Here is a 144,179-nt window from a genome sequence, read left to right on the forward strand (position 1 = left end):
GTCCATACTTAGTTAATGATAATTTATTTATATCTCTGGCAAATAATCCATGCCTCCAATAGTATGTTCTCTACATACAAAGTTGATAACAAAATATTTATACCTTCGCAAATAATCCATGCCTCCAAATTAACCATATCCCATAAGCATAAATTAAAAGCACAATAAAGCATACAATAAGCAACATAGGTACAATACAAGCATACACAAAAATATGTAAAATAATCCTCTAAGATTTTCATCTCAATTACAATATGTCAACATATGATAAGTCTTATAGAACAATTTAATAAATTGTTTAAACGAGTTTCCAAAACCAATAGCCATATAAGCAACCAAACTTTCCTTGAAATTAACTTGTGAGTTAATTTACTCATTCCTTTGTAAATCCATTTAGCGTTATGAATATTTATACGCATTCCAGTATTTAATTAGGTCCATTAAAACCCTAAAACTCCATTAAAACCTCCGTAAATCAATTCTGGACAACCAAAACTCAAAACCAAGTAGCAGGGCAATTGAGTCAGCTTAGATACCAACTAAGTCGGCTCTCTGCCCAACTGAGTCGGCTAGGTTGGCAACCCAGTCGGCTTAATTGCCAACTAAGTCGGCTCAATTACAACTGAGTCTGCTCAGTTGGACCTGGGTCTTCTTCTTCCTCGAGACAGTAGCTTCCGGCCTCTGTAACTTGTCTGTTTCGCCTCCGATTCATGTAAGAACAATCCTAATTAATTATAGGATGATCTAATACATGATTTAGCATTTAAATATGCATTATAAACATGATTTTATTCCAATAAATCCATCCAACCATAATATATATAAACAATATATATACACACATAACTAGTTTCTTTCTATGCTTTTAACCCTATGCCTAGGTGATTTGCATGAAATTAAAATCTAAATTATGATACCCAATGTGTAGAACTCATGGGTTCTAATAGAAGAGGTAGAGAATAACTTGCCTGAAGTTTCAAAACGAAACTGACGCACCGCAAGCTTCTCAATTCTGGTCTGCAACTCCTGCTTCTCTCTGTGTTGCCGTTGTCTCCTTCCTTGGTCCAGCCTTCCCTCTGGTTCGGCTTTCCTTCTCAGTTTCTCTCTCTGTCGGCAAACCCTGTTTATGTCTCCTTCTTTCTCACGTAATAACCCTTCTTCCAAAGGTTACACAATAGGTATATATATATATATATATATATATATATATATATATATTCATGCATAAATCCATGGGCCTCTACGCCTTATAAATCCTCCAAGGCTTCCCATATAGCCCACTACCAAATCCTTTAATCCATTTCCAAGTCCAGTCCATTTAATAAAATAAATAAAATAATAAAACAACTAATTAGATGCATCACATACACAAACAATCAACAAAGTCATTCCATATAGCCAAAGTCAACACAACAACAAATAAATCAAAAATCAAGTATTTAATACACACACACAATCATCATTCCAATAAATCAAATAACAAAATAAATTAATTTAAACCAGTAAATCCATTTAAACCCATTTAAAGGTAATTTATTTAATTAAATATTTCTTTTAAAATCTAGGGGTATTACATGAGGCCTTTTAGGGTAAAGCCCAAAAGTAAAACCGTGCGAGCTCAGTCCCAAAGCGGACAATATCATACCATGTGGTGGAGTAAGTCATTACAAATGGTATCAGAGCCTGGCCCAGCCGGAAATGTGCCGACGAGGACGTCGGGCCTCCAAGGGGGGTGGATTGTGATGACCTTGTGGGCGGGTGTGCCGTGGACAGGTGCCAGAGACACTGTCAGGCTACCACACTGGTGAGTTACGGGTGCACAAGTCCCACATCGCCTGGGTAGAGGAAAGGTGAAGTACTTATATGTAAGTGTGCCATCTCCAATTGGTATGAGGCCTTTTGGGGTAAAGCCCAAGAGTAAAACCGTGCGGGCTCAGGGGTCAAAGCAGACAATATTATACCATGTGGTGGAGTGGATCGTTACATATTCTTTCTAGAAAAGTGAGAAGTAAGATTCGTGAAGATATTGGCGATGCCAAGTTTTGTATTCTTGTTGATGAAGCTCGTGATGAATCTAAAAGAGAGCAAATGGCTCTCGTTTTAAGATACGTTGATAAGGATCGTTTTTTACAAGAGCGTTTCTTTGATCTTGTGCATGTCAAAGATATAACTTCATTAAATTTTATAAAAGGATCTTTGTACGGTTATTTTTCACTATAATCTTGATGTTCACAGTCTCCGAGGTCAAGGTTATGATGGTGCTAGCAATATGCGTGGTGAATGGAATGGTTTGCAAGTATTATTTCTTAATGATTGTCCTTATGCATATTATGTGCATTGCTTAGCTCACCAACTACAACTAGCATTAGTTGTCGCATCTAGAGAAATAATCGCTGTCTATCAATTCTTTTCAAACTTGAACTTCATTATCAATAACATCAAAGCTTCTTGCAAACGAACTGATGAATTACATTCTGCTCAAGTTATGGAAATTGCCCATTTAATAGATCTTGATGAACTTGAAACTGGCCGAGGAGCTAATCAGATTGGTAACTTGCAACGACCTGGAGATACTCGTTAGAGCTCCCAATTTGATTATGTTTGTAGTTTGATAAGGTTATTTAGTCCAACATGTTCAGTTCTTGAAAACCTCATTGAAGACAGAGGTAATTATAAGATTCGGGGAGATGCTGATACTGCTTTTAATACTCTTATATCATTTCAGTTTGTGTTTATTTTGCATTTGATAAAAGATATCATGGGAATAACTAATATCCTTTGTCAAGCTTTGCAACAAAAAGATCAAGACATCGTAAATGCTATGCAATTGGTTTCTAGTACAAAACAAATCATTCTGAAATTGAGAGAAAATGGTTGGAATAGTTTACTTGATATTGTTAAATCATTTTGTAAGCGCCATAACATTAATGTGCCTGATTTGAGTGTTCTTTATACCAAAAAAATTAAGGGTCAGTCACGTCGCGGACACTGTTGGAGGTGATTTTCTTGCAAAAGAACCTTTTCCACAAAGATCAGGCAGGTATTCAGTGTACGAAACATCGTGTATCGAGTACTCGCGGGAAGAGCGTGTGATAACGCGCTACATTGTGGGGTACAGCCTCATTTTGTGAAGGGGTTTATATTTTAAATCAAAGGCTTATGGAAAAGTCCACAAACAAAAACTTCTGCACGCAAAGGCTATAAGAAGTTAGGCATCGAAACCAGTCTCCGTTGTTTTCCAAAAGTTGTTGAATAGCCTCAGTTAGTAATCAGAAAGGGGATTCGAAAGAAGCTGGCTGTTGATAGAGACAAACAGGACATGGACAGAGGAATAGCGAATCACAACCCGAAACTTGGTATCGGTCTCAATGGAATGGTTTCTCCGGTCCATTGAAAAGGGCTATTTATAGCCTCATAAGCATAACCATATGAATCCATTGGGTAAGAGTTAGCTCTGGTTCTTTATCTCCTCAGAAACCCCTCTTCTTCTTATCATATTTAAGGGGTACGGCTCCATATGAGGCTCGTACTGCGGATCAAGCGAAGAAAAGGTAAGGGCGCTAGTTAGCACTCCTGCAAGAAAACGGCCTAGCTAACGAGCAAGAAAAACGACTGCGCCACGGGCCATAAGTTCGAATCCTGTCACCTTAATGTGAGGCTGAAATCAGCACTCAAATATGAACATAACCCGCCTCCTCTGGGAAAATGGTCAATCTATCTGACCAAGCTCGACTGACCGAAAATGTTCTACTAGTAGGTTTCGCTTTTCACCTTTCAGGTTCTTTGTTAACAGCTACTCTGGTTCAAGGGTAGACAGTAATTCCTCGACCACTCCTTTCGGAATAACTTTGCTTTTGACTGATCAGCGAGTTGTTCTTTAGGGAAGGTCGTAAGACTTGTAGCTCGGCAGTCCACCGGGTGGGTTTTGTTTATCCTTCTAGTTTCGAGTGTTTTCTTAGATAGTTATAGTGGCCCATAGGCGCAAGATGTACCTTATGAGGAGGGGGGGCGGCGGTGAAGCGAAAAAACGTCCATTACTGAAGCAACCACAACAGCTGTCTAATCTGGTGCTTATGTGAAATCTGATCTTTATCAGCCAACTTTGAGATAATTAATAGCCTGTGCTTTCTTGGGACAGATATTGCGCTATTTGCTTTCAATCTCTTTCTTTGTTTCGAGCAACCAATCCGTTCATTTTCCCGAGCCTCAAAGATGTGATGTCATGAGATGATACTTTTCTCGTCTATAAGTAAAGGGTATATGCCCTTCTAAAAGAAAACTACCATACTGGAGCTAGTTTTAAGGCTTTCGAATAACAGCATCTTTTCATTTTTTCCAATCTCAACTGTACACCTGGGAATTTCTTTCAGAGCCCACATTCCTTGAATCCATTCGAAATATTCTTCCAAATGGATATTCTGTTGAGAGCAGCCAAATTAAGAAAGCCAAGACCCCCATACTCCTTAGGCTTACACACCGCAAACCAATTCATCTCGGTCAGCTCATTCAGCTGGAGGTCTTTCTTTCTGCGACTTGGGAAGATGGGCATAGCTATCAGACTACCGGCCAGAGCTACCCCACAAGAGAATATTACACTTGAGCACCACTATCGGATTGATATATTTTATGGCACAATTGATTCACAATTGCAGGAGTTAAATAATAGATTTAGTGAAAAGGCAATGAAACTTGTTACTCTCAGCTCAGCTTTGGATCCTAGAGATGGTTATAAGTTCTTTAATGTTGAAGACATTTGCACGTTTGTAGATGAATTTTATCCTCAAGATTTTACAGACCAAGAAAGGATTATGCTGACATTCCAATTGCAACATTATGAGGTTGAAATGCTTGTTCATTCATATTTGAAAAATATGTCAACAATTTCTGAACTATGTAGAGGATTAGTGGAAACAAAGAAGTCAAAAATATACTTTTTGATTGATAGGTTGATTCTTCTTGTCTTAACTCTTCCTGTTTCCACGGCAACTATAGAAAGGGCATTTTCAACTATGAAACTTATCAAAACACAACTGCACAATAGGATGGAGGATGAGTTTTTTGCAGATTACTTGAGTGTCAGTAGTGCAAAAAGAAATTGCTCAGACTTTTAGTACAGATTCAATTATAGATGATTTTTCTTCTCTAAAAGATCGTCGAGCTCAGTTTTTGTAGTAATCGTATGGTCTTTCAGGTTTCTTTTTGTATTTATCTATGTCATATTTGACTAAATATAGGCTAATTATTGTTTTGTAAACAAATTGGCCAAATTTTGGCTAGATATATTTTTGTATGCATCTAATCGATCATGAAGTACTTTTGACTTAAAATATTATTATATTATATTAGTAAAACTCCCCCCTCCCCCCCTCTCACATTGAATCCTGGCTCCGTCCCTAGATGAGACGGCGAACAATGAACCACATGAGGTGGTTTCAGATGGGAGTGGTTTCGCCGCTTTTGAGGAAGAGGTCAGTAAGGTTGGCCAAGTACAGTCCGATGGCGATGAAGGCCTCTGTGATGGCTATAATGCTCAAACATTACTTTACTCCCTCCCTTCATTCCACCACCACGTCCACCGTGGCCGCCTCTGCCATTTCTTCTCCCTTTATCACCTCTACCGCCACCATAGTTTTTAAAGCCGTCGCCACCTCTGGGGCCTTCGGGGCTTCTTCCTCCTCCGAAGCCCCTCCTCCTTTCTCCATCACCTCTACCACGGCCGCCTCTGCCCCTTCCTCTCCCTCCATCACCTCGGTCGCCTCTGAAACCTCCACCACCACGACCTACAAATCAATCAACCACATACAAAGGAAAAAAAAAAAAAGGAAAAAGAATTATCTAAAATGATAATTTTACATTGCCTTTTTTTTAAAAATATTATTTCATTTATATTAGAGAGGGTATTAATGTCTTTTTATGCGAACAGGAGGGAAATTGCACCAAATTGATAGTATTGGGGGATTTTATACCATACCGGGACTGTTTTGCACTATATCGATAATAGAATGGGGTTTTTTTTGCACTTAACTTAATGGCAAAATAGAGTTTTTGAATTTATTTTATGTCAATTTTGGCCAAAAAGTAGTCAGATTGACTTATTTGCATTTTTTTTGAATTTTATGAACTAAAATGCACATTTTTAAAAAGTAAGAACTATTTATACACAAACCCTATAAATCATAATTTTTTTTGCACTTAACCCAAACAAAAAATAAAGTGATTCTTCCTTCACCTCTGCTTTCTTTTCTCCTGACTCTCTTAATCCAAGCGAGGTGTAGCAATGCTTGGTAAAACATTACCAATCTGTAACCTGGAAACCGAAATTGCATTACAACAATATATATATATATATATATATATATATTGTTGACAATAAAGGTGCAGCAAAGACAAGTTGAGACATAGATGTGCAGTGGCCATGTGGTATTCAAATTTTATATAGTATTTAATAATTTGAATAACAATTGCTGTAAAATAAATTAGAAAACATAAATACGTCCATTAAGGTGTTTTTTTTTTACAACAATTTATATTTTGTATTTTCACTTCCATATGAAACAGACATAATAACATTTTTTTTGTGATGTGATTTATTTTGTTAAAAAAGTATGTTTGGTAACTAATTTGTTGCACAATGTTTTATATATAAAAAAATGTTTAAATTATTGTTTTAAAAATAGTATTTACAATATATTGGTTTCTTTTTTTCTTTTTCTTTTTTTTAAAAAAAAAAAAATCCCATTACAGTTATTTAGTAACAAAAATAAATCAAGTGAATAATAATAATAATAATAAAAAAGATGAAGAAAATAATTAGAAAAAAATATATGAGAGAACTTTGAAAGGAAAAATAGAAGTTTGATTGAACAAAGGGAAAGTAAATACTTTGAAGAGAAAGAATGATGAAGAAAAAAAAAAAAAAAAAAAGTTATATGCCTAAATATTTTTTTTTAAAAATTAATGGGGCCCGCCGACGGTGAAGGGCTTTGGCTCGGTCCCTAACTTCTTCATAATCACTTCATAGTCTATCACTAAACACATGTATTCTTCCTCTCACGGGGGGTGGGGGGTTTGGGGGCCACGATTGGCCCCCTTTAACTCCTCTTTGAATCCGTGCTGGATTTCCGGAATTGTCAAAACATATTATTGAGGATGAATTATTAGCAACCAAACTAAATTAATCAGACGTCAAAATATTGCGTTAGCCTAAAGGCAAAAGGAAGAAAAGAAAACAAAAGCATAAGTAGGAAAATATTATATCTTACAGTAATTTGACACCCCCTCAGGTTGGCAATAAGGACAGGCAGATACAACTTAGGGAGAGTGTGATCCAATTACCCCCTCAAGTTCGCAAACTTGAACAACAATAACACTTCAACCATGATAAGAGTACCTAATTGCCCTTTAACCTCTGAATTGACCAATTTAAACTATTAAAGTACAATATTAACCTTTATAGGTCCTTTTATTTGACCAAAATGATCCTTAGCAAAAAAATAATAATAATAATAAATCAAAATCAAACTCCATCGCTGTAGCCACTAATGCCATATGCATACAAACAGGGGCGGACCCAGGAATTTTTAATTGGTGAGGCCAAATTAGTAATGTAAAATTAAAATTTTAAAATAACATAAAATCATTGTAAGAATTTTTTTTGTGCAAGTTTAATGTATATTGTTAAAATGTGTCTATGTATGCAATAAAATTGAAGAGAAAAGTTGTCGATTGAATCATTATTGTTGTCAAGTGAATAAATTTTATTCTTTCTTTCTAATTCATAACAAATAATATTTATGTATGTGTGTGAATATATGTGTGCGTTATAATATGTTGTTATATGAATTACCATAATAATTAATAATTTTTTTTAAACTAAATTTGATCTTTTATAGCAAGAGGTTTATTGGAATTTGAAGGGATTAAAAGTTAATTCATCATTAAACTATATTTAATATCAGGGAACCATATAAATTTTTTTAAAAAAAAAATTAAAGAGATCAACTTTAATTTTTATATAAAAAAACAACAATTAGTATCTATGATTTAGTACGTGTCACAAAAAAAAAATTTGAGGGGTCCAACTTTAATTTTTATGTAAAACATTACCATAAATAATTTTAATTTAATACTATAATAAGGTTTTGCAAAAAAATTGCGATGGCCATGGTGGAGTTTTTTTTTTTTTTTTTTTTTTTGCCAAGGGTCATTTTGGTCAAATCAAAGGACTTGTAAAAGGTTAATATTGTACTTTCATGATTTAAATGGATCAATTCAGAAATCAAAGAATAATTACGTACTCTTATCGTAGTTGGAAATGTTGTTGTTCAAGTTTGCACATTTGAGGGGGCAATTGGATCACACTCTCTCTAAATTGTATCTATCTGTCTTTATTGCAAACTTGGGGGGTGTGAGTGCAATTTACCCTATATTTTATAATGTCTGGTTTATAAATTAGGAGGGAAATAAAAAAATAAAAAAAATAAAAATGAGGAAGAATGAGAGACTTATTAACAGCATTTGTTTAAGCTGTCCTCCATTTTAGCTGCAATGACTCTTGTTAGATAATGATTTTTAATTCATTTATTATTTATCTAAACACTCTACACTCGGTGAATAAACTATTTCTTTCATTTCTCTTTTCTTCAATCTCTTTCCGGAACAAACAAGACGAAAAAGTTGCCATTATGATTATTATTATTATTATTATTTTAAGGTTTTGTTCCTTTATTTATATAAAAGTAGAGTTAATGCTTTTCTTTTCTTTCATTTCTTTTTTCTGTCCCAATGATGCTTTTTTCCATTCCACCCCCTCCTATTTTTCGAAGGCACTGTTACTGACACATTTCTCTTATCTCTCTTCCATCTAAAATCTTAAAATGTGTTAGGCAAAGTGAAATGGAGAGAGGAAAAAAAAAAAAAAAAGTGCAAAATGGAAAGAAGGAATATACTTTCCTTCGTTTGACCACATCCTTCTCTCTCTCTCTCTTTTTGTTTGAGGGTCTACCCGTAGTTTATTTGAACATTGAAAGCTTTCATAATTGAAAAAAAAAAAAAATTGTAAAAAGTTGTTGAAGGGAATTAGACTCAACTCAACCCAAAGCGACATTCAAACCAAGCTTGCCCTAAACCACTCTTAAACCCATATTAGAAAAGTTGAATTGATCTCGAGTTAGTCTTATACTCGATTGAATACATAAAAAGATCCAAAAATCTGAAAGTAATTACATAAAAATTGTAAAAAAAATTTCAAGGAATTGACATACCATAAATCAAGATATAAAAGGTTAATCATGATTATATAAGTATATAATAATTTTATACAATATAAATTTATAAAAGTTAAAATTAGTAAACCTGAACCCAACCCTAGTTAAGTTTTACTTCAAATTTTTCAACTCAAATCAAAACCTAATTACATAAATAATTGCCCAAATCCAAACTTCGAATTGAGCTCAAATTAGCTTGCCCAAGTTGCACCTAGGATGCAATTTGAGCAGGCCAATTCGGTCCAACCCGAACCCAACTCAAAAATGTTCGGACTGGGGCTTACTAATTCAAAATTCGGGTCGAAATCGGGTTAGGCATTTCCCAAACTCAAGAAAATTTGGGTTGAGCCCGAACCCAAAACCCAAAATTAATTTATTCTCCAAATCTTAAGCATTCAGACTTCGTAAGTTGGTAAAATATGCAGGAAGTTATTAGTACTTGCTTATTTATTTATTTATTGTTCTCCATTATTTTAGGTCGAAAAATTGCCCGCATTGGAGAAGTACCTGTTGAAGTTGCTTTTAAACTGAGATGTCAGAGATTGTCAAATTATTCATTTATAAGATTTTAATTGTAATACACCGAACAAAATTAAGTACTTCTTTTGTTCCAAATTAAATGTTCTATTTTGATAACCGTAACTCCCAATATTTGTAAAACAGAACATTTAATTTGGAACGAAAGTAATAATATATGGATGTTCCACCTTTACAACTATAAAGAAATTCAAACAGAAAAAATGGCAAGTGTAAATGAATTGAAAATTTAATTTCTCTTGAAAATTGATGTCTTCAAATATGGAAACAGAAAAATGTGAGTTGCATATTGGGTTTAGGGGGAGGTTTTTTACCCGAACAACCTGTCCAACCCAGAAATACTCGGGTTGGGTTTCAAAGGTCGAGCCCAAACAAAGGACCAAACTTCCTTTATTCATTTGTAAATATTAAGTGGCGTTTTTCAATTTGGTGTCAAATTTGCATTTGAAAAAAAATAAAAATAAAAAATAAAGAGGGAGAGAGAGAGAGAGAGAGAGAGAGAGAGAGAAGATTTTGTCATATCCTTTGATTTTTTTATTTTGTGCATTCTTGTCTAAACAACTCAAACCTAATTTCCCTCCAATTCTAGTGCCATTCCATACTTCCAAATGCAAAATGAATGCATTTTATTAGCACCACCTTTAATCAATCATCTCATTTGCTAATAGTCTCTTCAAATTTAATTCAAATGTATGTCTAAACTGAATACATAGAACATACTTTATACACATCATCTTCAAATTGACGAAAATATACAATTTGAGTTCAACATAAACATTTGATGAACAAGTATGAAATAGAACTAAGAATTTCATTACCATATTCATCTCACTATATACATATATTTCAATACCACAACCCATATCTCCGTTTCCCGCGTTCCCCGCTATATATTCCAAATTTATACAACATTTTTCCCAATCCAAGTCTGGTCATCGGATGAAAGATATCTTATGAGAAACAACTGAAAGCCAACCTAAATACAATTTTTTTTTCCTTCTTTTTTGTCTCTCTGTTGTCTCTCTTTTTTTTTTTCTTTCTTTTTTCTTTTTTCTTTCTTTCTCGGAAGTGGATTCCATGAAAGCACATGGAACCGAAACGAAATGAGAGAGCCGATAGTCCCTTCTTCGTTCGATCATATTCCTTAATAGAGATTACAGAGTTTTAAGGGTTTAAATTATACAAACAGCAGCTCTATGGGACTCATTGTGATGTCTAACTAAAATAACTCAAAAACAATTGGTGGAGCATTGTCTGCCTAATTCTCTAGAGGGAGGGAGAAAAAGATCCCATAAAAGAAAGCAAGGAAAAACAAAAGAATGAATACCTGAGCTCCAATACATATATATATATATAGGTTCTGCCTGAACCGAAGAGTCAAATGTATAACCCTTCCAAGGTGGACAGTGCTCTACTTCATTTCTTGCATGTCCTCTTCTGTTTTCCAAACCACATCCTCTAGGCAGGTTGAAAGATTCTTATAGAACTGTCAAATGAGAACGACGACAAAAATAAATAAATAAAATAAAAATATTAATTTAAAAACAAAAAATATAATATATTTTTTGTGTGTCTTAACAACCAAATTTACAATAGGAGGGAGTGAAGTAAATAAACTACTAAAAGTTCCATTTCTTTGACCAACAAGTTGAATTGCCTAATTCTTTATTTCTTCACCTGGCAGGAAAATAGTAGGGGGAGTGCATTTAAAAATGAACCCTACTACGCCATTTCAGCGTCCGAACCTTTGCTGTATTACCCCATTCTTGGGAAATTCAGCAAAGCACACTATGCAACACAAACTCACAGCTCAATGTTTGCATCTGACCTCTACATCAGACTACCCAATATTTTCAGGTTATCGTATATTTGGACAAAGATACCATTTATGATACCTCAGTTTTAGCACCTCTCAGTGATGTAACAAAATCTGGGAAGCGGGTAACTCCAATATTTAAATATGGAGCCAATAGGACGAGGCACCAGAAATTGGCACTAATATTAATCAGGTTTGACAGTTTTTTATTTTATTTTATTTTATTTTATATTTTTTTTAGTGGGGGTGAAACAGGCGATGATGTAGATCTTACCTTTTCATTTCAATTATTTAAAAATCATATTATATCTTCATCACATACACTACTAGTTTATATTATGCTGTTTAGTTGTTCTTTTTTATTTTATTTTTACTTCTTAAATCTCCTCTCTTTTACCGTCACAGCAGAAGCTCCAATTTAACTAGCCTCCTCATCCTGGTAAACACTTGATTCAAACAAGAAAACAAGATTTCAATGGTTCAGTCAGCAATGGGCTTTGGAGTTATCTTGGAGGTATGGGTTTATTAAATTCCTAGTGAAGAAATTTGATCGGTGAAGAACATAATTAGAAGCCCATCTAAAACTCATTTAAAGTAAATCCTTTTCTCAAACTTTTTCAGGTCAACTACATGAAGAACAAAAAATCCACCCTAGTATTCACTCGTATAAGCCACATCTAGAAGAAGAACAAGTCCACAATCAAACAACATAAGGCCCACAATGTAAATAGATTATCTATCCCCTCAGCCTCTAGCTCAAGTCATTATGAACAGGAAAAGGAGAATTAAAACCAGCAATAGGGTACCCACATTAAGTAGTGTGATATTACAAAGGCATGAGTTGCAGGGCCGTTAAATTGGGTCGAATCATTCATATTCTTGAAAGTGGGAAAAGTGAATAGAGCCAATATATGCGTGTGTGTGTGTGTGTGTGTGTGTGTGTGTGTATTAGCAGAAACAGGATTACCTTATGGAATTCTAAAGTGTCTCCTTTTGCTTTTCGCACCTCAACCATATGAAGAGAAGGTGCCACTTGAAATATCTGATTGAAGCATAAGAGATTGTAATTTTAGCAATGGAACTTACAATGGAACCACCAAATGAGTTGATTAAGCTTTCATCCTTACATACCTCAGTGGAAACATTGAGGTTTCCTTTTCTCCCAGCTTTAATATTTTCAAGCCTCATCTGGGGTGAAAAATAAAAAAATATGTAATTTATTTTCTTTCCTCTTTTTCCATGTGAGCGAGCGTGTGTGGATGGGTGGGGGAATATTATTTAAAAGTTAACTCACACCCTAGTACTCTAAATGACAATTCACCATAAGTATATGATTGTTGACTTGCTTCACCTTGTAGTTTTTCTTATGAACATCAAAACCAAGAGGCTTCGCGGCTTCTTCAATCTTGCTGATTATCTCATTTGCTCCACATTTAGATGTGAACCTTGTTTCCCTCTTAAATCCCTGTAATCAATGATGTTAAACAGAAGCAAACAAAATATAGTGCAAAAGGGATAAAATTATCCTGTATTTAAACAAATGAAATCTCAAATATTGCAAATAAAGCAATTAATACTGTCTTCCTCTTAAGCTCATTTGTTAGTTCAGTAAATTATATTCGTTATGAATCATAAATCTGATCTACAATTAAAAGCAGTTGCTTAATTGTGCCAAATTCACAAGAAAGAACCATATGCAAAAATCTCATCTCTACAAGAAAGGCTCAACTGTTGCACAAAATTAATTTACTGCCAAAATCAGACAAATTCAACAGAGAATTTTCTTATCAATGTTTCAACAGGTAATTAGGTCGGACCTGCACGGAAAAATAATGGATTCAATAAAGAAAGCCGCTGATAAAAAGGTAAAATCCAAGATGACGAATTAATAATATTTAATTGGCCTTTGGCAAGATATGGGATCCTTGGGTAAACTTAAAGAGGCATCTACAGTGTGTACTCTCTTTAGTTGCGGTCATTAGTCAAAGTTTGGAATGTTCGGGTAGTACTAATTACACGTGGGTGATATTTAACACTAGGGATAATTTGTGGTAGTTGTTCAGCCATAATGGGGACTTGTTGAAAGTTGTTTGGGCGATGATATAGATATTGGAGTTTGGTCAAACTATGTGCGTGACCATGATCTGTGCGTTCATCTATGATTATTTTCTGTGGACAATTTTAGTTCGAATAGTTGTCTTAGCCTGCTTACAGCTCAAACAGAGTTCCTACAGATCTCATCTCAATCGAGTCAGGCTCTAAGAAGCTGACACTCATTTTAGCTCGACTTGTTTGCACCCCTAACTATCATTTTGCTGGCTTCGTCAACTATAGAGATGTTACATTCTCGGAGAAAACACCTTTGTTTATCGAAGGGAAGACTACAATGATGCACACGGGATTCATCCAGCATTCTTCACCATTGATTTCATCTTTGAAATCCATTCACACAAATTGTCAAGGCCAATTCTGCACGTACTACTCTTACACCTATGACCTGTTGCAACTAGAGATGCCTCTCCCAAAGGGGTTACTAACTTATTGGTGGTGCATATAACTTACAAGTGTAATCTGCTTCCTCATGTTTCAAGAACCTTCTGCATCACCAGCTAGCAACACATCATTTTTAGAACTTTCTCAAATTCATATTACTCCACTACCGCCCATTCCACCTAATATTATATTTCTCGTCGTGGTAGGTGATATTTGCTATAATAAAGGTGTGAATTCTAATAAGTCCTCCCAACTCGGGACCCATAACAAGTGCTAAGGCGCTTTTTGACCATCACATCAAGGTTTATAATGGGAGCTCCTTAAGGGACTTCGTTCTCACCTCAGGGCTTATATGTAGAGAGGAGATCCTCAAATGTCTTCTATTGTCTCCTCAATGCTTATCCACAGAGACGTTATCAAGAGTCTTTGATTGTCTCATCAATGTTTATCCATAGAGAGGAACTCATTGAGTGCCTTTGATTGTCTTCCCAATGCTTATTCATAGAGGAGTTTCTTGACGTTGAGCAATAGTCACACAACCACAAGCCATTGTCATATGGCTATAAAGAAGGTACCAAGGCATAACTTTACAATAAGAGACCTGTTAGATGACATTATTTTAGTAATTGTTTAGTTGTCAAGGGTATTATTCTATTTTGTTCATCTTAATATATAAGAAAGACATACTGTAGAAATCCCTACATACCTATCGGATTCTTTCACGACTTTCTTCCATCTCTCTTCTTCTCATCTAACCCTAAAACTAGTTACATAAACTTCAACTAGACCTTTGTGGGAAGACTAAATCGTTGGAGAAGTAGTTCTTAGTCCTTACATCAAAGCTTATTTGTAGAAAAGGAGGTCCTTACTCAAATTTATGCCGACGGCAAAACTTATACATTAAAGAGGAGATTCTCACGGTATTGATGTCTGATCAGCAAGCTAGGGCCCCATGGAGATCACGGGGCCCATGATCCTCATATCCAAGCTGAAAAAACTGATAGGGTAGCACCTGTGTTCGTTAACAAGGTCAGTTATTTAATATAGATATAATTTCAAGAATTGATTTTGGGAGGACCAGTGGCCCAGTAGTCCCTCTCGCCCACAATAACTTCACCTTGAATGAGACTCAAGGTAATGAATTCGGTTTGAGGCTCAGCTGAGGTATCACACAAGATTATTTTCTAGTAAACTATTCACATACAAATATGTACTCTATCATAACATGTAACATGTATCAATGTTCCTCTGTCTCTGCACTTGTGATAATAGAGCAGAGATTAGTAGATACAAGCCCATCCAACAGACACGGCATACATATCAATGTAGACAAGCACTTTAAAGAGAAGATCCTGGCCAGTCTTGTTTGCACGCTCTTTGCAAGGACAAAATATCAACTGGCTAACATCCTAACTAAAAAGAGTTGCTGGACATGTCCTTTATAATGTGTTAAGCAAGTTTGGCATGTGTAAAATACATGCACCAACTTGAAAGGAAGTGTCAAAATTTCTTGTGTTTTCTAGTGTATATGGGCCTTGTGATGAGAGCCAAAGCTGAGGGCAATAAATTCATTTGCAACTCTATACATAAAATAGGGTTGAAAGAGAGATGTAACATATTTTCTCCTCTGCTTTCTTCCTCCTCCTTTATTTCCTTCTCCCTTTTCCCCTCGGATCTTAGTTTTCATTCCGAATCAAGTAAAAAACTAACAGAAGGCTTAATTGTCTCCTAATGTAACATGCATACCCTAATATGACATGATTTCAATGACGGGGAGAGGGTAAAAATATATTCAAAACTTGTTTTCTTGCTTAAAAATGCAACAAGTAACATTCTAATTTCTGAAACCTGGGAAAAGAACATCAATGTAGCACTTATTTTCTCTTCATTAGGGAAAAATAGATGGCATAGTGCTTAATCGAATATAAAAGTTTCAAGACAAGGCACAAACAAGTTTGTAAAATGAAAACCTGTTCTATATCAAACAAATTCCCAAGGTTGAGCCCTTTTGACATAGAAATCAAATCAAATGCATTCATGGGCGTGGGCTGTTCTTCCCTTTTCTCCATCACATGATATTCCTGTTGCAACACCAAAAGCAAACAATTTATGAGGTAACTTTCATGAAGTTAGCATTATGTCAGCACTTACTTTAGAACTTGTACTCAAATGTTCCTTTAGTTAGGTAAACTCACTTCTGAATCCTTAAAAACAGCTTCTACATCATCCAAATTTGCATCTCCTTTCTCCTCGAATACAGGTGGCTTGTAATCTTTCGTAAACCATTCATTTACCAAAATTTCAGGGATAGTGATGCGCTGCAACAGGATACATTAAGTTGAAAGGTAGAACCAAAACAGAATCAATGTGAACAAATCTATGTAGAAGCAAAATAAGAAATTGTATTTATATTTAACTACGTAATATCCAGAGGAAAATAATACGTGAATGCCCAACGTACATTCAAGTAGCCAAAGCATTTACACATTTCCCATGCAATAAAAGCAAAGACTCTCGTGCCGATGCTTCTACAACCTCAATAGAAGGTTTAAGTTATTAGCATCGCTGGTTATAAACAAGAGAGAGAGAGAGAGAGAGAGAAAGGGGAGAGGAATATAGAAAAAATATGAAAATGTTTCAGATTCTTTAATTGTAGTAGTAACCCAAATATGGACATCATGCATAACTAAAGATATTATAGATAAAAGAACTAAAAAAACACAATTTAATATTTAAATTCATGAGAGGCTAGTCAGAGGTTAGAACACATGGTTTAGTGAGACAATATTTCAAGGGCTTCATATTAGTTAATGGGTACAACAAGAAATCTAGAAGTCATGACCATTGACTATATGAATTGCTTTATATAGTTGGTGTAAAATGCATAAAATTACAGCGTCAAAAGCTAATTGGTCAAGAATGTCTGAATTGTTTGATCATGTTAATACTGGACTTTGAAAACTCCTGGTGAAGAACAAGTACATGTCGGGGTCTAGCACATTAAAGTGTTCAAAGATCCATTTAAAAACATTTCTAAGCAACCTACAGACACCAAACCTTGTCAGTTAAGCTTAGACCTAAGCCAACTACAAGCATATGTTATTGGACCTTGTTAGGTCAATACGACTTAGGTTGACATATTTCATGAATCAAAACTAGAGTCTGTAATTTTGTTTTAATTTCCAGAAAAAAAACTAGAATTTTCAAAAAGTGTCAATTTAGTTATCTCTTGGTCATGGTTATAGATAGAATTCAAGTTTCAACCAAAGGCAAAAGTGTAGTCTTTGACACTAAGGGTACAAAGGTCAATTGAAATTACTATATGAACTCACCAAATTTGGGTTTATGCATTCATCTATTAGGGTTTTAAGAATTCATTATTTTATTTGGAAAATCCTAACTGATATGAATCAAAAGTGTTTTTGGGAGCAACTTCCTTAAAATTTTCTAAATGTTGGATTCCTTTTTTTTCTAAATTTTGGATTCTTGAGCACTTCAATCGATCAAAGTATCAATCAAAGGCTACTGGAGTCATGTAAATCGATTGACATGTTTCTCTATCGATGGAGACACTTGGGCAATCAGTTTTTTTTTTTCCGATTAAAACCCAAAAACCATATTCTCTCTACAATTACAATTTGTATATAAATATTCTATCATACTACCTTTGTCTCATCTTAAATGACCACTTCGGGAACTATGACACACAAATTTGTGCGTCACAGTTCCCAAAGTGGACTTTTAATATGGGACCAAGGGAATAATACAAACCCTATGATATTTAAAATATACTCGAGATATACACAAAGTTAAAGAGATCTGCAGCATATTTTGAGTGCATTCATATATTTTTATTTTAGCATTCATCAATTGCATTAGATTGGTTAGTGTTTTATTAGTGTGCTAACATCATAACTGTGGTGGAGCTAATTTGAAGAGTTCAACACCAACAAACAATTGATCAACCGAGATTGGAGTGGAAGACTAGTCTAGAGATTAGAGTTGTTATTGAGGAAGCAGATTTGTAAGGGTGAAGTGACAATACGAAGAGAACAAAGAGATTTCTGGAGAAAACTTCTCTCCCTTTCCCTTCGGGAGACTTTCTTTATATAATAATATTTACTATACAAGGAATGCTTACCACAATCATATCCCAAGATTTGGTATCCACAAATAATATTCCTAACTACAAGCAATCTGTAAATCATCTAAATTGGAATGAAATCCCTAATTATAAGTTATCTTACAACTCATCAAATCATCTAATTTTGGTATGTAGATCACCTCCTCTGATACCCCCCCTCAAATTGATGTTGGTGAATCCACAAGCATCAATTTGTCAACTAAGAACTGGTGACGAGTAAGTCTTTAGTGAAAATATCTGCAGTTTGGAAATTTGTTAACACATGAGGCAAAGTAATGAGATGATTAACATAGGCTTCCCGAATGTAGTGACAATCGACCTCTATGTGTTTAGTCCGTTCATGAAATACTGGATTTTCTGTAATCCTGATGGCACTTGTGTTATCAGCATGTAGAGAAATAAGATTTAATTGAGGGAAACCTAATTCAGATAGAAGACGACGAAGCCAAACGATTTCAGAACAGGCAGAAGACATGACTCGATATTCCGCCTCAGTAGAAGATTTTGAAACTCGTTCTTGTTTCTTGCATTTCCATGACACAAGGGAGCCATTGAGATACATGCACCACCCCGTTGTAGATCGACGAGAATCAAGACAACCTGCCCAGTCAGCATCACTATAAGCTGTAAGTTGGAGAGATGAACCAACTTTATAAAATAACCCACGCTCTGGAGTGCCGAGTAAATAGCGAATGATCCGTTTGACAGCTGCAAGATGAAGATGTCGAGGTTGGTGCATAAACTGACTCATCAAATTAACTGCATAAGAAATATCTGGTCTTATGATTGTCAAATAAACCAAGCTCCCAACTAGTTGCCTATATGTCGTAGGATCAGAGAGTAGTTGGCCTTCATCTTTTTTATACTTGACATTAATTTCAAGTGGAGTAGCTACTGGAGTTGGGTTCTCGAGTCCAGCCAAAGCAATAAGATCTTTGGCATATTTGTGCTGATTAATAAAAATTCCATTACCTGACTGATGCACTTCAAGGCCTAGGAAATACGTGAGGTTTCCAAGATCCTTCATGTGGAAAGAAGAGTGTAAAGAAGCCTGTCGTTGTTGAATGCCTATTGTATCTATACCAGTGATGATGATGTCGTCCACATATACAAGGAGAATGGTGATACCAGTTTCACGACGACGAAGAAACATAGAAGGATCAGTGGTACTCTGATTAAAGCCAAATTGACGAATAATGTTACCAAACTTTTCAAACCAGGCTCGTGGCGCTTGTTTCAGGCCATAAAGAGAGCGTCGTAGATGACACACATCTGATCCAGAATTGCTTGTGACACCAGGGGGAAGTCTCATATAGATTTCTTCGTTTAGATCACCATGTAAGAAGGCGTTTTTTACATCCATTTGAAAAAGAGGCCAAGATTGAGAAGCTGCAATAGCAAGCACTGTACGAACAGTTGTCATTTTTGCCACAGGAGCAAAAGTCTCTTCTTAATTAATCCCATACTCTTGCCAATTCCCGAGAGCGACCAAACGAGCTTTATATCGATCGAAGGAGCCATCAGATCTAAGTTTAACAGAGAAAATCCATTTGCAACCAATTGGTTTGTGACCAAGAGGACAAGGAACAATATCCCAAGTATGATTCCTCTCTAAAGCTTCCAATTCTTCCTTCATAGCTTGTTTCCAACATAAATGTTGTATGGCCTGTGAATATGAGTTGGGAATAGATTTTGATGACAGAGTAGTCATAAGAATTAGGCGATCAGGAGGTTTGATTTGGCGAGTGGATCTTCGAAGAGGAGGCGGTTGTGGACTTGGATCAGGAGATGGAGAGGAGTCACGGTTAGGACCTTCTTCTGCACCAATTGTTGTTTTACCTCGTCGCTTATAAACCAGCCCAGGTTTAAACCTTGTGAAAACAGAAGGATTATTACTACTAAAGTCATGAAGATAAGAAAAGGAGGACGGAGGAGAAGGGACATGAGTATTTTGAAAGAAATACTGTTTCTCAACAAAGACAACATTACGAGAGGCACAAATGCGATGGACAGAAGGATCATAAACACAAAAAACCTTTTTGATGAGATGCATACCCAAGAAATGCACAACGAGCAGATTGTGCAGATAATTTGTTTCGATCTTGTGCAGGTAGATGGACATAACAAACACAACCAAAAACACGCAATTGGTTATAATTGGGATTAGCTTGATGCAAGCGAAAATATGGAGATTGATGTTGAACTTTGGAGAAGGCAATCTATTGATAAGATGCGCAGCTGTGGAAAGTGCTTCCACCCAAAAATGAGAGGGTACTGATGCATCAAGAAGTAGGGTCCGAGTAACATCAAAAAGATGCCTATTTTTCCTCTCGGCTACTCCATTTTGTTGAGGAGTAGATGGACAAGTTCGCTGGGAAATGATTCCTTCATGTCGAAGATAATTTTGAAATTCATTTTTCATATATTCAACTCCAGAATCGGAACGAAGAATTTTGATGGATGTGGAAAATTGATTTTTTAGGTAAGCCAAAAAACGCTTAAAGGCATCAAAAACTCCAGATTTAGAATGCAAAAAATAAATCCATGTGTGTCGACTATAATCGTCGATGAAGGAAACAAAATATTTGTGACGAGAATGAGAGGGAAATGGAGCATCCCCCCAAACATCAGTATGAATCAAATCGAAGCATTTTGTAGTAATGTCACCATGAATTGGAAAAGGAAGAGTCTTACTTTTACCCAATTTACAACTACTACAATCAAATGAGACATCACTGAAAGAAACAAGGTCTTTATTAGAAAACAAACCAGAATTGAACAAGAACAACAATCTTTTGGCATTAGGATGCCCCAATCGTTTATGCCACATCTAATATGACGTACTAGAAGAAGGACAAAATAACGAAAATAAAGATTTATTCCTGGGATAACTAAACAAGCTTAGAGGAAACAGCCTTCCACATTTATGTCCCTTCCCGATCACTTTCCCCGACTCCTGATCCTGCACAATACATCCAGATGTAGAAAATGAAACTTTACAGTTATTATCAACCAATTGACCCACAGATATAAGATTAGAGGTCAAACGTGGTGTATGATAAACATTATGTAATGGCAAAGAATGAGGGATATCACCAACTGACTTAATGGGAAGATGTTCCCCATTAGCAGTATGAATTTTCACATTTCCCACATATGGTTTCACATTAGTGAGATGTGTTGAGGAAGAGGTCATGTGATTGGAAGCACCAGAATCAACATACCAAATAGATGAGGAGGAAGGTTTACTTGTGAGACCAAGAGCAGAAAATGCAGAATGAATCATTTGTTGCACTACCTCTGGAGTTATGGAACTAGAAGCAGTAAAAGCTTGAGAATGCTGCATGGTCGTAGCAGCAGAGGGAGAACCCACTGCGGTGGTAGCATTGAAAGCCTGGGATGATCGATTTTGAGGTCGCTTACGGCAATCAACAATCAAATGTCCAGACTTCTTACAGTAGTTGCAGAATTTTTTCTTACACTGATTGGCTATATGCCCATATTCCTTACAGCTATAACATTGTATTTTGGACAAATCCCTTCCTTTAGCCTGAGCTGCATAAAAGCTACATCCAGTGGATTAGTGCCAACACCCATTTGTTCAATTGTAGCTTGAGTCAAACACCGTTGTTCTTCTCGGAGAAGTTCACCAAAGCACATATCCAATGATGGAGAAGGATCTCTAGCCATCAGATTTGAGCGAATAGATTCAAAATCACGTCTCAATTTCATAAGAAACTGATCTCTTTTGAGTAATTTCATGCACTTTTTGAAGAGATGGTAGCCCCTCACTTGGGACAGTAGCATAAATTAGTTGCTTCTATTCAGCCCAAAGATTCATGAATCCAGAATAATAGTCTTGAATTGACATATTCCCTTGGGAATATTCAGATATGTCCAATTCAAGCTGAAAACGCCTCCCAGAATTTTCTTGATTATAAACCTTTTTTAGATAACCCCACATATCTTTAGCATTGGAATAAGGCCGCAAATTGAGTACAATATTAGAATCTACTGAGCTTAAAATCCAACTAATTATCTTTGCATCATTAGACTCCCATTTAGCGATGCTATCATTTTCAGTCCCAGCTTTTGGTTCTGGGATTGATCCATCTACATGTCCCCACAATTCTTTCCCTTTAACAAACATACGGAATTGAAACTCCCAAGAAAAATAATTCTTCCCATTTAATTTAATGGGCAAGATTTCTGACTTTTCTGACATTCTAAAAAAAAAAAACTTCAAACGAGACTCAAACGAAAGAGAAAAGATGAATGAGAACCTGAGATGATGCTAACAGCAATTCTTGACTGCAACTCTAACCAAGATTGTTGCTGCAACTCCTTAGAAACAAGACACCATAGTTTTTAACAAAAAACTGTGATGTATCTTATAAAAAAAAACTCAGAACGTCTCTTGTATCAAGCTAGGCTCTGATACCATGACAATACGAAGAGAACAAAGAGATTTCTGGAGAAAACTTCTCTCCCTTTCCTTTCGGGAGACTTTCTTTATATAATAATATTTACTATACAAGGAATGCTTACCACAATCATATCCCAAGATTTGGTATCCACAAATAATATTCCTAGCTACAAGCAATCTGTAAATCATCTAAATTGGAATGAAATCCCTAATTATAAGTTATCTTACAACTCATCAAATCATCTAATTTTGGTATGTAGATCACCTCCTCTGATATGAAGTCTGTTGACAAAGCCGACTATGTGCCTCGAGACTTAAGTGGAGAGTTTGGTAGATTAGTCTATTTCAAAAGGGTAATTAGGGGATCTGGGGTATGTGAACTTTAATACAATATAATCTCTCTTTCTAATAGTGAATTTTTTATCAGCCTAGACTAGGTCTCGGTCCCATTTTTTTTTTTCTGTTTCAGTTTTTCACATAAAAATCTTGGTGTCCATTACTCATGCTTTATACTACTTTAATTTGCTTCTGTTTGAATGTGGTTATGATTAGCATGATAGATTGATTGCTATTTAGTATTTAATTTAAATTTAAATTTGAAACTTTAGTAACATTTCAAAAAGCTGTTAATATTAGTTAGAGCTACAGCAAGACCAATTGACCCCACTCAGGTCCAGATCACGGATCTTGCGCTAACCCTCTATCAGAGCCTAAGGCTCCAGTCCTTCCCCCATCACAGACCTCAAGGAGAACAGTGATCATCCTACCAAAATGGTGCAGAAGCAAAAATTTTAGCATCATTAAGAAATATTTTTATTGAAGATTTACCGTTTCTAGAGGAATTAGTGGAGGAGAATCATCCAGTATTGATGTTGTTTCCTATTATTGAAGAATAATATGTTTACTAAAGGAATCACTGGAGAAAAATACTCCAGTATTGATGTTATTTCCTATTTTCTATCTCTTTCCATTCTCGTCATTTCTTCTCCTATATAGAGGAGCCTCCACCATTGTATTGTGCATGAAAAGAGGGATTATAAAAGATATGTAGCCCTTTGGGCTGTGTACGCGGTGGATGTAAGCCCTAGTGGCCAACCCACCTATATTCTTGCTTTCTGTTCTCCATACTTTATTTTTTCTATTCAATTTTAACAATTTTAAACCACATTAGGTAAGACCTACGGCTCTATATTATGATGTAATTATTTTAAGATTCAAACAATTCCACGATGCACTAGATCCAGTATCAAATTACTAAGAAAATAAAACTTCAGAAAGCTTGGATTTCATGTTTACAGCAATAAAAAACTAGTAGTTGGGGTGATTGCACTGACTCACCAAAACTTAATCGTCAGACAGCTTCAGCGTAAAAAATAAAGGATTGAGTAATTCTTAAATTCGAATATTTGTTCAAACCAACGGGCCAATGGCCTAGTGGTATCAGCCTCTTACTTTCCAAAGGAAGATTAGGGCTTCAAGTCTCATAAGAGACAAGTGTGTGTGAGTACCAGCTAGGGGGCAAAAAAAAAAAAAAAAAATTATTTGTTCAACCTTAACTGTAGGATCCTAAGCATAATTCCAGGCTGAGGCTCTATTTGCCCAAAAAGCACAATCAGTTGAGAACCAATGTAGGGAAACCTCAGATACAAATTGTTCTAGTGTGACTAGTTTTTTTTTTTTTTTTTTTTTTTTCGCAAAGTGTGACAAGATTCATCATAATGCATCAGTATATATCTTATTTTCTTTTCTATATTGTATGACATCATATGAATACATTACCATCAGTGACAGTTGTAAGATATTGAATATAAAACTACATTGAATCTCAAATTCACTCTACCAAATTTCCCAAGTTAGCAAAACTAGGTTTCAGTATGAATTTCAGTCAGTTGCCACAAAATATATTGTGAAAATCAGACATACATAAGTGAAGGAATTTATATGTAAGAAATAGAGCCAAAAGCACTTCACCAACCAAAATGTGATGAATTATAAATTCTTACAGTCATAGGGTTGGGATCCAAGATTCGAGTTATCAATTTCATGGCAGCAAATGAGAGCCAAGGGGGACAAGTGAATTCGGCTCCTGAGATCTGCATGTAGACACTTTGAAACTAACACAGAGATGACGGAAGAAACTAGATACACTGTGCTACGAAATTAGTAAAATGCTCACTTTTTTATACAGGTTCACAAGATTCGAATCATCAAAAGGCAAGTAACCTGCAAGCAATACAAAGAGTATGACTCCACAAGACCACAAGTCTGCAGTTGCCCCATCATAGCCTCGATCATTAAGGACCTAAACAGAAGGAGAGCAAATTATAATAGGGCCAAGCACAAACGGGGAAATGGATACAAATGAAGCAAATAGGAATAATCCAAAAGCAATCCACACCTCTGGAGCAACATAGTTTGGAGTTCCACAGGCAGTGTGAAGAAGGCCATCATCCTGCACCAGATAAACCTCAAAATGAGAAACTACATCCTAATTCATGCAAAAGACATCCAAAGTAGACCAAGATTACAGCACATGTCTTGTGGGGGAAGAAAAAGAAAAAGTGCATTATAAGTTTATATATTTGAACTTTCAATCAATCACACCTAAATGAGAACACCAAATAAAAGACACTGATTCAGATGTAATAGAAACAAACACAAGAAAGAAAAATAATAATAATAGTAATAAACAAATAGAATAGAATAGAATAGCACCAGTACTTGAATTTATCAAATTATGACTTTGAAAGGAACAGGCCATGCTTTCTCATGAAGCCTTATGACCCTTCATGAAACCAATTCATTGGGAAGAGTCACTTCTTTTCCAATGGTTGATTTAACATATGCCCAAATCTGAACCACTTATTTTTTTTCTTTCTTGACCTTAGAGAATCATCAAAAGAGTCATTACTTTGCTTTTGATCAAAGTGAAGCAGTTATTCTGCCATAAAACCATCTTTAGCACAATTATCATATCTTCAATTTAACCACTTCCTAATAAAATTAATATAAACAATCAGAGTCCTTGCTTGGTGTGGCAACAGCTCTTACTAACAAGAGTGAAAACAAGAGTTCAAGTATGAAGGCAGTCGTTTTATGCAAATAATGCCAGTATTAAGTTAAGTCGATACCTAGTCTGCTCTTCCACCACCCTTCATTAACAGGACCACACAAGGTACTACCTTTTTTAGCGCTATTAGGACCAGGAATGTGAAGTTCCAAAGATAACACCACCACCATTTTTCCGACCAACTTGAATATATTGAATGTATGCAACTAATATCACCTATTCTATGTGGTGATAATTTATATCAAGGCATTCTTCCGACCAACTTGAATCACCTTCTAATGTGAGATCATGGAATTGTTACCAAAAAATTCAGTGATTGACCTGTTTATAATCTATAAGATCACAATGAAGCAACCAATGCACATAAATATGTGGTTGCCAAGAAGCAAGAAATATATTTGACCTATTTGGTGCACCTTCGAATTTACATTTCTTCATCTTTTTTATCTTTTTTGGGACAAGTACAATTATTTCACCAAGAAATAGCCACATTCCATCAAACACAAAATATTGCCATTTGTTGATTTAGACTTCTAGGTCTCATCAAAGCTGTACAATCCTTTAGTCACAACTCACAAGTGAAAAAGGCGCTTTGCAATTATCCTTCTTAAGCCTCTCATATACCTTCTCAAGATTTTAGACATTAATGCAAAAGCGTAAAATGCGGGGGGAAAAAAAAAACAAAAGACCTCAAACTATCATGGTTTTGCAACCAAAAAAAAAACTTTAAATATTAATTTGGTAAAAGAACCCCTGAACTATTCAAAAGATTTTCAATGTTCCCCCTGCCATTATATTTCCATTAAAAATGTAATTGAAGTTTTTCATGTGCATTTCACATGACTAATATTGTGACTTTTATGACCATTGTGCCCTAGTGCCCTCACTCAATTGTAATGCTCCAATAGGGTAAAATGCAATATATATATATATATATATATATATATATATATATATATATATATATATATATATTTTAAAGGAGGATTTCCCTTATGTTATTTGGCTGAGTAGAAAGGACTAAAGAAGCAATGTTATTTGGTTGAGTAACCTTTCAAATTTTTTTTAAAAAAAATTATGCGAGTAAAAGTAGATAAAGGAGCGAAGCCAGCCCACATGGAAGCATTTTGGTAGGTCGGAGGGGGTCCTCCCCCCCTCCAAATCCAAACACACACACAAAAAGAAAAATGTGTGTGTGTGTGTGTGTGTGTGTGTGTGTGTGAGAGAGAGAGAGAGAGAGAGTCAAAACAAAAGGGAAAAGAATAAAGATAACAAAGAGACATAAGTCCTCTAACACATGCTTGAGGAGATACAATCATGGTTAATCAATTCTAAAAAAACCATATATTCTAAATATATGAAAAAGCTGTCCAAGATCACCACTGCATGATGCTAATATGGAAAGGGTATTGAACACTATTTTCCATATGCATATTTAATAAATAAATCAATATTTAGGAGATATTCCTCAATTTTATGGATTCTCTTGGTTACAGTCGAAAACAGAGAAATTTTATAAGTTAACTGCTCTTTGAAATGTTTCTATTCAGACCATGTAATTCACTAACATATATATTGAATTTCTTTTTTTTCTACCATTTTTCCCAAAAATCTCTCCCAAGTATTCTTCAGCATTTCATATTCTTTCCAAATTTATTCATTGTTACATCAATTTTCATTCTTCACACTTCTCAATTACTTTGTGTTATATATTTATCTGAAATCTCTGCCTCACCCATTATTCAGATCATTCTGAATTTCATTCAAAACTTTTCCACATTCTCTTCTATTAGCCCACTTTTCTCAATATCATCCAATCTCAGTGGCAGAGATCTTCTAAGTTATAGGTAATGAATTCCATCTAGAGTGATGAAAAGGTTCCATGAGACACAGAACCATGAACACATTTCCTGTTCATTTGTAACTTGAAAAGCCAAAGAGGTGTTAATGAAAGCTTTACAAATATTTAGCCATGAAATGACTTCTCATGGCATAAAATAACAGCTTGCATTTACTAAGGTTTTTAATAATCTTCCACCAGGCTTGATGCTCTGCCATCAAGCATCATAGTTTGAGGAACATAGTGATACTTAAATTGGTATAAATACATCATTCAGTCTTTTTGTTATGAATGACTAATGTATATCTGTAAATGCAAAGATATATCCATTAAGTATAGCCATAAAATAAAGATTTTTTTTTTTTTTTCAAAAAGTTTTGGGTAAGTGTGCAATCCCCACACATTGCACAGGTCAATAACTAGACTTTCATTGTCAATTAATTATGCATTTGTCAAGAAGATATGTGCACACCGTAGGATATACCCAGCTTTCCACCTCTTATTATCCTCACACTAGGAACTCTTAATCACTATTACAAGGTCATTTACATCTCACATGAGACACTGCACTTTAATGGCAAATCTTCGCACAAGTACTCTTCAGAACCATGAAATTCATTTTACAATATTATGAATTGACGAAGAAAACTGAAGACGGTTTTGAAGATTTAGAAATTATTATACAATAATTACCCTGACTTGCTGGGAAAGAGCACTTAGTCCAAAATCTGAAACTTTGAGGTTTCCACAGGTATCCAGGAGCAAATTTTCTGGCTGCACAAGGAACAAATAAAGGAAGAAAGTGAACCATTGCTCCATGCAAAGTGTAAATACAACCATGATCCAAATTACTAGTTAGACATGTGTAAAAGCAACATAAGTACCTTCAGGTCTCTGTGGTAGACACCCCTGCTATGGCAATAATCAACAGCATTAACAAGCTGATGGAAATACCTTCGTGCTTCATCTTCTCGCATCCGTCCATGGTGTGCCTTCATAGTCAACATATATTCTCATATTAATTACCACAAAATAAGTACCAAGTATATCAATATAGCCCAAGTACATGAGTTGGAACATCTAAGTTCTGAAGTGAATCATACGACTTGGTAAAATCATAAGAAGCATTAAGCTGAATGTGATAATATAAACACCAGACATGATCTCCAACTTTTGTTTCGTTTTACATCTTTCTGAAATGGCTTCCGAAATCTTGTGGGAAAAAATAATGCAAAGATGTGCAGATTTCACTGACTTACAATTTTGTCAAAGAGCTCTCCTCCAGTTACAAACTCTAACACAATAAATATCTTGGTCTTGCTCCCCATCACCTGAAGACAGCAAAATAACTAAATGAAATAAATGGCACACTAAGCAAAGGAATTGGAAAATATATATTTTATGATAAAGGTTAACGTCCTATTTTGGTGTTGTTTAAACTGAAAGTACTAGTTTAGTTTCCAGTTGGAGTATATGATGTTCTAAAAAATTCTACAAATTTTCGTTTTTGGTAGGTAAGTTACTTAAAATATGCAACTAATACAGTTACTCTGGTTATAATATGAATCGTGTAAACTAAAAGAACAACTATAATTTCGAGAGGAAAAGACACAGGCCTTTAAATGGTATTTCAATTCAAGATGTATTAGCACGTCATTATCACAGCCTGATAAATTAGTGAATATCATGTCCAATGCAACTACATATACTCTTAAATCAGATAATAGGGCATTCCTGTAGACTTGTTTGAAACTTGAAAGATCATTGCCCTTCTGTGCCTCGTAAAATGAAAGAAGAACTGGTTGTAGAACTCAACTTTATTCAGTTTAACTTCGGTACAGTTTCACACAAGGGCCCTCCAAAGTTTGTGAAACTATATCATTCCTACATATAAGGATGTATATGTATCAAACTAGATCTAGAAAAGTTGTCTATTATGATCAATGTCAAGAAAAATAAAGAAATACTTGTAAATTGATCCTCAGACCACAGAAAGATTGTACGAGTTTTATGGTGTCATGTTGCACTTTGATATTGTCAATTGGTGATGCCCAATTATGAGCTATCTACGGGCATGATTGGCTTGCATGGGTACATTTAGATCTTCAACATGGAATCCACACTTGTTCTAATGAACAAAGAAATTCTGTCAATGATTCTTCAAATGGATTGGGCTTAGCTTATTAAATCTGTCCAGTATGAGCTCCTCCAACATGATGGAGGTCCCTTGGAGATTCTCCCTTGTCCGGTACGAGTACCAGGAATTGCCTTTATTTGTGGCAAGAAGTTTAAGGATGAAGAAAGAGGATAAAAAGGAGACCCTTGGAGATTCTCCCTCACTTCCAGTGAAATGGTACTTAAGTGGGGTAGAAAAAAAAGGCTTTAAGATAAAGAAATGAGCTCCTCCAACATGATGGAGGTCTCTTCTTCTGTGTCATCAAAGGAAGAAGAAAGTTTCATTCTTTTTTCTAATACTGATATGGCAGAGAGGAAATCAAGGACAGCTTGATTCCTCACCCACTGGTGCTGGAAAAAAGAAACTTGCTGAAAATATTGAACAGTGAGATCGTTATAGTGAATTCAGTTGAATCACGAAGGTCATGCCTTTAAGTCTAACAACATTCTTTCCGGTCCTCAAGTACAAGTGCTTCCTAGAAGTTGGAAGGTCAAAAACTAAATATTGAATAAATAAGACAACTGAGAAAAAATAATAGGAAACTTGGCAACTCAATTGGCAGCTGAACAATGCAACTACAAAATTTGAAATTTGGTTTAAGAAATCTAAAGCTAAACGGCCCAAAAGTTAGATTTTGCAGTTAAGATTTCATCTTACCACATTTTCTGAAACTTGCACCATTTTAGGGACAATATTTGTGCAGCCATGATATTTTCAGAAAACAACATTTGCTTTGATAGGCCCATTAGAAACACACTCATCTTGCTCTTTCTATCTCTATGACTCTTCAACTCTTGAAGTTGGTACCTCAACTAAAATTTATTACCTAGGAAAAACAATGGTCTTATTGCTATCAATATCGTTAAAGGAGAAGGGTTACTTGAAGAGAACGGAGTAAACTGAAGGTGGATATATACAGCAAGGAAAGATAAAAACTAAAAGAAAAAAAGACACTTGAGCTTTTGATGAAATGGGATCTTCATAAAATATATATCTAAAACAAAAAAACATTTTAAATGCAATAAAAAATTGTCAACAAGCAGGATGTTTATTGGAAAGGAAAAGGTAAAATTGTAAACTAGCAGGGTAATTGAGAAAGAAAGAGACAGAGAGACCTCATATAAGCGAACAACATTTGGATGTTTTATCAACTTCATTGTTGCTATTTCTCGCTTTATCTGCAAAATAATGCAGGTAACATGTAAGAAACAACTAAATAAGATATAGTTACAACAGAATTTCCTTCAATGAAGTTTAAAATGAAGACCCAAAAAAGAAGCAAACACGCTATTTAAATATTATGCAAAAGTGAGGATCTTATACCATGAGGAGGACAGCACTGATATGATGTTCAAATGAATAGGAAAAGAAATTAGAAAAGAATTCAAATTATGTAGATATTAATCAATTTGCTTCAATTTAAAAATATATATATAAATAAAAAATAAAAAATAAAAGAGAGAGAGAGAGAGAGAGAGTACACATTTTGAGGGAAAAAAGGAAGAGAAATTCAAAAGAGACCTGTTCAGCCATTTTGTGTTTAAGAACCTTCTCCTTGTCAAGGATCTTGAGAGCCACAGGTTCCCCAGTCTCAGAATTCCTTGCGAACTTCACTTTTGCGAATGTTCCCTCACCAATTGTCCTTCCCACCTCATATTTACCTACTCGACGCTTGATTTTAGGTGGATTCATTCTTGATTGACTAGTGGAATCCTCTTTCACTTGTAGTTATGCAAGTTTATTTTAAATTTTACCTGAAAAGCATTTCATAACATGAATTGAGGCCCCTGTAAACATTGTTAAGATTCAAGGGAATAAAAATCTTTAACAGTCCAGGTTTACTTAAAGCTAGCAGTGAGCAAATTATGAATGCACATGGACTAATGGTAAACCTGCCAAACTTGAATCACTTCAGGATTCCTGGATGTCTTAATCATATACAGGTCAAAACAAGATTTCAATCATTGAATGTTTTTGAGATTAAATCTCAAATTTTGGAATTAAAAAGAAGGAAAAAGAATAGGTCATTATAAATGCCAGGTGAATGATCACATGTCTGCCTCAATACATTGTAGTGCTCTAGTACTAGTTTATCTTATCAATTTAAAATGAAATTGATAAGAAAAACTACAATGTCTGTCTCAATACATTGTAGTGTTCTATTACTAATTTTTCTTATAAATTTCATTATAAAATGGATCTTCATGAAAAAAAAAAAAAAAAAAAATTTAAATGTATATAGATAACGGAATCCGTTTTCAGCAAGCAGTGGACCAAATACATTAACAATAATAACTAAAATAACTAAATGGAGGTTTATGGGATATCCCCACCACCACGATAATCATTTAGTGCCAAAAATATTAAGAACCAAGATGACAACCCTCGCCTAGTTATGGGGAGGTGGTAAACAATCGACGAGCACACACATAAAGGATTGCATCAAAGTACCCATATCATAAATGAACAAAAAAAACATTACCCCAAAGATTTTGTACTTCCAAGGAACTAACAGTTATCTAATATACATACACACAAAGCACACATGCATATACATACAATTATTAAGAACAGGGAAGAACAAAACTAAAAATAATAAATAAATAAAGTAAAAAAGAATGAGCAATAGACATTGGGAGAGTATTGTAACAATTACCAAACCTACAAAAGCTAAAAATTCAATAGATCGTTGTATCTAAATTGATATTAACCAAGACAATTCTCTAGCAGTCATATGCATAAAGTGAAGAACCCAATATTTGTTCAAATTTGTTAAAACAAAAAACTCCAGCCTCTAGAGTCCAAAATGATATTTCCAGCAATTAATATTCAAATAAAGGAATAAAGATAAAAAGGGTATATTCCAAAAAGCCCAAAATTCATCAAATTTGCCAAAGCAGAGTCCTTTAGAAACACCCATCAATCAAATCATTCCGAATTCTATCGGAAATTAAAGGGAATTTATTAGAATTACTCCGTATGTACCAACCCAAAAAAAGGATCATCTTAAACCAGCAAAGAATTTAATGAAATTCAAAGTTTTAAGACCTAATCTAAAAAGTAACTCCACAAAAACAGCTGACAAATAACCTAAAAGCACAAAGTCTGAACAGCATCCGAATTCTACTGGAATTATGTACCAATCCAGAAAGGAGAAATCTTAAACCAGCAAAATTGAGACCAATCTAAGAAGGAGCTCCACAAAACAGCTGAAAATTAAACTAAGAGCACAAAATTTTGAACAAAGACATCACATGAGAAGTTGAATTGAAGAGGAGAGAGAGGGTATGTACTTTGAACTCAGCTTTAGGGAGATGATGAGCAAAATCAGCTCTTGGGTATCTCTTGGGTGTCTTTTTGGGTGAAAATGTAGAGAGACAAAGGTGTTTGATTTTATTTGAAGCTTCAATTTCTCAAAACACAGGTTGGTACTGCAGAGAAGGCGGAAGAAGAAGAAGAAGAATACAACGAGTCACGGCCAGCTGAGCAACACCACCTAGAACTAGTAGGATTACTGTCAACCAAAATTCAAAAGAGAATGACAATGGGTTGTAATAAATAATGGTTCAGTGATAGACGTAAATGAATCTGGTCCACGTGTTTTGTGCTTTCTTGTTCCGTGGTGGGGGCTACGGACAGTGCCACCATACACCCAAAATAAATGTCTGCTGCAGACACAGGCGCTGTCCCCCTCTCTCTCTCTCTCTCTCTATCTAGAATCTATATGGATATATATATATATATATATATATATATATATAATTTTATGTATTTAGGACATGGTTAAGCATTGCAAAGTGCTATACAGATGGACTAATGTGGTCCGAAATTTAAAGCCCATAGACCATAGCTGATATGGCAACACACAACATACACTCGTGGGTTTGGAAAACAAAAAACATACACTTGTGGGTGTGTGGACACGATTAAATTTTTTATTATTATTATAATTAAAAATATTCTCACATTGCAATAACATATTTTGAACACTAGTTAGTGACATGATAGTTTTATAATTTTAAAAATAATGACATTCAATGTAATTTAAAATATATTATAGATTAATTAGAAATATAATGTAAAATGTAAGAAAACAAAAATAATAAATATCTAGTTCTAAGTATTAAATTAATAATTGTATTTATAATTATGTAGATAAAAAACGAGCAAAACTTTATATATATATATATATATATATATATATAGTATTATTATTATTTGATGTATTCATATAGTACTTTGTGCCCCTTTTTAAAATAAACTGTTCCATTTTCGGGTTTGCATTTGTGCTTCCTAAATGAATTAGAAAATGGGGGTCTTATGAATTTTGAATTTTTTTTCTTAAAAACTTTTGTGAAATTTAATGAGTTTAGTGGGGGCACAATTATAATTATTAAAAGATTTGTATAATAATATAAATAAATTATATAAAGTTTCGAAAGTATGGATACTTCTCTTATAGTGTTATGGTGGTATCGAACACTCAGATACAGCTTGGAGAGGTGTCGAATATAGATAGAAGTATTTTGAATAATAAATATTTATTTTTCTTGATCAGATATAAATGAGACACGATATGAACACAGTAAATATACGTTTTGAACACTTTCAAAATACAACACAATAATTTTGTAATTACTATTTTAAAAAAATAAAAAATTCAATGCGATCGAAGAGATATCATGAATTAGTTAGAAAATTAACTTACAATGTAAGAAAGCAAAAATAATAAACATTTAACTCTAAATTTCTAACTATTAATTTATTTATAATTATATGAATATAATGACAAAAATTATATTATTTTTATATATAATATATTATTACTAGTATATTTTTATGTATTCATGGCAAATCTGTGCGCATCGGTATGGATTGAATTACAATTTGAATTATTGTGTTTAATGTGATGATTAGTTATAGAACTTTCAAAGGAATATATATATCTATATATACACACACCAAAAACTACGTTCCGTCGTACTCCACCATCACCTTTTTACAATTATTACCCGTGAACTTATCCGACTGCTCATGCATCGTATCAGCACACACGGTTTACACACGCAGTACGGACACGGTTTACACACGCAGTACGTACATGGTAGTACGGTACACTAATACTTTGCTTCCATATTATCCTTTTCATTTTAATTTTAATTTTCTTCAACTTATCCGTAAAATTAAATAAAACCCTCGTAAAATTAAATAAAACCCATTTTTATATAATTAATTACTTCCATTAAAATCCCATCAAAATTCAAAACACGTTTTGAAAATGATTTTATTCCAACAACTATATTCTTTTTTTTTTTTTTTTTTTTGCGGCAATAAATAAAATCACACCGATATGTTCTTAAAATCAATACATTCTGATAGTAACTTATTTGTTTCAGACACAATCAAGCGAGGAAGACGTATATTTGTCCAGTTATGTAAAATATTTTTCTAGAGAGAGAAACGGGGAAAGAAATGGCTGAAATGGGTTTGCTCCGTCACTCGTATTTGAGAGAGAAGAGAGACAAAGAGTGGGCCCGATGATAAGATTTATCTATATATATATATATATATCATACATGAGGGTAAAATAATAGAGGTTACTTTTGTCATCAAAATCTTAGACCGTTAATGTGGACATGTGAGTTTGGGACCATCTCATTGCCACATTAGTATTCGGTCTTCCATTCGGTTTGGGTACACAGTTTTTTTTTTTTAATTATTATTATAATAAAAAATAAATAAACAAATAAGAAGAATAATGACGCAAATACCACCAAATATAAGAAGAAAAACATTACTTTGACACGTCTTCTTTAAATTTTATATACGTGGCAATGTTTTGGATAAAATAAAAAAAAAAAATTGGAAAATTTTTAAACACTTTCGGTGTTTGGATAAGTTGGGTAAAAAAAATATGTTTGGATAAGAAAAACTTTTTTCATTTCCCATCCCATTTTCATTCTTTGCTGTCATAAATCATATATTCTTTTAAATTTATTTTTTTAAAATTATTTTTAATTACTCCATTTCACATTAAGGTTATCAAAATAACATTACGACCTAATAGTATATGCTCTACTTTTCAAAGGAAATTATAATAGTACAAGTTGTCAAAAGAACAAAATATGTAAGTGAGTTCAAGTTCCTAATACGATTATTTTACTAAATAAAAAGTTAATTGAAAGTAATTGCTTTTCAGTTTATTTAATTTATGAAAAAAAAAAAAGAAGATTTACACAGTGAAATTTAAACTTAAATAAACTTTTAAAATGTGTAACTTTTATATTTAAATCATTCGATAAAAATGTCCTGGTCCAGTCATAATAGCGGTAGGATTAAACCTAAGTTTGTTTGGGACTCTCCTCCACAAAACTCGGCTGGTCCAAGGACCCAACCCTAAAAAATCATTCTTGAAGCGTATACATTTTTTCATCTTCCAAACATGGGACAAGCAATTCCCACAAATTCATTTTCACATCTTTAAACTATAATCAAACACCTCACCTACAACTTAATTTTTCATTTATCTGAAAACGATTACAATTTTAAACAAATAAATATACCACATTTATTTATTCTTAAAAAGGAACGTTCGGAGAGAAACACACCCTAATTTGAACAAAGTTACTTGAACGTCACTGCTTACCAAACTAGTGTCCAAACCTTAGTGCAAGGGAAAATGTTAAGAAAGAGAACATGGCAATACAAGCCTTAATTTCTCAAGTGAGATAGCAATACAAGCTTTAATTTCTCAACAGAGATAAGGATGTGATGGAATCGTGAAAGTAATAAAATTAAATTAAAAATAATAAAAGCCGGAGCATAACTGAAGCCTTAAGAATAATACTCATTTAAAAAAATAATTGCGAGATAGGAATGTGATGGAATCGTAAAAGCAATAAAATTAAATTAAAAATAGTAAAAGTAGGAGCATATTTGAAGCTGTAATAATAGTAGCCATTAAAAAAAATTATGCCACTTATATCAAGGGTTCATTGATGTCATTATCGAGAAAACACCCTTGTCAGAAATTGCAACTCAATGTGGAGCCTTTTGAATCCCATAAATTATACCCCACACAAGGAAAGGGGTGGCTTCTATCATGTTCACAGGATATGCCTTTGATCCGATCCCAAACTTCCAACAAAATCTCTCAGATATTTTGTGATCCGTTTTGCTAATATGATTGATTATTCCATTTATCTAGTTCCATTACTATGATTTGTTAAGAGGTTTCATTCTTTAAAACTAAAATTATCAAAATATAATTTATATACATATACATATAATCATATATATATATATGCAATCCGTCTTGCTTAATTCATGTTATTAATGAATTATGTCATCTCATTAATCTCTAAAGAGATAACCTGAGTTATCAAGACATCTGCAAAGAATTAAATATTTATAACTTTTTATATATTTAAATTAACTTAGTAGAATATTTCTTAAAATATATATATATATATTGAATATGGGTTGGACTTTAATTGATGGTCACTTGGTCTATTGTGAATTATTATTAAAATTCACACTTTTTGGAGTTTTGAGTTAGAAATTGGAATGTACTAAATCAATCGTGTTATCTTTTTCACACTTTCGGTTTTTGTTATGTTTTGATCTAATAGTAAACGTCATCATCAATACACACACACAAATGGTGCATTTATGGACCACACTCCAAAAAATTGCAAAAAGTATATTATATCATTTAAGTGATCTTAAATTGTAGAAATTTGATAACTTTTCCTTTATACCTATTCAAATTTTGTTAAATAAAAGTTTTAATCGCAGAGAAAAAATATTTAATCGTTTTGATATTAGAATTAGTTGCATGACTAATCATATCTTGATATTATATTAATAAATCGTGATAAAACGCAAAGAAAATAAAGTTATAAATTGCTTTATTGAAGAAGCCAAATTAAAATGGAGGGAAAATTAGATTTTTTTGTGGCTAAATCTAAACAAATTACCCTAAAATAACTCCAAATTAAAATGAACCAAAAATTAAGATATAAAAGTGGGGCTAAATAGTTCTTGAGAGCAACTTGTTGAAAAAGACTTTTGAAATTACTTGTCTCACCGAAATAAAAGCCTAAATTATAATTTTTAAAAATTCACACACACACATTGATTATATATAACGTTATTTTTACAGAAACTCAAATACTCAACCAGAGCTTATAGCATTAGTCTAGAACCCATTAGTTAGGAAGCCAAATTAAATTGGATCAACCTTTGTGTAGGTTCATAAAAAATAAAGACATTGAAATTCAGGGTAGGACCAACCACCATTAGGTCAAGCTAGCTGTTTGATGATGACTTCTTTCCTTTAAAGGGTGGGTGTCAGGATGGTACCACAAGGACCAAACAACCCAGCATGCCCCCACTATTAATTTGGGATCATGCTTCCTGAGCGACTTATTCAGTCCGGATGAGGAGATGCTCGGTGATTAGTTTAAGAAGGGATGAAAATAATAACGTAATTCTTTTTTTTTGTTTAGTTAGATGATTGAAAAGGATTAATGAACACTTTACTTTGTTGGGTAAGAAAAAAGAGAGTTGAGATATTAGTAACAATATATTTATTTAATAATTATAAAGGGTAATATTGTAATTTAAATTTTTCTACGTTTATCATAAATAAAATTCATATGAGACGATCAAAGTAATGTAATTATAGGAAATGCCTTGGTAGCCCAGTTGTTGGGTTGTTTCTCATTGTCTTTGGGAATCATACTTTTCTTTTTCTTTTTCTTTTTCTTTTTTGTAAATAAAAACAAAAATTCAAAAAAAGAGAGAAAAAAATAAAAATAAGAAAGTGAATGTGAGAATATATTGCCAAGATAAAATAATAATAATAATAATATATTAATAGGCATGTGATTTAGCATATAAGACTTTAACTTTCTAAAAAGATGTCAAAATTCTAACTTCAGTAGATATTGTAAGTCCCAATTAGAAATATATATATATATATTATATTATGTAGGGAAGGCCCAATGTGGAATTATAGCCCTAGGCTTCTTTCCCTCTCTTTTTCACTTTATCCAGTTGGAGTAAAGTAAACAAAGAGTACTAAAAATCAATGCATCACATGTCACATGTACTCTGAATGATCATTAGTTGCCCAGTAATATCAATATATATATTATATTATGTAGGGAAGGCCCAATGTGGAATTATAGCCCTAGGCTTCTTTCCCTCTCTTTTTCACTTTATCCAGTTGGAGTAAAGTAAACAAAGAGTACTAAAAATCAATGCATCACATGTCACATGTACTCTGAATGATCATTAGTTGCCCAGTAATATCAACAGTGCATTGCATGTTTTCTGTTCATTGGGTGGCCTAGTAAGTATGGTTCACTGTACGGACAATACGCGAATTATTTATCGCTTCGTAATTATTTTTTAAGGGTTCGATATTATTACATATTTTCATAAACAAATTATTTGATTTATATTGATACTTACCAGGAGTCCATTACATTGTGACTGTAATTTCAAACCATAGTTGTAAATCATTATATCCCAATACAACACGAATTGAAATCCACTTCTTCATAACAGAGTACTGTTTTGTTCAGTAAATAAAATACATTACAAAAATATTACCATGTTAAACAAACACCTATCTAATAATGATATAGTACACCATGGAAAATGAAAAATATATAGCAACATGTACCTATCTATAATAAGGAATGGGACCAATGATTGATGAAAAAAAAAAAAAAGGAAAAAAAAAAAAGAAAATCAAATTAAACAAACAAAAACCACAATTGCAAGTAGCAGTCTGGAAAGAGACTGGTGGACCCTCTCTACTCTTACTACTATTTTAATTATGCTACCTAAAAAAGACTATATGACAAGGTAAACCTACCAAACTCAAAAAATCAGCCAACTATATATATATATATATATAGTACTAATATGTCCGTGTACATAACGTTTTTAAATATATAAATATACAAAAGTCAGTACTTGGTGAAATAATATATGTTAAATATCACAAACGTTTTTAACATGACATGATGGTTTATATTTTTTATTTGTTAAGTATTGCAACTCAAGAAATCTGTATATATATATATATATATATTTTTTAAAGATATTGTTTATATTTCTTAACACAAAAAAAACATTAGTTAAAAATATAAAAAAAGTAAGTATTTTAACTAAACAAAGTAAAATGTTTTTAAGAATTAATATATTTGGTTTCCAACTTAGAAAATAGTTTTCAAGAAATCTGAAAACATAATAAGTCTTTTTTTAACTTAGCTTTTTTGAAAACTCAGCAAAGTTGAATTAAGCTAAGTTTTTGTGTTGTTTTCTGAAAACAAAAAACAAAAAATAGAAAATTGTTCTTAAAGTTACAAACTAAGACCCTGTTTGATTTGCGCTTTGTTTTTGGCATTCTGTTTTAACCCGAAACAAAATAAGTGATTTTGTTATAAAGTGATTTGAATATAATCAGAAATATGTTTGGTAATGTCTATTTGTTGTAAGATTTTTTGAAACAAAAACAGGAAAACATATTTGGTAAAAAAAATATTACAAATTTGAAAAATATAATGGTTGGTTTAAAAATGTCATTTAAGATTTTTTTTTTTAATTTTCTACTGTTCATCGCTACAGTATCCATTACTACAGTGTTGAAACATGTAACTAAATTGGTGTTTCGATTTTTGGTTACTATTCACAAAACATTTTTGCCATTGTGCAAAACAAAATATTTTTTTACCAAATATATTTTTTTCATTGTTCACTGCTATAGTAATAGACAAAAACAAAAACACTAATATAAAGCACATACCGAACGGACCCTAAATAGGTCATAACTTATGACTCATAAGCATCCATATACTCTTTTAAGAATTTGCTTGGATATCTATAATTAGGACATTTATCGAGTTAAATAACAAAAACAAAAAATCATGAATATCAAACAAGCAAACAACTTGTAGATCTATATTGTAAGTCCATTCTTAAAATTGTACCCTTTTTTTTTTGTTATCAATTTTTATTGTGCATTTCAATTCATTGCTCTATACTATAATTGTCACATGTAGTGTGTGTGTATTTAACATGGTCACATGTAGTTCAAGGAGTGTGAATTCGTAAATTGAATCGGAGGAATGATAGATTTAGATTTACGAATTAAGAAAAAATTTGTTATTAGAGTGTCAATTTACATGTGAAACATAAAAGAAAAACTCCTTTGTGTTGTGGTATGTAATCCAATTTAATTAAAAATTATCAAATGATTAAATGGTCTAACGGTATCACCTCTTTTTATCCTAAAAGAGAGGTCAGGGTTCGAACATCGGTGAAAGTAAGGTGTGTGAGTTAATTGCTTTAACTTTTTTTTTAAAAAAAGAAAAACAAAACCTTAATTAAAAATTCAAAATTAAGCACATGGTCTAACAAAAATTAATGACAAAGACAACCCTATGCCAGTGGGGTTCAGATCTAGCCAAGCCACATTTACGTTACCAATTCTAGACCTTGTTTCGCATCATTTTCATGTAATTTTGGTTTAAACAAACCAGAAATTAGAGATACATGGGGGTCTCATATAGCAAAAGCTTTCACAATTGTCACACCTAAATATTAACTATACAACTACTTAAATATCCGATCTCATTTATTAAATGTGATAAAAAAATTTATAAAATTTGTGTGAACAAACAAAATTGGGTGGCTGCAATTGCGCGACGGTCTAACCTCAATTGGCCAACCTCATATATGATCCAAGAGGGATGGTATTTGGTTGATGCTTTGTATATATACATCTTTAAATTATGAGATATACATTCTCTACTATATTGGTTTTAGGTTTGAACTAGAGAGATGGGGTCCTTAAATAATAAAGGACAGAAGAGTAATTTTAATTACACCGACATTAAACTTGTGTCGCTTACAGAGGAGGTGAGTGTAATTTTTCATAATTGAGGAGAGGTTTTGTAAGTTTCCCTATTTACAGGAAAGGTAAATGTAATTTATCTATTTATAAATATATGTCATTACTTGGTGAAGTAATATACGTTAAAGATCACAAAATGTCTTTTAATATGACTTGATTGTCTATATTTTTCTTTTGTAAAATAATGCAAAGTCAATAAATCTGTTTATTTCTTTCTTTTTCTTAAAAGATGTTGTTTAATTTTTTTAATACAAAAATGTTATTTTAAAAAATTATATTTCAGTAACTATTTATAATATAATTGATCAAATCTTAAAGTTTAACATCTTTCATGAGTTGATAAATTTGAAAAGGACAAAATAATTGAATATTTAATAAGGTAGTATGGAATCCAAGAAAATAATATAATAACAAAGACTCCCACCTCACATCTTAAAAATTAGAAATTCGAATTTTTTTAAGGTCATTCGGAGAAAATTTTCTCAATGCACATAGGACAACCTGTGGTGATTTAATGTCAACCCTATGCCAGTAGGGTTTAGATCACAAATGTCACACCTAAATATCAATGGTTCTAAAACAGATGAGATTGGAATGTTAGTTGGTGAAATAATATATATTCATGAGCACAAATGTTTTTAACATGGTATGATTGTCTATATATAAATATTCGTTTGTTAAGTAATGCAAGTCAAGAAATCTGTGTGTTTCTTTTATTTCTTTAAAAGATATTGTTTAAATTTTTTAATATAAAAAATATTAGTTTAATCATAAATCAAAAAACATTTTTACACAATAATATTCTCACTTTTCAAAATATAAGGTTTAGGATTTCGAGTTGTCATAAAAATAAAGTGGGTGAATGAGTTTCTTGTCAGGAAGGGCTAGAATGGTTTGGAGATATTTTTTTTTTAGAGAGAGGGTGTAAGGCTCGAACACTGATCTCCGGACAGGGGAGCAACTCAACCACATCAGGCATTTGCGAATGGTTTGGAGACTTTGTACTCTCAAGGATTTAGTTTTCAGATAAGTGTTATTCTTGGTATTTAGTTCAAAGGGATAACTTAATGACAAAGACTCTCATCTCATATCTTGAAACTGGAATTCGAATCTTTTTAAGATTTCTTCTACAAATTTTTCTCATTTATTATTCGATACATCTGTAACGAGGGGATTGCATGTGTTCTGTTACATGTCACACCTAAATATCAATGTTACAACTACATGGCTTTCTAAAACAGATGAAATTGGAATGTTAGTTGGTGAAATAATATATGTTCAAGATCACAAATGTTTTTAACACGGTATGATTGTCTATATATTTTTGTTTGTTAAGTAATGCAAGTCAAGAAGTCAAGAAATCTGTGTGTTTCTTTTATTTCTTTAAAAGATATTGCCTAAATTTTTTAATATAAAAATATTACTTTAAAAAATCATAAATCAGAAAGCATTTTTACAAAATAAAGTAAAAGTAGTATTCTTTACATTAGAAAATAGAAGGTCTAGGGTTTGAGCTCTCAAAAAAATAAAGTTGGTAAATGAATTTCTTGTCAGAAAGGACTAGAATGGTTAGGAGACATTTTTTTTTAAAAAAGGAGGGTGTAAGGCTTGAACAGGAGCTTCCAGACAAGGGAGGAACCCAACCACAACACGACATTTGCAAATGGTTTGAAGACTTAGTCCTCTAAGGATTTAATTTTTATACCCTCGGATACGGGCTTCCGGACAGGGGAGCAACCCAACTACAACACGACATTTGCGAATGGTTTGAAGACTTAGTCCTCTAAGGATTTAGTTTTAAAAGAAGTGTTATTCTTGGTGTTTAGTCCAAAGAGATAACCTAGTGACAAAGACTCTCATCTCATATCTTGAATGCCGAGAATTCGAATCTTTTTAAAGTTTCTTTCACAAAATTTTTCTAATAATTATTCGGTACATGTATAACTAGGAGACTGCACGTGTGTTCCGTTACAAGTCACATGTTAAAAGGTAGGCTCAAACTCAATACTGATGCTACCTTTGACAATTAAGTTGATGGTTTGGTGCTTCCTAACCAAGTTAGACAAGCTGTTAAGAGGGCTACAGTCTTCCTCCAAGGAGTGGGCATGTGGTTAGGTAGCTGAAGTTGTAAGAGAATGTCTTCAGGGGTTATTTACATTTCATCTAGAAAGTGATTGCCACTCTGTGGGACAGCTGACCCTTGTCTTTGGCAATTGTTGAAGGAGAAATTGATACATGCCCCGCGAATCTCAACTCAACACGCAAATAAATTAAGCAACATGTAAATAATTTTTTACGAGAAATTATTATATGGTTCTGGGACTATTGGTCCCGGCCAATCATCAATTGACATGTAACCAAAAAGTGGAATAAAACTGACATAAATCTTACACGCTTATAGTTCTTATGGATACATTGGAGAGAAAAGAAAAGAAAAGGAATGACAGTAATAATTTTTATTCATGTTTGATTTGATATGAGAGAAAATAAAGGAAATGATAGTATTCTTGTTTAGATTAAGATAGATGACAAAAAAAAAAAAAAGATAACTAAATTATTATCATACACTTTTAATTAGATGGAACATAAATGAAATAACAATTTTCACCTTCTAATTATTAATGAGAGTTTCACAATTATAAAATACTACTTAACCCACTTCTCATTACAGGATATCAAGACCTAACATGTCTATGCAGGTCTCCTTCAATCCAAGCATTAAAAGTGATTGACCTAACCCAAGCATAGCAGTACTTGTCAATCGAAAATTTGTCCAGAATCATGTAATAATTTATCAATTTTTTAACACCCAAATAAATTATGTCAAGTTGTGATTGACCTGAATCAAGTAATCCCAGACCATGTATAAAGTTGTTATTGTTGAAGACATTAAGTTCTTGCTTCAATGTAAATTGGGTATTTCAGTTTTAAGCTGTTTGGTGCCCTATGACCTGCATTGACAGGTTTGGCTTTTATGGCTCCTTCATGGACTCCATGAGAATTTATCTTTTACGAAAAAAAAGTTAAAATATGATTTGCTTGTAAATACACATTTAATGCTGTAGTACTACTATATTATTTTAAGAAGTTGCTTGAAAATATCATCAATTAGGACATTTATCAAGTAATCAGCAGAAATATAAAATGATCGAAACAAACAGCAACATGAAATATTATACTGTAAGCTCATTCTCAAAACTGCATATTTGTATAAGTTTTTTTTAGATCTATATAATAAATGTCACATGTGAAATCACTTTAAATTCTTAGATTATTAAACTGAATTCAAGGAATGACATTTAATTTTACAAATCAAAATAACAATAATAATATTTTATCAATTCGCATGCAAAACGTGAGACGGAGGATTGTAAGACTTGGACCAACAGTAGTTACAATCTCAAAATTAAGCACATGCTCCACATGAAAAATCATTGACAATGTCAACCCATAGACCAGTTGGGTTTCATATTGCAAGTTTGTAACAGGTCTTTCAAGCAAGTACGGGGGCTAATATGGCAAAAGCTTTCTCAAATGTCACACCCAAGAAATGATAAATAGTCTGTGAGAGCCGGACTGTGAGAGTCGGACAGGAAGATGACATCATCATGATATCATCATATTTGATAACGCACATAAATATGTAGATGTGTCCAACTACCGGACTCTTTATCGCAACTCCACACCTAAACATCAATGATACAACTACACAACTGGCTGACCCCATTTGTTAAACGAGGTGAATCCATCAGCAAAGTTTGTGCGAACAGATGAGGTTGGACAATTGCAATTGCACGACAGTCTAAAACATTCCTCAATTGGAATTTAAGTTTTCCTGAACTAACTAATGTATGTGATATATAAAGTCAAAATATTGCCATATCCACAACGTATGCAACTCAGCACAAGTTCTAACAAGACAGCAAGATCAGTTTCAAATTAGTATGACAAAATAGTAAATCCAAAAGGGCAGTCTCAGATGACAAACATTTCTATCGGAAATCGCAACCTCAACACACCCTGTTGCCAACAGTTTGATAGATGGACCGAAGCTGTGTGTTCCATTTCTCTATAGCGGTGTACTTCTTCATTCCCTTTGACCTGCATCACATATTTTCCAATGGAAAAATATAATAACAAATGAGAAATTGATAGGCGGCAACAAATGAATTAATCGGAATGCAAAAAGACATATAGACAATTGTAAGTCTCACCTGTCACCGCGCTCTAACAGCCGGTTCACTTGGTCAATATGCCCATTTATACGATTATCCAGGATCAGTGAAACCAATAACTCCTCGACGTCTTTTTCTGGGACATTAAGCTCCTGGACGTGGAAACAAAAAATATTGTTGTGAAACTTAATATAGTTCAATAAATTGATTTAGGAACTATTATTCTATTATAACCATCCACTGTTAAGAAAAATGAAATACATTTTTAGAGAAGAATATATATTATTGAGAAAGTTCTGGGGCAGGTTAAAAAACTCTGGACCTTCATTTTCTGAAAAAAAATGATGACCCCTGTTTCCTAGATATAAACATAAAAATGAACAGAACTGATCTCTATGGTCATCACCTTTGATATGAATGGGATCCGAATTCTTGTATAGGGCTTGATTAGCTTGAGCAACACTTGTGTTCTGACATTCTTCAAAAGATCTTCAATGTAATTTCGAATAAATGGATCGTCCATTATTGTCTTCCTATTACTCTGAAGAAATTCCCGACGATTTGAAATCAGAAAAGGAAGGGAGAGGGTAGGAATGAAAAAACAGTCAAACAGGTAGACAATATTAAATCCAAGTACTATAACCATACCTTAAGGATTTTCTCAAACTCCAAAATCTCATTCCGTTGATAAGCTGCTATCAGATTTGTCATTGCCAGAACCTCAGGGTCATTTTTATATCTACAAATGAGCAATTTGGAAGATAATACATACATATATAGATATAAAGATAACAGCAGAATAAATAAAATTTTGACAATAAACCTCTCAAATAACTTACGGCTTTGCCTCCTGGCCGTCAAATGGGTTCACTTCAGATTCCATCAGCATATTAGCCAGAACCAAGTATCTGTCAAGTTAGATATTTACAAATGAAGATGGACCAATGGAAAAAGAAAAAAAAAGGGTCAAGTGAAAGGGACAAATGAAGACGCAGATATGTTAAAAGTAGGCAAATACAGGTATTTACATGGACTTTAATAGAGAAATACAGGAATGAGAATTCTCTGTATGGACGGACTAAATGTTAGTCTGCCAGTCTACCTCTATCCAAATCTGAGAGATGAATCTCAAAATCTTGTACTGTCAACTGACACTAACCTTCTCTATTTAGGAGCCATTTTAGACGACAGATTTTTACCTTAAAAAACACTATGTAAAACCTAATAGATATGTTCAACTTCTATAGATGTGAAGACATCCTAGTCTCTCTTTAACCATAAGACAAGCAGAGTGTTGGTAGTAATGTGCAAAATAATTGGTCTGGATTGGCCAAACAAAGGGTTAAACACCTGACTCCATGCTGCACATGGAATGACACATGACAATACATTAGTATGCAAAGGATGACACCATAAAATAGAGAAAAATGGGAAGAAATTTCAAGGATAATGAAAGATTGGAAAAAGGAAAAAGGAAGGGGGAGGGGAGCAGAAGGCGTCAAAATAATATTTGAAAATCAACAGATCTAACAAGCTGTCATGCAAAGACCTGGATTTATTTTAAGGCACAAAAGAGTTGGGCGCTTCGATAGTGTAAACAACGGTGCTTTGGCCTGAGATTCAGCTTAGACGACTGATAATTAGACACCTGACAACCATTTATCTATTTTTATTTTATTTATTTTTTTATGGGTAAGCAACTCACGTACACTTTTTGTCCAAGTGGGGCTTTGAGGAGACAACCAAGTTCATTCAAGTACATACCACATCAACCTTCATATTCAGAAATTTAGATTACTCACATCAGCCTCCCAAGGATAGAACTCACACATACATGTGCATGGATATATATATATATATATATATATATATAGAGAGAGAGAGAGAGAGAGAGAGAGAGAGAGAGAGAGAGAGAGAGTGACAGTGCCCTAGTGGTATTAGGCCCTTACTTCCCAAATGGAGGTCACGGGTTCAAGCCTCAGTAGAGGCAAGTGTGTGTGAGTACCAACTAAGACAGAAAAAAAGAAAAAGAAAAAAAAAAGAGAGAGTGAACAAGGAAGTAAAGAAAACATACTTTAGGCACTGGATGCGCCTATGGTTACCAGCTTCATCATAGTTCTTAAAAGCTTCAAAGAAATCTGTAGCTGCCTCTGCCCACTGGCGCTCGGCCATGTGCATTTTCCCACCACACTCACGAATGATTCCCATAATTCTTGGATGAGGTATCGCTGACTTGATTGATAGTGCTTTTTGGTACAATTGCTGCAACAAGTCCATATTTAAATGAATCTCAGTGTAAGAGGCAAATTGTAGGCCATACCAAAAATCATATTACTGAAATCATTCCAGAAATCAAGAAGCCTTCGACAAAATCATCCTGAAAGGGTAGCATCACATCTCCCAAATAGAAGATTAAAATATGAAAGTGGAATGTAACCAATTTGATGGACAATATTACAGGATATCAAGACCTAACATGTAAAAGGCAAATAGATAACAATGATAATAGTCATAATAATAATAACGCCTCAAAAAAAATGCTCTCTAATTACTTTTCCTCTTCCAGAATTCATATATTGTGTCATAAATCATCTTTAACCCTTATGGAAGCACTTGCCAAATTTATGCTCGCCTTAAGATGTGAATGCAGAGGTTTAACAACCAAAATTAATCAATATAACCCACAATTTGAACCTAATTTCATTAAAATAAAGGTATACAATCAGTCCAAATTCAGAAAAATCAAGTAGAGAGCTGCTTTGCAATGGATATTGCAGCCATACATGGAGTCCGATGAGAAAGTCTCTATCTTCAAATGCTATGAGAAAGTAAGATATGGAGTGATGAAGTTGTCTCTTTCTTCTCAATGTGGACCCAACTCCCACACTAGGTGTCCCTGAGGTGGCATAGCTCACGTTGCCAGGTGGTTCCAAGGTGGCATGCAACGTGGCACATTCAGAATAATCCAGGTGTCATGCAACGTGACACAGGATCATTAGAGACTCTCACAACCTTGAGTTTATTGGCGGATGTGAAGATTGAGGAAGTGTTGTGAGGAGCCTTTGGCAAGGCTTTTTCAAGTGTAAAATTCCAATCAAAGCTCAAGAAAACAGATTTTGGAAATGACTTCTCATGAAGGGAATGAATTACTTAATTCATCCCTAAGAAGGCAATCGTTCCATCCAATTGACTGCTGAAAGCCAATGTCTTTTCTCTCTTCTGAAATTTCTCCATTGAAGAATAACAAAATGCACTCTGACCAACCCCTCAGGCCCACCTTGCCTCCACTCTGACACAAGCCCCTGCACCGCCTCCCCTTTGCCAGAGACCATGTGCAATAAGAATAATAGCATCAATACAGAACAGACATCTGTAATTGTGAATCACTCATCTGTATAAAGATTCATTGATACTTGCATGTAATAGGCACCAAACATCTTATCGAGCGTGAATCTTCTTCATTCTATCACATCGAGATGTGTTCCCTTTTTTCTTTACCCTTCGTTATTTGATTCCAGATCTGTGTAACTTAGATCGCAGATACTTGAGATCTCACTAGGTCTTCAGTTCCATATTTATTGAAAAATTAGCATGTTGTTAAAGTAATGTGGATTCATTATGATTTATGACCAAAGATCATCATGCTACATGGACTCAGGTACGTGCGTCGGACACGGGTATGTAACCATGTGTCGGACGTTTCAAATCTCCAAACGGCTAAATATTCATTTTATTAATTATTTTATTTTATTTTATTTTTTTAGAGTAAAGTAATATCTAATAAAATGTTCAACATAGGAATTTAACAAATTTTAAAAGTAATAATATAATATAATTGAATAATTGGACATGCTTTTCAACTACATGTCCAACCAAAAGTGTCGGACACGTATCCCATACCCATGTCCGAGCAATAGGTGTCCGACATGGGTACTTCACTACTTTTGAAAAGTCCATGTAACATTGGATGGGCACTGGAGTTGGGCTTTTTTCTAGACTGAAAAATTTGGGCATTTCCATACAACGGTAAGAACATGAAATTGTTGTTAATTTATTTTGTCTTCGCTATAGAAAAAAGGGACAGAATCACGTTACATGTAGTTTGCCAAGAGTGTGTCTATGCATCGGACCCTCCCTGATTCCCAAATAGACTTGGGAGCTTGACTTGAAATGTGCCAAAAGTAAGGAACCACGTCCTCTGCAATTACATAGAAATTATAGAATATATGTTATATTAATATAATAGTGTAATCTATTATATTATTGTTCTTAAGGAGACACCTACGCAAGAACTAGAATTTAATTAAATGGGATGTGGTGGAAAGGTTGTTTCCAACTATCTAGGTAGGTAAAAATTTGAGCATTCTCCTCATCTTCATTGCATAAAGGGAAAAAGTGTTCGATTTAGGTCTGTTGTTCGACACATCTCATATTCTTACCTATGCCGTAACCAACAGTAATATGTTGAAAGGAAGAAGAGAGTACTTGTAGCATACTTTGACGTTGTGGCCCGAATTTTGTTTCGGACCAGCTCGCAAGTTGACCTGAATTTTTTTGCCCCTTTTTTTCCTTGTGGGTCATGGACCCTGTTTAGTACTCTCTTGTAGCCTGATATATAAGGGCGCTTAGAATTTGGAGTGAGATCAGGGAGAACTGAAAATTGCAGGTAAAAGAGTGAGAGAGAGTGAGAGCAAGGGTTTGGGGCTGAAACTTGTAATCTTTTGATTTTTGCGTAGTAAAATCTTTTGCCGGATCTTCACCGTGGACGTAGGCACAACTTGTGTCGAACCACGTAAATCTGTGTCTTGTGTGGTGCTTGTTTTTTTTTCGTGTTTTGTGATTGTTTCTTGGTTTGCGGCTATTTATTGCAACACATACCTTGTGTGCTACAACAAAAAAGAGTTTGCTTTCGACAATAGTATAATGCAATATCACCACCAAAGGTGCTTATACATCATTCTCCATCTCTTTTAAAGTTCATTTCATATTCATATTTCTGAAAAAACCTTCTTCCTTAGAGCTCCATCCAGAATTTTCATCAGAGTGAAACCACAAAAAATTAAAGTTCTTTTCTAAACGAAGACACAACTTCTTTGTAATGACCCACTCCACCACATGGTATGACATTGTCCGCTTTAGGCCCGAGCCTGCACGGTTTTGTTCTTGGGTTTTATCCCAAAAAGCCTCGTACCATTCTCAGATAGCATTAGCACATAAGAGAGATGTGGGATTGTGCACTCGTAGCCTGCCAACATAGTAGCCTGCTGGTGCCGCCCACAAGTCGGGGCCGCAATCGCCTCCCCCCCCCCCCCCCCCCCCCCGCGGAGGCCCAACGTCCTTGTTGGCCACACTTCTGGCTGGGCTCCAATACTATTTGTAGCGATCTACTCCACCACATGGTATGATATTGTCCGCTTTGGGCCCGAGCCCGCTCAGTTTTGTTCTTGAGTTTTACCCCAAAAGGCTTCATACCATTTAGAGATATCACTAGCACATATAAGCGATGTGGAATTGTGCATCCGTAGCTTGCTAGTGTCTCACACCCGCCCATGCACACCCGGAGTACCAACCTCCCTCTCTTTTCTCCCACTATGCATAACCTTTTATCTGTAATCCAATGATCAAATCTTCAAATCAAATAACAAGGAGAAAGAAAATCACTTTATTCTTTATTCCTTCATCTTTTGGCTTCCGAAGTATCCATGTTCTTCTCTAAAGTCAAACGACATGAGTAAGCCCCACATGCAATAAACCATAGATAGCAATCTGCAAACTCTTCCATTGATTGGGCTATATGATATTGACACGGTGAATCTATTATTCTTTGCTACAATCCTATATTGCATAGAAGCCTGATAATTAGAGTAAAACCCAGATCAGTGCTTTGTTGTCAAACCCAATACACGCTTGAGAAATTTCTGCACAATTCTGGTTCAATTGCATCGTGGTCCTCTGGCCACCTAATTTTGATATGCTGTTGTGTCAGTCATTTTTATGCACAATGTTCTACATAACCCAACTGATTGATCGAGCTCGTTAAATAAGAAACTCCATCGATCATTAACCTGACTAAGTTAGATCCAACGCATTTCAATACTAGCTGCAAGGAGAAGATGCTAAATTCAACACCTTCGAGAGAGGGTTTAACATTAAACGGCAGGATAAAATGAGTGGAAGTTGGTAGAACTACATCGTATAAGTTCCCAAATTTCCCACTTCTTAACCCCCCTCAAGCTTCCAAACTGAATCATATCAATGCGATTTGCTGCCGCCTCACTGATCAACTACACAGCATGAAGCGAGGTGCCTAGGGCTTTTCCTCATGTCAGCATGTGTAGGACAAATGGAAATAACACTCCTGCCAGCTTCAGTACCAAAATTAAAGTAGGAAAGCAGTGAATATGGCTTCAGGTCCATTACCAGGTAGCTTTTTGCAGCTAAGAGCTTGGTAAACAATAAAGTCTCATAGGTTTGCAAGAGTGTATCAAATAATTAGGGTTTTGAATTATAATCAAGCGAGGGAAGACCAAGATTTGAGGTACTTCATACAGTTGTGAAGAGTACCCACAACAGTAACTTTTGTGTTCTATGGATGAGTTATTGCAGGACGAAGGGTTGGGACTTGTGAAAAATGAATTTTACAAGTATGGGTGAGGGTAGGGGATTAAGCAAATCTAGATATGCGCATGTCAATGGTTAGTGCAGGAAATTAAATTCTTTTTGACAAGTAACTTTTATTAAAAGGCTCCCAAAAGGGAAGCATCCCAAACAACTATACAAAAGAATACAGCCCTATAGCCTCATACTATCCAAAAAAATCAACTATATCACAAGCCAAATATGGTGTTTCACAACCATGTCACATCTTCTACACCATCAAAGGACCAGTTGTTTCTCTTACACCACAAGCCCATCATTTACATAAAGGACCTGCCCTCCAAGTACCACAAGCATGTCTCCCCACTATACATCCCCTCCAAGACTCGAGCCTCCATTGCTGACCACTGCATAACCCAATGCATACTAAACAAGGCAAAGAACATAGCCCAAACATCCCAGGTACATTTAATTTCCTAGATGTATTACTAGCATAACCCAATTCATTCTGTGTGTTGTGTTTTGGTTAAGAGTTTTATTTTTTTTTGATAAGTAAAAAATATATTAGAAAAACGTTCAAAAGGGGAACGCGTCCCTAATACACAAAAACAAAAGAGCAAAAGCCAAACCTACGGACCAAAAGAGTCCAAGAGAACAAAAAAATCATCAATCGAGGAGCAAGCGCTGCCTCTATCATAACAGAAAAGAGAGCGAAGAATACGAGACTTTAGGTTTGCAAAAGACGATTCCTTTCCTTCAAAATTTCTGTTATTTCTCTCTCCAAATACACCACCAAACACAGTGTGGGGTGACCCTCCAAAAATCACGAGCATGATCAGTAACAGGGCATCTTCTCCAAGCATTAATTAATTGAAAAGAGTGCTTAGGCATTACCCATTGAACGCCAAAAATACTGAATATGAGATTCCAACCATCAGACACGACAGGACAATGCACAAGAATATGGTCCACGGACTCACCATCAGTTTTACAGAGACAGCACCAGTTAACAATGGTATTACTTCTCTTACGCAGATTATCCAATGTTATAATTTTTCCTTAGGTAGCAGTCTAAACAAAGAAGGCGACTCTAAAAGGAGCTTTAGAACGCCAAATACACTTCCATGGAAAATTATGTCCAATAAAATTAGACAAACACAAGAACATGGAACGAATTTTGTATCTACCATGAAGAGAGGGGGTCCACAAAATGTCATCACAACCTCTGCCAACATCCTTCTGTCTATACAACAGGTCGAAAAAGACGCAAACTTCTGCAATCTCCCAATCCTGAAAAGAACGCCTAAAACGCACATCCCACATAACTCCACTATTATCAAGATGATAAAAGTCAATTACGTAAGCACGTAACTCCACTGTTTTGGTTGAGAGTTTAATACATTGGGTTGGGCTCAGTTTTGACCCTTCAACTCGCTTATCCCACCCAACTTGCGCCCCTATATAACTTCAAAAAATCATCAAAGAGCATAAGTCTTGGAAGTTTCTCTAAAATTTGTTCTCTATTGAACTCAAAAGGATTACATAGAATTTTAGGTAATTCAGATTCTAATTTGTCTTGGATTCCATATTTATAAACTAGAGACTTTGAATTTATAGAAACCTACTCAAGTTCTTTGACAGACACAATATCACAACTTGACCAACAATACAAAACCTAAATTTACAAAAATATCCTTTACTGATTAATTTAATAAAAAGTGAAAGAAACAGAATCAGCAACAAAGGAGACTAAAAACTAGGACTAGATCAGAAAAATTTTACTACAAGAGGTTCAAGGTGGAACCCACCTTGATAACGGTCTGATTTCCAAACTTCTTCTTTTCAAACTTGCTATTTCTTAAACTTCTCATGGATAACATCAGATTTGTGTTCACACACTTATAAATAGACACAGAAGGTTATAGATTATTGAAGTGGAGGAAGCCACCTCCTCATGTTTCTTTTCTTCTTCTTCTTTTACACTCGTTTGCATTACGCAGTTGAAGGAATGACTACTCAATTTTTAACAGAGAATTGCACACATTTTTCACACAAATTTAAATTATCAAATATAGTGAAATCTTTCTTATTCAAAACCAAAACAAAATTAATATCTTATTTGACAATATATATATTGTAATTTGAGTAGTTGGGAAAAGGCTTTGTTTGTTGTTGTCGTTGCTGCTGCTGCTGTAACATAAACAGAGGGGTGACGTAGGACTTGATTTCAATTCTAGTTGTGTTAAATTTTAATAAATATATCTGGTTGTATCACATAATTATTATATATGCAAGCATGAATATTTCCAATCTCTAGACGTCGTAGAAGATTCCATAAATCCATGCCAAAAACTTCTTTCTAATACGAAGAAGAAACCAAAATATTCTTGAAACCAACAACTGGGAGTCTGGGACTATTTATTAGTTACAATAAACATATTACATATTACTTCTCGGCTTTCCTCAAATATCAAAGATTCTACGCACACTTCAATTACACGCTTTTGATCCTAACTAGTTGAATTTTTTTCTCTCTCATAACTCATCTTAACATATTACACATTACTTCTAGGCTTTCCTCAAATATCAAAGATTCTACATACACTTCAATTACATGCTTTTGATCCTAACTAGTTGAAAATTTTGACCTCTCTCTCGCATAACTTGTGATTTACCTATCAAAAAGAAATGACATGATTTCTTGATACGAAAAAGGTACAAGACAGGACATAAGTACAAAATACACACACACATATTATATCATAAGCAAGAGTAACAGCTTTATTATTAGTAAAGAGAGATTCTAGCTAAGCGTTATGTAAAACTCCCAGCTCACAAACAAAAGTACACTATGGCCATATATCCTTAGCAGGCATGCTGACACACATAATCTGTTATCTCAGCATACAAAAGGTAAGACAGCAAAAACTAAAGGATATCTTACCTTGAGCTTTTTGTTATTCTTTGTCTCAGTGTACATTTGAATCTCAATCGCATACACCTCCAACAATTGTGTTCCTTTCTTTTGATCATCTGTACCATCTTCTTTTTGACAAGATTTGCGGAGTTCCTTCAAAATCTAGTAATGTGCAACGAATAAAATTTGTTTTTATACAACACATTACACAATAGTAAGACAGCTAAAAGTAACTACCAGAACAAGCAACATACCTTACTCATCCGCCCATATTCGCCCATATCAAACCAAATCTTGCAAAGCTTTAAATTTGTCTTAAACCAAAGCCTCTACACAAGAAGAGGGCAATACATGACATCTTAGACATAAAAGGCTCCTGATTGAAAAATAAGATTAAATATTGACCTCATTCTTGGCCTCTTCAAGGGCCTTCAGGGTGGTTTGATAGAATTCCTGCAGGAGGATAAAGTTCTGACTGGCTGATCCAGATACAAAATCCATAATATTGTTAATACATTTTTCGCTGTAGTTTCGTGTTACTGCTGATTTGATATACGTTAGCATAACCCTATAGGCATCCATCATTTCTTTATACTTCCCTAATCTGTAATAGAGCTTTACAGTCTGCTTTAAAGCTTTGAATCCCCTGAAGACATGGGAAAAAGATTATTTTTCAGTATTAAAAAAAATCGTCATGAGATGAAATCAAGTAAAAAAAAGTGCAAATTTAAGAGGCCTGCTGTGACACATAATTAATCTCATGCACATATACTCGCAATATTGGATATGACATCATATTAGTGAAGGGTAATGTATGAACTCAAACTTCCAATTAATTTCTAATCCATCCTTAAATCAGAGCAAAGGTATAGAAAAATTTAGTCCAAAGGCCACAAAACAAATAACTGAGAGAGAGAAATAGAACACTCCTTTTCAAATGTTACCAACCAATGGGCCCGCTTCCGATCTCAAGAGAAGTTTTGAAATGTTAAAAATTAAAATATAGAAGATAACAATAAGAAATATAGGATGACCAAAAGAAAGACAAATATCTGAGTGTGATTATGAATTTATTGTATTAAATATATATATGTTTTTACATGTAGAAAAACAACCGACTAAAAAAATAGAAACATAACAATGATTATACAATGAGTTAAAACAAAAAATAACATTAACTGCAAATGTTTTACCCAAAATAAGAAGATAGATTTCAGCGTTCCTATTCCTTATAAAAGCCATCTTTAATGCACAAGATAAAATGGGATTTAGATGGAGCAACAACACACAGCTATTAATTATCAAAGAAATAAATGTTCATTCAACAGTTTTGACTTATCAAAGAAAAGAATGTTAAGTCTGAAGTTTTTACAGAAGTTCAGTCTCATTCCATTCAATGAGATGGACAGTACAGGTCTTAATAAAATCAGAATAGTGGAAGAAGAACAAGCAGCAGGAGTAACATATTGCAGCAATGTGATTCAATTATTAGGAAATGTAAGTAACAGAGTCCCTTTCCCCCATTTTTTATAATAAATCTTGTAAGCATGATCATATCTATGTCCTTTATATTCCAAATAAACAATGAAAACAACAATAATAATCATGGTGCTAAGAATAAGAATTGTTCTGTCAGTTTTATAAGGAAAATTACAGCATTGTAGAAAATGCCAGAAACTCATAATTTAAGGAGATAACATGTAAACCGCCTTATGCTCATGTTAAGAATCAGTATATATAAGAATATGCCACTACTTTGAGAAGGGGGAAGAGGTAATAGTCCCACTCAGCAGCAAATGTGAAAACTCTAAGCTACTCACCACTCAGCCTTCTCAGGTTCCATTCGAACTACTTCAGCGAAGCCCGCAAGCGCCCCTTCTGGGTCAGTTTCGACCAGACCTATGTAGGAACATACATACACATAATTAAGTTATAAGAAGAAACATGAACCCAAGTGTGACATTAGTAACTCTCTCTCTCTCTCTCTCCCTCTTACACACACATGATAATATAGCAACCTATAGGCAAAAAAAAAAAAAAAATGGGAATTCAGTATCCACACAGTATTAGCTGTGAAAGACCACAAAGATGGGATCTTTAGTAAGCTTCTGAGTATATTTTATCTAGATTATTCTTTATTAGCTCATCTTACAGCCCCTAATCTCGCGTTCATTCTGCCAAATGCTTCATATGTTTTTCCAAATATGCCACGTGTTCCTTTTGTATGCATCAGAGTATTTTACATATCTAGAAGTGATACCTTTCGATACCATGTCAACAATTATTACCCAAAAGAATTCTATTAGCTGGCAGCTAAGAAAATAAAGCACGGACATTGTCATAAAGACTGTCATGGGAAAAAAAACAAGTACCAATGTTAAAATTACTTGATGCAAAGACAATGACCTTAATAGATATCATACATGGAAAGGAAACAAATTGTGGCACTGTGTTCTAGTCATTCTACTAATTAAGATCAAGAATAAACTACCTTGACAAGGAGACATACGCTAACAAATTCAAAATGTGATATCAGTCAGATCATCTAGAAACAGGCCCTGGAGATGTAGTATCTCTAGGAGGATGAGTCAAATTGCCAACGAAGAGCAAAAGACCAGACAACTCCCTTGAAGTCCCACATATTAGATACCACAAAGTATTAAAATTTCTTCAAACCAGAAGCATAACAATGAACATAGAATTGCAATTATTGTTGCCAATGAAGAGCAAAATACCAGATAACTCCCTTGAAATTCCACATTAGATACCTCAAAGTATTAAAATTTCTTCAACCAGAAGAATAACAGTGAACATAGAATGCCACCATTGTTCAGATATTGTTACACCATTCTGGGAATGTGAACTTTCTTTGATTAATCTTATAATAGTTGTTTCAACTCTAATTAATTTCAGGTCGTATATTATAATTGGGTTGGTTTAATGCGTTACATAAAAACTGGCATGTATGAGTCATTTTTTTTCATGGCCCTAGTAGGATCAAAGCCTATCTTATAAATAGCTACAGCTTCCTTGCGTAGCGATGAAAAGTTTACAAATTTTGCAGTACTCTGATTTCAATGTGACACTTGCAGAACCTAGGAGTGAACCTTGAAAACCCTAGTTTGATACTGCCATTTGCTTCTACCTTCCTCTTTCTTCCTACTTCCTTTTTCTTTTCTTGTTATTCCCCCTTTTGATAAGTAAATGTTCATTATAACTTAACAGGGGGTAAAATCAATTATACAAAAGTTGATGCCTCTTCCTAAGTTTGTTCATAGCCAAAATCGTTCCTAGGACTGCCATCATTCCTACCAAAACATCCAACTTTAGAATGAGTTTTGGTGCTCGAGACCGCCTTCCTAGGGAATCAAACAGGCTTCCTCTCAAAGTGCCTAGAGAGATTTTGCCTCGAATTCCCACCAACGCATCCACCTCATCGCATCCTTAATGCAATCAATGGTGCTTTGGAAAGTTCTTGTCAAAGTCTATAAAAGTAGTAGTTATAGCCGGTTGTTATAAATGCTGTATGGGAAGCTTAAAAGTCTGTAACTGTCTGTTTAGAGAGAGTCAACTGTCGTTAATAGTTGTAATACAAAATGGACAACTCTCTTTCTCTGTGATACATTATATTATCATTTCTGATAACTACTGCTCTGGCTTTTCCCATGTTTCCCTTTAGAAATCTAGTTTCTGACGGTGATTGGAGTATTCTAGTCTCAATGTTGTAAGTGGACTTCTTGGCTTCAACAGCCGACTACTACCAAAAACCAACAAAGCTAAAACATAATCTGAAACCAAAGAGCCTTAAATGATATAAAACGAGGTTAAACAAACACAACACACAGAATGAAAAAGTGATAATCCTTCCATGAAAGTGTGAGATATAGAGCAATGACACCTAAAAAATGCCAATAGAGAGAAGGGGGGGGGGGGGGGGGGGGGGGGGGGGGGGGGGCGGATGCTTTGTCAAATTTATACATTAACATGAAATTTAGTACACATTACCAATATGTATCAAGTGGTAGCAATGCAGCCCACAACAGGAAAATATGTAGAACTGGCCAATTTAAAGTACACAAGATTAATTATTCTTACTGGCATGTATGAGTCATTTTTTTCATGGCCCTAGTAGGATCAAAGACTATCTTATAAATAGCTACAGCTTCATTGCGTAGCGATGAAAAGTTTACAAATTTTGCAGTCCTCTGATTTCAATGTGATGCTTGCAGAACCTAGGAGTTAATCTTGAAAACCCTAGTTTGATACTGCCATTTGCTTCTACCTTCCTCTTTCTTCCTACTTTCTTTTTCTTTTCTTTTTATTCCCCCTTTTGATAAGTAAATGTTCATTATAACTTAACAGGGGGTAAAACCAATTATACAAAAGTTGAAGCCTCTTCCTAAGTTTGTTCATAGTCAAAATCATTTCTAGGACTGCCATCATTCCTACCAAAACATGCAACTTTAGAATGAGTTTTGGTGCTCGAGACCGCCTTCCTAGGGAATTTAAACAGGCTTCCTCTCAAAGCGCCTAGAGAAATTTTGCCTCGAATTCCCACCAAAGCATCCACCTCATCGCATCCTTAATGCAATAAATGGTGCTTTGGAAAGTTCTTGTCAAAGTCTATAGAAGTCGTAGTTATAGCCGGTTGTTATAAATGCTGTATGGGAAGCTTAAAAGTCTGTCACTGTCTGTTTAGAGAGAGTCAACTGCGTTAATAGTTGTAGTACAAAATGGACAACTCTCTTTCTCTGTGATACATTATATTATCATTTCTGATAACTACTGCTCTGGCTTTTCCCATGTTTCCCTTTAGAAATCTAGTTTCTGACGGTGATTGGAGTATTCTAGTCTCAATGTTGTAAGTGGACTTCTTGGCTTCAACAGCCGACTACTACCAAAAACCAACAAAGCTAAAACATAATCTGAAACCAAAGAGCCTTAAATGATATAAAACGAGGTTAAACAAACACAACACACAGAATGAAAAAGTGATAATCCTTCCATGAAAGTGTGAGATATAGAGCAATGACACCTAAAAAATGCCAATAGAGAGAAGGGGTTGGGGGGGGGGGGGGGGGGATGCTTTGTCAAATTTATACATTAACATGAAATTTAGTACACATTACCAATATGTATCAAGTGGTAGCAATGCAGCCCACAACAGGAAAATATGTAGAACTGGCCAATTTAAAGTACACAAGATTAATTATTCTTATATCAATGTCATGAACAGCAGCTTTGGGGAGGATTTCGACAATTGACAACTTGAAGAAGAGCCGGCTGGTATGAACTGGTGTTCTATGTACAAGAGAGATGAGGAGTAAGTGAACATCTCCTTTTGCATTGTCTTGCGACTATAAAAGTTTCGACCATGTTTTTTTTTTTTCTCCCTATGTTTGATGTCCATTGGATTTTGCTGGATTCTATAAGGAGCAAGGCTTGCAGAGGTTGTATGGACAGTCAAGTCCGAGATGGTTGGAGAACCCCACCTCTGCTTATGGTGGGGTTTGTGGAGGGAGAGGAATATGAGATCCTTTGGTACGGAGGAAGCTCCTATTTGATTGTTAAAACGCTCCATCTGGAATTCTCATTTTTTTGGGGTTCAAGGGTGACATTGTAAATCTAGGCAGGACTTTTGCAAATTTTATGGATAGCTTGAGATCTTAGTTTTTTATTTTTATTTTTTTATTTTTTTATATATATATGGGAGTGCTCCTCTAATAAGCTCTCTTTAATGAATTTTTACTTGTAAAAAAAAAAAAAAAAAAAATCATTCTATGAATCCAAGAATCTTTTTATATCATATACCTTATATGCATTTATAATCCGCACGTGTTCCTTAATTTAAAGTTAAAAAGATTAATTACACTTGCAAATTTTTTTTCCTGCTATGTAATAGCTCGCTGGTTTGTTCAAACCACCATTAGTACAAACGTGTCCAAGTCTTTAAAGTGGAGTAGGTTCATAGTTTGTACTTCCCTTTCTTGTTGTTCTGGTGTTGATGCAATTTCATACAAAATGGGCAATAGAAGATGGGAAACTTAAATTTGAATATCTTGGACGTTCATCTTCATTAATGAAGGTATAGAATTCATTGTTTTTTCCTCTTTTTCTAAAGACAAACTAGTTTTCGTACTTCCATTGCATAACCAAAATACACTTTTTTTATAAGTATCATAAAAGGCGCACATCCCAAAAGAGTACACAAGGACCAAATAGGGACCCTAACCACTCAACAAATCCACAAAATCCACTATCTCCTGAGCATAATGGTGATCCAAAGAATTTCCTTCTCTCTTTTTCATATGGAATGCCACCTTCCCTACATAGTTATTTATGGCTCATTGATCCTTCTTGCTAGTGGAAGGCCCACATCACAACCTTCCTGGCCTTCCTCAAACCATTGTTGCCCCTTCCTATTAAACCATACGAATCCTAACTATTCCTTTTTTTTTTTTTTTTTTTTTTTTTTTTTCTTCGGCCCCCACAAATAACAGAGCCAAACTACTTAGTCCATCTCATGTTGCCAACTATTGCTTTTCACACACATGCATCCACTAATCGCGTCACTGGCATTAGAAATCCATCTCGAGTGAAATAGGAGAAGCAAAAAGAGGAAAGAGAAGATGGGTGACAAATTGGCAGCACACTAGAAGGCCAGGTAATCCATTAAAGCAATATACACGACCGAGACTACATTTCCCAATATAAAATCAATGTGGTTGCACAATGTGGTGGTTTTTTTTGCGACTTATCATCCATTATCCCAAACCCAGGGAAGAACCCAACAGCCATGAAATGGCCAGTTGTTGAGCAAACAGTTAATACCTAGGTAGTGCCCAAATATCTAATAAAAAAAATTAAACCATCAAGTAAAGAGCAAAGACAATGAATAAAAGATCCAAAAAAAACAACTATTACTACATGGCTATGGTAGATAACACTGACAAAATCATTTAGGAAAAAAGAAAAAGAAAAAAAGATAACACTGACAAAATCGATTAATTCACTTTAGCTCATAAGTGACTGTTATAGACCTCAGATAAAAATAAAAAATAAAAAAACAACAAATAAAAGATTCAAAAAAATAAACATTGTAGATTAGCTCAAATAGGGTATTACCAAACAGCATGTGAATTCCAAAATATCTTATTCGTTTACCTTTTGAATTGTAATATTGATTCTCAATGTCAACGTCCTGTTCCTCAGGCTCTTCGTCTGAATATTCGAACCCATAATCCTCCATATCTGCATCTGCATAAAAACAAACATCGCAGGCCAAATACGGAGATTTTCAATAGATAAATATGGAGAAAGTAGAAAAAAACCACAGCACACTGCGATCAAAAGACATATATATATAGAGAGAGAATCACCAGAAGCCATGAGGTTTGCTAGAGAGAGAAAAGATTGAAGAAATCCGAGACGCAAAGAGAAAGGATGTGCAATCGACTGCCAAAAGTGCAAGCAATATTATTATATTGATGGCGATGACAGCGAAAAGGGTTAAATAATATGGGTAAAACCAATTTCTATGGGTTAATGGGTAAATTACCGAGTCCGAGTCAGCTTGTGCCTACGCTAGACTGGGTTTGAATTTTAAATAACAATTTTTTTTTTTTTGGGAAAGTAAGATGATATTATAAATAAGCCAAATAAATAGGTAGAGTAATGCGAATGACTGGCCCATAAAGCATGGACAGCCCACAACGCAAAACAACTTACAGCCCAAAAATTATAGTCTCAGAAATAGCTAATCGTTTGAGATGATCCAGTATAGCAAACAAAGACAATATTAGTCTAGAAGGATCTAAAGACTATCCTTGTCTTTGGCATACCCACCCACCACCGGTGTAAAAATAGGATAAACAAACCCAGAGAAGGGGAAAAATGGAATCGGCATTTTTAAATAACATTGCCCTTCACAATATTAGTCTTGCCCTGCAACTCTAATAAAGTTAGTATTTTTTTTTTCTTTTCTTGGTATTCAAGCACATTTATCTATTCTGAAATTTGAACCCTCACTCTCACTCTTGATTCTACAAATAGTAAGTTTTCTTTTTACAAATTTCTTTATTAAATTTTGTTGTCAAAAAGTAATTCTTTGAAAAATATAAGTGTTTTTTTTGGTCTATGATTTCCAAGCACCAAGAATTTATTGACTGACCAAGTAGTAATGAAACTTTAAAACATTCAATCATGTCAATGATTAAAAACATAAGAATAAGATCAGAGGAACTGAAGGAAAAAGAAAAAGACAAGGGGAAAAATGGGCTTCTGTGGGCCATAAAGCTAGTATAATAACACACATTAGATGATCAGACTCTTTTCCTCTGGCATAATAATACACATTAAAAAATGCACTTTTACTGTACACCATGAATTACTACATCATCAAACTGTATAGGTTTATTAGTATATATATTTTTCATTACAGTTAGAGATGAAGAAACAAAAGAAGACCCAATGAAGAATATTTGAAGAAACAGAAGAAGAAGACCCAATGAAGAATATTTGGCGCTCCGGAAAGTTGCACTGACAGGTGAGTGGGAGGGAGCCACAGAATTTATTAAAGAAAAAGCAGCTGCAGAGCTAGAGTGCCTTTATCACGACAGAAAGAAAAGCTAGCGACATGCATGATGTGTACTCTTGTTAATTTTTAACTTTTGATGAAGTTGTCGATACTTGCTTGCTTCGTATAATCGAATAATGCTAAGTTGGTAAGAGTGTTCCAGCTCTCTCTCACTCTTTTCATAGATAACAATTTTTTAATAAAGTTCTCGATACTTGCTTGTTTCATATAACCGAATAATACTAAGTTGGTAAGAGTACTCCACCTTTCTCGGCTCTCCGATACTTTATTTGTTTCAACTAACTGAATAATTCTGAGTTTCTATCTCTACATAGCAGTTTAGAGAGGGAGGGAGACTCTGTATTGGTATCAATTGATTACAGTTAAACACAACCAATTCAACAATTTGATCTATCCCGTTGAGATTCTATCCTGTTCCACCCCTATTAGAATGGGTTTGGAATCATCCTAATCGGGTTACTGAAAAGTGTTTAAAACCCCAAAGTTCCAAATCCATCTTGATTAATAATTATTATATAAATAAAAATTATCTTTTTAGCTATAATTTTTCTTTTTCCTTTATTTCTTATAATAATTTAAAATTTAATATCATTTAATTATTATTATTATTTTGATAAGTAACAACATTTTTTTTTATTATGATTGTTGATTATACTAAGAAAAAAGAGTTACATAATTTATTATGATGAAGTACTTCGTTAATTTTTAACTTTTGGTAAATTAAGCTCTCAGTCTCTGAATTATGCTAAGTTCCTAACACTCAATCTCTCTCTCTCTCTTTATATATATATATATATAGATACTTTGCTTACTTCATGTAATTGAATAATGCAAAGTTGCTAATACTCCATATCTCTCTATATATATAGCAAGTTTTTGATAAAGCTCTCATATATCTATATATATTAGGGGTGTCAATTGGGTAGGTTTCGGGTGGTTATGAATGGGCGAGTTAGTAATGAGTCACACCCAAACCGATGACCCGAATATTTTTAAACACAAATTGTCAAATTATTTTAATTGCAAAAAAAAAAAAAAATTCTTGTAACAGTTCGATGACCGAATATTTTTTAAGACAAATTGTCTAATTATTTTGGTTGCCAAATATAAAAATAATAATAAAAAAAAAGTTCCTGTAACAGTTTTCCATTAATTTTTTGGTTTCCAGTATTGCAATTTTTTTTTTTTCCTTTTTTTATTTTCCAAAAAAGTCACTTATATATAGAAAGGAGATTTGACTATTTTAATTAGTTGGTGGTGATTTACTTTCATATTTTTCTCTACAGTACAATACAAATTGAAGGAACGATACCGATACGGTAATATGGGAATAAAAATAGAAGAGATTTATATAATAAGAGAGAAGCAGAGAACCAAAAAAAAAAAAAAATAGGAGAGAGAAAAAAGGAAGAAAAAGAAAGTATTAGGTGATCCCAATATTGAGCCTGGAAGAGACGAGGGAGAAAGGGAACTTATTCTGGTTGTTTGGTGAGGAGGATAACACATGCACTTTGTGAATATAAAGATTATTTACACTGTATAAAGATTGCTGTTGAAAATTATTATTTAATATTTAACAGGCCTAATTTAAAATGGCTATGAATTATATTTATATATAATAATAATATAATAATATTATTTTATTACTGTACATTTACTGTGTTCGTGTTTTATTTTTTATTTTTATAAATTTATATATATAGGAAGTTGAAGAGTGACTTTTCTTAAATTTATATATATAGGAAATTGAAGAGTGAGGGAGAAAGAGTTATCACAAGAAAAAAACAGAGAAAAAGTAAAAAAGAGAAGCAGAGAGGAGAGAGAAAACCGAGGAGTGGGAAGAGGGAGAAAAAAAAGGGAAAACAAGAAATAGGGAGAATATTGAGGAGAGAGAAAAGAGGGTTTTTTTTGAGTGGGTTAGGATGGTATTCACTCTTAATGTACTATTGATCATTTCCTTAAATCGTATGAGTATTTATTTTTTACTTATTATTAACTCACTTACTTAAATTTGAGTATTCAAATAATATAATTTTAGTGGACGGACTTGAGCGGAAATAATGGGTTTGGGCATAAATTGTCACCCCTAATATATATATAAAAGATGCTTTTGATAAAACTCTCAGATACTTTACATGTTTCATGTAAATGAATAAGGCCAAGTTTTTTTTATTTTTTTTGGTAAAAGGGTAAGCTTTTATAAATAAAAAGAATATGTACAAAGTGTTCCAACCAACTAAACAAACCAGAAGAACATGCTCCTTGGTAGAAGGGGATTCTACAGCAGGCTACAACAATGTGTACTCCCAATTTCCAAACATAGTTATAACATGTGGACTCCCATTGTTGATTCACAAGGATGAACTCTCATTGTTGAACTCCAAGTAGCAGTACGGATTGATAAGACAACTATTGCAGTAGGAACCATGACTGGCCATGAGCATATGAACAACCTTGTAAGAATAACTGATGCATTCCTTCCAGCGAAGTAATCCCCCTAATGTCTGTTGTGCTTTAGCTTAAGGGAGGCAAATCTTGCTCTGATGCAACCTTTGATGAGGCGAATAGCGTGAGTAGGTGGAGAAGATTTATTCCTGAATGCTCTTGCATTTCTTTCTTGCCAAATGAAGTAAATTGCACTTGAAACTGCAGCTCGATGTAACTCGGGCCCTTAGGCGAAAAAAAAAGGCCTTTTCATATCATAATATGTAATATATTAATTATTAAATAATAATTAATTCAAAATTATCCATTGTTTTAAAAAATATGGATAAAAATAGTCACAAGACTCACAACTAACAAATAAATATACAAATATATAAAAAAATATAGATATATACAAATTTATAATAACAAAAGTTAGAAAAACTAAAAAATAATTAAAGAAAAAGAATAATATAACCTAATTTAGAAAGCCCCAATTCAATGCTGTTGCAAATTCTTTAATAAAAAAAGTGCGTTCAAATTGAGATTTGAAACTATTGAATATTAAGTCGGGAAGAAAGAAAATTGTAAAGTTGTAATAAGATAGTACTGAGAAGGGAGATGACTTGTAATTTGTTGAGTTTGCTGAGAGAGGAGAGAATGAACGTGAGGATTAGGAATAAGAATAAATAAATAAATAAAATAAAATAAAATCTAAAAAAAGAGAATATAGAAAGTTTCTCCACTCCCCAGTACGACGGCTAAATATTTATTATTGTGCAACTTACCAAAAATATATATATAGTGTTGGTGTAAAAAATAGTGTATAAAAAAAAAGTGTATGACAAAGAAAAAATATATTATTTAAGAATATATATATTTGGGCCCATATTGAGTGTATATTATTTATTAAACAACCGTGAATGAGGGGGAGAGAGAAATTGTGAAAAAAAATTGAGATATTTTAGGAGATGAATAAAAAAAATGAGATATTTTAGGAGATAAACAATTTCTCTCTAAATTGATAAGGAGAGAGAAAATAAAAAAAGAAGCTTTATTTTAGGAGATAAAATCTTTAGAATTATTGTTCAATTAGGAAACAATTATAATATATTATATATAGAAGGCAACTATAATATTTTGGGGCCTTTTTATTGGATGGGGCCTTAGGCGCCTAACTCGCTTAAGGGTTGAGCCGCCTCTGCTTGAATGTAGCAGCTTGTGAGTGATGAAGTGATCCTGCATCCATGTTGTAGCACACCAAGTGATCAAGTCATTCCAACTGTCAGGTTTAATGTAAAACCCAGTTGCAAGTTGTTAACACTCCATATATATATATATGGATTGGAGGCTTTTGATAATGCTTTGAGATACTTTGCTTGCTTTATGTAACTGAATAATGCAAAGTTGCTAACAGCACTCCATCTCTCTCCCTTTTTAAATATAGCAGGCTTTTGATAAAGCTCTAAGATACTTTGCTTGTTTCAACTAACTGAATTTTTTTTTCATTCCATCTCTCTCTGTATAGCAATTTAGAAAGGGAGAGACTCTACATTCCAGCTCTCGTATCCTCATATTAGTATCAATTTAAGCTAACACACAGCTAATCCAGCAATTTAATCCGCATTCTCCCCATCCCACCTCTATTGGGACATGTTTGAAATTATCCTAATCCGATTAGTGAAAAGAGTTTAAAACACTCAAAGTTCCGATTCCGTACTGATTAATAATTATTATATACATAAATATTATCTTATTAGTTATAATTTTTCTTTTTCCTTTATTTCTTATAAGATTTAAATTTTAACAACATTTTTTTTATTATGATGGTTGATTATACTAAAAAAAAAAAAAAAGGTTACAAAATTTATTATGATGCAATACTTCTGTTAGTTTTTAAATTTTGGTAATTTAAGCTCTCACATACTTTGCTTGCTTCATGTAACTGAATAATGCTAAGTTGCTAACACTCCATATCTCTCTTTGTTTATATTTATATATATATACACATATATATAGAGGTTGCTAACAATACTCCATATCTGTCTCTTTCCATATATAGAAGGCTTTTGATAAAGCTACTAGATACTTTGCTTGTTTCAACCAACCCAATAATTCTAACACTCCATCTTTCTATATATAGCAGTTTGGAGAGGGAGAGACTCCACATTCCAGCTTTAGTACCCTCTGATATTGGTGTCAATTGATTAGAGCTAAACACAACTAATTTAATGTGTGAGAGATCCTCTAAAACTTTCACACGCACACCTTAATATATATATATACACTCCCTATCAGTGTCTTCCAATATTAATGGCTTCCTCAACCTCTGCATTGCCTGTAAAGTACTCATATCCTGTAGAGGTTAACGTGAGAGACTTTGTTTATGTCATGCTCTCTGAACAAAACTACTTTGTGTGAAGTAAGCTGATGCTTCGTCTTACTGAAAGTCAAGGCTTGGTTGGTTTTATAGATGTGGAGGTTTCAGCAACACACGATAGTGATCGCGTCGAGAAAGATGATGATGTTCTTGTCTTCAACAGCCCCAGAAGGAAGGAAATGGAGAACCAAGAGGACTGGAAAAGATCGGATTCACTGCTGCAAAGATGGATAATGGGGACGATTAGTGAAGATGTTCATCCACATGTGGTGTGCTTGGAAACTGCCCACGCTACGTGGTTAACGTTAAACTTTTTGTACGGACGAAATATTGGTACGTAAAGTAAAGAATTTGAATGGGTGTGTTTGATAATCTAGCCAGCTAGCATACACATTCACAGCTTTAAAGAGAAAACACAAAATTATATTTTGGTGGCCAAAATTAAACATAATTGTTTTATAGTGATCTTAAAGTCAAGAAAAAGTGAATAGTGACCAATCTTGAAACTTAATTAATATTAAGTGACCATTTAAGGATAATTTGGTCAAAAACACTTAAAAGTTTAATAAACATTTTAAAAATAAATTTTAAATGACAAAATTGCCATCCAATATAAATAATAAGTCATTGAATTCATCCTTCTCCTACTCTCTCATCCAATGTTTTTTTCTTTTTCCATTTTAGTTTTATAATTTACCAATTTAAAAAATTAAGATTTCTTTATCAACATTATCTTTTTTTCATCCTTTATCTATTTTTCAAGGCTCTCAACCATCTAATATTTTCCTTTTTAGTTTACAATTTACCAATTTAAAAAATTAAAATTTATTTATCAATATTATCTCTTTTCCATCCTTTATTTATTTTTCAAGACTCTCCAGCATGAATGCTCATAACATTTACAGTGGCAAATCATACATTGAAACACCCTTTAACAGTTAGTAAAATTATGAAATTATGAAATTAATCAACAATAGTCATTATTTCTTGAACTATAACTAAGTAGTATTAAAAATTCCTAAAAATTACAATCTTATATCTTAAGGAAGATCTCTCAGACAAATCAATTCGTAAAGTATAATAACTATACCTTGAAAATAATGAATAAGAAGAAAATTTACAATTTTCTTGTCATGTCTCTTAGAATCTAGAAGAAAATGATGTATAAGATCCATCATCAGTTCTCTCCCATTTTGATCTTCTCTTCAGAGACTCACTATAATAACCTGTCGTCTTTTTGTTAGTCAATTTAAGTAAGTGTTTATTTAGGTTGATGTAGAGGGTAAATTTGTCTACTTACATAATAATATATTATAAGAAGACTATTTAGGTAATAAACCATCAAATTGTCACTTAATATCAATTAAGTTTCAAAATTGGTTACTATTTACCTTTTCTTGACTTTAAGGTCACTTTATAGCAATTATATTTAATTTTGGTCACCAAAATATAATTTTTTCATTTTTTCCCCCTTAAAATGGAAGTTTATTGCAGTATTGCAAATTAAACTGATCTGTTTCAATTAATCTTTTGTAGAGAGAAGAGAGAGAAAAAGAAAGTTGTGATTTTTTTTCCTTAATTAACTCTGTGGGTCGGATCTCTAGAAGTACATATAGTGTGACTCATGAGCGAGAGCATGTTAGAGTTTTTGCTGCCATATTAGTTCTGCACTTCTGTTATTAATTTGTTTGAACGTGACTCGCAATTAATACATTAATTGTTCCTTTTTAAAATTACCAAATTATCTTAAATATGCATATTACTAAGGGCCCGTTTGGCATGCATTTTACTTTAGGCATTTTGTTTTTGGCTAAAACAGAAATAACGTTTTTACTATTAGAGTGTTTTGGCAAAAATCGGAAGCACGTTTGGGAACGATATTTTGCTGTAGAAATGTCGGAAACAAAAATATGCAAAACACGTTTGGTAAGTCATGCGTTTCAAGAATTTTAAAAACAAAACATGTTTGGTAACTCCAACTGTTGTAAACAAAATAAAACAGAAATAAAAAATATGTTTGGTTATCATTATTTTTAATTTATTTATAAATTTATTTCTATATAAATAGTCTATATATTTTTAATAAATTTATTAAAATTTGAACACACAAACATATATATATATATATATATATATATATATATATATATATATATATAACCAAAGTGTAATTACAGAAGCAACTGCTTTAGCGAAAATGTAGAATGTTAGTTCTAATAATTGAACCAATAATTTCAACCATTTTGCATGTTATCTTGATCTGAAACTACACTTCAAGTTATTTGAAATTTCTTGGTATAGTTTGTTCTTTTGGTGATGATTGTCCATACGTTTGTATTTCATTCATTTTGCTCATTTTTCGCATTAGCGAAAGAAGAAAAAAAAATACTACACAGCTTTGATAATAATTTTCGACTCTTGTAAGTCTGCACTGGTGGGAATTTAACTCCAAAATACAGATTCTTGCCTTCTCTTTTGTAAAAAAATGTAAACCCCCACCAAATTATATATATATTAATTTTTGCAATAACTTATTTACAAGTTATTTGCAATAACCTACTTCAAATTTATTATCATTATACCTGTATAGTCCAATTCAATATTAAAAATAAATAATCTCTAGTCACATTTTACTATACTACATGAGAGTCAACATTTGTAAAAAAATTAGCAATAACCTATTTACAAGTTCTTTGCAATAACCTGCTTCAATTTTATTATCATTATACCTGTATAGTCCAACTCAATATTAAAAATAAATAATCTCTAGTCACATTTTATTATACTACATGAGAGTCAACATTTGTAAAAAAAAATTGCAATAATTTATTTACAAGTTCTTTGCAATAACTTGCTTCAATTTTATTATCCTGATACCTGTATAGTCCAACACAACATTAAAATAAAAACAAACTCAATTGAAAGCATAATTGAAATAGAGTGTATAACATTTACAAGTCCTGAAATATTCAACCAACAAATTAAACACGTTTAAGTTGTACATAAAATGTTTGGAACAAAGCATTAACAATACGTAGTTGTCACTAAAAATTAATAAGAAGTTCATAAAGTGGATAACAATAGCAACGACATATCATCTTCATAACAGCACATGTGGCCTTCAAGAGAGCATCAACACACTTCATATCTGCAATAATAGCATTTAAGTTGAATTATATATCTGCAAAAAATATTTATATTACATATATATATATTGCAAGCTCACAATAGCAACAAATATATTACATATAAAAGAAAAAATATACCATCACCTTCAGAAGGATCAAGAGTGCTGAAGAGAATTCCAAATCTGATCAGCAATAGTATTACGCAATTGATCCATTTCTCGAAGCTGAGCCGAAGGCACATGCTCAACAATCTCATCATCTTCACCATCACTTTGAGGAGGATCATTACCATCAAATATGTCATCAGACTGATGCTGATTTTTGATAAAATTATGTAATGTGCAACAAGCCATTACAATCAATACTTGTGTTGAAAACTTATAAGGAGGCATTGCTCTCAAAATAGCGAATCTCATCTTCAATAACCCAAAGCATCGCTCAATTATATTTCTCAAAGATGAATGCCTATGATTGAACACTTCCTCCCGACCACGAGGTTGTCTAGTCCTACGGTATTCCTGAAAGTGGTAAGTATGACCTCGAAATGGGGCCAAATAACCAGGCTTATTGGCATACCCTGATAAACTAACCATATATTAAGTGAATTTATAAAAAAATATTACCAGCTGGTGGAGCTGGAAAGTTTATTGCCTCATTTTCAGTACACTCATTTAGGATTCTTGAATCATTAGCTGAGCCTTCCCACCCAGCTAGCACATATGTGAACCTCATGTCAAAGTCATATACAGCCATTAAATTTTGTGTGGTATAACCCTTTCTACCACGAAATGGAAGTTGTGTACTTGCTGACAGAGTTGCAGGAATGTGGGTTCCATCTATAGCTCCCACACAATGCCTGAAGTAAGGGTAAAACCTAGAAGACTATCTAATCTTATTCGGAATCACAGAAAAATTAGGAGGGGTAATGATATGGGTGCCCAACTGACATACTGCATGCAACACAGCATGGAAGTGTCTAGAAATGGTTTCAGTGGAGTGTTGAAATCTCTCTGTTACAACACGATTCCTTTGATTATGAGATAAAGTGAGCAAAAAGATTGCCACTTGTTCATAAACAGTTAAAAATTTAGAATCCTTCAACCCTATACCTTTCAGGGTACTGCACAATATTCTAAAAACTTCAGGGTACATCCTAAAATTTTCATAATATCTTTCTTTATGGCTGTTTAAAATCTCCATAACATATGTTTCCCCTTGTAAAATGGAATCCCTACAACGCCTCTTTTGATAGAAGTTCTGCTCTTCTAAAAGAGCAGCAAATATTAAGACACTCTCATTATCCTCCTCATCGTCAGATAATTGAATTATTCTTCTTATATTGTTCCACACATCCATTGCCCTATTTAAAGATTTAATACAAGCAAAGCATTTAAATTAATAAGCAAATCAATTAAATAATAAACAAAACATTTAAATAATAAAACAAACATTTAAATAATGGTATTAAAGTATTTGAGTACTAACAGGCATCCAAGAAATAAAAGTATTTAAGTTATTATAGCCATCCAAATGTGAGATAATAAAAGTATTTAAGTTATTACAGCAATCCAGATGTGAGATAATAAAAATATTTAAGTTATTACAGTAATCCAAATGTGAGATAATAAAAGTATTTAAGTTATTACAGTTATCCAGATGTGAGATAATAAAAATATTTAAGTTATTACAGTCAACCAAATGTGAGATAATAAAAGTATTTAAGTTATTACAGTCATCCAAATGTGAGATAGTAATAAGTTAAACGATGACACAAAACACAATCATCCATAAAGAAAAACTCAAACATTAAGTGCCCAACCAATTCTTACATCCTCAGGTGCCGAAAGAAAAAATTTCTGCCACTTCTCAGAATCATGTAATAACTTCGATACCTTAGCGAATTGGGCCATCTCAATTCCAGGTATTTTTTGTAAAAGGAGCATGGAGGCGTCAAACATTTCATAATCTCTATCCTTTTTTGAGGGAGAGAGAACTTCATCATCTCTTTTCTCACATGAAGATACACGAGTAGAAGTAGAAGATGCTTTAGCTGCTTTCTCTATTGCAACTTCCATTCTCTCAGTTCTCCTCTCAGAATTCTCATTCATGTTTGACAAGAGTGCAGCTATACCAGGAGATAAAACATCTCTTTTGGCTTTCTTACCTTTACGTAAAGGTGGGGGACTGACCTCACAACCCTCTTCCTCATCATCATCATCATTGGGAGTGGGCAAAATGATTGTGGGTGGTGCTGTAGTGGATGGGTGGGCATGCATCCCTCTTGCATATGTGTGATACCCCTCGAATCTGAGACACGGGTTGATCAGGCCTAGGCCCGAACCCGAGGGAATATCAAACAATTAAAGTATTTTAAAACGAACACAGATGACAAAAAGAACAATAAAGATAGAATAAAACTGAAAGAAACATTAATTATAAAATTCTCCATGTACAACTGAAAATTGAAACTCCAATCCTCCAAAACCTCAAAGTTACAACTTGGAAATCCACTGATGGACCCCTAACTAAAAGTTCAACTGAGAATGAAACTGAAAATAGATAATACTAGAAACATCGAGAGAAGTCCTACGTAATCAGATGAAAGTGAGACTGTCCTCGACAAGCACGATCAAGCTCTAAGGCTGGAACCGTCCTGTACCAGAAAAGAATAATAAAGGAGTGGGTCAGACCCACGAGCAAATTCTAATCTAACTGCAATCCATATAGCGACCCAATACGCAGATACACCGTAGACACCTCACAATATCTATCTAGTCCATACGTATAAATATATCCACACTAAAGGACATTTACTAGTCTATAATAGGGGTCTCAACCTGAATAGAAGGCAACATGCAAATACGCACCCAAAGGTGGGCATGAGTACCTAGACCTAACAGAGTACACCTCAACCTATTATAACCAGCTACGCATCCACTGCATATACGCACCCTAACCAACGAGTCTGAGACTCAAGCTCAACTCGTGGTACCATAAACATATATATAAAGTCCGTCCAAATCCAGGGTAAGCAGTTCAACTATTTATTAAACTGACCTACAATAAACCAACTAGTTAGTCACTCAACTTATTCAGTTGATATGACTTAACTACCATCCGTTAATCTAGGAAGTCATCCAACTTGGTTACAGCTGATCTGACTTAGCCACAATTAGGATTCGATATCTTTCAATTCATTCCATTAATCCATTAGGTTAGGTTTATGCGTTTTGAGCTAAACCGTCCCTAGTATGTCACCGTCCCATACCGGTACATACAATCCTTCATATCCATGTAAATTACAACATATATAACAGTTCAATAATTTACAGTCCAAAAACCACCATCCGATACTTGCAGAAGGAATCTTAACAATCTAGCAAATAAAATCCAGTAATAATCCATGTAATTGCATCGGAGAATAAACTATTCTAACAATTAACATTCAACACATGCATAGTTCAAATTTAATAAAACAATGACCCTATCATGTATTTAAAATTAGTTCTATAATAATATTAAAGTCCAATAAATCGCTAAATTAAACTAAGCGATCTAGTTCCCTCCATCCGGTAACAGAATACTAAGTCATATACTTATACTGTGTTGTAACCTTTAGCACAGAGCCCCCACTATGCCACAAGTCCAATATATTACTTTAAAAGACTTCATCGTGCATCAAAAATAAATTTAAAATCATTTTATAGCACCCTAAACCATCAGATTAAAATTAATCAACAAATCTCCTTCCAGCCGTTAACTGTACGCAAAGTTGTCAAATAGCGTACTGTTAATTCCATTTAAACTAAGGGGTAAATTTATGCAATTCAAGACCTTAGTTACAAGTTAAAATTATTATTTAACACCCAACTAAAATTTTAAAACCGATTAATAACCCAGATTGCCCAAACAGTGAACATAGTACGTAGAAAAACTTAAAAAAAAAAATTAAAATAAACCAAAAAGAACAAGGGAGCCTGCTCCAGAATTTGGAGCAGGCTCTTTTCCAGCCTAGAGCCGGCTCTAGGACTTCTTAGAGCCGGCTCTACTTTGTTGTGGGAGCCGGCTCCCACTTCTATGGAGCCGGCTCTCACTTCCTCTGAGAGCCTTCGTCCTCGGTGCGTCGTTTCAGCTCTTGTGCTCCTTCTCCGGCTTATTCCTAACCCTCTGTTAGTTTTTAAAACCAAACTTAGGTGTCATATTAATACCCAGTAGCATCCCAATGGCTTGATAACAACAATTAAAAACAATTACAGAGATTAAATTTGCTACCGAACTAACTCGCGTTAGGAACAAAACTGAAACTATAATTCTATTCCAACCTCTCTGTTTCTCTTCACAAACTGATCTTAGGAGTCTTATATCAACCCATTAATATCCCCAGGGTTTGTTTACAGAAGATAGAGGTAAGAATCGTAACTAAAATCTCAAAGACTTTAATATGCTTAAATAAACAGAACTGGGAGCAACAATACACGAACTGTAACAGATTTGAATTCAATGGAAACGAATCATCAACAAGTATACATTAAACACATAAGTTTCATTCACTAATTAGTTAATCCCTAGAGACTATCTAGGTGCACAGAACACGAGCCAAAGGGAAGGAGAAAGAGAAGAACTTGCCTGTACAGTTTTATAAACAGAACCTTGTCGCCGTTGTTCTAAGCTTTCCGGCAACCACTGACTACCTTCTAGCCTCCTCTGGTTCTGATCTAATCCACCAAACACCTCCCTTGGTCCTCTCTGTTATTCTCCTTGACAGACCGTTATGATGCTCTATTCTCTCAACTTCTCTCTTTACTGTATACGGGAATATGGTGAATAGGGTTTTAGAAACCCTTGGCAGACGTATACCCATATATTTATAGAGTTATACCAAAACCCTAAATTAATTAAAGCCCTAACTAAATCCTAACCGGCCCATAGAACTTAATTAAATCCTGTGTCGGCTAAAGAAACTAAACCCTCAATTATGAAAAATAGTTAATTAAAATACTTCCTAAATTACTTCCTAAATTAAAACCTTTAATAATCAATTAAATAAAATAAAATGCAATTTAAACAAATAAATAGATACCAATTAAATACACGTCACACAGGTAAACAATTAAATAAAATAATTAAACCAAATAATCATGCAAAAATACAACAAAAATAATAAATAAATGCCGAGACTATCCTTTTAAATAAGGGTATTACAATATGTGTCCCCAAATATAGTCGACATCTCGTCAAAATGCTTACATCCATACTTTTTATACTTATTTGCATTCGTAACAACCTACAAATTTTGTTACAATATTAACCACATAACCAATAATATACAAGATTTTATTATTTATTTATGACTAATAATTAAATTACTAACCTTGCACAACCTGTCCCATCTCTCTTCCTCAACTATAACCATGCCCATCTCATGGTTATATTCCACGCCAGTCTCCGATAATAATTTCTTAAACTCAGTATAAATTTTCCTCAAACCATTAAACTTATTCCGAAATTGGGTTAAACCAAATTTTCTCCCCGTGTGAACATTCATTTGTTTGACTTAATTACTCCAACCACTTTTACTAAATGTTGTGCCACTACAATTATTAGCCTTAACTTCTTCCACCATAATATTCACGAATTTTTCAATGAGTGACTCATCCCATAACAATTTTTCATCGTTCGTAACTTCAGCCACTTCTTCAATTGTGAGAGAATTACTGCATTGTTCCACATTCTCAACATTCATATCCATCTAACATATTAATAACAACACAATAATTAATAAAAAAAAAAAAATAATAGTACACATACGTGAGAGGAGAAAGGAAGCACTCTTACTCACAAAATTTCACTAATAATTTTGGGTGAGATTTGTCCAAACTCAAAGGAGTTTCAATGATATTGTAATCCAAACTTAGGGGTGTATGTGAAATTCGCCCTAAAATGTTAGTACTTTGACATTTAAGATAGGTTTGTCATGCATGTCACTGTGGTAAACAAACAAGTAGTATTAAAGAATGATCAATTGATAGGTTAAACCACAGAGGCCTCTGCTTTCTTTGGAGATTGGTATTTCCCAAAATAATATGCTCTTCCAAACTACAGGGAATTATATAAATTATGTGTGTTGCATTCAACCATTTTATGAAATATAGGTCAAACAAAAGAATGAAATTGACATTTCAAAGAACTTCTTTCTAATAGAAGAAAAGTAACTTTGTCCAAGTCAAAAACAAGTCTGTTATTCTACCACAGGCACTATTACCCATAATATAATCATTTGTACATATTAAAATTTGTATGTAAAGGTTAGGGAGTACAAGTCTGTTCAAACTCTTTTCCTTCATTGCATGGGAATCAATTGGATGTTTCTAAGGAACAAGACACCTAGTGAGAGTAATATTAAAACAGTCAATTTCCACTTCATAGGAAACTTAAAGGATGTTTCCCCTTCCAACGAATTGACTGAGATTCTTCCGAGTAAAAAGGTTTGTTCCTAGCATAAGTAGGTACGCTCACTAATCTGCACGCCACATTTTGGCATTATAACTAATCTCACATTTCTATGTTCACCATTTACCACATCCATATGTGCACATTTCTGTCAATAGCAAATGGAAGAGGACTTTCTTCAAACAGTTAAAGATCCAAGAAGACTATGATGTGTTTCCATTAATAAGGGCAGCTGATGATGTGATCAGATTGTGTGATTGTTTATTGGTCTAGAGTCATTTATATAAGTCTTAAGTCTGTCTTTATTTCATGTTTAGGATACTATTGTCATTTTAGTTTTTATTTTATAAGTCATGTGCCTTTTTAAGCGAGTCATGTGCCTTTTTAAGCGAGTCATGTGACCACTTAAGCACTATTTTGTCATTTTAGTGTCTTTATTTTGCTGGATAGAATTCTAGCTATTAGATTATATTTATACGAAGGGCTAGGATTAATTCCTTGCTAGGGCATCCCTTGTGTCTTATAAAAGGTTGTTCCAAGTTGTATTCAGCAGCTTTTTGACGTATTATCAATATTTTCAGTCTTCTGTAGCAGCCTTTTACCTCTCCCTTTCTTTGGGATTGAGTTATGGGTGTTTAAGCTATTTTCTAGCTTGAATTAGCTCTTTGTTTTCCCTTCTTCAGATTTATTTGTTTTCTTTCATAGCTGATTGCATTAGTTAGTTATTTGGAGGGAGAATACTCCATTAGGTGGATGGTGCTTGGAACAAGAATTTATTTTGAAAATGTACCATAGGCTCTCTAGTGGTAACAAGCAGTCATTTCCTTTGAAAGTAATATGGGAACAAAGGCACCCTTAAATGTAGCTTTCTTTGCACACAAAATAACGTTAGAAGCCATCTTGTCAATTGATATTCAAGAAAGAGCGATCTAAGTCATTAGTGATTGGTGTTGTATGTGTAAGAAAGAGTGGTCCTACTCATCTTGTTTGGAATTAGTATAGATTAAGCGAGGAATTGGTGATGACATGCTGGTCAGTTGGAAAGGATGTTCCATTCAAGGGATCCTAAGGAGTTTTTGAATCACTAGATGAAGTTCCAATCATTATATAATTTTCTTTTTCAAAAGAATTGTGCTTTCGTTATTCTACCAGCTTAATGAGGAGATAGCTTTATTTGTAGATTCCTATCATTCTAGGATTTTCGTTTTCATAGAATTTTTATCCTACTTATCAAAAAGAAAGCAACATTATAAGAAAATATCTGATGTGTGATAAAAGAGTATTTCAAGACTCATATAAAAAAAAATAATAAATAAAAAGTAGATATAATAATCTGCACTGTATTAAACAAATGAGTCTTAAGGAGATGTTTATCGAGTAATGAATTAGACATGAAACAAACAGTGGTAAAATACTAGCTTGGCTACAGGATTTAAAATTTCAATACAAACAGAAGATTAATAGAAAGGTGTAAAGAGAATACAATGATCCCCATGCACTGTTTTAAGACTCAGAGAAAGGCTATTCTAAGATTCCTCGAGATATTATGTAGTTTGGGGGGATGAGGGTCAGCGTTGCAATTAAATATATTCACATGATTGTAAGATATTTATGATGGATTAGTATAGTAAGAACAACTACATGAGAGTCGAGTAAATTCTCACTCACTATGGTTTACATAAAGATTAGCATTATATTTTTATCATTTTCACATATTTGTTAATGAATGAAATGGACGGATCCAATATAAGGTTCTAATGTGTGCTTTTTTTCAGTGATATTGTTTTTAATTGATAAGACTAGAATAAGGTAAATGCCAAATTAGAAGTCCTGAGAGAAGCTCTGAAATCAAGAGGAACCAATACAAGTTGGACAAAATTGAGTGTGTGACGGATCCAATATAAGGTTCAAATGTGTGCTTTTTTTTCAGTGATATTGTTTTTAACTGATAAGATTAGAATAAGGCAAATGCCAAATTAGAAGTCCTGAGAGAAGCTCTGAAATCAAGAGACATCAATAAAAGTTGGACTAAATTGAGTGTGTGATGTGTAATTTCTAGCAAAATACAAGGGGAAAATAGTGAGATTGAAGAGCAAGAAAGAACCAAAAAGGGAACAATTTTTACTACCAAAGTTTGATCATACAAAACTAGAGGGAAAATGTTGCTAATGAAGTTAAGACGCTATGAGCAACGTGGAGTGCTTTTGGTGTGCTTTGTAACCAACTTATACCCATAAAGTTGAAAATAATAAGACCAGTTATGCTTTCTACGAACCCAAGTGTTAGGTAGTTAAGAAACAATGTGATCATAAAATGAGCATAATCCAAATACTAATGTTGATTTAGACAGAAACACATTCTTGAGGTGGTACAAGTAGAGCAAATCAGAGATAAAATTAGTGAAACCAATTATGATGGTTTTAAACATGTACGGTAAAGACCCCTTAGTGCACCAATTAGGAAGAGTGGCACAATCCACATTGAAGGTAGTGCTACTGGTAAAAACCCATAATTAATATGGGTTGAAATATTTAGGACACATGTGGAACAAAGAATAATGATAAAAACATAACTGACTCCAAAGAAGAATTAGTTGAGCTGAGAAGAGTAGATTAAAAAATAAAAAATTAGTTTTCCTGCCAGCTCTAGTAGATTGCAAATTAGTGTATCCTAAGATGGGTACACAAGATAATTTTATTCTGAATGAAGCCTATAATTGCTTGAGCAATTGTTTACCCCTTTCATTGTTCATCACATATTCGGAAATTCCACACGTGTGTTCGATTTTAGCTTCATTTCTGTTCATCAATTTTGCTGAAAATCCCAAATTAATTGTCTTTGATTCAAATTGAACAAGCAAGAGTTAACTAGTTTTTCTAACATTGACTGTGTCAAGCACTCTTACATGAGAAGCACAGTCTTCTTGTTTCACAACTAAATCGAAGACAGAGTGTTTAAAGAGGATGGAAATAGAAGAGAGAGTACTCACCACAGTTCGTGCTTCCGATTTTGTGCTTTTCAAAGACTTCGTGCTTGTGATTCCCCTTCGCCTCCCAAATCGCCTTCTCTAGGGTTTCAGATTCCCTTTCGCCTCCTAAATCGCCTTCTCTAGGTTTCAGAGGAGAGAGAAAAGATCGGGCCAAAGTGTTGCAGACGACGTTTTAAAGTTACTTCCTCCGCTACAGTTCAAGACCCAACTTACTTCAAGCGCTACAGTTCTTTTTATTGGGTTTCAGAAACAACAAAAACACCATTTCGGTGTTTCAGTTTTGGGCCAAAATTGTGTACTGTTTAAAACAATATTTTTGTACTGTTTAAAACATAACAAGGGCTACCAAACATGTTTTTGGGCCTGAAATTGAGCCTGCAACAAAAACACCAAAGTAAAACACATAACAAACAGGCCCTAAGGTTTTGATATTTAAAAAAAAAAAATAAAAGGTAATTATGAAAAGGTAGCAATTTTTTGAAATACAACAACTAATTTGATACACCCCCTAAACCAAAGAGGGATGTATGTATGTATATATATAGTCTAATCCATTTTCTTGACATTACAGTATTGCAAATTAAACTGATCTGCTTCAATTACTCTTTTGTGGAGTGCCCATACCCAGTAGAGGTTAATGTGGGAAACTTTGTTCCCATCAAGTTGTCTATAGAAAACCCTAAGCCATGGGGAAGAATGATGAGTCGTCTTATTAAGAGACAAGGGTTGAATGATTTCATCGATTGCAATGTTCCGGCACCACCAGAAAGGATCATAATAAGAGATGAGAATAGCGAAAAGAAGGTTGAGAACCCGGATTACAAGGCATGGAAAAGAACAGACGAGCTCTTACAGAGCTGGATTATAGAGTTGATCGATGAGAAAGATGTTCTTGCACGTCTGGAGCACTTGGAAACTGCCCAAGAGATATGGACAAAGTTATCAGAAGTCTTTGATCTCCCTTATAACAGAAAAGAAGGTAAGGTGACTCTCTCTTGCACCACATATATAACTACTTGGAGTATTGTGAATGACTAAATGCATTGAATCAAAATCAGTGTGTCCGGAAAGTATTATTTAGTAATAAGTTCTGTTACAAGTATAAATTGCGAAAAATTATAGAATTATTTCCAGCCAATGACTCTGGTAACGTAAAAAATAAAAAAAAAGGTGTTATAGGGAGAGGTTTTATGATTTTATCCATTATTATTATTATTTAAAAAAAAAAATAAAAAATTGGTAGGTATGAGTATTATTTTGTTAAAAAAATATTCATCCTGCCAATTACCACAAGTGTAACTTATTGTTGATCCAATCATCACGCGAATTCACCACAAATGTAATATTATTTTGCATTATTTTGTATAAAAGTTTGATAATTGAATATCACATACCATACACATAATTAATATATCTTCTCACACACATACTCACGAATTAGATATTAATCATGAAAGAAATAATTAATTAAAATGTGATTCTGATCAGTATTTTTCATGACAGTTAGAGATGAAGAAACAGAAGAAGAAGACCCAATGAGTCAATATTCGCTCCACAAAGCTGCACTGACAGGTGATTGGGAAGCAGCCAAAGAATTTATTACAAAAAAACCAGGTGCAGAGAGAGCCTTTATCACGAGAAAAAAAGAAACAGTACTAATGATAGCAGTTAGGTCTATGCAGGGAAATCATTTTGTGAAGAAGCTCTTGGAGGAGTTTATGTCACCGGAGGATGTGGCTCTATGTGATACGGATGGTTGGACAGCTTTACATTATGCTGCGATGGCTGGCAACACAGAGGCAGCCAAGTTCTTAGTGGAAAAGAACTCACTCTTGCCCAATTATTGTTCCAACATCAATTGGTCACCTCTCCATGTAGCTGCTTCATACAGAGGAAGGAAGATGGTTGAGTACTTATTGGATGTCACCAAAGACAATGTTGATCCTAAACCATTTGAGGGTCAAATGGTTGTTCAACTTGTTAAATTTCTTATACTTAGTGGTCTATACGGTACGCAGTATTTTATTTTCTGTATATAATATATATATGCTATTCATTTGAAAGAAATCAGTATGATTTAATTAACACGTTTATATAAAACTCTAACACAAATTAATTATTTATCATGAGTTTTTATTTATTTTTAATTAATATAAGATATTTAGAAGAGTTTCTATTAAACTCAAATTATCTATTGATTATAATTTTTTTTTAATAAAAATTAAATTTAATTAGACAAAATAAATATATAATTTATTAATAAAACTCAATTATCTATTTATTGTGATTTTTTTTTAATAGAAATAAATATAATTAGATAAGGAAATATATAATTTATTATTGTAAAGATTTTGTAATATATTTATCTTAATTAATATATTAATTTTAATTATCATTGAGAACATAATTATTTAATTACTTTGTTGAATATTAACTTTAAATTAGATTTTACTCACGTCACATACGTTGTACTAGTATATATTTATAGATAGTACTTCTTAAAGAAAAAGAAAAAAATGATCATACAAGGGAAAAAGAAAAAAAAAATGATACAAAAAAAATAAAATAGTTTCTTACTAATTAAGCCTTAATCTATGTCACAGATATTGCTCTATTATTGATTCAGCGCTACCCCAAACTGGCACTGGTGCAACATTCTTCGCCCCTGAAAATAATTGCTGTCCATAGTTCTTCTGCGTTTAAAAGTGGAGCACACTTAAACCGGTGCCAAAGCTTAATATACCTTTGTTAGTCTCTTGATCCTATCATGTTTTTTTTTTTTTTTAACCTTACTTTGGGCTGGACCTGCATCTCTCATTGGTTCTAATTTGGTAATATTACCACATTTATCATGGTTTACTTTCCTTCATTATTTTTTTAATCGTAAATGAATAAACCAAATACATGAATATCCTCGTATGGGATACAATAGCTCGGGTATGGTACCCTTAGAGTCTCGCAGACTTGCAGTCATTGTATCATCTATCAAGGATTCCATCACTACAGCCAAACCCCACGAGTACGCCACTCCCGGAGTATTCTAGAATTTTTGCGCCATGTACTAGAGATAGAGTACTCAAATGAAATACATGTAGGCGCATTGCTGTGCCTTCGGTGGAACACCATTTGACCTAAAATTTGAATTTAAAAACTTAACAATCAAGTAAATAAATGGGCAAAATACAGAAAATCCCACTCCACTTGTAACATTTTTCAGTAAATTCTTATCTATTTTTTTTTATCAAAGAACTCTCTTCGACTTATAACATTTTTTCAATAAATCCTCCTTGTTTAAAAGAGTTGATATTTAGATCAAAATGCTCTTTTATTTAAATCTTAATTCTCCCGAACTTCAAAAATTCATATCTCACAAACCGCATATTTAAAAATTGTAAATAACATATGCACGAAAATCTTATGAAATAAGGATTCCAAAAATATAAGATTTGTACAACAAACCTTCATAACCAGATCGAGAGAAATATGTAATCTAAAAATCTATTCCAACAATCTTATTTTATTTTTTATACTCAGAGATATTTGCAAGAAAATTTTAAGAATTATTCAATTACATATGGAACTGAATATATAAAAAATTTAGCCCCAACAGAAATTGACTTCATGAGATATTGTATTTTGCGTCAAAGTATTTTTATTCTTTTATAGACTCACAATTTAAAAAAATAAAATAAAATAAATATTCGGTCTCTATTGGGGCTAATTTTTTTTTTATATGTTATGCTCCATCTGAAAATGAATAATTTTGAAAATTTTATTACAAATAATCCGAGTATTTATAAAAAATAAAATAAAAGAAGATTGTTACAGTAGATTTTTACATTGTCTACTTATTTTTGGTTATGAAGTTTTGTTAACCAAATCTTATATTTCTGAAATTCTTATTTTATAAGTTTTCCGTGCATATATTATTTGTAATATTTGGATGTACGGTTTGTGAGATATGAATTTTTGAAGTTCAGAAAAATTAAGATTTAAATAAAAAGGCATTTTTGTCCAAATATCAACTTTTTTACCCCATTAGATAGTTGAGGGGAGTTCTTGCTAAAAAATTAGACGAGGGGATATATTGGAAAGGGTTACAAGTTGAGGGGGGGTTTTTTGAAAGGGTTACAACTATTTCACCATAATTACCATTGAAATTTGAAAAATGATTATTTAGTTGTCAATTGAATAAGAAAAAAAAGAAAGAAATATAATACCAGTTTTAGTCGTTAAAATGAGTTAACATATACTTTTTTTTTTTTGGTACAAAGAAATTTGAAAAAGATATGTATTACTTAAATGGGTTGTGAACATTTAAGTAACTTACTTGTTAATTCCGGGATAATTAACTTACTGCTATAGTTATGCTATTTTATTTTTTCTTCTTTTATTTACTTGGGTATATTTTGACTGTTAAATTAGTAATTTATAAATTAATAGAAACAAAATAGGAGGACAATAAATATAATTAATTCATATAACCAGAATACAAAATTTTCACAAGGAAAATATATCGTAAATTCTAATGTTATATCAGAATGAAGAGAATTCAATAACTATTTATAATGATAGCATGATCTCAGCACCATTAAATAAACCAAAACTACTCTAAATATCACCAAAAACGAAAATATTAAATTGAAACAAAACACAAGATTATACCTTTCTATAAATTTCATGTAAAAAAGGACCGCAAATAAACTTTAAGGCTCCGTTTGGTTAGATGAAAATAAGCAAAAAAAGAAAAAAAATAGAAAATGAAAGAAAAGTGAAGTGAATGGAAAAAAAATTATTTTCCTGCATGCATTTGGTTAGAATGAAAATTTATTAAGAAAATTGTGGAAAAATATTAATTTGTTATTTTGGATAACATGAAAGTGAAAAGAAATCAATTAAAGATACCAAATTTACCCTTATAATTTTAAATACTAATAAATAAATAAATTTGTATTTGTTGATGTCTATTTTTAGCAAAGAAATAGTAAAATAATAGATTATTAAATTTAATAATATAATTATTTATATTTAAAATAAGACTTCATAATATTTTCTTAGGCAGAAGTAAAACTAATTATTAGTGTATGAGAAATGAAACTTAAAAAAAACACGAAGATGTATTGATGGCAATACTATTTTTTTTTAGAGAGATTAGATTGTATTTTGTTGTTGCCAATTATATATGAATTTGTTCAAAAAAAAAAAAAAAAAAGTGAAAAAAAAATAAAGAAAAAGTTGTTTTGGAGAGAACTTGCCTCTAGAAATCCAGTACAAAAATAAAAGAAGAAATTATTTTTCTTGATTAAGTTAATGGGTAAAATATGAATGTCAAGTAAAAAGGCAAACATTTCAGGCGAAAAAAATTATTTCCCTGTATTTTATGCATGAAAAGTTTTGAGAGAAAATAGACAAGTATGGAAATAAAATTTTCCATTAGTTTTCTCTTTTTATCTATCCAAACTCTAAAAAAATTTAAAAATTTTCTATTTCCTTTCTTTTCTACCTGTTTCCACCTGATTGTTTTGCACCAATCTCGTTATTCTTTTATTTTTCTTTTCAAAAAATATTTTTGTAAAGGAGATCAGTAATTTCATTATTATCTTATATAGTGGTTCCCACAAAGTTAGAAGCTGCATATTATTTTTATGGAGGAGACATTGAGAATCTTACCAACAGCCTTTCAGGTTTGTCAAAGTTCTTTAGTTTTTATTTGTTTATCTTCTATACTTAATTTTTTGATTAATGGTAAGATTTGAAATCCCAACTCTCTTTCGTCTTTTTAAATGTCATGGCAGCATTTACCCCAAGTGGGTTCAATTGGACAAAATTATAATTTAAATAGAAATCCAATTCTATGGAATTATAATTCAACAAATTCAATTTATAATCCACTGTTTCGATCAACTTTTAAATTGGATCATCTATAATTGAATTTTAATACAAATTAATTTGTTTTGATAAATCATTTATTTATAAATGGTAATTAATATATGATATTGAAGTTTTAGGGGTACCTAACACTTTACCCTTTCATAATTGAACCCCAAAAATCAAATTAGCATCGATCTATAAGAAGTTTCCAATTAATTAAATAGCCCTCTAAAATCATTTAATTTAATTTAATTTTTGAAAATCAATTGTAGTGGTAACCTAAGATATATAAATCCAATATTAAGTGACGACTCCATAGACTTCTACACTAGAACCTTAATATGAATTATTTCTTTTGTCACATTAAACTTGGCTTTCAATTAATGCCATTCCATTTTTTAAACAATTTTCAAAATCCACCATTAGGATGGTGTAGGTCAAAATCCAGATGCAAAATTATTTGTTCTTATTTGGTTGTGTTTATGTGTGTACATTTGTGTACATGTGTTTGTATATGTTTTTATATAAATGAATATGTTAGTGATATATGTGCACATTTGTGTACATGCGTGTGTATATTTATATAAATGAATATGTTACTGATATATGTGCACATTTGTAAACATGTGTGTGCATATGTTTTTTTTTTATATAAATATGTATGCATGTTTGATTATGTGTATTTATGTGTATCTGAATGCATATATTATGTGGTTATTTGAGTTTATTTTTGTATTTATATGTATATGAGTGTGTGTGCATGTATTTATTTGTGTATCATCGTTTATGTGCTCTGTTCATATCCTAGCACTCAAAACACAACTTTGTCACGTAATTTTTTATTATAAAAATTTTACTATCACAACATTACCTTCGTGCATTGAGATTTTATTTGATTTATGAATGCCTTCTGGGCTGGTGATATATATAACCTAGAAAGAGAAGCTTTCTTTCCCACGAGTGTCTAACATTAGGTGGTTCAATACTATATGGTCATGACTATTCATATTTAGCCATGCAGCCAAAAAGTTAAATAAAATTGATACAATTGATTGCATAGTTGAATATAATTGGCCAGGATTATGGAGCTCCGTACCACCTAAAAAATTCTCCTAGCATTAAGCTTAGTGTGTTGATCTCACCATGACAGTGAATTTTAGAAATTATATGAGTAATTTCTTGATATAATTTATAACTTCTCCCAAAGTGCCACCCTCACCAACAGGCCTGTGACCTAACATGTAAAAAAAAAAGTGCCACCCTCCATCTTTAAAGTTGACATATATATACTTTGGTTGTTCGTGCAGTGCTAGAGCGAGTGAAACGGCAGTTGTATCATGTAATGTGGAAAGTCATTTTAATACTTGGTAAGGAATCTTAAAAATAGCTACTTTAGTTTGGAGCATCCAATACTAAAATTTATAGCCCTTGCCACTCCCTTCGTTCCTCAATTTCATTTGAATTGCAGTGCCACAGGTGAAAAATATTCAAGAGATAAAAATGAAACATGAGCAAGCACTTCAGCTTGTCAAACATCTCTGCAGCAATACTTCGAAGTTGACTGACTCAAAAGCTGAGATAATGGGAAAATGTTTATTGGATGCAGCGAATTCCGGGATTCCTGAAGTTGTTGAAGAAATTATTGATTCATTTCCAGAGTTAGCTTATTGCACAAATGAGATGGGACAAAATATATTTCATGTTGCAGTTTTGAACCGTTGTGAAAGTGTATTCAACCTCATTTATCAATTTCGCCAAGAGGTAAGACACCATATACTTACAAGGAAAGACTCGAACAACAACAATTGTCTACGTCTTGTTGTAGACTTGAAAAAAGAGCAAAAACTCAATCTTAGAGCAAGTGCGGCTGGTGCAGCTTTACAGATGCAACTTGAATTGCAGTAGTTCAAGGTAAAAAAATATTATTCTCAAAAGAGTACATGAATAAATGTCATCTCATCATAATTAGGAGCTTCTGGGATCAAAAAATTCTTTCCAACAACTCTTGGCATTGGAGAATTCTTCTCAAACACCATGTTGATAATGGGCATAGCATGCACTCACCTTTGGTTTGATAACTGATCTCTTTTACGCCCTCTCCACCTTGGTTCTAACAGAGTATTTCGGTTCTTAGCTTCCTCTCCTTCCTCTATTATCCATCTCATGGAATAAATAAGACGTTTACCATGTCTTGCATTATTTGAATCTAAGAAGCAAATAAATAAAATTGGTCTTGTAACATATAATGTTACGTGTGTATATAATGTGTCATAGCCCATAGGTACAACTAGTATTGAAACAAGAATTGGTCATTAGAAGATTTGTTCTAGAGTGGCACAAACTAGAATCACTCCCATGATTTCATCCACCATAACCTATAGATTCTGCATTTTGAAGCGATTTGTGTTCACCGAGAAATTTAGTTTCAGTTTGCAAGAAGTAAAAGTTATTCCATAAATTCATTTATTCCTTTTCTAATTTTTTATCCAAAGATTAAATAATTCTAATTTTTTTATACACCATGCCATAACTTGTTGCTTTCTAAATGCAAACTCGTTCCATTTAATGCAGGAAGTAGAAAAACATACAATTCATCATTACAAAGGATACCGTAAAAAGGAAACGACTACATCCGGAAGAATATATACTGAGGCACATGAGGAGTTGGTCAAAGAAGGAGAGAAATGGATGAAAGACACCGCCACTTCATGCACAATTATAGCAGCTCTTGTTGCTACTGTGGTGTTTGCCGCTGCCATTACAGTACCTGGCGGAAATGATGGGGAAAATGGCCTTCCAATTCTCTTCCGAGATAAGGCCTTTATATTCTTTATTATAGCAGATGCAATTGCTCTTTTTTCATCAATTTCTTCTGTGTTGATGTTCTTAGCCATTCTCACATCACGTTATTCAGTAACCGATTTTCACTTCACGTTGCCAAATAGGTTAATTGTTGGTCTCATAACCCTTTTTGTGTCCATCATATCCATGATGATAGCCTTTGGTGCCATACTATACCTTTTTTTTGGACACAACGGTACATGGATTAATCTTTTTCTTATTATTGTATTTTCCTGTTTTCCTGTGACTGTGTTTGGGAAATCGCAATTTCCACTCCTTTGGGATATGGTGATATCCACTTATGGATCCAGCATTTTCCGCCAGCAAAGTGATCGTATCCTTTTCTAGAGGAAGTTTTTTTTTTTTCCATCTTTTGTTATATGTGTCAATAGATTCTTTGAATGATTTTTCTTTGTAGTGAGCTTTCATACAGTTGTGTTTTGTCACTCAAGGTCAGAGACAATAAAGTTAATGTTATTGACACTATTTATTGTTGTGGTTTGTCACTTTTGTATGATGTTTATTACGTATCCTTGTTTTTGTTAAAATATAGATTAAAGATTTCTCAATAATGGTTGGGAATTTAGATTGATACTTATTAATCGAGAATATTGGAATGACATACCAGGTACGGCCTAGCCTCTCTCATTCTCTGCAATTGTGGGTTGTGACTTGCCCTCCACTTAAACATTGATATTCAAATTTCAAAGTTTTCAAGTTAAATAATAGACATTTATTTTGAGTCAGTTAAAATAATAATAATAATAATAATAAAATAGTGATACTTACATTGTGAATTGTCTAATCGAATAATTTTTAATTGGCTATTTATACCAAATACAACTAAATAGGGGGTTTTACTTCCTTATTTGTTACATAATTGACCAATTAAAAAAATAAGTCTAACAATTCGCTGTAATTATTTGGTGCAAGAATCATTTTCTTTTATGTATTAATTAAATAATTACTGTAATTAAATAAAGACTTCACTCTCCAAGTGCAGTTAGTGAAACAATCTACTTTAAGTTATCTTAAATTGAATTTTTTACAGATTGACAACGTGACATTTATTTGTGTTAAACCACGTCAACTAATTTAAAGAAAGTTTGAAAACTGCACATGAGATAAGAAAAATTCAACAATGACGAAAATTCACCTGAAAAAGATTGCTCCCTCTCTGTGATACTCCTAATTTCGGAACACGGGTTGATCAAGTCCGCACACAAAATCAAGTGATATCAAAACAATTAAAGTATTTAAACAAGTACAGATTACAAAATGAAATAAAGAATAAAATAAAACGCTGAAGAAATCTAATTAATAATAAATCCTTTAATAACTTCCAAATTGTTACAACTCGGGAATCCTGTAACTCAAGGACCCCTTAATCAAAAGTTACTATTTAGAATTCCAACAAAATAAATACTAATATCAACTGAAACAATAATAATATCCTACTTTTAAATAAACAAAAGGAATAGATAAGTCCTCCATCTGCGGATCCTCAACCTTGAGACTTGACCTTCTAACAATCTGAAAAATAAATCGCGAGTTAAACCCTACGAGTAAGTTCTCTCTACCAAGCCTCTGAAAACCAATAAACAGATCATCTTTACCAAAACCATCCTTAATAAAGTTTTAACTTTAATACACGATGCTACAAATATATATAAATACTTATATATATAGTACAATAATCCTATCTGTTAATAGGGCATTAAATTGTCAAAAACCACTCACCAATGATTAATTATCAGTTATACCTAAACCAAGCTCCCCCTTTATAATTTTCTCATAAAGTAAATTCCACTCACCTTAACTCCATCCTAAACAGTAATTTAGTTATTTAAACAATAACTTACAATATAAGGAAAAAAAATCCAATAAATCCAAAACCCAATAATACTTTTGATCATTTAAATTACATATGCAAAATTTAAGCTTTGACAAATCATCCATGTCTCCACCACTATTATTTTATTAACATATATAAAATAATACCCTAACTTGTATATACTAGATTATTTTAGTCATAATCCAACCTATACACACCATAACCTTATATGGCATTTAATCATTTAAACATATAGCAATTTAAATATGCACCGGCAAATCAACCATGCCATTTATAAATATATCTATTTATATACTAGTAATTCAACCATACTTTCTTAAGTATATTTACTTATACCATTAATTAGCAACTCAACCATGCTTTCCATATATGAAATTTATTCATATCTAATAAGACAGTATATTGAAGTCTTTGACAACTCATCCATGGCTACAATTCAACCATGTACCAACCTTAAACTTAATAAGAAGTTAATCCGTACGTAGACATCTTATGCATTTTACACGCATAACATTAATTTAATAATCAGTCAATTACGTTACATATATATAACAAATATATATATACACACTTCCTTCCAACCAAATTATCAATTAATTATAATCACGCCAAATAGATGCAATTAAATATCGTAGTAGTATCCTACAACCCTCAAACATCTAAAATATATCATCTAATGATTAATTTCAAAATTAACCAGCTTGAAATCAATCTTGGAACATCACCGGACCCCACTAGAACCTTTCGGAACATCACACGCATCCCCACACGCCCTCACGCGCCGCGACAAGCTCCTCCACTTGCTGCACGCGCCTCCACGCGCAAGAACACACTAGCAGGCGCGTCAACGCGCCCTCACGCGCCTGCTCCACTCTCGGCGTGTGTTGGCAGCTTCTAATTGGTTGCTATTGGTTGATTTGGTACGCCGCGCTACACTGGATAATCCTTCCTTTGACCAGACCTAATGAATGGTCCAGATGCTCAAGTGCACCACTCCTCTATGCGCCGCGAAGCACAGGATCATTCTAACCACTCATCCACTTAACCCATGGCCCAGATCAACAGGTGCACCCTTTTCCTACGTACACGATCACACTGGATAAAAATCCTATTGATGCGCAAGTAACTGCCTCCTCCAGTGTGTAATATGTTAAACAATTTAACATATTGTTATATATAACAGTATATATAAATAATTTGTAAAATACCATTAAAAATATAAAATAATTTCAGAAAATTTTTAGAAAAACTTAGAAAATTCCAAAAGCTTTATTTATTATTTTAGGCATAAATGAACATATGTAATTAAATTAAGAGCCATTAAATTTTAATTAATCATGCTACACGAGGGTAAAGCAAACTATAAAAATTGCAAAAATAAAAAGTTTAACCTAACCTCGCATACGGGATATAAATTATCAGAACAATTCATACATATATTCACATGTTTAAATCTAAAATTTTGTAAAGAATAAACGTGCTCTTCTAATCTGATTAATAAATTTATTTTTAATTAAAACAAAAATATAATTTTGATATTCAAGGTGATAGGTTTATGAATTTTTAGAGGAGAAGTAAAGAAGAACTCGCCAGTCTCTTCTAAATCCGGCCTCCTCTTCCTTTGATCCAGCTTCCTCTTTGTCAGCCCTTTTTTCCTTCTCTCTGACTCCCTTATTTTTCTAACATGAAAAAAAAAAAACTCATAACCCTAAAGTCTTATGTGTCTATTTATACACATAAAAAACTAAATCATTTTCCCATTATGATTACCATATAAAATAAATAATAATTATCTTTTAAATAATATATATACACATATATTTTAATATAAATATGTATATTACATTCCATACATAATCATTAGTTAAATAAATTATATATTCCTATATATCAATATATATATATACATATATTGACAGATATACCCCTCCACATGATTATTAATTAATTAAATTTATATACATATAATTGTATATATATATATATAAATTCGCAAAGATAATTATTAAATATCTTCATAACCATAGGCCTTTAATAATTAACCCAACAAGGCTTTCTTCAAGCCCAATACCACATCTATTGGTCCCACTTCTCTTAAACCCAATCCAAATAATTTAAATACATAAAATAATTAAATTAAATCTAATAGTTGCCAATATTTAACAATAAAGCTACACACAAGCATAAAATCACACAAATCAAATAAACAATTTACTAATTAGCATTCCGCAAATCAAACACCATACAAATTTAACAAATAAAATTACAAAATATAATTTAATTAAAACAATACAATTTATCTATGTACTTAATTAAATAAAACAATCACAATTATCCATGCACTTAATTACTTAATTAAATAAAACAAGACATTAAAAAAACAATAAAAATAATTCATTTTAATTAATAAATCCTTTTAAAATTTTGGGGTATTACACACTCTCTCTCTCTCTTCTGGCTTATTGCCATAATTGGGAGAATATTTTGCGTCAAAAATTAATGTGCAAATTAAAAGCTTTTGTAATGGATTTTGCAGTTTAAATTTTAAAAAAGATGAGGAATTTTGCAATTTAGATTTCAGAAAAAGAGAGTGAACCAGACTTCTAGATGCCAGTGGGAAAGAACATTCAATTTTGGCGTGAAATATTTTTCCAATAGTGGGAATGAGCAAGAGGAGAGAACCACGTTAACGTTGTCAAAATATGGTGAATTTTTTTTATTTCAAAATTGCTCGTCAAAATATGGTGAATTTTTCTTATTTCAAAACTGTGCAATTTTCAAACTATGGTAATTTTCCTTATCTCAAAATGGTGTATTGACTAGGTTTAACACAGGTAGTAGGTTTAACAAAGGTAATAGATGAATTTTAAATGTCATGTGTCAATATAGAGAATTTAACCTCTGATAACTTAGAAAAAATTTAGACTCGCCACCAAATCAAGCGATAAAGTACTAATCCACCCGAAAGCAACTAAAGTACACACAATCTTACTCCAACAAATCTCTAACAACTAGAGAGACAACCATAGTGATTACTTGGAATCACACTCTGAAAGACACAGACCTCTGCTAAAAGAGGAGTTAACCCTTTTTTTATTATTTTTTATGGTTATTTAACTGTGATAATTTATTGAATGTAATTTAAAGTTTTCTCCCAAGAAAAAAAAAAAAAAAAAAAAAAATGCTAAGAAGAAGAAGAAGAAGAAGAAGAAGAAGAAGAAGAAAATAATTAATTGAATAAATGCTTAATCTATTCAGAATTAAGTATTAAATTGAGTAATCAAATAACATCTGGAATGCTTGTATTTATTTTTATTGATTATAATTAATCACAAAATAATAATATATAATCACAATACAATTTTTCATGATATGTATTACCCGTGTCCCAAAAAAAATATTCATCTTTTCATTTTGGACCATTCCAAAATAAATGTATTATTTTAAAAGTCAAATGATTATTTTTTGTAAAATTACTAATTTAACCTTCTCGCATTGAATTTTTAAAAAGTAAACTACCACATCATATGGACCCATTATGGATAATCATTTACCACCAATGTAATAAAAAAAAATACTAAAATTTATCTTCCAAAAAAGAATATATTAAGTATGAATCTATAAACAAATGTGTTGTTTGATAAAAATGAAAATTAAGCACGGAAAGTTTCAAATACCTTAAACTTATTTGATACTATATTAATCTTAAGCACTAAAATTTTAACTGCTGATCAAATATATTAATTTGTAAACTTGTTTGATACTGTATTAATTTTAAGCACTGAATTAATTAAGATTGTTTGTTAAATACAAAAGTTGAAATCTGAATGTTGTATATGTTACATTTTTGCCTTAGAATATCTTCTACATATAATATTATTCTAAAATATACCATATTAAAACATAAACATATATATCTAAAATGAATTTCACCAAAGAAATATATCAATTTAACAATGGATATTCATGTCAAAATTGATCATAAAAATTTCAATATCAACATATAAAATGAATAACTTGTGAAAATGAAATATTTATGAAAAAGAGATTAGAATTCACTAACAAATCATTCAATTTTTATTTATAGAGTAGATTTGCATCAATAAACTTGAGTGAACTATGTAGTATGTACGTGTGTATATATATATACACACTTACATTTTATTGAATATTATTTATATTTACATTATTTGAGAAGAAAAATACAATGAAACATTTGAGAAATTGGAGTAATTTAAAAATAAAAATCAATCGGAACCTAAAGAGGGAATAGAAATGCAAAGTGGAAATAGAAAGTCCATCAATACATTTAATTTCAAGAGTATCATCAATAAGTTTAATTTTAAGAATAAACAAGTGATGGAGAACCTAAAAATATAATGTTTAATTTCAAGAGTAGAACAAGTGATAGAGAACCTAAAAATATAATATTTGAGGGTAACATTTTCATTAACAAAATATTTTAAAACCTAAAATCCTGCCTTAAGCGTTAAGATGGTCTTTAGCCTAAATGGTTATCAAACACGCTAATTTTAAACAAATTCTATGTTAAGTGCTGAATAACAATATCAAACAAGCACAAAGAGAATAAAGGAACAAGGAAATAGGTATAAAAGAACAATATCTCTTTGTCTTTTGTTTTGACTAAAGGAACAAGGAAATAGGTATAAAAGAACAATATCCAAAGTCCTCTATTTCTTTTTCTTTTCTTTTCTTTTCTTTTTTTTTTTTTTTTTCTAAGGCTTAATTTGATTAGATGAAAATAGAAAGAAAGGAAAAGAAGTGGTTTTTATATATATATATATATAAAATTTAATAGTTTGGTTAGCAAGAAGAGTAACTTTTCATAACCACCTAACTTAATTTCCTACAAAATTTTCTACACACAAAAAAAAAAAAAAAGAAAAAGAAAAAAACAGTTGCATTTTACTTTCCTGATAAAACTATATGAAATTTCAATTATAACCCCTTTTTAACTTTCTAAAATAAATTATGTTTATGCATGAATTTTTGTAAAAATATTATAATAGTGTTGTCTCTGCATATTTTAAAAATATATATTATTTAGATTCTTATATTACCTTTATTTTTTAAAATAAAATATTTATTTAATAAAAAATTATTTAAATCTATTGTCATATTTAATAAAATAAATAAATAATTTAAATATAAATCATAATATTTTCTATTAGCTTTCCTACCATTCAAAATATAAAAGTTGTGAAATGAAATTTTTTCACAAATTTCTTAAAATAATTTCATGGTCACCAAATTAATCCATTTCACTTTCGACCATTAATTTCCTTCAGACCCCAAATGGAAAATGAAGACTTTCAAGGAATTTCCTATTCACCATTACCTTCTTTTTTCTTTTTTCTTTTTTTCTCTTCCAAAAATTTCTATCCTTTTGCCATTGAGGCTCGTTTTATTGATGTACAAAGACGTCAAATGAATCCAACCAAAATTGAGTCGAACTTGAATCAAAATTGAGAAGCAAGATGTTGGTTCTACCATGCTTGGCAAGACTTGATTGTAATACTAGATCAAACTCCACTAGTATATATATATATATATATATATATATATATATATTTCATCTTTTCTTTTTATTCTATATGAGATTCCAAAGGTTATTTTACTTGAGCCAAGTGTAAAAAACACCCCTAATGTATACTCAGCGTAACACTTTTATTTTTCCTATTTAAAATAGTATGCAAAAAGCACCTTTATTCTTTTTACATTGTGGAGAAACACCTCTCAATAAAAAATTTGACATAAATTAGTGTTATAATATCCATTTTACCCTTTTATTCTTTTAAAAATACTCAAGGTAATAGATATGCTACTAATCTCATAGTAGATGGATGTTATGTGCACATGAAATGCAATATATATTGAAATTATTGAATTCTTTATAATTATTACAGTTGGTATTATTCAATAATTTCAAAGGTAACAATTATAAAGAATTTAATAATTCTAAAAAAAAAATTAAAATTAAAATTAATTTTATGTGCACATAACACCCATTTACTATAAGACTAGTAGCATATACAAAGTGTCATTTTACAAAATGATGTTTCTAGTGGCCGGAATGATCGCCAGACTGTGTGGGTCACTTTCAGACTGAATGTGGTTCTTGCAGAGACTAAAAGAGTGAGAGAAGAAGAGGGACCTAGACAACAGAGATATGGAGCGAAAAACACGGATGATAATGGCAAAATGTTGTCTCAATGAATGGAATGGGTCTCTTTGTTTTATGATTCAATAGGGTTAGTTTTGTAAAATCAATCATATGGGAATTCATGAAGGCAATTTGGACCATAACTGTACATTTTCGTATTCCTAATTAGTTTTGTTTAGTGACTCTAATACTCAATACTTTTTGTATGTATGTCGTATTTATAATTATAGCTTCCAAACTAGTCCAATTATTAATTTTTTTTTATATTTAATTGCATAAATTGATTTGTGAATAAGTGATTATGTTAATTTGATATGAAAATCTAGTGCAGTTGTTGTAATTTGGAATTCTCGATTAATAAAAAGAATTGTGAGGATCAATTTATTCTGAAAACAATTTTTAATATATATATATATAGTCTAGGTTAAAGAAAGTCGTAATAATGTTGTTTCTAGGTTCTCATGCCAATCAGTTAAGCAAGCTAGGTCCACTGCACAAGGCATCTAGCCAGAGGGTCACCTAGATTGATGCTGATGTAGCGGTTGCATACGTGTAGCAGCTGATGCCATGCAGCCACCGGTGACGAAGACACGTCCATGTGATTGACGTATTGTAATAGAATAACTCCACTTAGTCAGGTTTTAACGGCATGGTTGAAGGGTCAAACGACTCAAACAAAGTTTGATTTAGACTAAGCATATATCATTTAAAAAATAAAAATAAATAAATAAAAACTTGTCCAGTCTAGTTTATAGAACTTGTTATGAGATTCAAGTGATTCTCTATTTCATCAATTCAGCCATATAATATGAATCCAAATTCACGATAATTCCATGTATAAGAAAGACAAAATGCAATTATTTTATTTTATATTTTTTTTTTGCAAGGGTTCACTGATAAGGTAGGTCCAAGAAATGGAAAAGATGAAACATTTAAAAATCATCATTTTTTTTATTTGTTTCATTTCCTATAAAGGCTCTTAAAATAAAAAATAAAAAATAATTCTTTTTTAGTAACTTTTAAAGATTGGAATAAGTCCAGAATTCAATTCACGTCTCTGTTGCCATATTCAGCAACTTACTCGCCCTCACTTTTGGGTGGGAAGATACTCTTCTTAATTTTCAAAAATTAATCAGGACGAAATCACGAATACTCTAATTATTTAATAAAATAAAAAATAATAATAATAATAAAATAAAAAATAATAATAATAATAATGGGAACAACCGAACAAATGCTTCATATGTTTTATCTAGATTATTCTTTATTAGCTCATCTTACAGCCCCTAATCTCGCGTTCATTCCGCCAAATGCTTCATATGTTTTTCCAAATATGCCACGTGTTCCTTTTGTATGCATCAGAGTATTTTACATATATAGAAGTGATACCTTTGGATACCATGCCAACAATTATTACCCAAAAGCACGGACATTGTCATAAAGACTGTCATGGCAAAAAAAAAGAAAGTACCTAAGACAAGAAACTGAACAAATGTACAAATGTGGCACTGGGTTCTAGTCATTCTACTATTTAGGATCAAGAATAAACTCTATTGTTTCGATACAAAATATTTTTAGAGGAAAATATTTTTTCTTTTTTGGGTAAAAATATATTTTTATAGTATTTTTACTTTTTCATTTTTATGAATAGCTTGAGATCTGAGTGCTTTTTTTTTTAAAAAAACTTTTTGTGCAGTTGTATATGGGCATGCTCCTCTAATGAGCCCTCTTTAATGAATTGGTACTTGTAAAATAAATAAATAAATCATTGCTATGAAGCCAAGAATTTTTTTATATCATTTTTTTTTTTATATAAATAAAAAACATATTAACAAAGGCGTTCAAAGGAGAGTGAACAAAATACATAAAATGCGCCATTACAAGAATCTTTTATATCATATACCTTATCTGCATTTATAATCCGCACTTGTTCCTTAATTTAAAGTTCAAAAGATTAATTACACTTGCAATATTTTTTTCCTGGTATGTATTAGCTCGCTGGTTTGTTCAAACCACCATTAGTACAAACATGTCCAAGTTCTTTTAAGTGGAGTTGGTTCATAGTTTGTACTTCCCTTTCTTGTTGTTCTGGTGTTAATGCAATTTCACACAAAATTGGCCATAGAAGATGGGAAACTTAAATTTGAATATCTTGGACGTTCATCTTCATTAATGAAGCTATAGAATTCATTTTTTTTTTTTTTTTTTTTTTTTTTTTTCTCTAAAGACAAACTAGTTTTCATACTTCCATCCCATAACCAAAATACACTTTTTTTTATAAGTATCATAAAAGGCGCGCATCCCAAAAGAGTACACGAGGACCAAAATAGGGCCCCTAACCACTCAACAAATCCACAAAATCCACCATCTCCTGAGCAAAATGGTGATCAAAGAACATCCTTTTCTCTTTTTCATAGTTATTTATGGTTCATTGATCTTTCTTTGCTAGCGCAAGGCCCACATCACAACCTTCCTGGCCTTCCTCAAACCATTGTACCCATATGAATCAAAATCGATTAATTCACTTTAGCTCATAAGTGACTGTTACAGATAAAAATTTAAAAATTTAAAAAATAATGATAATAATAAAAGATTCAAAAAAATAAACATTGTAGATTAGTTCAAATAGGGTATTACCAACAGCATGTGAATTCCAAAATATCTTATTCGTTTACCTTTTGAGTTGTAATATTGATTCTCAATGTCAACGTCTTGTTCCTCAGACTCTTCGTCTGAATATTCGAACCCATAATCCTCCATATCTGAATCTGCAGAAAAACAAACATCGGAGGCCAAATACGGAGATTTTCAATAGATAAATATAGAGATAGTAGAAAAAAACAACATGAATCCTCTATAACCACATCACACTGCGATCAAAGGACATATATAGAGAGAGAATCACCCGAAGCGATGAGGTTTGCTAGAGAGAGAAAAGATTGAAGAAATCCGAAGAGAAAGGGATGTGCAATCGACTGCCAAACGTGCAAGCAATATTATATATTGATGTCGACGACAGCGAAAAGGGTTAAATAATATGGGTAAAACCAATTTCTATGGGCTAATGGGTAAATTACCGAGTCAGAGTTAGTTTGGGATTGCATCTGTAAGCACTTTCAATCTAAAAAATTGAGTTGGAATTTGTTTGGTGAACAAAAAAAACACTTATAGGTGGTAAAAGCTACATCCAAAAAGTGCGTTTAAGTGAAGTTAGGATTCTGCTGGCTACGTTTCAATCTCACCAATGCCTCTGATAGGGAAAAATAACCTATCTTGACCAGCCAGACCTTTTCGACATATTTCGTTATCAGATATAAAGATTTCTATCGGATAAGAATGATGACATTTCTTATCCAGGATAATGAATGACAACGTGGTTCAATAGGGTGAGGATAACCTTCGCACAATTTAAGAAAGTCAAAGGAGTAAATCATATCCCCGATAAATTTGGCAACAAACGATCTCCTCTAATCTAGCACAAGCGGATCTCCCGCGGGACCAATTTGATTACAATCGACAGCCATAAATAGGGTACCAAGCCGTTAAAGAAGGTACGTGAAAAAACCCCTAAACAGAATATACATAATTATTATATGATACGATTACAAGTACTAACTTGATCGTCGGAGGGTCCTTGGCTGGCACCCCACCGGTGCCATTCAAGGTGACGTCCCTTTGTTTTGCAGGTAAACGCTGTCGTTCCGAGTTGTGAGGATTTTCGCATCAACAGTTGGCGCCGTCTGTGGGAACCGATTAGTTCTCTGAAAAAATAATAATCCTGACGCGACTTGGCTCGGACGGCAAGATTAATGTTTCTGATCATGGAAACCATCCCAAAGTCATCAGTTGACAACGGGTTTCCATGTTCTTATATAAGGACGGGTCTCTATATCATGATTACCCGTCCATCATATTGGGGCAAAACGGTAGGTTGCGTGATGCCACCCAATATACGATGACAATAATCAAAATTTGGCACGTCGACCCAGGTAGTCCAGTATGGTGTTTTCCATCTAGCGATGCTTGGTCCCTTCACTACTGAGGTTTGGTCGTCTAAGACCAAACTCTATATCATATCTGGCAGTAACCAACTACCAAGGCCTGATCGTTGAAAACTAAGACCTGGTCCTTCTGCGCCTACATAAGTGAGTTGGTCTCCATCCCTCAAGAGGATCACTACTAACAAGGGGGTTTTTACCTATTAGTAAAGCCTTTACCACTGAGGATGTCTCTAGCAACGGAGTCTCATTACTCCATCCGTTCGTACAATTAGGGTGGCCTTCTACACCCAAGAATGTATTGAGGCTTTCAGGTCCAAGGAGGTCTAATGTCCCTTCAGATCCCATGAGGTTTGTATTTCCAAAAAGGTTTCTAAGTGAAGGGTGATCATTGGACCCAACGAGGTACTGGCCACCAGACCATCATCTGTCAACCGTTGGGTACCACGCCCCCATCACGCCAATCGCTGGACACCAAGCCTCCACCTACCAGACGACAGTCGTCACCTCTTTTCCTTTGCAGGAATTGCCTATCGACTTCAGCTTATGCAAAACTTTGGATTGATAATCCATAGCAGGTTAATTTTTAGTAATCATTTTTAACACAATCTAATATTTTTAGACAACTGTAAATTGTTGTAGCACCAGGCACCTCGTCCGCTGTATAAACGTCTATAGAATGGGTCATCACAAAAGATCCCATCATCGGGGGCAGAATAGTGGATCACACGATATTAATCGTTGATCTACATATTAAGGGAAGTATGTTCTATCATTGGGGTGTCGTATATAATTAAAGCCTCCTTCATTTATTAGAGAGACACGACTACCTCTCGTATTAAAGGGGTCACCCTCCTTCAAACTACACATCTTTTCCCCATAAGGGTTACAAGGGATGATAATGAGTGTCCTATATTAAAAGGACCTGGGCTAAATGAATCCCGTAATCAATATCTCATTTGGCCCTTGGCCACACCTCATGCATTTGGCCCTTGGCCATACCTCATGCATGATAAATGAATGGTAATAGATGAATTTTATACATAATGCACGCTCTGGTGCAAAATAGCGTACTAAAACGCATGATTTTTCATATATTCTCATTAAAGGCAAGATTTAACATCCATGACATACATGCAATTCCAAAAGAAGTTTGGCCCTTGGCCTCATGTCATATACATAAAACGAGAATAAAAAAGTGTGCTTAGGCACACATTATAAGTTTAGAAGCAAATATACACATTTGACATATTAGGTTACAAATGGCTTCTCAAGCCAACCTTCACAAGAATTGAACCCTTCAGGTTCTCAAATCATCCAAGCATAATGAGAATCTCTAACCATGAATCCTGTACCTGAAATATACCCCAGTAACTTTGGGGTGAGCAACATAAAGCTACTCGTAGGAAATGAGCATACATCGACCTAGCATTTTACAATTTTATCACCTTAAGGTGAAACATGCACAAATGGCTCATGCCACCTAACGTCTATGTCAAGGGTGAGACTCAAGGAGCATCCTAAGCTACCCTAGATCATTTCTAGTATAAATCACATCATCCATGTAATTCAAACCACATAAAAACATGTTATCCAAAGCAACAGGATATAGATTCTCAAAGTCATCAACTTGAAATCTAAAATACGAAAACGACAAAAGTGAGTCATGCCACCTAACGTCTATGTTCCAAATGAATCTATAGGATCATTCCTAAGCTACATTTAAACAATAAAACGCAAATCACAATATCTATGCAATTTAACCAACACAGAGACATGCTATACAAAGCAACTAGATATATATTCTCAAAGTTATCAACTTGAAATCTAAAATACGAAATCAACTAAATATAGCAATTTAGCATAATTAGAATTTCTAATATATCGCATCAAGACATAGTTCTCACAGTTATCAACTTGAAATCTAAAAGTGCGAAAACAACTAAATATTGCAATTTACTATAATTAGAATTTCTAATACTACATATCAAGACATAAATTCTCAAAGTTATCAACTTGAAATCTAAAAGTGTGAAATCAAATAGTGGGAGACTTGGATATCATGCTTTGGATAAATGCCAAGACCTACGGTTATTCCGGGCATTAACCCACTGGGAAGACCACCCTAGTGCGCACTATATTATAGCGAGAACTCATACCTCCCATACTAGAGCCAAACTCTGGCCATTTCTCTGTAACAATGTCCCAAGTGACTCCAAAATAGATAAGTTAACAACTTATATACGTATTAAATAGTACACGAAACTACCTTCATGCACGAGTAGGTTGAAATCATACAATACATGCTCTAAATCCACAACTACTATAGGATGACAAATGTAGAATCTTCACAGCGCGATTCATTACGCGTTATAATAACATCACATGTCAAATCTTCATTGTGCGATTCGTTACACACTATAACAATATAATTCAATATTGAAACATAATCTCATAAATCTATTACAAGTCTAAAATCATACTTTAAACATAATATCAATATCAACCACATGATTTAGATCAATAATACAATAGAAACGGAAATTAATCAAGTAAACTAATTAATTTCTCTAAGTTTCAAATCTCAACCAAATGGTCCCTAATTAACACATGTTAAACAACATAACATGGTCATAGCATATGCCAATCCAAAAACTTAATTAGGATATTTGAACAATAAAAATGGAATTTAACTAAATCATGATAATCAAATCCCTAAATTATAAAACAACATCAAATCGTCCCAAATTAACATATACTAATATACAAGTCCTAGTCATCACAAATATTAAGTTAAAAACTTAATTAGGCCAATAGAACCTTTAAATAGATTTTTATTAATCCTATTAATTAAAATCTCTAGATTTTCATACTCACCCAAATGCTCTCAAATTAAAGTATGTTAAACAACATGTCAAGACTTAATTTAAAAGTATGCTACAAGTTAATTTCATGCAAGGTACATCCATGATAATTAAACTTTCACAAAAGATAATTATTAAATAAAAAATGCAATTCTTATTCAAATAATTTCAATTTAATATATGTTAACACACATATGAAAACATAATTTATCATCATGCCACTTTTAAATTTTAAACTATATACATCCTTATAAATTAAATCTTATACAAAGAAATAAATATTACTAATATTCTAGATTTGATACAAGGCATGCAAACAAGTTGTATAATCATGAAAAACATCCATTACAACACATACAAAATCCTAAAACATCCCCTACCTCCATTTGAGATGAAATCTCAAATCCCCACCGAAATGAAACGGCTTCGAATCCGATGAAACTTCTAGATTTTGTCGGGGACAACACGGTGAACAAGAACCCCAAGGAAGCCCCATGAAAATCACAACTTGACTTCAAACCCGAACTCAAGAAATGGTCAAAACGAGATTCCAATTAGTGCAATCAAAGGCCTCGCCATGACGAACATAAAACATTTAGGCACTATGACTTTTCATTGAAGGGAAGAAGCTCAAAAGAAGAGAGAGAATATGGCAGCCATGGCTTCCATGAGATCCGGCCAAAAGAGAGGAGAGAGAGAGAAAAAAAAAAAAAAAATCTGATTTTTCTTTCTAAGGCCCCCTATTTATAGAAAAACTCAAAAAGTGTCCCGAACAGGCCCCGCCAGGTCCGGAAAAGTGGAATTCGCACAAACGCGCTCAAACGGTAAAACTCCATGAACAAAAAAGAAAAAAAATGAGAAAATATGAACAAAGGAAGAAACGGCGTAGAAAACTGAGTCTCGAGCAGAGAGATATGCCCCGAACAAGTTCAGCGACAACCGGGGCCAGAAACCTTAAAACTGAAGAAAAACAACCAGAAGGGAATTCTGAGAGTAAGCGACTCAACAAAAAGTGAAAATGAATCATGTACGAGGATCTAGGCTCAAAACAAGGCATTTAGCAATAACTTTCATTAATTGCATAATGGCCCCTCCAAAAAGTGAAAACTGCACAACTGGCTCAAAATGAAAATATCTTCCAAAAATATTTTCTTAGAAACCCCTAAAATAAAATATCTTCAAAATATATTTATGAAAAACACCCCAAGAAAAGAATAAGTTTTCAAAAAACTTTGCATCCGTGCCCCTACGGACACCGGGAGCAACCAGAGTACTTTTTTGTAAAAGTAAAGATACGTATTTCGTAGAAACCACTTAGAATGAAGATACGTGAAGTCAAAAACTAACTCTGAACACAAGAAATGTAGTTATGCAAACAAAGTGACAAATGGGGAAAAGACGAAATAAGGAAAACGACGAAATAGGGAAAATGACGAAAAGTGAATAGTGTTCGAAAAATGAAAATGTGGAAATGACGCGGTCCTCAAAGGAAGTTGTCAATTCAAAGAAAAGAGTCTCGGAAATCATTCCAGAGGACTCGTGATGACACCAAGTGACGAGAAACTGAACTCAGAAAGGAAAAGATCAACGGAAAAAAAAAATATCCGTGAAAATCTAAGAAAATGAAAAGAAGGAAGATGACTCGGTCATTATAACTATTCCTCTCATTGGTAGAAGGGACGGGTAGGTAGGGTGGTCATATCGCAATGAGTGCATTGTTAGTTCAAGCGCAGGAGAATATTATAGGGTTATTGTCCGTGATGAGTCATCGTCAACTCAATCAATATGTATAAAAATGTGGTTTAGAGTTGAAGACATCAATTTTAAATTTATATAAACCACTACTACTATATAGTATAGTGAGTATTGAGTAGGCATTGTCCACAAGGACTAGTGGCTTGATTCGATTTACAATTAGTGAACAAGTGATTCAATAATATAAAATAAATAAATAAATAAAAAAGAGTTTGTTTAAAATCTTAATTAACAACTAACTAAACTAAAGTAAAGCAAATAAAAGATATGATAAAGGGATAACAGAATGAAGATATTGATGAAGAGCTTAGGACATGTAATCACCTCTAGTACGTCTTGTATGTGTACCATTGCAATCAAATTGGGGAAATTAATTGTGTAATTAAGAATTGTGGATACAAGCACACAATCACAATCAAGAGAATATGTAAGTTGCATCAACAAGTATAAATCATCAAAGCTAAGTATGAATTGTCACCCTACCTACTTCTACACTAGTATTGTAGCACAACCCATCAAATCTAAGCATGCATTTTTAAATTGAAAGACAATTACATTAACTAAGCACCATTATTTAGCCATCACCTATACAACTACAAGAAGTGAAGATGTTGAGATCAAACAACCACCATTAATGTATAAGACAATCTAAAGATCATAGAAGATTGATTATAGCAAAAAAACACAATTAATTCTGGTACAATCAAGTCTAATTCACAAGGTTGAACAATCTACACAATTATGTCCCAAATTGAAAACAAATGATACAATACGTGGCTTAGGACTTCATCCAAGTCCTAAGATGGAGTCTAGCTAGCCGTGGAGGTGGTGAAGATCATCTTTGAAGCTCGAATCTCCATCTTCAAGCACAACCAAATATCTCCTTCTTCAATGGTTAAGAGGGGATTTCTAGAAAAAGAAAGTCTTCAAATCTTGGCCCCTAATCAACTCCAATTCAAATCCACCATCAAATGTTGCTTTATCCTCCATAGATCCTCGGATTTTTGGCTTTAGGATGGTTAGATATCGGCCCAAGGATCATACAGTTCACGCACCGCCGAAGATGGTTCGAAGAGAGCTCCATATCATAATTTAAAGGAAATCTGTTGCGAATGCAATCAATTGCATACTTAATGCGACCAATCACATTTAGGACGCGACCGATCGCGCGAACAATAACTTCTGCACTTTAGCCTTCTTTTACTAGATCCTCGGATTTTTGACTTTCTACTTATTGCTAAATGGACCGAATATAATCATTATCATCTTTGCGTACAAGCAGTGCTAACTGCTAAATGAGAGTGGGGTCTCAGAATAAGACCATGTAGGTTATTTTTGTCTCTTAAAATTTTATTGTGCCATATCCCCATTCGGCCTTCAAGTATCATTATTCATATATATATATATATATATATATATATATATATATATATTATCGGGCTCTCGTAGACATTCCATCATTAAAAAACAAGGAAAAATAGTGTATCACCTAATTGAAAGAATTTTAAATGAGTGTTGTGTCCGGTGTTAGCCCAGACATTGTACATATTTCTTATTTCTGATTTTTCGAATTCGAAAGATGTACTATTGTTCCGAGAGTATGTTCACAATATAAAAAGTTAGCCATATGCATGATGCATGTGGCACTTCTGTTAATTTTTAACTTTTAATAAAGCTCTCAATGCTTTGCTTGCTTCATGTAACTGAATAATGTTAAGTTGGTAACAGTACTCCATCTCTCTCTCTCTCTTTCCACACATAGCAGATTTTTGATAAAGCTCTCACATACTTTGCTTGCTTCAACTAATTGAATAATTCTAAGCCTTCTTCTCTCTATATATATAACAATTTAGAGAGGGAGAGATACTCTATATTAGTATCAGTTGATTAGAGCTAAACACAGCTAATTCAACAACTTAATCAGTCCCGTTGAAATTCTGCCCTGTTCCCCCCCTATTGGGATGGGGTTGGATTAATCATCCTAATCGGGTTAGTGAAAAGATTTTAAAACCGACAAAGTTTCAAATCTATATTGATTAATAATTATTATATAAATAAATATTATCTTATCAGCTATAATTTTTCTTTTTCCTTTTTTTCTTATAAAAATTTAATTATACTAAAAAAAAAAAGTTACAAAATTTATTATGATAAAGTACTTCTGTTAATTTTTAACTTTTGGTAAATTAAGCTCTCAGATACGCAGGTAATTTGCTTGCTTCATAACTAAATAACGCTAAGTTGTTAACACTCCATATCTCTCTCTCTCTCTATATATATAGGAGGCATTTGATAAAGCTCTCAGATACTTTGTTTGCTTCATGCAACTGAATAATGCAAAGTTGATAACACTCCATATCTCTCTCTATATATATATATAGCCGACTTTTGATAAAGCTCTTAGATATATATATATATATATATATATATATACACACACACACATACATATACTCCCTATATATTAGGGGTGGCAATTGGGTGGGTTTGGATGAATTTTGGACTGGTTATGAATGAGCGAGTAGTGGGTCAATAGTCTATTATTAACCCCTTTTTGAAGAGTTATAAATGGGTTGGGTAGTAAGTGGCTAGTTAATCCACACCCAAACCGATGACCCTAATATTTTTAAATGCAAATTGTCAAATTATTTTGGTTGCCAAATATTAAAAATAAAAAATAAAAAATTCCTGTAACAGTTTTTCATTAATTTTTTGGTTTCCAGAATTACAATTTTTTCCTTTTTTATTTTCCAAAAAAGTTATATATAGAAAATGGAGTTTAACTATTTTATTTAGTTGGTGGTGATTTATTTTCATATTTTTTATGCAGTAAAATATAAATTGAAGGAACAATACGGTAATATGAAAAAAATAAATAAATAAATAAAATAAAATTAGAAGAGAGATTTATATAACAGGAGAGAGAAGTATAGAGCCAAAAAAAATAGGAGAGAGTGAAAGGGAGAGGAGAGAGAAAAAGTATTAGGTGGTCCCTAATATAGAGCCTGGAAGAGATTATGGAGAAGAAGGGCACAAAGAGAACTTATGGTTGTTTGGTGACGAGGTTATAACACATGCACTTAATAAAAGATCATTTGCACTTAATAAAGATTGTTGTTGTTTGGTGACGAGAATATAAAGATTATCTGCACAATATAAAGATTGTTGTTGAAAATTATTATTTAATATTTAATAGGCCTAATTTAAAATGGCTATGAATTATATTTATATATAAAATTATATTCTATTTTTTTTTATTACCGTACTTTTGCTATGTTCGTGTCCTATTTTTAAAATTTTTTTCTATATTTATAGGAAGTTGAAGAGTGAGGGAGAGAGACAGTTATCACAAGAAAAAAATAATGAAAAAGAAAGAAAAGGGAAGTAGAGAGGAGAGAGAAAACGGAAGAGAGGGAATAGGGAGAGAAAAAAAAAAAAAATATATATATATATATATATATATATATATATTTAGGAGAGAGAAAAGAGGGTTTTGTTTGAGCAGGTTAAGATGGGTATTTACACTTAACCCATCTTAATCTACCATTGACCCTTGAATTGTATGGGTGCCCAAATAATTTAATTTTAGTGGGCGGGCTTGGGCAATTTAATAGGTTTGGACATAAATTGCCGCCCTTATAAATACTTTTGATAAAACTCTCATATACTTTGCTTGTTTCATGTAACTGAATAATGTCAAGTTACTAACACTTCATATCTATCTCTCTCTATATATAGCACGCTTTTGATAAAGCTTTCATGTATCTATATATGTATATATATATGAGGCTTTTGAATTTTTGATAATGCTTTTCGATACTTTGCTTGCTTCATGTAACTGAATAATGTTAAGTTGCTAACAGTACTCCATCTCTCCCACTCTCTATATATAGCAGGCTTTTGATAAAGCTCTCATATATTTTGCTTGCTTCAAACTAACTGCATAATATATAGCAGTTTGGAGAGGGAGAGACTCCACATTCTGCTGTTGGTTTCCTTGATGGAGTCGCCACAACCAACAAAGCTTGAAAGTTGTGTGTGAATTTAGGAGGTGGCCAAGTTTTACATTTATAGAAAGCCACTACTACCTTTCTCTATATAAAATATAGATAGGGCGAGTAGGGATCGTCCCAAGGGATTTGATGGTGTATCGAATCGTGAAACTATGGTAATTAGGGTTAGTAGGTCGAGTGATCACACAATTGTTGATTGATTGGTTGATTATACTAAATGAGCTAAACTATAATAAAGCAATGCAATAAGATAAAGAGTAAGTAAGAAGGAAAGGTCTTGGGGTGTAGAGATCACCACCAAACAATACTATTCCAAACCATAATCAAGTGACTAATGAGGGAAATGAATGTGTTGCAACAATGTTGTGTGTGTAAAAGACATTCAATTGGTAAGGGTGACTCAAAAAGTGCAAATTGTCTCAATCAACATGTGTGAGGCCACAATACATCTATTGGGAGAGGAATATATTGTCTAAACATCATGTGAAGATAACAAAATAACAATTCAAGTCATTGAACCTTTCATTAAGCTCATAGTCCAAGCAATCCATAAGGATGACTTAGTTAAACATGCATTATCTAATCATCATGTGAGAGGTACAAAATATCTGTTGGGAGAGGAATAAATTGTCTAAACACAAGTGAAAGATACAACATATCATAACTAATCATTAATCCTTCATTAAGCTCAAAATTCCATTACACCACAATATTAGAGCATATGCTTCTTGCATTCAAAAGCATGGAACATCAAAGAACAAGCATAAATTGTTTCCCCAACTAACACTACACTACTTAAAAGAGAAACACATTCCATCAAGGAATAAGTATGAACCATCTAGAGACATAACAAGAGCATTACATTAAAAACTTCATATTTTGGCAATCTCAAGATTAAAGGCATTAATACATATAGACATGCATCAATAACATTAAATCTAGAGGTGAGCATCTACTCTAGCATACATAGACATATAGATAGAGAAAATGATCAATTAGAAGCATTAATCCATAGAACTCAATGAATAATCAAGATCTTCATAAGTTCAAGAATCAAAATATGCATTACAACACAAATCCCTCAAAATTACACAAGATTAGGTAAAGAAAGCATGTTTGGGGCTAACTCTAGCCCCAAGAAGATGTTTAGCCACTCATGGTAGTGATGATCCAACCCTCAAGGGCTAACTTCATGGCTGCTCCTTGTTGGTGAAGATCTCCTCCAATGGTTGCTCTAGCTTCCTCCCTTCTTCCTCTCCAAGAATAGCCTCCAAGATGATTTTTAATGTGTGACAAGAGACTCTAGACTCCTCTCCAAAAAGTGTATCATATTCCTTATATAGGTAGGTCAAATACACCCTATGATTAGCTGTAGTCGTGCAAGGCATATTCTCCAATGATTGGGTGAAGGACGGAATAAATGAGCTGGACTTTAACTTTTTCTCGCTGGAGGAAGTTCGATCGATCGAATCTTAACTTGGATCGATCGAAGATGGGTTCGATTGATCGAACTGCATCTTGGATCGATCGAAGTGGTCTGACTCCTCCGGATAAGGACAAGGCTGAGATATTTCGAAGATATTTATGGGGAAAAGGACAAAAGTGGTTGGTAGGCGTACAGCTGTGGATAAGATCAATCATTTGAATAGGACAAAATAGGGTTCGATCGATCAAAGGTGATGCTGGATCGATCGAACTTGGAATTTCAGCAAAGGCCAAGGTTGGATCTATCGAGAAGTACTGTGATCGATCATAGATGTTCGATCGATCAAACTCTAAGTTGGATCGATCGAACTTTTCAGCTGCACAACTTTGATTCCTTTTTGCTCCTTTCTTTCTCCACTTTGCTCCCTCATTTGGTTTATCTCAGGATTGCTTCAATTAAGCTCTTATTTGGCTGAGTTAGCTCAATTTTGGGATTAGTGCCTGAAAATACAAATAACACGTAATAAGTTTAAAACGGCAAAGTAAGATAGATAAAGGTACTAGAATGCTTAAGCTTAACGGGTTTAAATGCGCACTTTTCAATGCTCATCACACCCCCAAACTTAAATATTGCTAGTCCCTAGCAATGAACTAAGAAGTAAAGGAATGAAATGAACAACTAAACAAGTATAAACTGGAAAGCAAGTAAAATGATAGCGCCACTTTTGCAGGGAACACGATTGCATTTAGCATATGCAACAAGCCTTTTAAACCCCTAGGTTACCCCTAGTGGACGAGTAAAGTCTCGTGAGGGTTTCCAGAAATGGTACCCACAAACATTAAGCTCATTCTTTCAAAAGAGGCACCAATATTGCAAATAGGCATTGGGAGAAAACTACATCAAGTATGCAATTTTTCAACCATTTCCAAGCAATCTCCCAAAATCTCAACATCAAACGAGCAAGCATGGTCCTCCACACATCAAGAAAATGATCATGAAAATCGAAACAAGTCTAGAATCCTTTTTTGAGTGGTCTGACATCAAGTGTGTTGCTATCTTAGCCAACTAAGGAATTAATCACATCCTTACCCTCAAACTAGCACACAAATCTAGTACCGATCATCAAGATAAGAGAGTGGACCTTTTATTAAAGTTTTATTGTTCTAGGTGCGCTTATTCTTTTCACTCTATTTTTTTTCTTTTTTCTTTTTTATTGAGGATCAAAGATGGAAGTATTGTGCAATGTGTTGATCTCTTAAGCTTTCTAGAAGATTCATGTAGCGAGCTTTAGGTCAATGACTCCCAAACCAGATAACTTTAGGGCATTAGGTGTTAAGACACCCCTACGGACTTACAAACTCAAATTAACTAGGTTACAAATCAATACAACAACCATCTAATCATTTCCCACTTCTCGCCTTTTGGGAGAAGTCCTCACTTTTATTACTTTTGCAACTTCTTCTTCTTCTTCTTCTTTTTTTTTTAAATCCATATTAACCTAGAGTTTGGGCCCTCCACCTTTTGGCGCGAGAAGTTCACTGCTTAATGAGGCAAGAATCCCGGCTACTCAATAAAAAGGGGTTGTTATCCACCTTTATCAAGAATGAAAGCTTTCAATGCACTACTAGCCCAATTGGGATATAACCAATTCAATAATCAACAAAGCATGTACCCCACAATTGAATGCTAGCGTGCGCCGGTGCTAGTGTAGAATCCTAGAATGAATCTCAAAACAATCACAAAATCAGGATGATGTGGACCACAAATGCAAGCAAGATATCAATCTTTTGAAAAATTTACTCCTAAATGGCATCCTCAAGGCATACAAGGAGTACTGGACTCTCAAGTTAAGCAATTTTTAAATTTTAAGCAATATAGTCCTCAAAAGATCAAAATCATAGCTAGAAATGGACCAAGTATAGAAATATCCCTCAAATACACAAGACATGCTCAAAATTTGAATTTTAAAGTAACACTGAAATATACACCAATACCCCCAAACTTAAACTGCACATTGTCCTCAATGTGTGAAGAGAACAAAGGAAAGAGTATACCAGTGCTTTAGACATGAATGATCGGGATAGAAGTATGCAAAGTGGGTGGCATGGCCCCCCCAAACTTAGGATAAACTGTGGTCCTGAAAAGTTTGCACTCGGATAAACTCATTAGATAACAAGATAGGATAATCAGTGCACAGTGGACATGCAAGTGTAAAATAGGATAAATAGAGAATAGAGAGAGAGGTGTAAGAGTGGTCCTGAAAAATTGGGCAGCACTCTCTCACTGAAGTCACTGTGGTGTACCTGATGGAGTCAAACATACAAATATGAGATACTAAGAGACATCTATAATTAAAAAGTAATATATAGAGAATATAAAGTGTAGGTACATCAATAAAATAATAAAGCCGATAGACCGGCCGCAAAGTATAATACAGTAACAGTGACAGTATAATACAGATCCAGAATAAAAGAAATAAAAGCATAGAACAACTGGAAGTGGAGTCTCAGGAGGCCTGATCGTGAAGATCTGCAGTGGCTGGAGGTGCCGGTGCGGGTGCAGGTGCAGGGAGTCGGCTGGAGAGATCAGCAAAGCAAGCTATAACATCCGCCCTGAAAGAGGTGAACTCAGCTCGGTGGGCAGTGATGTCGGCTCGCATGGCTGCTACATCCTCCTCCAGTGTCTGCAAGCGTGCTCCGAATCCGGGAGTGGGAACTGGAGACTCAGGCAGAGATGCCTCTGAAGAAGACTCCCGAACTCGCTCATGAGCAGCGGCTCGATCACTGGTATCATCGGCATCAGCATCATCTGCAGCATCGGCATACTCCTCCGCAGGTCGCTCCAGGTCAATGTCTATGCGATCGATAGCCGGACCGACTGGTACGTCGTCCGCTGCGATATCTGCTGCTGCTGGAGGTGCTGGCTATGCCTGGGCTGCCTCCTCCTCCTCTAGTTCAGCTGCTGCCTCTACAGCTGGCTCCTGAAGACTCCGAATAAGAGCATTGTAGCTCTTATTCCAGTCGCTCCTCCTATAGAAGCTGGACCGTGCAAGGGGCTTCTCATCTGGGGGCACTCTGTAGCGCTGGTCAAGAAGGATCTGTTTGATGAAGTGTCCGAAGGGCAGGACCTTGGACCGCTTAGGGTCCTTCCTGGAAATGAAAGAATCATACAGCAACCTCATCACGCTCCAGATGAGGACTGGGATAGATACCCAGCAGCCCGTGTAAAAAGCGTAAAGAGATGTCAAGTAGTCATGACGCCTCTGGATCTTGTGGCCCGCAATGTAAATGTTCTGGAAAAGAACTGTGTCGATGAACCAGAGGTCGTCAGGCAAGAAGGTCCTGGTGGCGAATGTCTGACCACCGGCATGATGGCCTGTCAAGGAGACAGCCATGTCAGAAAATGAAGGCCTATGCAGCCTCGGGTATGTCTCTGCAAGCTCAGGTGGACACCGGTGTGGGCACCGGCAAGCACGGGCCAGAGTGTCAACTGTGATGACAATCTCGTGGCCGTCCAGTGTAGTGATCATCTCCGCGGTAGATCGTGGCGAGGGCCGGAGATGCTGAAAGAATAGCCGCACCAGTCGCGGGTATACAAGGCCGGTGACTGGGGCAAAGATAGCTGAGAGGCCCCGCTGCATGATATCCTGATAGCCAGACCGGGTCAGGATAGACTCGGAGAAGTACGCAGTATCGAAGTATGACTCCTGAGCCACGGTCATAGCTGCATATCTCGGCAGCAACTGGTCACGGCGCTGAGCCGGTAGAGGTGGCTGCGGTGATGGCATGGCGGCTGCATCTGCCTGATGGCGCACAGGAGAAGGTGATGGTGTGAAGGCTGGAGGAGCCTGGGATGTAGATGGCATGTGGTCAGCTCCCTCCTCAGCATCGTGGGATGGGGACTGAGGGGGAGTAGCCTGTGCGGGCTCCTCCTGAGCATGAGATGGCTCTGCAACCATCTCTATCATGGGCCGTATATGTCTGCGAGGTCGCTGTGGCCCCGAAGATCTCCTGGCTGTACTCTTATACCGCGGAGGCATGATCTGCAAAAAGACAAGAAAATTTCAATATAAGTCAGTGCCAGATATAAGAATTTAAGTGCATAATAGAAACATGTATGTTAAATAAGATAGACAAAATACAGATGACATGAATCTATGATAATAATGAAATGTGAGTCATGCTAAGCAATGTAGGTATGAAATGTATCCAATGTGGAATATCACAGGCATTGTGCATATAAAGATAGCATGAAGACGACATAAGATGAATGGAGTGTGTATGTGTGATCTGTGAAAGTTCGATCGATCGAACTTTAAGTTCGATCGATCACCGAAAATTTTCGATCGATCGAAGTGAAAAAGTTCAAAAGTTGGATCGATCGAAGTGAATTGGATCAATCCAACACTTGGATCGATCGAAGCATGAAAGTGCACAAGATTGGATCGATCGAAGATAATGAAATGAAGTTCACTACTTCGATCGATCGAAGAACAAGTTAGATTGATCGAACTGTGCGAATGCCGAATCTGAAAAGTCGCAGATCTGTGAGATCTTGAGCACGGGGCCCACACAAACGTGTTTGTGGGCCCATCTACACACCAAACATCCCATCCTCAACACCCAAACACTCCCCAAATGCCAAATCAAATAAAAAATCCCCAATTTTGGTTCGGCCGAATGCATGTGTGAATATGTATATCATAATCATGAAATTGATGCTTCAAAATGGATGATTAATACACATACAACATAAATCAATATAGAAAATCATGAATCATGCATCGATTAAACTTTTAAATCAAGAAATGGCTCGCGGTTTACCTCAAAACCGAGAGGGATGAGATGAGAGAGAGGATGCGAAGCTGCGGTGAAAATAAGGCTTGAGTTGGCCGGAATTTGCTCGCCGGAGATGGGGAAGATGATTGGAATGGAGGTTGGCCGGATTGAGATGAGATTGAGAGAAGAGGGAGACTAGGGTTTGGTTTCCTTTTGAAGTTGGATCGATCCAAAGTGATCGATCCAACCCGGTTATATTTTAAAAACACGATATGCAGAGTTTGATCGATCGAAGATGGAGTTCGATCAATCGAACTTAGGTCTCCACTCTTAATGGCATTTTTTTGGAATTTTGGATTTTTTTTTTTCTTTTCTTTTTTTTTTTTTGTTTTTTTTTTAAATGAATTTTGAAAAATCAAAGGAAATTAAATTAATGGGATGCAAATTTCGATCGATCGAAGAAAGATTTCGATCGATCGAAGAGGATAAAGAATGTACAAGTTTAAGGGTTCAAGAGTTGATACGTGTTGGAACCTTGGATCGATCGAACTTGGAACTCGATCGATCGAACATGAAAAATTTTGAAAAGTCCCGAGAGCATGCATTTTGGAATTTGGATGCAGGTCCAAAATTTTTCTAAGTGTTGGGTGCAAAATGAGAGCTGGATCGATCGAGTCCATAGTTGGATCGATCGAACCAAAGTTTGATTGATCGAACCAAAACTTGGATCGATCGAAATTATACTTAAATGCTCAAAATGACTTGAATGCTCATGCAATCCCTTACTCAGTTCCTTCCAATGTATATGAACCACGAAAACAGTATCTAGACTTCGCAAGAATCAAAATGCAAGATAGAAATGAGGGAGGAATAGGGTTTTGACATCCTACGAATTTGGGTGCTAGTCTTTAACGTCTCTAGCAAGACCTAGGGTTCTTTTAACCCGGATAAAAGATCTTGCAATGCATCCCCTCCTTTTTGGGATGAGAGATGTTTTGAGTTCCACCCAACAAATGGTTCTTGGAAGAACTTGTTGGATTTAACTCAAAAGATGTTTTTAAGTTCTTATCAAAATCTTCATCAATATGTTCATACACCGGGTCAATAAGATTTGCAGCCTCTAAATGTCTTTGAAAGACTTGACCCTCTATGTATGGTTTCAATCTTTGCCCATTCACCTTGAAGATGTTCCCCTTCTTCAAGTCTTGTATCTCTACCGCTCCATGCGGTGCAACCGAGATAATTTCATAGGGACCTTCCCACTTGGTTCTCAATTTGCCGGGAAAGAGTTTTAACCTAGAGTTGAAAAGCTAAGCTTTTTGACCGGGTTCTAAGGACTTCTTCACAATATGCTTATCATGGAAGGCTTTGGTTATTTCTTTGTAGAGCTTGGCATTATCATAAGCATTGTGCCTTAGCTTTTCCAATTCACTCAATTGAAGTAGCCTATTCTCTCCGGCTTTGGCTAGGTCAAAATTGAGCTTTTTAACTGCCCAAAAGGCTTTGTGTTCTAGCTCAACTGGAAGATGGCAAGGCTTCCCATAAACAATTCTATAAGGGGACATGCCAATGGGAGTCTTATATGCCGTACGGTAAGCCCACAAAGCATCATTTAGCTTTCTTGACCAATCTTTCCGGGTGGTGTTAACCGTTTTCTCAAGGATATGCTTAATTTCCCGGTTAGACACTTCAACTTGTCCACTTGTTTGAGGATGGTAGGGAGTGGCTACTTTGTGAGTGACGGAGTACTTAAGAAATAATTGCCTCAAGAATTGATTGCAAAAATGCTTTCCTCCATCACTTATCATAGCCCTTGGCATACCAAAACGAGCAAAGATATTGGATTTAATGAATTGAATGACCACGGAGTGATCATTCGTTTTGGTAGCACAAGCCTCAACCCACTTAGAAACATAATCAACGGCAAGAAGAATGTATTGATAACCATATGACATAGGAAATGGACCCATGAAGTCAATGCCCCAAATATCAAAAATTTCAACAACCAATATATTGGTTAATGGCATCATATCTCTTTTAGACATTGTTCCCATCTTTTGACACCTCTCACATGACTTGCAAAAGTTGTAGGCATCTCTATGAATAGTGGGCCAAAAGAGCCCACTTTGAAGAACCTTTAGGGCGGTCTTCTTTGCACTAAAATGCCCACCACATGCAAGTGTGTGGCAAAACACTAGGACACTTGGGATTTCACTCTCCGGAATGCATCTTCTCACAATTTGATCGGGACAATAGCGGTATAAAACAGGGTCTTCCCAATAGTAATTCCAGATGTTGGCAAAGAAACGATTTTTGTCGTTCTTTGACCAAGAGGTTGGAAGCTTGCCTATTGCCAAATAATTCACAATATCAGCGAACCAAGGCATTATTCCATTTGAGACTTGAAAAAGTTGTTCATCCGGGAAGGAATCATGAATTGGAGGACTAGGGAAAGGCTCTATTTGTAATCTGGAAAGATGATCAGCAACCACATTTTCGGTGCCCTTTTTGTCCTTGATTTCAAAATCGAATTCTTGGAGGAGTAAAATCCATCTAATCAATCTAGGTTTTGTTTCCCTCTTTGTTAAAAGATGTCTCAATGCAGCATGATCAGAGTAAACAACAACCTTAGATCCTAGCAAATAAGAGCGGAACTTATCAAGAGCATATACTATAGCAAGTAATTCCTTCTCGGTAGTGGAGTAATTCAATTGAGCTCCTGAGAAGGTTTTGCTTGCATAGTATATGGCACAAGGAAGCTTACCTACTCGTTGGCCCAAAACTGCCCCCATGGCATAGTCAGAAGCATCACACATAATTTCAAAGGGCAAAGACCAATTAGGAGGTTGCATGATAGGAGCAGATGACAATGAAGTGCGCAATTTATGAAAAGCGTCTAGGCATGCTTGATCAAAGACGAAAGGAGTATCCTTGGCAAGAAGATTGCACAAAGGTCTAGCAATTTTGCTAAAGTCCTTGATGAAGCGGCGATAGAAGCCGGCATGACCTAGAAAAGAGTGAACTTCCCTCACCGTTGAAGGTGGGGGTAGTTCAGAGATGAGTTCAACTTTCGCCTTATCTACCTCAATTCCTCTTCTAGATATGACGTGACCCAAAACAATTCCCTCTTGAACCATGAAATGGCACTTTTCCCAACTAAGAACAAGGTTTGTTTTACGGCATCTTTTAAGCACTAAGTCCAAATTTTTGAGGCAAGCATCAAAGGAAGACCCAAAAACAGAAAAATCATCCATGAAGACCTCAAGATACTCTTCCACCATATCCGAAAAGATAGACATCATACACCTTTGGACTGTAACAGGAGCATTGCACAAACCAAAAGGCATCCGTCTATAAGCAAATGTGCCAAATGGACATGTAAAAGTGGTTTTCTCTTGGTCTAATGGGTCAAGGGCCACTTGGTTGTAACCGGAATATCCATCTAGGAAGCAATAGTATTGTTGCCCCGCCAATCTCTCTAAGATTTGATCAATGAAGGGTAAAGGAAAATGATCCTTTCTAGTGGCGGCATTCAATTTTCGGTAATCAATGCACACACGCCATGAGTTGGCGGTGCGCTTAGAGATTTCCTCACCTTTAGCATTTTCAACCACGGTAATTCCCGACTTTTTGGGAACTACTTGTGTAGGACTCACCCATTTGCTATCGGAGATTGGGTAGATGATTCCGGCATCTAAAAGCTTTACTACTTCTTTCTTAACTACCTCTTTCATGTTAGGATTCAATCTCCTTTGGGCATCCCTAAAGGGTTTTGTATCATCTTCCATGAGTATACGATGCATACAAATGGAAGGATCAATTCCCTTAAGGTCCGCCACACTCCACCCTATAGCTTCTTTGTTTTCTTTAAGTACATTAAGTAGAGCATTTTCTTGGTCCTCATCTAGGCTTGAAGAGATGATAACCGGAAGAGTGTCGTGAGGACCTAGAAATGCATACTTAAGATTAGAAGGCAAAGTTTTTAGCTCAAGAGTTAGTGGAGATACCAAAGATGGAACCGAAGGAGTACTAGAAAGTGAAGGAAGAGGCTCAATTGGAGTTTTCCATGGTGGACAATTCAAACTTGCTACGGATTCCATTATATTGCTTACTCCATTGATTGAATTTTTATTATCAAACCCACAACTCTCATACATTTCAAGAAGACATGAGGCAAGAAGATCATCGGATAAAAGAGATGAGAGATCATCCTCAAGCGGTTGTTTCATGATCATTGTGGGAATTGATTCCTCAACAACCTCATCTAACACATCAATAACATAACACTCATCTTCATCTATGGGATGTCGACTTGCATTGAAAACATTGAGTTTGACCAACATGTTGCCAAAAGAAAGATCCATGATTCCGGACCTACAATTGATAGTGGCATTGGCGGTGGCAAGGAATGGTCTTCCCAAGATGATTGGGATTTGGGTAGTGGGATTAGCAACCGGTTCAGTGTCTAACACTACAAAATCAACCGGAAAGTAGAATTTATCTACTTTGACAAGGATGTCCTCAACCATACCCCTAGGTGTTTTGACGGATCTATCGGCCATTTGAAGTACCACCGAGGTTGGCTTTAACTCATTTAACCCCAATTGGACATACACAGAATAAGGAATCAGGTTAACACTTGAACCTAAGTCAAGAAGAGCTCTACGGATCTCGTGATTTCCAATTACACATGAAATGGTTGGAGCACCGGGGTCTTTGCATTTGAGTGGAGTATTTTGTTGAAGAATGGAGCTCACTTGCTCCGTGATGAACACTTTCTTAGGACCTTGTCCTTTGTTCATCCTCTTTTGTGTGCAAAAATCTTTCAAGAATTTGGCATAAGGCGGAATTTGCTTAATTGCATCTAAGAGGGGAAGATTTATGTTCACTTGCTTGAAAACATCCATCATGTCAAGTATTTTCCCATCTTGCCTCTCTTGAGGTGAGGTTTCTCTCAAAGCATAAGGGAAAGGAGCTTTTGGCTCATGACATTTTGGCACTTGAGAAGATGATGAAGATTGAGTATTCCGATTTGGAATATTCTCATCCAAAGAGATAGGTATGGAATTGGAATTTTGATGAGTGACAACATTTGGTTGCACCGATTCACTATCCTCCTTTGGCAACTCAACCTTATTATCAACTTGCTTACCACTTCTCAAAGTAGTGATTGCTTGTGTTTGAACTTGTGACGCATTCTCCGATGTAGAGTTTGCCTCCACACAAAACTGAGCTTTTGGGTTCCTCTCGGGTTGACTATGTAACTTACCCATTTCCCTTGCATTCAATGCATTAGCTATGATCCCGATTTGGGACTCTAGCTTTGATATAGATTGAGAGTGTGAATGCAACAAATTTGTGTTCTTCTCTAGGCTATCCAAAGCCATTAAAACCTTATCTTCAAATGTAGAATCATTATGAAGTGCATAAGGAGAATGATGCTCCGTTTGGAATTCATACATTTGAGGATGTGAAGAATTATTCATTCTTTGATGATATGAAGGAGTGAACCCTTGAAAACTTTCATTTCTCTTGTGAGGTGGAATGTACTTGTTTTGAAAATTCTGAGCTTGAAAAGAATTTGGATGTTTATTCCACCTTGGAACATAAGCATTGGAATAGGGATGAGCAAATGTAGCATTGACTTGTTCATAGTGTTCATTATAAGCATGTCCGTGGGGACAATCAAAAGTAGTGTGCAAAACACTTGAACATGTCATACAAGGCTCATACATTTGAGAGGTATGATGATGAGGATATGAATTGTTAGCCGGTTTTTGATTTAACAAGAATTGGTCAAACTTTTGAGAAAGAGTTTTAATCTCGGCTACAATTCCCATTGAACTCTCTATTTGACAAACTTGAGAATTTTTCTTCTTCTCTTTTCTTTCATGGTCAATTTGAGAAGTATAAAATTTTTGTAGAGAGTTTTCGCTCATCTTCTCAAAGAGTTGCCAAATGTCATTCTCATGTTTCCCAAAATATGATCCTCCACATGATGTATCAACAATGTCTTTATGAATGTCGGATATGCTCTCATAGAAGGATTGAACCACTTGCCATTTTGGAATGCCATGATGTGGGCATTTCCCTAGCAAGTCATTCAATCTTTCCCAAGCCTCATGTAATAACTCCCCTTCTTTTTGAGAAAAAGTTCTAATTGAAGTACGCATAGCATTGGTCAAACTCATGGGAAAAAAACTTTTTTAAAAATTCATTTTGCATTTGCATCCAAGAAGTTATATAATTTGCTTCCAAAGTATTGAACCAATGCTTTGCCTTGCTTTTGAGTGTGAAAGGGAAAAGGAGTAGTCTAATCACTTCCTCCGGGACATTCATGTATCTAATGGTGGAACATATTTCAAAGAATTCATTTAGATGCTTATAAGGCTCCTGATCATTTAGACCATAGAAAAGTGGACATAATTGAATAGTTTCGGGCTTGATTTCATATTGATTTGTCTCAAAATTAGGCAACATGATACAAGAAGGTGCATGGTATGCATGGAGATTATAATAGTCACGAAGTACCATAGGAGGCATTGGAGCTTGAGCTCCGAGACCGTATTGATCGGGAGGGAGGTTTTGCATGAAATGCGGGTCTAGGTAGCCAAGATTACCCTCTAGGTTTTCCATGTGAATGCCTAGAGTGAATGATCAAGTAAAGACCACAAATCACAACAAAGCAATCAAGCAAACACTTCTCCTCCACAACAAGTCAAATATCATCAACTTCCTCCATATACAATAATTCCCATACTCCCATGCTTTCAATGATATGCAATGCCACCACGTGGGCCCCCGATTTAACTAAGGAGATTGAGTAAGAAGGTCTCACAATAGTCCTTTAGCACTTCAACTCCAAATTTAAAAGCTTAGCTTAGCAAAAAAATTTTAGTAACTCTTCATTTTAAGCATTTTTTCTTTGCTTTGCTTTGCTCCTTAGCTTGGAATTACTTTGCTAGCTCCTTGCTCAATGCACCTTGTTAATGAAGAACAAACTTAATAAGTAATCAAAAACAGAAAATAAAAAGAAAGTAAAGACACGATCAAAAGAGTACTAATCCTAATTGAATTTCACAATTCGACGTTGCCAATTTAAAATCCCCGGCAACGGCGCCAAAAACTTGCTGTTGGTTTCCTTAATGGAGTCGCCACAACCAACAAAGCTTGAAAGTTGTGTGTGAATTTAGGAGGTGGCCAAGTTTTACATTTATAGAAAGCCACTACTACCTTTCTCTATATAAAATATAGATAGGGCGAGTAGGGATCGTCCCAAGAGATTTGATGGTGTATCGAATCGTGAAACTATGGTAATTAGGGTTAGTAGGTCGAGTGATCACACAATTGTTGATTGATTGGTTGATTATACTAAATGAGCTAAACTATAATAAAGCAATGCAATAAGATAAAGAGTAAGTAAGAAGGAAAGGTCTTGGGGTGTAGAGATCACCACCAAACAATACTATTCCAAACCATAATCAAGTGACTAATGAGGGAAATGAATGTGTTGCAACAATGTTGTGTGTGTAAAAGACATTCAATTGGTAAGGGTGACTCAAAAAGTGCAAATTGTCTCAATCAACATGTGTGAGGCCACAATACATCTATTGGGAGAGGAATATATTGTCTAAACATCATGTAAAGATAACAAAATAACAACTCAAGTCATTGAACCTTTCATTAAGCTCATAGTCCAAGCAATCCATAAGGATAACTTAGTTAAACATGCATTATCTAATCATCATGTGAGAGGTACAAAATATCTATTGGGAGAGGAATAAATTGTCTAAACACATGTGAAAGATACAACATATCATAACTAATCATTAATCCTTCATTAAGCTCAAAATTCCATTACACCACAATATTAGAGCATATACTTCTTACATTCAAAAGCATGGAACATCAAAGAACAAGCATGAATTATTTCCCCAACTAACACTACACTACTTAAAAGAGAAACACAATCCATCAAGGAATAAGTATGAACCATCTAGAGACATAACAAGAACATTACATTAAGAACTTCATATCTTGGCAATCTCAAGATTAAAGGCATTAATACACATAGACATGCATCAATAACATTAAATCTAGAGGTGAGCATCTACTCTAGCATACATAGACATATAGATAGAGAAAATGATCAATTAGAAGCATTAATCCATAGAACTCAATGAATAATCAAGATCTTCATAAGTTCAAGAATCAAAATATGCATTACAACACAAATCCCTCAAAATTACACAAGATTAGGTAAAGAAAGCATGTTTGGGGCTAACTCTAGCCCCAAGAAGATGTTTAGCCACTCAAGGTAGTGTTGATCCAACCCTCAAGGGCTAACTCCATGACTGCTCCTTGTTGGTGAAGATCTCCTCCAATGGTTGTTCTAGCTTCCTCCCTTCTTCCTCTCCAAGAATAGCCTCCAAGATGATTTTCAATGTATGACAAAAAACTCTAGACTCCTCTCCAAAAAGTGTATCATATTCCTTATATAGGTAGGTCAAATACACCCTATGATGAGCTGTGGTCGTGCAAGGTATATTCTCCAATGATTGGGTGAAGGACGGAATAAATGAGCTGGACTTTAACTTTTTCTCGCTGGAGGAAGTTCGATCGATCGAACTGCATCTTGGATCGATCGAAGTGGTCTGACTCCTCCGGATAAGGACAAGGCTGAGATATTTCGAAGATATTTATGGGGAAAAGGACAAAAGTGGTTGGTAGGCGTACAGCTGTGGATAAGATAAATCATTTGAATAGGACAAAATTGGGTTCGATCGATCGAAGGTGATGTTGGATCGATCGAACTTGGAATTTCAGCAAAGGCCAAGGTTGGATCTATCGAGAAGTACTGTGATCGATCATAGATGTTCGATCGATCGAACTCTAAGTTGGATCGATCGAACTTTTCAGCTGCACAACTTTGATTCCTTTTTGCTCCTTTCTTTCTCCACTTTGCTCCCTCCTTTGGTTTATCTCAGGATTGCTTCAATTAAGTTCTTATTTGGCTGAGTTAGCTCAATTTTGGGATTAGTGCCTGAAAATACAAATAACACGTAATAAGTCTAAAACGGCAAAGTAAGATAGATAAAGGTACTAAAATGCTTAAGCTTAACGGGTTTAAATGCGCACTTTTCAGTGCTCATCACATTCCAACTCTAGTACCCTCTAATATTGGTGTCAATTGATTAGAGCAAAACACAGTGTGAGAGATCCTCTAAAACTTTCACACGCACATCTTAATATATATATATATATATATATATATATATATATATATATATATATATATTCCCTATCGTTGCCTTCCAATATTAATGGTTTCCTCAAAATCTGTATTTTCATATGTAAGATATGTTAGAAATTGTGAACGAAAATTATTTAATTAGTATTCAATAGATGCCTTTGACTGAACAGATGTGATTACTGGTTGGTTATAAAATAAAAAGATGCAACTCAAAACCAACAGACATAACTATTCATGTGAACCATTACAACCTATTGGAGTGAATGTATCTATTAGTGAACAGACACCATGTGAACTATTGCAACCAATATGAATGGATGTGTCCAGTAATGAATAAACACATATAAATAGTTGTGTCAAATAATGAAGAGACACATATAAATGGTTGTGTCCAATGATGAAGAGACACACCCAATCCGAATAGGCACCTTGCTTAAAAGGTTACATCTATTTCTAAAGGGTTGTATCTGTTTTCCAAAGAGTTGCATCTGTTTCTAAAGGGTTGCAACTGGTGCTGAACCAACATGACCCATGGTTGTACCTATACCCGAAAAGACACTTTGTTTTCTATAAATACCCCTCTTTAGGGTCATTTGCTAACACACCAATTCATAAAAAATTCATTTTCATTTTCTTCTATCTCCCTCTTTAGACTTGAACCCAGCTTAAGTGGGTTCAAACCATAGGTTAAGTAGTCCGAGCCACGTAGACCCTAATCTAATTTCATTAAACCATATTAAGATTGGTCCGAACCATTTGGTTCGGATTGCACCCAATTCAGCATTTATATAGTATAGATGTATTTTTGAGTCAGAGAGAGTATTACACGAAGAAAGTTCGTCGTATCCACGAGTTTGTAGTGCTCCTACTGGTGGATGTAGACCGTTGTATCCTGGGAGATAGACGTCACTGAGTCCGTTAGCACCATGTGGGGCGAATCTGTCTTAAAGACATAGTATCCAATACTAGCCTCGGTCCAGGTTCTTTATTTATTATTATTATTTTATTGCTTTATTTTGCATATTTAATTAAATATAGAGTTGCATATTTAATTAATAATTTCTTAGCATATTGTTAATTATCTCATGACATATTAGTATAAGGTTTGTTATATCTTAAATGTATGATGAAGCATATATTTACCAACAATCGTAAGACAGAATTTTCCTTGCGTAGAATTTATTATATGCTTCTATTTCAGATATACAAAAATAGAGATTATACTAATAATTGAGATATAACAAAATAATGTTATATACATTATTATATGATAATATGCTAAATATTGATGTGTTCAATATTATATGAAATTGAAGCATGTTATATAAGTAGAATATTGAATTTTTTATATAATTCAATATTGGTTGAATTATTTTAATTTTGTAATATGATGTAGTATATTATTTTATCTTAAATTTGTATCAACAAGAGGTCGAAAAGGGTACTTCGTTAGTTTTATTAATGAGTGCATAAGATACTATTATGTATATTTGCTACAAAACAAATATAAAACCTTAGATATGTTTTAAACATTACAAAAATGAGGTTGAGAATCAACTTAGCAAAAAGATCAAAACACTTGTGCTAATATCTGTTCAGAACATGACATCATTCATGAAGACATGATGAATGCTATATTGATAAATTCTAATTTAACTCAGAATTTGTGGGGGGAAAGTTTTGTTTTCCGCAAATTATGTTCTCAATAAAATACCTCAAAAGAAAACAAATGTGACACCATATGAATTATGGAAAGGTCGAAAACCTTCTTTTAAATTCTTAAAAGTATGGGGGTGTCTAACTAAGGTTGCAGTTCATACTCCTATGAAAGTTAAAGTGGGACCTAAAATGTGGCGATCTTGTGGGCGGGTGTGCCGTGTGTAGGTGCAAGAGGCACCAACAGGCTACCACACTGGGCGAGTTACAAGTATACAGTCCCACATCACTTAGGGAAGGAAAATGTGAAGTGCTTTTATGTGGTATTGTTATCTCCAATTGGTATGAGGTCTTCTGGGATAAAACCCAAGAATAAAATCATGCGTGGTCGGGCCCAAAGCGAATAATATCATACCATATGGTGGAGTGAATCGTTACATAAAACATTTGATTGGTTATGCTCATAACAGTATTGCATATCATTTTATTGTGCATACAATGAAAATAAGGATGAGCTTAGACGTAGCAAGAGGGATAGAACGTCTAAATCTTTTGGTTCTGGTTTACTAGCATGTTTATTGGAGAATGAGCCACAAATCTTTTTTCTTAAATTAATTATGTGATATAATTAATCATGTGATATAATATGAAACTATATTGTTATGCAAGTTCAATATTATTTTTATAAATATTTACTTTTATTTGATACTATAATATTGAACTATGTAGTTGAATTACTTAATGTGCATTGTAATTCAAATTTACAACATAATTTATTTAATATGTGATATTATTGAATTTGTATGAATTCATGACTAGTTTGTGTATGTAATACAACAAACAAAAATTGACTAATCCAACTATGTCAATTCTCCCGATAGTCAAAGGAAAAAGATCTATACTAGTATTTATGACACGTATAGCTGTAAATGGGCTGAATAAGAGAAGAATTTTCAATAACTCGAAAGAGTTTAATGGAAAATATTATGGATACACTAAGCAAGTACACCGAGACAAGCTAAATTAAGTTAGTTAGCTCTAATGTACAATTTAGTTAAAAGCTAAAATGTTATTGAGTTGCAAACTAGTTAGCTTAGCTATAAGCTAAAATGATTAATGAGATGCACAAAACCTAAGAGGAAGATGAAAACTGTTAGTTAGTTCTAACTCTCAACTTGATAGTAAAAAAACACGAGTTTGATTGTAGCCATTTTAGCCAAAAGTTATTTGAGCTATACATCATATATGCTCATGTAGGAGAGAATAATACTACTTGTAAAGTAGTAGTTTTTGAAGAATATTCTTCAAAACAAATTACTCTACTACCAAGATAGACTACTTAGATAAGTGTGTACTAAAACTATGAGCTACTAGAATTGATAACTAAACAAACTTAACTTCAAGCTAGCGGTAATAGCTGAGAAGTGGGTGCTCATCATAACCTAGTAGTGAGATATGAGAAGAGTGTACTTAATCAAAGTTAGTAATGATAGTTATGAACTCACTTTTAACTAGGAACTATAGCTGAGAAGTGAGTGCTCACTCTGTGGTGATTGTATCCAAAGCTTAAATACTAAGATAATTATCTGTTTAAATGATTGAGTTATGTGATGTGTGACACATTAAAGATTGTGACATGTTAATATGACTGACTTAACATGAACCCAAACATGAATAACTCAATTCATAAATACAAGAGATGTAGAAGCAAATATTAATTAAAGTCCATTGTAATTAATATCTCTAGCATTAATTTACAGTAACGTTAGTGACATATTATAAGAACAAGCTAGAGATAAAGTGAATACATATACACTAGAGACTGTTATACATGCTTGTTGAGAAGCGAATATAGAACCTTGGAAAGGTAGATGATGTGAAATATTTAATATATGGTATTTCAAGAGTTGGAAAACTATAAGAAATATATTATATATAAAATTTCAGGATTATCCCAAATTAAGTTGTGGAGGGATATTGTCCATAGATGAAATTTGCTATAAGTTACCTTACCAGATAAGAAATACTTATAAATATAGAGTTCTTAATCCTAAGAAATTTTGGATAGAATCAAAAATCATTTATAGTATTATAACAATAGTACATATTATTTTACATGAGGAAAATATTATGGAACAACTAGAAGAGTTCTTTTTCCAACGGAAGAGTTGAGTTATTTGTTTTAGTTGAAGAGTAAAGTGTGCAAGCTTATATATCCTTGAGTGGATTAAAGCTGGTACCAAGATAATGACATAAATGTGATGTAGAAGTCATTGTATGCCTTCAAAAAAAAAAAAAAAAATGATATACTAATTAGTATATTTGATATGAAAGATTTAACATCTAATAACATAGTATATTCTCAATAGAGTGAGATTGAGATAATACTAGTTATGATAGCAAAAGACTAGCTAACTTTTATAGATGTAAATCTCAAATATAAATACTAGTCGAAGTATATCATTGGTTGAGACTGCAAGGTATCTTAATAACTGTGTTTAATTGCACATTTTCAATCCAAGATCGGATCACTGAAAAATAATAAATTAGGTAGTTGAGATACACCCTAAATCCAATATTGCATAGATCGAGGTATCTAACTAAATTGGAGGTGTAACAGTGATGCAATCTGGATATGGGATATTAAAGACTTCAAATCTAAGAGTGGATATGTCTTTTATATTAAAGGTGTAGTTGTATGTTCTTAATATAACTCAAAATTAGAAACTTTGAATAAATCAAATAGGAAAGTCAATAGACTTCACCTAGAGGACATTTCAAAGTAAGTCTATACATGTGCCACTAAAGAAAATGATATTGCTAACAATAACCAATTTTAAGGCACAAAGTATACAGTTGCTTTCACCTGGAGAAATCTCTTTAGAGTGTAATATTTATAAACACAACATTGTGGCCACATATAAAATTAAGGGTTGTACTAGAGAGCAATTGTACAGATCATCGAGGGGAATGAGATTAAAAGCCGAAAACTAACGAGTCACCTTAATGGAAACCCAACCTGGTTGACTGGAAATCTCAAGATCTAGGTTCAAAGGGACAACAGAAATTCTGAGTGACTCACCAGAAGCATTAGGAAGATATAAATCTTCTACCTATTTCTATGATGAGACAGTGCTATCTACAGCGAGGTTTAGGATAAGCTATGCTTTTAATGACTTTTATACCTTGAAAATTCAAGTGGGGTATGGTAGGATACTCTTAATAAGAAGTCACCTATATGAGTGTGAAGTGGGGCTACTTCTATGAGAATTATAAAGGTTAAGTTTTCTGGAGCACTCATTGAATACCAGGACTTGTTCATGGCCAAAATGAATACAACAATGAGAACCAACTTTGTAAGGAAAGGTACTGTGTGTTTGTTATTGTCTTGGTTTACACAAACGGCTGAACAGTTCAAGACATCACGTTCACTGGTTAGCTAATAAATCCGATAGCAATACACTAAGGAAGGTTCAAAGTCAAAAGCCACCTATCCTGATGCAGTAACTTTCCGACTATACTTTCTCTAGTGTCTGCATGATCATCTTTTGCATTTAAGCAGCCAATTTCCATTCATGTGGGGGATTGTTAAAAATTGTGAATGAAAATTGTTTAATTAGTATTTAATAGATGCCTTTGACTGAACATGTGTGATTACTGGTTAGTTATGGGATAAAAGATGCAACTTAAAACCAACAAACATAACTATTCATGTGAACCATTGCAACCTATTGGAGTGGATGTGTCTATTGGTGAACAGACACCATGTGAACCATTGCAACCAATATGAATGGTTGTGTCCAGTGATGAATAGACACATATAAATAGTTGTGTCCAATAATGAAGAAACACATATAAATTGTTTTGTCCAATGATGAAAAGACACACCCAATCCGAATAGGCACTTTGCTTAAAGGGTTGCATCTATTTCCAAAGGATTGCATCTGTTTCCAAAGGGTTGCATCTATTTTTCAAAGAGTTGCATCTGTTTCTAAAGGGTTGCAACTGGTGTTGAACCAACATGACCCATGGTTGCACCCATACCCGAAAAAGCACTTTGTTTTCTATAAATACCACCCCTTTGGGGTCATTTGCTAACACACCAATTCAGAAAAAATTCATTTTCATTTTCTTCTATCTCCCTCTCTAGACTTGAACCCAACCTAAGTGGATTCAAACCATAGGTTAAGTGGTCCGAGCCACTTAGACCCTAATCTAATTTCACCGAGCCATATTAAGATTGGTCCGAATCATTTGGTTCGGATTGCACCCAATTCAGTATTTATATAGTATAGATGCATTTTTGAGTCAGAGAGAGTATTACACGGAGAAAGTTCGTCGTATCCATGAGTTTGTAGTGCTGCTACTGGTGGATGTAGACCGTTGTATCCTGGGAGATAAACGTCACTAAGTCCGTTAACACCATAGCGGGGCGAATCTATCTTAAAAACATAGTATCCAGTACTAGCCTCGATCCAGGTTCTTTATTTTTTATTATTACTTTATTACTTTATTTTGCATATTTAATTAAATATAGAATTGCATATTTAATTAATGATTTCTTAGCATATTGTTAATTATCTCATGACGTATTAGTATAAGGTTTGTTATATCTTAAATGTATGGTGAAGCATATATTTACCAACAAGATACCCAAATCCAAAAAATGTTAACCTGAGGGACTTTGTTCATATCATGCTCTTTGAACAAAACTACTTTGTGTGTAGAGAGATGATGCTTCGTCTTATTGAGAGTCGAGGCTTGGCTGGTTTTATAAATGTTGATGATGTTCTTGTCTTCACCATCCCTAGAAGGCAGATGAAGGAGCAAGAAACTACTCTCTATTAGGAAAGTAATTTTTTACACTTCAATCAAAAATCTCCTTACATTCTCTCTCTAACTTCTATTTATAGAAGTCTCTCTTTGCCCTAACCATCCCTTGGTTGTTTCTAAACGTAGAGACAATATGGGCTCGGACCCCTCCTAAACTAATCATTAAAATCATCAAAACTGTGGAAAAGCTTTTGTCTCAACAATAATGTCAGCAAACTCTGCAGCTGCACCATGGTTCATACATACTATTTAAGTTGCTATATATCCTACTATATAGAGAGAGAGTTTATTCGATGACACTGTAATGTTTTTATTTATATCTTATTTTTGTATAGATGCGTGATCCAAAACTCGACTCACAAATAAAAACTTGTTTTCAAATTCACCCATAACTCTATTAGGATGATCCTAGACCGGATGGGTAAGGTTAAATTGGCATCCCTATATGTAGTAATCATCACGAACAATTGCTTACTTCAATTTGGGTGCATACCCTTTGAACATATCTCAGATTGGAAGGCAAAGTGGCACTAGTCACTGGTGGAGCTCCCAACGTTGGAGAGAGCATTGCTAGAATATTTGCCAAACATGGCACTAAAGTCGTTATAGCAGATGTCCTAGATGAGTTGTCTCACTCAGTGTGCCAAGACATAGGTCCTGAACCATTTGTCAACTGTGATGTAACTAACGAGCTGGACATCAAAAACGCCATTGACACCACCATTGCCAAGCACGGCAAGCTAATGATCAACAATGAAGCCATCATAGACGGACCAAAAACAAGCATACTCAATGTCAGACAAGACTGAATTCGAGAGTGTCATTAGCTTTAACCTAACCGGTGTCTTCTTGGGCACCAAACAACCGGCTCGTGATGATCCCAGCTGGGAGGGGCAGCATAGTGACGATTGGGAGTGTTTCTTCTAGCGTTGGCGCGGTGTTGCAACTCACGCTTACGCAAGCTCAAAGCATGCCATGGTGGGACTCACGAAGAATGTGGCTGCGGAGCTGGGACAGTTTGGCATTCGAGTGAATTGCTTGTCGCCTTACTTCATTGTCACAGAGCAGACGAAGAAGTTTTACAAGACGGAGAATGAAGGGGGCTCTGGTGTTTATTCTAACTTAAGGGGTGACTCTTGGGGTGGGTGGAAGATGTGGCTGAGGCTGCTTTTTTTTGGCTAGTGATGAGTCCAAGTATGTGAGTGGGCATAATCTGGCACGATGGAGGCTTTACCATTATAAATCCGGCTTTTGGATTGTTTTCAAGAGCTAATTGATGTATTTTCAATCTAGTTTTGAGTTGGATCAACGTTGAATACTTTTATTTGATTTTGTGGCTCTTGTACTTGTGCACTCTAATAAAATGTTGCAGAATGAATGTTGTTGGAAGTTGAATGTTTGTATGAAATTCCTTCTGCTAGTTACATTGACATGATTGTTCTTCCAATGCAGACAAATCAAATTGTCTAAAAATTTAAGGTAATTTAAAATACATAATCACTCTTTTTTAACTGGGTTAGCTTCCTCACTCCAACAACTTTGCTTTCAAAGAGCCTTATATGTAAAAGACTATGTTAGGGTGGTCCATGTTGCAAATTTCACCGTCCAATGTGCATTAGTTTCACGGGTTTCACTCATTATAGAACACAAGAGTACCTACTATTGAGTATTGATGAGGGAAAAATATCTTTCGCTGTGATCAGGGGTGTTCAAATAAACCATCAACCCAAAAAATCAAACCAAATCAGACCGAATCGAGCGGTCTAGGCCGTTCATAGCGGTTCGGTCCGGTCACGGTTCTAAAATAATAGAACCTTGAATTTTTTATTCGGTCCCGGATTAAGATCCTACAAGACCGGATCAGCCCAGACCGAACCGTTACAATATGTATGTATTTATATATATTTATATATGTTATATTATATTATATATATATATATATATATATATATATATATATATATATATATCGCTATACGTACCTTTATACTACTCTTAACTTTACGAGAGATTTAGGCACAACGATCACACGTGAGCCAACATTCATCACTATCTAATATTTTTTTTATTTGTTTTTGCTTCTCCCAATGTTTTGATTTTTGAGTGCGTGCCAACATTACTCCACTATCTCTGTTTTTTTTTTTCTTTGCTCACGTCGCCTCATTCACTTCTTAGTTTTCATCGTCACGAAATCCAGTTGTTAATTAATCTCTCTCATGCAACCTTGCAAGTTTGATCATCCCCATCGATCTTTTATTGCTGTCTTCCGTGACATCATACCTACACATAGAAAAAGACTAATGTGCCCTTAACGAAGCTGTTTATATACACTTTGATATAGATATTTAAATAACGATGCACAACTAAATAAATATGAATTAATTTCCAAGAATACTAAAGCAAATGTATGATCCACACTCTTTAAGATTGATTTGACATTGAAAGTGCAAACCTAGTGAAGTAGACCAACAAGCATATCCAAAGAAAGACCTAATCTCTTTTACTGTACATGGCGATGGAAGACTAAAAATTATATCAACCTTAGCCTTGTCAACTTCCATACCCTTGTTTGAATAACACGCCTAAGAAAATTCCCTTTTTAACCATGAAGTGACATTTCTCTCAGTTTAAGACGAGATTCATTTCCTCACAATGAGTAAACACAAGTTTAAGATAATGGAAACACTCATAAAAAAATGATCCAAATACTGAGAAATCATCATAAATACCTCAAGAAAATGCTCTACCATATCAGAAAATATATTAATCATGCATGGTTAAAATGTAGCGGGTGCATTGCGCGCATAACCCAAATGGCATGCGTTGATAAGCAAATGTCCCAAAAGGGCATGTGAAGGTAGACTTCTCTTGGTCCTCAAGTGCACTAGGAATTTAATTATAATCGGAATAACCGTCAAGGAAACAATAATAAGCATGATCGGCTAATCTCTCAAGCATTTGATCAATAAAAAGAAGAGGAATTCAATTTTCGTCAATACACATTCACCACCCTATGGTCATACGGGTAGGCACTAACCAAGTGGTCATCAATCCTAATGATCAAGGGAATACCACCTTCACGTGCTATACAATGCACCCGCGACTTTTTAAAAGTGTATGATGTCTATCTTTTCAAACATGGTGGAGAAGATCACACGATTTGTAGGTGATCACCGGAGCATAGAGTGTTGAGACAGTGCGTGGTGGTGCGTGCAGAGCATGCGATTTGCAAACGCCCGAGTGTTACCGACACGTGAGTTACGTTTGTGGCGCGTGAGAGCACGTGGAATATCGTTGGGGGCGATTCTAGCTGTGTTATGACGGTCTAAGGGTGTTCTTTCAGGTTGTAGGAGTGAAAAACCGGAAATAGCCTATGAAAGACCAGTTTGGCGAAAGTTGTGGAAGTTGACGCCTTGAAGCGGCGTGGTGGCTAAGCGTGGTGGGTAAGCGGTAGCGTGAGTTTGATTGAGAACCTTGGACCGCCGCTGTCTCCGGCAGTGGCTCTGATACCATGTGAAGAGAGATCTTGAGTATATGATATGTAATGTAAAACTGATATATTGAATTGATGTGTTGTAATGATGCAAGTGATACAAGAGATTATGTGGGTTTTATATAGGTGAGGATTATGAGGTAGGTGTGCTATGTCAATGGTGGTGCGCTACATTGTCTAGGGTGGTTAAGGTCGTAGCCAGGAGATTGAAAGTGGTGGCAGGAAAGCCACTATCTCCCAGCTTTGACTAGTATGCATTCATTACAAAGAAAAATGAGATTTGCATTTCTAATTGCTAATGAATATTTGAATAGATCTAAAGTAAGAAAGTCAGAAATCTTGTGCTAGCTATATACACTGAGACGATGCATGATCATGTGTCCATGTGCTTATTTTCTGTGCAAAGGTTAGGTGGAGAATTTTAAGCATTTTTGTAAATTGATTGATGTGTTCTTTGAAGGGAGCAATACTGATTCAGTATGACACTACTCAATTTTCATCTGAAAGGGAAAGGAATCCGACCTGTTATTTTTCCTGGATTGTAGGTAGTTCACTATGTGACTCGAAGTGTTTGATGGGGTGATAGTTTATAAGAATATGTAAATCGGTTAATGGACCGCACAGACGCTTCATTTGTGTTTGAAACAGTTTGATGGGGGTGTTTTTTGCATTGTGTTTAGGCAGGCCACCGTCATTTAGCAATCCAATAAGTTGATCTTTTTTTTGAGATTAAGGGGAGGACATGCATTGGAATTTTTGAGGTGCTGAATGACCGGGATGGGTGGCCTTGTCGTAGCTTTTACTCTATGCGCTGCACAGGCGAGCGCACATAGCTGCAGTCATGGGATTTACGTTTCCAAAGATTTGTTGTATACCTGTATAAGCAATTGTTTTTCGGCTTTGAGTTACGTTCTTAGGCCAGCAAATGAGCTTCCACAGCCAAACAAGTGACTTGATCAACCGTCATTTGGAGCAAAGTTCAATATATTTAAGCCTATAAAACAAGGCTGAAAAGCATCTTGGACTAACCTCACAGTTGAAATGAAACAAAAGGCACATAAGTGTTTAAGAAACCCAGTGAACCATGCCTAACCATCACCTCTATTTGAGGGAGTGACAAATAACATGTGTTTGTGGCATTTGAGGGAGTGACAAATAACGTGTTTGAAACTTCTCAACTCCAAACATTCATCCTGATCATAAAAAGTTGAGGGAGTGACAAATAACGTGTTTGCAACCTCTCAACTCCAAACATTCATCATGATCATAAAAAGTTTACATATCAAGCCTTTTGCACTAAATTTCACCCCTCGTACCAAATTTTTAGCAAATAACAAGGGTCAAGTGCAGAAAACACCCCTATAATATGCTTATAGTGCATATTGCACCCCTCACATGCAAAAAGCACCCCAAACTACAAAACAAATACCTCTCCGGCAGTACAAACCACGTCTTTCTTCTTCGCGCCCCCACCCCCGCAAAGGAATACATACCTCTCCGGCAGCCTCTTCCCGACCGTCCACAACCTCCACCTCTCCTTCTATGACCTTGGCATCAACAAGATCGCCGTCTACACCACCTTCACCTTCATCAACGAGGCCTTGATTGAAGTCGTGAGCAGCGACCCAAAACTGAGACTTAGAGAGAGTTGCAGAGAACTGGCTTTGCCCGGTGGTTGCGGTTTTGGGGTGGAGAGTAAGGTTTAGTAGGGCCATTTTTGAAAGAATAAAAGGATAAAATAGACGTTATATAAATTGAGGGGTATTTAGGCACAAATTAAAAAGAATAGGGATATTTTTTGCATACATTTTCAAATAGAGGATAAAAGTGTTATGAGAGTTATACATCAGGGGTGTTTTTTGCACTTACTCCAAATAACAATACTGAAATACCAAAAATTCTACAAAATATTTCTTATAACACAAAGATTATTGGCTTAATGTTGGTCCCCTCACACAAAGATTCTCGGAAGATGAAATCCAAGCACTGGGATACAGCTATGGCACTAAGGTCAGTCACTTTATAGATTCAAACACTTGGAATTTTCCCAACCAACTCACTTCAATCATTCTTGAGCTTACTAGCCTTCCCCCTCCCTCAAATTCCAATGATCTAATCATATGGAAAGCTGGACCAACTGGTATCTACTCACTCAAGCATACAATCACTGCATTATCACCACCACCAGCTCCTATACCATGGTCTAATCTAGTTTGGTCTTCAGTTGCCATTCCTAGGCAAAGGATGATACTTTGGATTGCAGTGCAGTCAAAGCTCCCTACACTTGACAGCAAGTGTATGAGTACTAGTGGCCGGATTGGGTGCCTTGTGTCGCCTCTGCTCAGAGCTACATGAAACGCACTCTCATCTGTTCTTCAAGTGTGAATTTGTCGCACCTTTATGGAGATTTATTCAAGACAAATGCTGTTTTTACACTCAAAGTAACAGTTGGAGTCAATTTATCAATTGGGCATGCCACCATTGGAGTCAAAATACTATTGCACATGGGCTGTGTAGGCTTGCGTTAGCTGTTTTCGTTTACCATATATGGCAGGAGCAGAATAATAGACTCTGCCGGAGCTCGCCATCAACGCAGTCAAGGGTCATGAAGCAGATCACTTCTTCCATTGCAGAATCACTTAGCTTCGTAGAACCCCTCCTTCTCTGCCCTAGCTACTGAATGGGCCTTTTATCCAGTGGCTAATCGGCCACCACCAATGCCTCCAGACTAATTAGAGAGATGAAGGATGTAAGTTCCCTGTACATCGCTGCAGGTTGTTACCGAAACTGCTATGTACATCCACTGCTAACGGATTCGAATTTGTTATCAATGGCTGTTCTTGGGTCTTTTCTTGTTCGTGGAGCTTCTTGTTCTATATATGTCTCTAGATGTTGGGCTAGTTGGGCTCTAACTTGTGGGCTACTTGCCTTATGGATCACACTGTAAATTCTTTATATATTAATACATTTGCTTTACCATTCAAAAAAAAAAAAAAATACAGTACTATTTTTTGAAATTCACTCAGTTCCCAAAACATTGTCTATAGTTTTATTTTTCAGTATTTAAAAAGTATATACATTCTCAATGGTTAGCTCAACCCAATTGATCAAACTCACGAAAATGCCAAATAACAAAGCATTTCTTCTCTCCGTGGTATCCCCAACAAGATGATTTGAGCATCGTCAAATTTGATCAAATCTGACGTAACCTCATTTTCTATCAGATTACAATGGTGATTCAAAACCTACCGCAATCCATGGTTATATGTAAAAACATGGCCCATATACAGAAGAAGCAAGGAATAGCACCTGGCTTTAAATTTCTACAAGTCGGAACATTGATTCATGGGTCATATTAATCTACAAGAGTCAACATCCACTTATAAAGTAAAACACACACAAGCCCAAAACACATTGACAATAGGCAGGGGGGCCCGAGATATAAAGTTTTGAGAAGAAAAAAAACACACAGAAACCTGGAAATAGTAGTAATTCAAACACCATATGTAATTTTCCCCTCACGGTTCCATTTTTTAGGTGGAAGCATCAAGTTGACTGCGGTGAATCACATCTAAAACCATAGAGATTGCGACCTGGAGTTTGTCAATCATGCCATGAAACTCAAGCTCAACAAGGTTCTTGGGATTAGGATTTAAATCGTCGTGTTCTATGATGAAGAGGTTAACTTTCATTTCACTGAGCTTCTGTTTCAAATCATAATCCCCAATGATGGCTCCAACATGGCAAGCGTTTACATATATGTTGGCCTTGAGTGGGTCACGAATAACGGTCAAGGGATAATACTTGTAATTTCGCCTGAGACCACCACCATAACGGCCTGAAGCCATGGCACATGAACCATCAAAGGTGAAAGGCTTCCCAATATCACAAATACCATGGGCAAAATGGCATTTGTCTCCAAATTTGCAGCCCAGAGGAGTATTCTAATCGCAGCACAGACTGGTTTTTTTAGCAGCAGGTCCGACAGAGCCATCCAGGAAGGGTGCCACATGCACTGAAACTTGATTTGCTGTGCTGCAAAACAAAACATGAACCTTACAAGTGAATCTTACTTAAAACATGAAACTTGATTTGGTGTGCTGCAAATCAAACTTGATTTGATTTGCACTTAATGACTGAAAAGATATTGTGGTTACAAGTGAATCTTACTTATGAGGTATGATGTATCTTACCTGAGCCCTTATATCACGACGTATTAAAGTCTGAATCATATATGTAGCTTCTATTTAATAGTTAATCAAGTGGATTAGCTTCTATTTAACTAGTTACGGGGTATCACAAGTTCATTAGTTATGGGTTTATAATTATAGTAGTGATTTAGGGACCGAATTCGGCAGTTACTAAATTCAATTTATGTGAAAGGGATGGTGGGTCCCATCACATGACTTCATATAGTGCGACCCACCACCCCACTCATATAAATTGAATTCGGTAATTACCGAATTCAGTCATTAAATCACTATTCCTATTATTATTATGCATAGTTAAATAACAACGCTGTTGTATATCGGAGGTGAGGTAAGATTATTACTTATTGAGGAGGAGGGATCTTGTTGAGCTTGTCGGCTCACCCAATTCTTTGCATTTTAGCTAATTGATGGTCGTAGAGTTGATGGTGATCACCGAGAGCAATTCAAAGTTTGCTACTTCTTATTTCTAAGGAGATTTTTGTAGTGAGGACATTTTTTTCCCGATAAGCAAAGATGTATTAAAAAGCATTTAAAAGGGGACCGCATTGATAAGAGCTGAATATCTTATATTCGAACCCTTAAACGTGCATAAGTTAATGTCTTAGTGATACTTTTATCTTGGTTCTTATGCTTGGTTTTGTTCATTTGCTATTTATAGGTCTTTACACAAAGAGACGGACAATTCCATGCATTTAGAGCCGTTGGCAATGTTCCCGATGCCTAGGGAGATGTTCCGGACCTTTCGAGTCAATTTGGGACTCAACCGGGAAGTTTTGATGAAGTTCTAGCCCAGAGATCGAGCACAAGCCCAAGAGCTCGAGCACAAATTAAAAAATTTCAAGAAAAAAAACTGAGTGTTGAAGAAAAACACGCTTCGAAAAAATTCAACTCCCAGAGCTCAAGCACAAACATCCAGAGCTCGAACATTGGGCCTCAGTGCTCAAGCACAAAAGCTAGAGCTCGAGCACAAACTTTCCAGAAATTTCCATAAGTTGCGGGAAAGCTCCAAAACTTATCTTCTTTGTTTCCTTATGGACCCAATTGTCCCCAAAAGCTGTAAAGCCCATCCAAAGGGGATTAGGACTTGTTCTCCACTACAAAAGAAGATGAGAAGAAACATTGAAGCTCTCTTCTTCTCTCTCTTGGTTCTCTTACCTTGTAGCGGCTTTTAGGGTTTTGAAGATTCCAATTGGCGGTCCATGGAGATGGCTTCTACACTAACAATGATGACATCCTTCCTCTCCATGAGTAGCTAAAACATTCCTTAGGGAATTAATGTAACCCTAGTCCAAGTAGCATGGTTTGATTTTTCTTACCTCTGGGGATTTTTAATATGTGTATATTGATTGCATGATTGTGAGCAATTGACTTAGTTGTACTAAGAAATTGGGTTTTAAGGAATAAAATTGGTTTTTGATGAAATTAATTTTTTGTTTTAGAATTAGTTTTGCTTAAATCAAATTCAAACTATTTTTATTGTTAGAGATTGGCGGCTAAAGGCTTCTCTTAACGGTTTAAATAGTGATAATGCAATAGTGCTTAATTGAATATATGAATAAATGCTTTGATAATTCATGCCTAGGGAAGAGTTGTACTGCATTGTAAATAAGAGTAGTTAGGCAGACAATTTGTGCCAACCGAAGATGAGTTATGGCTTAGTATTCGTTCATATATATATATATCTTCTTAATCGAATTAAAATTTTCTTGTAGTCACTTGATTCCCGAATATGCACAAGTGTGAATTTCCCCATAGTTAAAACAACTGACTATGTTATGAGGCTAGCGGTAAAGTCAATCCCTAAGTTTTTCTCACTTTGATCTCACCCTTTGTTAATTTAGTTTATTTTCAGTTTTATTGCAATTTAGTCATAGTTAACCAACAAAATCATTTTTCTCTTGAATGAAAGTAGGATTAATTCTATACTTGACAATCCACCACATTTCTTGAGGTTCGACACCCTCAATATAGACCTATCCTACAAGATTCGTTCTATTACGAGTGGTTTTTTATTATTGACACACATCACCAATCCAGAAGACAACACCAATAGGTAGTCTGTGGATTCTTGTGACCTTCACAAAGGTCCCTCTCTCGCCTCACAAGTGTCCCATCAACAACCAAAAGAAAAACGAAAAAAACAAACAAGCCCAACTCACCCACTAATAAAAAATGAACTCTTGAACCTTATGGTAAGGGTTCTCAAAAGCGACACTTTGCCAAAACCCAAACCATACTTGGCCCCTTCAATCCCACTGCAACGACAACAACCGAAGAAAAACACAACTTTTCATACATATTAGACACAGGTCAGAAATCACTACTTTATTTCTTTCTTTCTTTTTATTAAACTTTTTTTTGTGAGGACTTAATGCAAAATTATATTGAATTGGATATTGACATTGATGTATTGGATATAAAATCGAAAGCAGATTTATTAGTTCACATCCATATTTGGGTATTAGATGGGATGCACTATTCAAAAGTTGAGGTGTGACAGTGATCCTATGCATAAAAAACTCCAAATCCATCTCTTGCAGTGGTATAGGGGCACCAAAATTGCCATTGCATAGGCTTGTTTCATCTCAATGGAAGAAAATTAAATAAATAAACCCTAAACAAAATCCAGTGACAAGATGCAATTTAAAAATTTATAATAGATAGGTGAAGATTTGTACCCGACACATTTCGTAACTAGCATCATTTTGCTTTCCATGCCCATTGATGAGGACTCCGTTGTTGTTACAAAACATTAAGAATTTTCTAAACTTTCCTTCTAGATATCTTAAGAATATACACATACATAATAATCATTTTTAATAGTAAAGGTATCATTGACAAAAACTAGCAAAAATTTTGCATGATATAATTTTAATGAACATATAAGAATAGGCTAAACAGTAGCTTGTTATTGCTCATGGATACAGTACTTCCTTCTTAATATATATATATATATATATATATATATATATATATATATTATTCTACGAACAGCGTCGAGGAACTACACGAGGGCCCAAAAGGGACATATACACCGTCTTATTAACTATTGACCGAAAATCGAACACAGAGAAGGCAAAATCGAACCGAAAAATACGTACATGAGCAGATCTATATGTATATACAAACAAATTTACATTAAAGTAACAGAGAAACGAACCTTGCTTCTATTTCTTGACACCGCTATATATGTTGAAGGAATATTCAGGGCCGACTCTCTTCAGAGTATCCATTGCAAGCAGAGCACAGATCGAGACCCGAACGAGAGAGAAGACAACAGGCTGAGATGCCAACGAGAGAGAGAGAGAGAGAAGAGAGAGAGAGAGGGGCAGACGAATCCAAAAAAGCTATCGAAACACTTTGTACGGTATCAAAACTCTATGTACGAAAAGAAAACACCCCGTCAAAATTACCGACTAGTCCTAAGTTCGCTCTCTAATACAAATATGTCCTCACATAAATTTCTAATATTTAAAAAAAAAAAAAAATTTACAAAGTTCATTTACTAACACAATTCCACTTTTACCGTTTTCATAAAACATGTATATATGATTGGTTAATTTTCACACGGAAAAAGGAAAAATGGAAAGTGGAATAAATAATCAAAGTTTTTATTTTATAGGTTTGTGAATTTCGAGGATGAAATTTCTTTTGTTAGGGAGAAGAATATTGTAATATCCATATAGTTTAAAAGAATTATTTAATTAAATTAATTTCTTTTAAATAAATTTAATGAATTTATTTGTTTTAAATTAATATTTGTTTACTTGTTTATTTTATTTGTTAGCGTGT

At 34.2% G+C, this 144,179-nt stretch overlaps 2 protein-coding genes and 1 pseudogene across 4 annotated transcripts; 1 reads left to right on the forward strand and 2 right to left on the reverse strand.

Moving 5' to 3' along the window:
* Positions 1–10,460: 10,460 nt before the first annotated feature.
* Positions 10,461–33,310, reverse strand: LOC132311575 (CBL-interacting serine/threonine-protein kinase 3). Of its 2 annotated transcripts, XM_059809548.1 has the most exons (15): positions 33,062–33,309; positions 31,290–31,522; positions 30,884–30,946; positions 28,852–28,923; positions 28,477–28,584; positions 28,286–28,366; positions 25,081–25,134; positions 24,859–24,984; positions 24,686–24,775; positions 16,308–16,430; positions 16,083–16,193; positions 12,971–13,084; positions 12,751–12,807; positions 12,587–12,661; positions 10,461–11,289 (listed from the first exon to the last, which is right to left on the reverse strand). In XM_059809548.1, the coding sequence occupies exons 2-15, from the start codon at positions 31,458–31,460 to the stop codon at positions 11,215–11,217; spliced, it is 1,320 nt and encodes a 439-aa protein (XP_059665531.1). In that variant the 5' UTR covers positions 31,461–31,522; positions 33,062–33,309; the 3' UTR covers positions 10,461–11,214. The 2 variants fall into 2 exon arrangements, with proteins under 2 accessions (XP_059665531.1, XP_059665532.1); XM_059809549.1 differs by lacking the exons at positions 10,461–11,289; positions 12,587–12,661; positions 12,751–12,807; positions 12,971–13,084; positions 16,083–16,193 and adding an exon at positions 16,574–16,640 and having other exon boundaries at positions 16,324–16,430; positions 33,062–33,310.
* Positions 33,311–45,471: 12,161 nt separating this feature from the next.
* Positions 45,472–101,053, reverse strand: LOC132311576 (COP9 signalosome complex subunit 2). 2 transcript variants are annotated; one of them, XM_059809551.1, is made up of 12 exons: positions 101,013–101,053; positions 100,783–100,875; positions 57,210–57,288; positions 55,795–56,035; positions 55,644–55,718; positions 55,417–55,551; positions 47,950–48,137; positions 46,715–46,783; positions 46,524–46,614; positions 46,282–46,416; positions 45,915–46,027; positions 45,472–45,801 (listed from the first exon to the last, which is right to left on the reverse strand). In XM_059809551.1, the coding sequence occupies exons 2-12, from the start codon at positions 100,865–100,867 to the stop codon at positions 45,711–45,713; spliced, it is 1,302 nt and encodes a 433-aa protein (XP_059665534.1). In that variant the 5' UTR covers positions 100,868–100,875; positions 101,013–101,053; the 3' UTR covers positions 45,472–45,710. The 2 variants fall into 2 exon arrangements, with proteins under 2 accessions (XP_059665534.1, XP_059665533.1); XM_059809550.1 differs by lacking the exons at positions 100,783–100,875; positions 101,013–101,053 and adding exons at positions 62,554–62,646; positions 62,769–62,871.
* Positions 101,054–132,581: 31,528 nt separating this feature from the next.
* On the forward strand, positions 132,582–133,960 carry LOC132314149 (borneol dehydrogenase, mitochondrial-like; annotated as a pseudogene).
* The last annotated feature ends 10,219 nt before the right edge of the window (positions 133,961–144,179 follow it).

This window comes from Cornus florida, unplaced genomic scaffold (genome assembly GCF_030987335.1).
Source record: "Cornus florida cultivar Cherokee Brave unplaced genomic scaffold, ASM3098733v1 CherokeeBrave_3.0.0_Hap2_Chr06, whole genome shotgun sequence".
Classification (NCBI taxonomy): Eukaryota; Viridiplantae; Streptophyta; class Magnoliopsida; order Cornales; family Cornaceae; genus Cornus; species Cornus florida.

Coding starts and splice junctions, on each gene's coding strand:
- LOC132311576 (XM_059809550.1), bottom strand. Junction 46,784..47,949: donor AGGCGCATCCAGTGCCTAAA/GTATGTTTTCTT, acceptor CTAACTTGACAG/ATACTTGGTTCTGGCTAATA. Junction 46,615..46,714: donor GACGGCCAGGAGGCAAAGCC/GTAAGTTATTTG, acceptor GCTCATTTGTAG/ATATAAAAATGACCCTGAGG.
- LOC132311575 (XM_059809548.1), bottom strand. CDS start 31,460: ATGAATCCACCTAAAATCAAGCGTCGAGTAGGTAAATATGAGGTGGGA. Junction 28,585..28,851: donor GAGAGCTCTTTGACAAAATT/GTAAGTCAGTGA, acceptor TTGACTATGAAG/GCACACCATGGACGGATGCG. Junction 25,135..28,285: donor CTCTTTCCCAGCAAGTCAGG/GTAATTATTGTA, acceptor TATCTGGTGCAG/GATGATGGCCTTCTTCACAC.